Genomic DNA, 121,896 nt, shown 5'->3' on the forward strand with positions numbered 1-121,896 from the left:
TGACACCTGGACAATGGAGCCATTAGGAGCCTTAAGAGCATAAGAACTGCAACCCATGTCTGCACTGGGAAAAAGAATCACCCAGACAGTGGGCCAAGTGGGAGCCCTCAAATGCAACAAAGGACAGGAAAATTGAGTGCCCAGAACACCAGGCCTTCTGGGACACCTGAGACCTCCAACCCAGCTGGGCAATGTGCAAGTGAAGACCCTGGGCACCCGGCTGAGGGACATTCCTCTGAACAGTAGCCCTCCAAACAAGAAGGTCAGAAGGCAGCCAAGTCCAAGAATACCAGGCTTGGGAGGAACCTGAAAACCATGAGCCCTCCAACCCAGATGGAAACTGGCAAAGGAGACCCCTAGACATGGTGAGTGGGAGTTCTCTAACTTGGAGTTCTCTTTCCCAGAAGAGAATAATGCTATTGGGTCCTCACAACACCAGACCAACTGGAATCCTTCGGCCCATGTCCTTGTACCCAGCTCAGCACTTGAAAAAGGAGTCATCTGTACACTGTGCTGACAAGGAGCCCTCAGCTCATGAGCCTTTCAACCAAGCAGAGCACAGGGTCATCGAGTCCCCAGAACACTACACCCACCAGGAGCCCTCAAACCACAAGCCTACCAAAAGAGCTGAGCACTGTACACAAGAATCCCCTGGATACCAGGCTGACCAGAAGCCCTCTTATCAAAAGGCCTGACCAACAGAGCACAAGGCAGTTTCCCCAGAAAACTGGTTAACCTCAGGCTGGGAGACCTCCAACCCCATCTGGCACTGAGCAGATGAGTTTCCAGGACATTGGACAGTGCAGGAGCCTCAGACAACAAGCTCCCCAACCCAGCAGAGAATAAGGCCATCAAGTCCCAAGAATACCAAGACTTCCAGGAGTGCATTGACCCAAACCTCTGCAACCAAGCTTGGCATTGGGCAAATGAGTCCCTCAGATATTGGGCTTACTGGGAACCCTTACATAACAAGCCTACTAGCCAAGCTCAGCACTGGGCAAATGTGTTATCTAGACAACAGGATGACCAGGAACCTTAGGTGCATAAGTCCTCCAACCCAACTCTGCAGCAAGAAAAGAAGTCACCTGGACTCTGAGACAAATCAGGGGAGCCTTCTAACTTAGCAGAGAATGGAGCAACCAAGTCCCCATAATACCAGGCCCACTGGAATCCCTGAGACCATGACATTTCCATGACACACGGACAACTCAGACACCAGACTTACCATATGCCCTCTATGGGAGACCTCCAAGCCAGCAGAGACCTGGCAATCTAGTTGTGAGAACACCAGACAAACTTGGAGCCCGTGGACCATAATTACCACATCCCAATGCTGGAATAGAATCCCCCCAGACAACAGGCTAGCCAGGTGGCTTCAGAACAAAACCCTTGCCACCCAGCACATTATAGGACAATCGGATGCACAGAATACCAGGTCTATGGGGAGCCCTTTGGTAATGACTCCTTTAACCCAGCTTTATACTCAGCAAACAAGTCTCCAGGACACCAAGTCAACTGGGAAACCTTCAACACAGGAAGAAACAGGGCAACTGAGTTCCCACTGGCCTCAGATGGACTTCAGCAAGAGGTCCTTGTGGACTGTCACCTGTGCAACCTTTCTCTTTTGGGGAGTTCTCCTCACAAGAAAACAACACCATTCAATCAAAGAAGAGAAAGACAAGTGGTTCAAAGGCTTTTTATTAAAACTCATTTCCAGACATAAGGATGGGGGATGGAAGGAATTTGCAGAGGAGACTCAGGCCCTGGGTACAGAGGAGTAATTGGCTGAGGTCCTCCAGATAAAGGAGAGGTGTTCCCACCTGGAGGGAGAGGTGGAGGCCTTAGAAGAACAGGCCAAGCAGTGGGGAGAGAGACAGGTTCAGCTCCATGAGGTGGAGAGATTCTTTGTATACACTATGGACTTTCTGGAAGCTTTCTCCTCCCAGGAGATGTTGTCTAAGAGGTGATGTCTCTGCACTCACCCACCCAAGATGTCATAAAATGGAAGCAGGGAAACGTGGGATCATCTCCATGACTGGGGGCATGATATGAGTTTACAATTTATATGAGCATTAAAAAATAATTTTGAATGATCATTTCCAAATAATTAATTTAGGAAAAACAACCCCTGGGTGATACTGATGTGCAGTTCAGCTTATAGTTATGAACACATCTTATGAATCATCACCATTGTCCTAATTGTGTGAGGAGGTCTCCATGGATCTGAAAAAGTGTCAGTGAACTACAGGGAGCTGACACTGAGCACTGAGCACAACCTGCTTGTCCCCATCAATATTTCCCAATACATTGACTTCTAGAGCCCAACACCACCTGCTGAAGTTGACATTCTGATAGAAAGGAAAAGAGAAGCAGTATGTCTGTACAGGTATTTCTGCATAGAACATTTCTAGGCTGAGACCTCCTGGAAGATTGTTGCTAAACTTGAGGTTGGACCCTGATGTGAAGTTTCCAAACTCTGGCCACCACAGCAGATATTTCCTGACTATAGGTTCCTGTCTGATGCAGACCTTCTAAGATCAAATGTGACAAGACAACTAGGCAACCAGGGCAGAGAGATTCCATAGACCAAACCCTGTCTCTGGATGAGATGCTGTGGGGTAAGGCAAGCAGTTAGAGGCTAGAGGAAGTCACATGAAGGGTGGGCTTTCTTCACTGAGCCACAGAAGCACTGCAGGATTTGGGGGAGACATCCACATTCCTACTGGTGGATCCAGGTGGAGGGGTAGCTGGATAAAGTAAGGCAGAGAAGCAGACAGGTGGGAACAGGAAACAGATGCATCTGGGAAACTAGAGGTAGTCTGAAGATATGGAAGAAGTTGGACTATTCTAAAAGGCAGAGATGAGAATCAGTCATGAATGGGACAGAAAGAAGGTGGAAAGTAAGGTTCGAGGCACTGCTTGTTCCTGGAGATGGCCCCTTTCACACCCAGGGACTACATGGGAGCTCAGGCCCCTTGTAGGATCCAATGAGATAGGGCTTGCCTGTGGCTGCAGCCAAGGTGGAGGAGAGCATAGCATCATAGTCTCTCTATGGAGCTCAAGGAAGTATGCTCATAGCACCTGGGAAGAACTGAGAACAAAGAAGAACCTGGCTTTTTGGGAAAAGATAAATTTGAGGCGGACTTGGGAAGAGAGAGGCTGGCATCTCTAAGATGGATGGTGTCTAAGATGGTAAGAAGATTTCTGCTTTCAAGAGCCAGTGGGGAGGCTGGGAAGTGTGTACTGTGTGTTGAGGGCATGGAGAGGTTTAGTTTACACTGAAGGAAGTAGGTAAGGATGGGCTTTACTGGGAAGATTGTTGTGGGTCTTGGGATTTGTCAAAACTTAAATCAAGGTGGCCCCACTTATATGTGTCCTCAGCCTAGGTACCATCCCCCAGAACCTCCTGATAGGGATCAGGTCAGGAGTGGGGGGAGCCCTGAGCTGGTGTGCTGACTTGTGTGTTATGGGACACATTCCTTTATACCCAATCTTCGCAAATTCCTTTGCTTGGGAATGACCTTTGCCCTCATCACCACCACATGGAGTCACAAATGGAGAATAGCCTGGTGGTCAGCTCACCTGGAAGTCCAAAGGCCAGTCTCTCCCTCTCTCTGCATGAACCTGAAGCAGGTGTGGGGTCCTCTGACATCCACCTTGGCACCACCTAGGGATGTGGACCTCTCACCACTGACTTAAGAACCAGGGGTCTAAAGGATGGTTCTCCCTTCATGCATACATCCAGGACCATGCCCATCCCTGGTCCAGCCATCTCTGAGCTCTAAGCCCCAGGTGCTTGTTTCCTGACAGGTTACCTCTTATTCTCTTTAGACAGAGCCATCATCTCCACAGTGACACAGAATGGCTGGAATAAGTTGATTTTTCAGATCACCCCAATTAGACAAATTGAAGGGAATATCCTTGTACCTCCAAGTCATTTCAACACAAGCATGTCTCTACCAGAACACCTCCCCATACAGTCCATCAGTCTGGCCCCTCAGATGGGAGAGTCCATTCATTATGGTCTAAGTAAAACATATCTTTGGGAAACTTTTTTTTTTTTTTTTTTTTTTTTTGTCAAACTTAATACTAACACTTTCCTGCAAGAGTGGGTTTCCTGAAATGGAAGTGATGTCCATAACCACTTCTCAAAGTCAGGCACTTAAATTCCACACAGGGAAACTGAAGATGAGTCAGCTTGTTCATGCTGTGCTCCTCAGTGTGGCAGCAGTGGGAGGACTGGACTGCATGGTGGAGGACTGGAGGGGCTGATCCAGGCACAACTGCAGCAGTTCCCCAGGTACTGTGAGGGTGAATCTCCATGTGCCTTGTCCCTTCAGCATTACTTTAGGAACCCCTAAGAGAAAGTCTCCCTTGACAAACTAGTCCATAGCCTTCTCCATCCATCCCCTGAGCTAACACTCTGGCCCCAGGACTCATTGTAATTGCCTCACTTCACTGTGTTCTTTCTCCCAGAACATTACCTCCATGAGCACAGGGATTGAACCCTTACCCAGTGGGTAAGTGCCTGCTGGTATTTTGCACTAATGAATACATTGTTCTTTAGGTCAAGCCACATAGAAAGATACAGTCTAGGGGCGCCTGGGTGGCGCAGTCGGTTAAGCGTCCGACTTCAGCCAGGTCACAATCTCGCGGTCCGTGAGTTCGAGCCCCACGTCCAGCTCTGGGCTGATGGCTCGGAGCCTGGAGCCTGTTTCCGATTCTGTGTCTCCCTCTCTCTGCCCCTCCCCCGTTAATGCTCTGTCTGTCTCTCTCTGTCCCAAAAATAAATTAAAAACGTTGAAAAAAAAATTAAAAAAAAAAAAGAAAGATACAGTCTAATTCAATCTAGTTCTATGTGATATGGTGTAATATCTAAACAGTAGCTCTTCATCCGAGTCCCCACTGACTCCAAATCTTTATTAAGTGCCTTTGCCCTAAAGAATTGTCCTGGCGAACAGGATAGAGTACTTCCCTGAACCCAGAGTCAGCATGATTTGTTGTTTGGTAAACCATGCATTAAGTTCAAATGGAGACAAGACCACAGGGCAGATGGAGCTTCAGGACAGGACCATGGTAGGGAGTTGGGGACTAAAGCCACAGCTCTGAAAGGTCCATGGCCATACCTGTTGGGAACATTTCAGACTCTGGGTGCTTCACACAGGCATCAAGTATGCACTCCCCATGGGCACCTCTCAACCCTGCTCCTCAGGGCTGCAGGTGGGATGAGGTGACCAACAGTGCCCTTGTGTCCCTCTTTGGGTTCAGTGTCCAACCTCAAACTTCTTCATCCTGGGCTCCTGCAGAGTGCTTCATGGACTACTCTGCATAATAACTCACTAAGGCCATTTAGTGGTTCAGTGGAAGACGTGCCTCCCAGGTAGGTCATCCCCAGGATACCCTGAGCCTTGGCTGGCTGGCCTTGGGTGATGCAGGAGTAATTTATGCCCAGAACTCTGCAGAAGATTGTGACCATACAGGACATAGTGTCTGGCTTGTTTTGCAGGTGTACTTGGAGGCCACTGGGGAAGCAATTCTTCCAACCAGCACCACTGTGAGGGCACTGCAGACACAGGATGTGCCTGGAGAAGTCTGCATTCAGACAGGACAGTCCATGAGCTGGCATGTCCCCAAGTCCCAGGCTTACTGGTTCCTTCAACACAAGCCACTGGGCATAACAAGAGCTTGGGCAAAGGTAGGTAGAATGGCAGGTTAACTGGCTTCTCACCTTTTGTAAAGAACAGGTAGGTATTTTAACTACTCCAGTGCCCTTTATCATATAAGGTAAGTTTTCCCTGACTGTAACCATCTCTGCTCCCATGTTTCTTCAACCATGTAATCATTTAGGAAAAGTCTTGGATGCCTGTGACTCTTCAAGCCTCAGTGGGGCTGAGGTCAGGTGGCTTTGCCATCTGTGGGTGAAGACCTTCCTGGGAAGAGTACCTGCTCACATAGTGACAGCTGGACTGTAGCCTCTGGCCCCTGATAAGTCCTCTTATTGGAGAAAGGGATCTCAGCAACACTGAGAGACAACATCAGAGGTTCATACACCCAGAGCCAAGTTGTCCACTCAGTCCTCCACCTACATGAACCTGAGCCAGGTTGGCCCCTGAGCCCTCATCCCTCCTCCACCTACACACCCCCTAACAGACCCAGACTGTACCCTGTGGGACTCCAGCACCATCAGCATCAGCACCAGGACCTGGACCCCTCCCTCAGTGCAGTCAGGGGTGGGGCCAGAGGAAATAATAGGACATAGGATTTGTAGATGGGGTGTGGTGACAGCTCTCGAACTGTCCACCAGTATGGAGCCTCCATCCTCAGACAAAAGGTGTCTGGCCATGACCAGGGCTCTGGGGAACACTGGATCCCTCTGGGCACTAACAGATCTGAGCTTTCAGAATTGTAACCCCACCACACCCACACATGGGTGAGGAGAAGTGTGGAAGAGCACCATGAATTTGGGATCCTTAGCTTGAGGTCTTGTCTCTTCCTCACAGTCAGTTGTGTGCTGCTGGTATGAAACACCAGATCTCCTTGGACTGAGGTCTCCAGAATGAACTGTTGAATGAAAATCTAGTCCCTTGGGGCGCCTGGGTGGCTCAGTCGGTTGAGCAGCCGACTTCGGCTCAGGTCATGATCTCACGGTCCGTGAGTTTGAGCCCCGCGTCGGGCTCTGTGCTGACAGCTCAGAGCCTGGAGCCTGTTTCAGATTCTGTGTCTCCCTCTCTCTGACCCTCCCCTGCTCATGCTCTGTCCCTCTCTGTCTCAAAAATAAATAAACGTTAAAAAAAAATTAAAAAAAAAAAAAGAAAATCTAGTCCCTTTCTCCTGACACCTTCAAGAGCAAAAACTTCACCTGGGGTTATCTTGCAGGTTCAGTGATCAGAGGGAGCAGGTGGCCTGATGCTAAGTCAGAATTAGCTGGATTTCTTGATATTCATGCTTTCCTTCCCCCTCTGTTGTCTCTGTAATGTAGTGATTTTGAGCACGTGGCTTCCATTTACTTTTCCAGAACAAACAAGTTATTAATGTAAACAATCTTGGCAGCATCAGTCAAACATCCTGACATGTTAAATTGTCATTTTATGACCAGGGTACAACCTTCTGACATAGGACCCAGGTCTGATTACCCCATGCCTTGGTTCCTATGATCCCCCTGGAGGTCATCTAGGGGACACACTGCACTGAGATCACACAGAATTTGTGTTCTCCAGGATGCAGGGACAATTTCTGTGATGCTGGCCCAGATAGCAGCCTTTCACCCACAGCTTGATTGTTTACATGCACAGCCTAACAGTGAAAAGGAAAGAGTGCCCTGCCCGCCTCCCTGCTGGTCTATGTCTGGACACACAGCAGACCAAGGTCGCCAGGCCCCCAAGCATGTCTGGGATGCTGCACACCAGACTCTGTCCTGCGGACACAAAAGTGGTGTCACCTAAATATTCCTCATGTATCAATATCTTGAAATCTGTGTGGGTGAACAACAAATACCATCATCACCTGGCCACTGATTCACCTTCCGTTGAGGTGTGACAGCAGGGAAGAGGCAGGCTGTGGGTGAGTGGGCCTCTCCTCACCAGGAAGGGGCAGGCATGGAGTTGATAGTTAGCTCCAAGGGACCTCCTGGTCTGCAGGTGCCAGAGTGCTCACCTGACACCTCACGTCCTCCTGCACAGGGGTCTCCACGTCAGTGTCCTTCTGCATCTGAGGAACAGGGGCAGGAGATGGGAGTCCCCAGAGTCCCCTTCAGGTAAATGAAGGAGCCTGGTATGACTGAGCCTCACTCACTGCTGTGGCCCGTCCACCCACTAGGTCCTTGCCAGCATGTCTCAGCCCTTGGCTCCCATCAGCAGCACCTGAAAGCACGTCCCGAACCTCCAGAGTGGGTCATTCCCTATGACAGGATGGAACATGGGCACCTGAATTTCCATCCAGCTGATTCCTGGGACCTCCACACTGACCCAGGGCCAGCGCAGCCCTCAGCAGGGGCCACCACCTCACCCACCTCCAGGCCCGTTGTGTCCACATCACTCTGGTATCACACCAGAAATTTAGGTACACTTTTCACATAATTTCTCCACATCTTTTGGTAACTTTAAATCTTCAATTAGGATGAAGTTAAGGGCTGTGTTAAGTTAAATGTGCCACTGCAGGGGCGCCTGGGTGGCGCAGTCGGTTAAGCGTCCGACTTCAGCCAGGTCACGATCTCACGGTCCGTGAGTTCGAGCCCCGCGTCAGGCTCTGGGCCGATGGCTCGGAGCCTGGAGCCTGTTTCCAATTCTGTGTCTCCCTCTCTCTCTGCCCCTCCCCCGTTCATGCTCTGTCTCTCTCTGTCCCAAAAATAAATAAAAAACGTTGAAAAAAAAATTTAAAAAAAAAAATAAATGTGCCACTGCATATCTGGATAATTTCCAAATAAGATTAAATAAGGAAACATTCCTTACTGAACACAGGTTGACCTACTTTTGGCTTCCTCATTACAGAGAAACTGAAGATAAATTTGGGTCTCTTAGTAAACACGTCTTGTGATTTACTGAAAGACTGATCTGTGAAAAAGTACACGTTTCTAGGACTTATGAAATGTATTCAGAAATTTTCCTCTCGAACGAATGGTGGCACAGCAGACAGTTCACAACTGCTTAATACTTAGTTCTGTTAGAAAAAAAAGTGTTAAGAATTTTCTATGCAGTTGAAGCAACTAGAATGAATAAGGGAAACATCTCTCCTTGCAGAAAAATAGGATGCAGTCTTTAGTTAAAGAAAAGCAAAGGAAATCAGTTTATGTTGAAGAAATAAAAAGCAATTGGGTCCAAAAGTGAGGGTGATTATTTAAAGAATGAAAACTTAGGACAAAATATGAATTAAAAAAATTGTAGAAGCGTCGTGGAAAAGGAATCTTTGAGAAGAAATTTTAATGTGTGGTCAAGCGGGTCAAGATCAAAATGAATTTATTCTTTCCCCTATAAAAAGGGAAATGTTTAACTAATCAGGCTATTTAAGCATGGTTAAATTATACAGGAAGTATCATAAAACATTTGACTCTAATCCTTCTGAGATTTTATTTATGTGGATACGTGCTATTAATGTCAGCAGCCCAGAAACTGTACGAAATTCTCAGAGATCTGATATGTCCTCATGTATTGTTAACACCTGTAATTCTGGTTACTGTGTTAAAATATTTGTACTAAAATAATCAAATTTCCTCAATTGGTCTGTAATGACCAAACTTTTATCCATGCCAATCTTTTTTTTTTTTTTTTTTTTTTTTTTTTTTTTTTCATTTTGATAATTGTTTTTTTTTTTTTTTTTTTTTTATTTATTTTTTAATATATGAAATTTACTGTCAAATTGGTTTCCATACAACACCCAGTGCTCATCCCAAAAGGTGCCCTCCTCAATACCCATCACCCACCCTGCCCTCCCTCCCACCCCCCATCAACCCTCAGTTTGTTCTCAGTTTTTAACAGTCTCTTATGCTTTGGCTCTCTCCCACTCTAACCTCTTTTTTTTTTTTTTTTCCCTTCCCCTCCCCCATGGGTTTCTGTTACGTTTCTCAGGATCCACATATCCGGATGGCCAACAGGCACATGAAAAGATGTTCAACGTCGCTCCTCATCAGGGAAATACAAATCAAAACCACACTCAGATACCACCTCACGCCAGTCAGAGTGGCCAAAATGAAGAAATCAGGAGACTATAGATGCTGGAGAGGATGTGGAGAGACGGGAACCCTCTTGCACTGTTGGTGGGAATGCAAATTGGTGCAGCCGCTCTGGAAAGCAGTGTGGAGGTTCCTCAGAAAATTAAAAATAGACCTACCCTATGACCCAGCAATAGCACTGCTAGGAATTTATCCAAGGGATACAGGAGTACTGATGCATAGGGGCACTTGTACCCCAATGTTTATAGCAGCACTCTCAACAATCGCCAAATTATGGAAAGAGCCTAAATGTCCATCAACTGATGAATGGATAAAGAAATTGTGGTTTATATACACAATGGAATATCCATGCCAATCTTAAGCAAACTTTTATCTAAGAAAACCTTTATCCATGCCAATCTTAAGTCTTTTACAATTTACAGTCAGTTATTCTTTTACTCAAATCTTTTCACAAAAGTGTTACTGCAAAAATGCTTCATCTTCAAGGAGTTCATGAAAAAGATCCTAGAGAACAGGTTTCTGTTAATGTTAAGGTCATAAAACTGACCTGGGTAAAACTTTCTAGGACTAATTTAAAAATTTGAAAGTGCAAAAATTAATTACATGAGCGAATAAACTATGGATGATCAGAATTGTTATCAGATGATCAGAATTGTTATGACTTGTTGGAAAACTTGTTGCTGTTTCCTTAGTATTTTGTTGCCAGGTATAAGAACACCTTTCCTTTCCAGCTAACTATGACTTACAGAAATTTGGGAAATGATACCTTAGTCAGCAGAATGAACACATTTTTTCTCCCTCCCCCTCTCTCCAATTCTTCCAGAACTCAGACCTGGGGTTATAACCTTCTCCAGTCTATGATGTGCTCCAATCTCAACCTTTTTTTCCTTTTGTTTCCACAGAAATTCCCTTTAAAAACTGGATCCAAACACTTACACCCCAACTTTGGTGCATCTGCACCCCTACCACCTGAAATGAGACACCTGCACTGACCTCTTCTCAGGATTAAGAGCCTGGCTTGATGACATAAGAAACACAACCGATGCAGGACAGGTCCAACCCTGATCACACTGCATCCCCCAGGACCTGTGAGCCTCAGGTTACTGTCCCACCTACAGTTTCTCACCTGGGACAGGAAGGCTGTGCCACAGGGGATATGGGGAGAGGACATGCGTTCATGCTGTTTCCTCTACTGCAGGATCCATGATGGTCCCTGGGGAATGAAGGAAAGAGGGTGGAGTGAGAGCTGCCTGGTGCTTGGACACAGGAGTGACACCATTGTGAGAGCTGCTTTGTGATTGGCCATTTGAGTTAGAAAACGCTGAGAGTTTCCTGGTGATTGGCCCAGCAACCTGTCTGATGAATGGCTGGTCGATCTGCCTAATGATTGAAGAATTTAGTGAGACCACAGCTGACAGCCACCTGCTGATTGTTCAGAAAATGAAGGGGACAGCCATCTGGTGATTGGTCCTGTAAGCCAGCCCATGCTGAGAGCCGCATGGCGCTGTAAGTGATGCTAGGGGCAGTAGGCTATTATAAAATCCAGGCACTCAAGACTCCCAGTGTAGAGAGACAGGGTTACATTGCCCCTCCCATGCCAATGGTTCCTTACCACACAGTCAGCAAGGGACAGCCCCCAACCTGCCCTCAGAGATTCATGAAACAAGCCCACATCCCTTTTCTAATTGTATGGTTTTCACAACACACTCCATGCTCAGCAAAGGGAAACTTATTGTGTACATGGAGAGACACTTGCACCTCTGTGCCCCTGCAGACACTGCACACAGTAAGGCCAGCTGCCTACCCGTCCCTCACCCTGTAAGACCCACCCACATGCACAGTGAGGGTCCAGCCCCAGGCTTTCCTTCACTGTTCTCAGAGCTGTTCTCTGCCTGTGCAATTCAGTATCACTGGCTGTTCCAGGGGAGCTGGCTGGAGGAGTCTGCTACCAGTCCCCACCCATCCCATGCTGCCTTCCATGAACGTGAGCCCAGAAGTTGCAGGCAGTGAGGACAGGGGCCTCAGAAACCTCCCACTGCCTCCTAATAGCCCTGGCCATGAACACGTTCTTGGCCCCCAAGTGGTGCCCCCATTGTCAGAAATGGACAAACTGGACCCAGGGCCCCTTCCACCCTAACACGATCTGTGACTCTGTAAGGCACATGGAAGGTCAGGACACAGCAGGAAGAACAACCCAAACCCAGAAAGGTGGGGCATGTGTACCCAGACATGAGGAATTTGAGGCTATTGCTCAGGCACAAATCCTCCCTCCAGCAGAGGGCGAGGTGTAGGGTCCCCTGTGGAAGTTGAGGTTGTTCCATCTGTTGGGGGTTTACTCCCACATGTCAATGATTCATGGCTGGATGCCAAGACTCAGCTGGTGCTTTCAGCTATTCAAAGTTCAGTACACACATTGGATCTCTGTGCCCAGGTGTTGGTGAGTCTATGACCTGCAGGCCTGAGGCCAACTTCAGTCTGATGGCCTGGTAACATACCACTTGGGGAAAGTTTATCTTTTGGGGAGTTCTCTCTGCCATGACTAAGGACAAGAGAAAGACCTGCATCTGGGAAGCTGTCTTTGGGAATGAAAGCCATAGATACAGCTTTGGGAGAATTGGGTACAAAGCTCACATTTATACAAATGGCTTTTAACATAGGCAGGCACAGTAATAATTAACTCTCCAAAAAAGTCTGAGCTAAAGAATTCCCTCACAGTGTGTGTAAAAGAACATCAAAGTATGTAAAATCTGCTTTTTAATTTTGTGTACCTGAAGGACAATATTGAAAGACCTTGCCAGAGGGTCAGAGCTCCCTGGACATGGCCCAACATGAGACAGGGGCTGGTAGAAAGGGAGGAGACCCAGGACCTGAGAGCAGAGGAGTCACAGGCTGAGCTACTTCAGTCTAAGGAGAGGTCATCCAAACTGGAGGTGGGGATGTCGGGGTCAGGCTTATGTCCCTGAGATTCAGAGATTCTTTTTCCAAATTCAGTGCTTCCTTGGAATTTTTGACTTCCAGGCCACATTTTCAAAGGACAGAGGTCATGACACATGCTTACCCCAGGAGGACATAGAAGGAAAGCTGTGGTAGTGTGTGATTTAGCTTCTGGAGTGGGAGTGGCATGACATTCAGGGTGTCTACCAGTTTTAAATAAATAGATGTGTTGGAATGCAAACAAAGAGTTTCTGGTATTTGTAATGCACAGCTCAGGATCATAGTCACCACTGCACAACACTACTCACTGCATTCTCCAGAGAGTGAGCAAGGGTCTCCATGGCTCTGAGAAAGGATACTACAGGGAGGTAACACTCAGCACAACCTGCCCATCGTAGTCAAATTTATTACACATGTTGACTCCTCTAGAACTCAAGGACAGCTGCTGAGGTGAGTGCCATTCTGATAGAAAGGAAATTGGAAACAGAATGTCTGCACACAGGTATTTCTGCATAGACAATTTCTGACCTGAGACCTCATAAACAGTTTGTGACAAAACTTGGCCCTAAGATTGGGCCAGTAAAATGTGTGGTTTCCAACTATGCCATTCACATCCCATTGACCAAAGCCGGTCAAACAGCCAAGCCCATTTGAAAAGAAAATTAAATGTGGTCCACCGGGAGGGCTGTGTCCAAGAAGGAAAGGTGAAAATATGGGGACAAATAAGACAACTTACCTTTCTCTTCTAGCCTATAATCCCTAAAGGGAATTGTGTTGTTTATTCTGTTTTTCCAGTGACCAGCACCAAGTCTGGCATTAATAAAGAAGTCAAGAATATTCTTTTTTTTTTAATGTAAATTAGAGTTAGCCAACATGCAGTACAATATTGGTTTCAGGAATAGAATTTAGTGATTCAACACTTACAACACCTATTCCTCATCACAAGTGCCCTCCTTAGTGCCCGTCACCCATCTAGCTCATCTCCCACCCACCTCCCACATCAATCCTCAGTTCGTTCTCTATCATGAAGAGTCTCTAGTGATTTGTTTCCCTCTCTCCTCTTCCACCCCTTCTCATATATTCCTCTGTTTTGTTTCTTAAATTCCACAAATTAAATAATGATATGGTATTTGTTTTTCTTCTTTCCAGCTCCATAATGCATTTGTTGTAAAAATCTTGAAGGAAATAATATGACCAGCTTTCTTCTAGACATAGTTATGGTTCTATTTCTTCTCATTTTGGATCCAGAAGGATTTAGGTTTGAATCAAAGCATATTTTTAGCACATGATTTGTGGAAATAACATCAATAATAGTAAAAATAAGAACAACCAGCATTTCTTAAGTGTTTACCATGTGCTATAAACACTGCTAAGGATTTAAAGTTTTTATGTCATTTTAATCTTCAAACAAATTTATGAGGTAGGCATTGCTCTCTCCATGTTGTAGATGACATGACTGAAAATCAGAGAAGTTCAATAATGCACTCAATGTCACACAGCTAGGAAGCAGTGGAGCTATGATGCGAATCCAAGCCCAGTAGGCTCTATAGCCTCCTTTTATGCATCATGCTACATCGCCTCTACATGTTAAGTGAAGTCCAACCAATGTCACTTTCCTCATCTATAAAATAGGGATAAACAAGAAAATGGCCACTTTGTGGAACTGTTTGAAGGTTAACGGAAAAGTCCTATATCAATTCCCTTATCCTTACCCTGAAGCTTACACTGTGGGCACATAACAAATATTATGCCCTTTTGTCCTTGTCCATTTTACATCTGATTCCTGCTGCAAGATTTGATGGAAACTCTCCTCAGGGTGTGATGCTCATAATCCATATTATAGCTTTGTTAAGCCTATAGTTCTCAACCTCAAACTTCCACATAGGCCCTCTACTGACATTTTCTCCAAAATCAAACCATTAGCAGTGGGTTTCTAAAAACCTTGGGAAGACTTTCCAACTCTCAGTATTAATCTTGGCTGCTAAGTTATGAATGAACCTTGATGAATTCTGAAGTTAGCTTCCTTCCAAGGAGGAGGGTTGATAGAGGAGGCTGGAGTAAGTCATTTTCACATTTCAGTTGACTAGATGGAGAGAAAGCAAGAAAGTGGTATGGGTAAAGTTGCCAAAGTGGCCTGTGGTGACCTGAGGTGCCAAGCCTAGGAGGAGGGTGGGTCTTCTCAAACTCTGCTCAGAAATTTCACACATTGAGGGTGGGAGGAGCAATTTACATCTGCAAAAACAAGGGTCATGTTTGTTTTGGAAGGCACAAGGTTGGACAAGAGGAAGAAGAAACATTTAATAAGTACCTACTGTGTGCCAGTAACCTTAGACATGTAATCCTATTAGATCATAAAAAAAAAAGGTCTATTTCACAGACAGGAAGATGATACTAACAAGTGAAATAGCTTGAGCAAGTTTATAAAGATGAGTCGGGGTCCAAGATGGGGACCTAACTCACCTAATCTAAGGTGAGGAGGTAAACTCACTTCCTCCATGGACACACCACATTTACATCTATTTATGGAGGAGTTCCTCCTGAAGAGGAGGTGAGGGCCCTCCAAATAGATTCAGCACAAGGTAAGATGCAGATACAGCACAGAGAGAGGCAAGAGAGACAGAGACCCAATAACACAGAGGATCCCACCCTCAGCATGCCAACCTCAGTGCGGAGGGATAGTTCTGGAGAGGTGTAAGCAGATTTGTCTGCCCTGAGACACAGATAAGAAGCTGCAGTTGAAAAGAGTAACCAGAAGGTAAAGTATCCACCTCTAGAACTTCCCCAAATGGAGGCGAACTACTGGATTTCTTTCTGTGTCAAGGAGCTGACAAGCACATGGTTCACATTCCCCTCAGCCTTGATAACCTGGGCACCAGCGCCCCGTGCATCCCACCTGCACTCCTGCACTATCCCAGACACTGCTGACCACACTTACCTTGTGAAGCACCCTCAAGTCTCTCACAATCCCACTCCCACCTTCTCCTCCCCCCTGCACCCTCGCATCTCTGCACCACCCACCTGCATGCCCCCATTGTACTCTCGAGTCTCCCCTTCCCCCATTCCCACTCCTCCCCCATTCCTCCATCCCCACACTCCCACTTCCCTTATCTATACTCCCACACCCCCATATCCCCTCTCCACCACAACTCCATTTCTCCCTGCACACCCTCATGTCCCACTGGTCCCACCTCATCCCTGGTCTGGTTGGTATCCCCCACGCACCCATGTGCCCACAAACCCTCTCTGGTACCCTCCACTCCCTTCCATAACCCCATATCTCCATGGACCAGAAAACTGGCACACTGAAGAAATTCCAGTTGGAAGAAGAGGCACAAGACTCAGAAAGTATGTTTACAGGAGATTCATGAGGTCACATAAGTGTTACCACATCAGTCCAAACAGTTCAAAACTTGTTGTCTCTGGTAGTGCATAAGTTAGAAAGGCCTTCTTTATCTTAGAAGCCAATGGTGTTCCAGCAGCATCACTGTGGGAGAGTTCAGAACAAAATCTTGTAGGAATGCTAACAATTAGAATTCATAAATACACCAGTAGATACTATCCATCATGGTACATTTTATGAATTAGAGGAACATAGGACAGAAACTTGGAGGGAGTTTATTTACAAGAAACATTTACCTTCAGTGAATACAACTTCAGATGCAAGCCTCTTTCATGTTGTATACTTGATCAAAAATGAAAATCCACACATTGCCAATTGTTGATCCTATAAGTGGAATGTACTTCATATACGTACCCACAAAAGAATCCTCAAGTTCCTCAGGTTTGTGTGTCTGATATTCCAAAGTCTGCTTTCATGAAGCAGGGCCTAGATGCTCTTGCATTTGGGACCCACTGCAACATCGCCTTTATCCGCCCAGACACTCCCTTCAGTGGAGCTTTGAACCTCTGTGTAAACAAGTATCAGGCTTGCTTATGTTGCATGAGTCATGAAAAGTTGTAGATATTTACTCTAAATCTGATGTAATTAACCTTGCTGCTGAAAAAACATACACTAACCTAGATATCACAGTGGTCCAGACCCATCAGCATTTCTCACAGCATTTCATGGGTGTTGTGAGGTGCAGTAATCTGGAGATACGGGAGATATCCTGGGCAGCATATGGTGGGCTGAGGTGCATGGGCTGCTGGTAGTGAATGATGCAGATAGCATCATGGGTAATATTTCCCTGTCAAACATTCTACAGATTCTTTTCCCTGTCAAACATTCTACAGATTCTTATACTCACACCTGCAGGTGTCAACAAAGGGAGACAGAAACAGAATGTCCACTGTGAATGGAGAAGCCCTTGTAGGAAAACATGAACAAGGATTCTGGGTCTCATTAAGAATGTATATCAGGGATTGGTGATTGGTATCTATTTCCAGTGATGTTGAAATCAAGCATAAGTAATACATTTATGTGCTTGAAGATTCAGGCTTGCATTAAAAGACTCTTTTCAGACCTTCTTCTGAACAATTTCTGATGCTGTATGTTATTAAAACGCAGTGTCCTGAAATTTTTATATTTTTTGTCTCTAAGAATTCGCTGGTCTATAATAGGTAATATGACATAAGGGGAGTGCATGGCCTATTGAGACCTACTGCCTATGTCAGAACATGCGGTATGTCATCACTGTGGTCCATTGCAGCTGCAGCCATACAGTAGTGAGGTGTGAAATTCTTTGAACCTTTACCAAATCAGTTTATTTTATTTTTTTTATTTTTAAATGTTTATTTATTTTTGAGAGACCAAGAAAGATACAGTGTGATCAAGGAAAGAGCAGAGAGAGAGGAAGACACAGAATCAGAAGCAGGCTCCAGGCTCTGAGCTGTCAGCACAGAGCCGTACATGGGTCTCAAATTCACAAACCATGAGATTATGACCTGAGCTGAAGTTGGACGCTTAAACAACTGACCTACCCAGGAACCCCACAAATCAGTCTTTTCATCAGATTTGTTGAACACCTATAATTTTAATATAAATAGTTGCTTTATAAAACTTCAATGGCAGCTTTATTTTTAAGTGTTCTCAACTATAATGTAAAGACTTCTTATGATAGCTTTAATGATTTTTACTTACATGCATTATTTCTTCACATTGTGCTGGATAAGCTTCACCATACCCATTAAAAAAATTGGTTGTTATTTGAAAATGGCAAGTTCCTCATTTAAATTTGAATCTGGAAAGAATGGGACTTCAAAAATATCTGCTGTTAGAGATTAAGAGCTGTAGTTTCTACAAGCAAGTTATAAAACATGTACTAGACTGGAAATAGGCAGTGTTTATGGGGAAATATAGTGCTGGGAAGATGTATATATTTCTTTGTTAGGTATTGAAATGTAAAATCATGATGTATGTGTGACTGATGATGTGATTGTTTTCTAAAATTTTATTATGTCATATGTAGTATTTTCATGTGGTTGAAGAGAAACAATGCTTCCTCATGTAAATGCTCTGAAAATATTAACGCTCTATATATGAATATATATAATATGGAATCTCTGATGCTCAGGACTCTTGTCCCTTCCAGACCTCCAGACCCTGTGTATGCGCTTGGGTTACACAGGGGACACACAGCCAAATGGGATGGCTCGATTTGGCACCTCACCCTTTCAACAAGTAATACATGGGAGCTTATTATATGACAGTGGGGACAAACATGGAAGGTTCTTGAATACATTTTTGATATTGGTTTAAGGTGCTAAACTTTCTCTACCCATATAAACCCTGTGCTCCTCAGCTCACTTGTCTCCTTCTAGGGTGAGAGAGGTTTCCTCTGGCATGACATACAGCCGATGTCCCTCTTTATCAACCAACAACACTGTCATTTTTTTTGATTTTTAAAGTTTCCTCTTCTCAAATAATCAAATTTATATGTGCATAAACTTTCACATGCCATTCAGCAGTCTACAAGAGTCAATAGTATATTTTCCCATCGGCATCCACTTTCAACCTTTGGCTGCTTCATCTACTATTTAGTCATCACTCAAAATAACAGCTTCTAATGATACTTTCCAACTTTTTACTCTTGGGTCTTTGACCACAGTGTGTTAGAACAATCTGTTTGTGTATCTGTCTCTCCCACTGCTGATGGGCCCTTTGTTAGCTCAGATATTCAATGTCTTTATATCCCCAACACCTGGTTGCTCTGTAGCCATTGAGTGGATGAGAAAGGAGAGCACTTTGTCTTAAGCTGTGGTCTTCAGTGATGAAGTTCCAGACATGTGTTTCTCAGTACACCATGGCCATAAGCTTCATGATCACTTTACCTTGATCCAATCTGCAAAGCTGGGATGCACTATAGGACACCAGTTTATTAGTATAAACTGACACAGCTAATATTAGTGTCATCATTTTAAGAAATTCTCTACAAATATGTGAGAGTATTTTATAACACTCTCAGTTTCTTTCATAATTCTAAAGTAAATCTTTTAAATAAGTGAAGTGATTCTGGAGCTTATTGTATAATATCATGTTTTAAAGTCACAAGAGTTCTTTCCTTCCTAAATTGAATATGCCAGTGCTGTGATTTTATAGAGGACCAGACATGCTTAATCCTGCCTTCCAGCTATTATACGTATTTCTTCTCTGGGCCAGCATTGAAACAGGGGACTATGTCTGGAGGATACCTTTCTTTGAACATATTCAGATGAGATGTAGATTGCCAACTTGTTGATCTTCATAATATTAGAAAACATAGGTTTGTAACATGAGTTATAAAAGTACATTTTTGCAATCAATATTTCCCCAAATGACCAGTTTATGTCTGTTCACATAATTAGGTTTAACTTTTCAATTTCATTTTTTTAATTCATTAATTTATTATTTTTTTTAGTTTACATCCAAGTTAGCATATAATGCAACAATGATTTCAGGAGTAGATTGCTTAATGCCCCTTACCCATTTAGCCCATCCCCCCCCCACAACCCCTCCAGCAACCCTCTTTTTGTTCTCTATATTTAAGAGTCTCTTTTTTTTAAGTTTATTTATTTTTTGAGAGATAGAATGCGAGCAGGAAAGGGAGACACAGAATCCAAAGCAGACTCCAAGCTCTGAGCTGTCACCACAGAAGCCAATGTGGGGCTCGAACCCACGAACTGTGAGATCATGACCTGATCAGGTTCTCAACCAACCAAGCCACCCAAGGACCCCATATATTTAAGAGTCTCTTATGTTTTGCCCCCTTCCTGTTTTTATATTATATTTGTTCCCCTTACCTTATGTTCATCTGTTTGGTATCTTAAAGTCCTCATATGAGTACAGTCATATGATATTTGTCTTTCTCTGACTAATTTCACTCAGCATAATATGTTCTGCTTCCATCCATGTAGTTGCAAATGATCCAATTTCCTTTGATACAGTGCCTGTAAGCACTAATTTATAATGCCTTTAATTATCAAAGTATTTTTCAACTGGTTCTCAAAATTTTGCATGTTTTCAAATCTAAAGTTCATTTTCAGCAAATGGTAAGGGGAAAAGATGGAGAAGATGGAAATTCATTAACGTGGAAAAGGAAACTAGAATTTTTCCTTTACTGCTTAAAGCTATTTTTTTTTATTTTTAATGTTTAATTTTGAGAGAGAGAAAGAGCAAGGAAGTGGGGGAGGGGCACAGAGAGGGAGGCACAGAATCCAAAGTAAGCTTCAGGCTCTGAGCTGTTAGCATAGAGATCAACACAGGGCTCAAACTCACAAACTGTGAGATCATGACCTGAGCTGAAGTTGGACTCTTAACTGACTAAGCCACCCAGGTGTCCCTAAGGCTATTTTTGAGAAAGAATTTTCTGACAGTCATTTCTGGGTTAACTTCTGACTATATCTCCTAAGCTTGACTTTTGCTCTCTGGTCATAGAGGTTCCTTAGTAAGAATGGAGGATCCTAATGAAAAGTTTGGTGCACATTTATATGGGGTTATATAATGACTCTTGTCTTTCTCTTCAGTTCTGCAGAAGTATGTATAGCTGCAGCATTCCTGAAGGAATCTGTGGCTCACCTAAATGGACACATTTAGACATAGTAATTGTGATGACCAGCAAAGATGAGGTTCCATATCTGCAGAAGGGCAAGACTGGGAGGCCAGAATGACCCTGACAGAGTTCTTGCTTCAGCCCCATCAAGACAATGTTTAGTTCATATCCTCTAAAATTCCTGCATTCTGCCTTAAATGGGCAAGTGAACTTCAAAGTATGTTTGAATGAATGCATGGAAATCTTTACAAAACAACAGAGAATGGTATTTAAAAATGTAGAACAAAAGGAAATATGATTGCCTTGATTTTTTTTCATTTTACATTGATATTTATAAAGGGAAATATCTTCATATATCTTTATATCTATATATTGCTTGGCAAAGATTTTTAGGACATTCTATAAATAATAAGTGTTTAGAATCTATGTAATAACTTTTCAGAGTATATATTTTTAATTGAAAAGAAAAATTGTATTCCACATTTGTAATGGTAGAAATTCACTATGTAACTGTCAGAAATGATAAATCCAACTTTTTGTGTCTCTGGTGTGGCTGTGGGATTTTCTTCACTTTACTGTAAACTCAGTGACTTCTATAACTTGTCTCTTTGGGATATGTTATGTGAACTAAGTAATTAAGTTGGGCCATGGTGGTATAGACATTTTCTCAATGTTAATAACTACTTTGGGACACTCAAGGATGCACTTATCAGTTTGTGAGGTATGCACTGTTGTCTCTATATTACAGATAAAGAATATAAGGCCCAATTGAAAGCTGGTAACATGCCAATGATGTCACAGACTAGTAAGGGGAGAGCAAATATTTAAACCATATGGTTTTCCTCCAGAGCTGGCATTCTGAATTATTACATTGTAACTCTTTCTATCAGTTCAGTGACTTGATTGAATGTGGAATATATTTGAAATACTTAAGTAAGGAACAAGTCCATAAAAGAGACTGCTTGCTGGCCACCTGAAACTACATGCACACAAAAAAATTCCACTAATGCAGTTCTGAAAAATTTCCCTTCTCTTTTACTTTTATATCAAGTGAATCAAATTTCCCACAAATGGGATCTATGCCCTTAAATTTTTTTACAGTAAACCTGTCTACTGGAGTTATTGTAACATTTAAATTAACACATGAGATAACATTATATGTCCAAACTGGTTTATAAGGAAGGAACACACATGAGCATGCATATTCATATTATTAGATTAAGGAAAATCGTGCAAGAACAGTGAGTAAACAGGTTCCTCTGGGAATCTATGTCGAGAAGCAACGTCATCAGGAAAAGTGGAAGAGGATAGGTAGAACTGCCAGCTTATAAAGGTAAACTAAGCATATTTAGATTTCTTTCTTTCCTTTATAAGTATAGAAGGAAATGGATTGAATCATTTATTTATTTATTTATTTATTTATTTATTTATTTATTTTCTGAAGGCACCTGGGTGGCTCAAGTGGTTAAAGGTCTGGTTCTTGATTTGGGTTCAGTTCATGATCTCATAGTTCATGAGATTGAGTCCTGCATTGGGCTCCATGCTGTAAGCATGCTGTAAGCATGGAGCCTACTTGGGATTCTCTCTCCCTCTCACTTTATGTCCCTCTCCCTCCCCACTCACATGTGTTCTCTTTCAAATTAAAAAAAAAGAAAAAAGAAAAATAGGAGCACCTAGGTGGCTCAGTTGGTTGAGTGTCCAACTTCAGCTGAGGTCATGAACTTGTGGTTCATGAATTCGAGCCCTACATCAGACTCGCTGTTGTCAGTGCAGAGCCCACTTTAGATCCTCTGTCTGCTTCTCTCTGCCCTTCCCCCATTTGTGCTCTCTCTCTTTACAAATTAAATAAACATTTAAATAAATAAATAATGTCATTTTTTCTAATGATTTTTTTTCTTGGTGCATCATGAGGCCCAGTAGGACTGTGACAGTAAGCTTTCATCAAAGCCTTTTTATAAATGACAGAATAGTAGAATTCTTGAGTTTACTAGAGTGTGAGAAAGAAAATACATGGCTGAGCCCAACATTCACATGCTCATTTACTCTGGTGGAAACGAAATTGTGATGTCCTTGCACATGCATCTGCTGGCCAAGTATTTCACAGATTCTTGACTGATCCTTGGAGCCACACCCTGAAGCAGGTGGTATTAGCTCTCTTTGTATCAGTGAGAACTAGGCATGGCTTCAGGGAGCAGCAAATCCAATACTGAAGTTGTTTAGTACACAATAGGGTAAAAAGACAGCTAAAATAGGGAGTCCAAAACTGAAGCATCCACATGATCATTGGAACTCCAGCCTGGGAATGTGTATCACCTCCCAGCCTCAAGAATCCCTCAGTTCCAGGTGGCTGTTGTGGTTGAAGACTACATAAAGATAAAAAGCATTAAAAGCATTGGCAAACAAGTAATATCATTTCACTCTTTTAACATTTTTGGTTTTATAAATTCTATATATTAATGTAAGTATTATTTACAGGGGAAAGGAAAATGGTGGCAGAATAAGAGGACCTTAGGCTTGTCTTGTCCAATGAACACAACTAGGTAACTATTATTCATCATAAACGCACCATAAATTGACCTGAAGACTAAAAGAACAAAGTCCAGAACTAAAGGGAGAGAAGAGGCCACATCAAGTAAGGTAGGAAGAATGGAGACATGGTTTAGGGAAGAAATGGACCATGGATTTTGCGGAGGGAACAGAACCAAGATCATGGAGACAGTTGAGACAGAGAGAGAAGCACACAGGCAAAAGCACAAGCAGAATATTTTCCCAAGGACTCTGGCTTGAAAAATGAGAGGGGCTGAATTTCATGAGTTCTTGCAATCAGCAAGGAAGAAAGCCTGACGTTTTAAAGGGCAGCAGGCTAGGCTGCAATAGAGCTCCAAGGGCACTTCTCTACTCCTGGAGATAAGTCAGGCAAACAACCCAGGGTCAGACAGCATTGAAACAAAAAACAGTAATCAGAAAAACCATTGGGAAACACAGAGGGAGATAATTCGCTTTTCTTGGAGCATGTATCAGAGAAGCAGAATTCATGGAGATGTCTTTCTAGGAATAAAAGAGTTGCTGGAACCATTTTTTCCCTGTCCCTCAGCATAAACACAGAGCCACTCACAGGAAGCATCGTGGCACTGACACTGGCTACTTTACTTACTTACCTCAAGACCCAGAGCCATGTGCTTTAGTGGGACTGCCCTTCTCAGTCAAACTTGTCCAGTGCCAGCATGGTAGGACCTTCCCTCAGAAGACTAGCACAAACCCCTGTTCACACCACATCCCTAACCAGAGAGTTCTGAAAGGCCTCAGTTCTTATGGAGGTGGTGTCAGGTCTCATTTCACAAGCATACCAGAGAACACCTAGTTAAAATTCACAGCATGCAGGCCAGGGACCAAAATTCACACTGCAGGCAAGCAGGCCCTCTGTAGACAACTAGCCTAAAGGATAGAGCAACGAAAACACAACAGGAGAGACACACATCACTCACCAGATCTACTCCATGAATTGTCAGGCCTAGACACGACATGACTTATTCTTCATAAGGTCATTACTCACAAAAGCAGGCAATGTAACTGGCTTTCTTCAGAGAAGAAGACATAGACTTAGACAAAATGTCAAAACAGAGGAATTCATCCAAAGTGGAAGACCAAGATAAATTCATAGCCAGACATTTAAGCAGAACACATATAACATTCTTGATGGACAATTTAAAGCAATATTCATAAATATACTCACTGGAATTTAGAAAAGAATAAAAATCATCAGTGAGACTCTTACCATAAAGATAGATGAGTCAAAAAAGCATCAGTTAGCTTGATGCAATGAACATCAGACTGGAAAAATTAAAATAAAAATGGATTAGTGACTTAGAAGACAAAAAAAAGGAAAATACTGAATGTGAACAAAAGAGAGAAAGAATAAATATGAGTCATGAGGGTAGACTTAGGGAACTCAGTGACTCCATCAAACATAATGATATTTGTATTATAGAAATCCCAGATGAAGAGAGAGAGAAAAGGGGACAGAAAAGGTATTTGAAGAAATAATATGTAAAAACTTCCCTAACCTGGGAAGGAAACAGACATCCAAATTCAGGAGGCACAGGAACCCTCATCAATTTCAACAAAAGTAGGCCAACACCAAGACACATTTTAATTAAATTGGCAAAATATAGTGATAAAGAAAAATCCTAAAAGCACCAGGACAAAAGATAACTCTTACTTACAAGAGAAGACCCATAAGGCTAGCAATAGATGTCACCACAGAAAACTTGGCAAAACATAGGGTAGTGGCATGATATATTCAATATGCTGAATAGAAAAATTTTCTAATCAAGAATACTCTATCCCAAAAGGCTGACATTCAGAATACAAGGAGACATAAAGAATTTTCAAGACAACAAAAACTAAAGGAGTTTGTGACCTTTAAATAAAGTACTTCAAGAAATATAAAAAGGACTCTTTGAGTGGAAAAGAAAGATCAAAAGTGATAAAGACAAGAAAGAATCAGAGAAAATCTCTGGAAACAATAATATAACAAGTAATAATATGGAAATAAATACGAATCAATAATTATTGTGAATATAAACTCACTAATGCTCCAATAAAAAGACACAGCAGGGTGCCTGGGTGGCTCAGACAGTTGGGCCAACTCTTGAATTTGGCTCAGGAATGATCTCATGGTTGTGAGATCAAGCCCTGCATTGGACTCTGTGCTGAGCATAGAGCCTACTTGGGATTCTCTCTCACTCTGCCACTCCATGACTTGTGCTTTCTCTCTCTCTCTCTCAAAGTAAATAAATAAACATTTAAAAAAAAAGACATAGAGTGTAAAAATGTATTTGAAAAAGGCCAATCTATTTGTTGCCTACAGGAGACTCATTTTATTTTTTAAATTTTTTTAATATATGAAATTTATTGTCAAATTGTTTCCATACAACATACAGTGCTCATCCCAAAAGATGCCCCCAATACCCATCACCCACCCTTCCCTCCCTCCCACCCCCCATCAACGCGCAGTTTGTTCTCAGTTTTTAACAGTCTCTTACGCTTTGGCTCTCTCCCACTCTAACCTCTTTGTTTTTCCTTCCCCTCCCCCATGGGTTTCTGTTAAGTTTCTCAGGATCCACATAAGAGTGAAAACATATGGTATCTGTCTTTCTCTGTATGGCTTATTTCACTTAGCATCACACTCTCCAGTTCCATCCACGTTGCTACAAAGGGCCATATTTCATTCTTTCTCATTGCCACATAGCACTCCATTGTGTATATAACCACAATTTCTTTATCCATTCATAAGTTGATGGACATTTAAGCTCTTTCCATAATTTAGCTATTGTTGAGAGTGCTGCTATAAACATTGGGGTACAAGTGTCCCTATGCATCAGTACTCCTGTATCCTTTGGGTAAATTCCTAGCAGTGCTACTGCTGGGTCATAGGGTAGGTTTATTTTTAATTTTTTGAGGAACCTCCACACTGTTTTCCAGAGCAGCTGCACCAATTTGCATTCCCACCAACAGTGCAAGAGGGTTCCCATTTCTCCACATCCTCTCCAGCATCTATAGCAGGAGACTCATTTTAGACCTAAAGATAACTGCACATTGAAAGTGAGGCCGTGGAGAAATATTCATCATGAAAATGTTTGTCAAAAGAAACCTTTAGTAGTAATACTAATATCAGACAAACTGGACTTTAACCAAAGACTCTAACAAGAGATTAATAAGAGCACTATATAGTCATAAAGGGGATAAACAAGAAAATCCAACAATAGTAAATATTTATACACCTAACATGGAAGTACCCAGTCATATAAAACTACTGATAACAAACATAAAAGAAAGAGGAAAATTAAGTTGGATAAGCAGTAGAGGAACTCTCAGCTTTCTTCATCACTCTAACACATCAAGATAAATACCAAATCATTCTGGACACCCAAGAAATCTATCTGAATCCTGAGAGAACAAACTGCAGAACTAGGCAGAGTAAAGAAGGCACATCATGGAAGGTGCATCCTTCCTAGAGAAAGACAGCCTGAGAATGAGCACAGCCAGCTTCTCCCCCAGAATACCAGCATAAACCTCTCATATACACTAAGATAATGATCATTGCTGCAAAGCTTCACCTGTACCGGAAATAAGATCAAGCTTGTTTTAGCAAATAGTGCAAGCACACCTAGTCAAAATGCCCAAACCTGGACAAGACCCAAACACTCCCTACTACAGGAAAAGAGACATTCTGCAGAGGACTGACCTGAGGGAAAGAAAGACCAAACACAAGAGAGTGCACACTCTGAAACACTTCCTGAGGTGCTAGGCCCTGGACAGTATAGGGCCTCTTGATAATACGGATATTACTCTCAGGAGCATTAAATACAACAGGCTTGCCAACAAACACACACACACACACACACACACACACACACAAACACAGTACCCTAGAAAAAAATGACAAAAGATGAAGTAGAAATTTACCTCAAAGAAAGAACAAGAAGAGGTCATGGCCAGGGATATGAACCAGAATTCAAAACAGCAATCATACGGATACTATCTAGGCTTTAGAAAAGGCTAGAAAATAATAGAAAATCACTTAGTACAGACATAAAAGAACTAAAAACTAGTCAGTTCAAAAAATTTTTTTTGTAACTGAGATGCAAAACCGATTGTATGTAATGACAACAAGGAGGGAAGAAGCAGAGAAATCAAATCAGACATATAGAAGATAAAATTATGGAAAATAATAAAGCTGAAAAGAAGAGGAGAAAATTATTGTGTCACTAATGTAAACTTAGCAAATTGAGCAAATACATAAAGCATAATAACATTTGTATCATAAGAGACACAGATTAAGAAAAGGTAAAGGGGGAAGAAGGTTTATTTGAGCAAATTATAGCTGGAAACTTCCCTAATCTGGGGAAGAAAGCAAACATCTAATCCAGGGGGCACCGATAACTCCCATCAAATTCAATAAAACCCGGCCAACACCAAGACATAGCATAGCAAAATTTTCAAAATATAGAGATGAGAAAAGAATTCTGAAAGTATAAAGAAAAAAAGGAATTTCTAAACTACAAAGGAAGACAAATCAGTTTAGCAGCAGATCTCTCCACAGACACCTAGCAGGCCAGAAAAAAAAAGGCAAGATATATTCAAAGAGATAAGGGGGGAAATCTGCAGCCAAAAATACTTTATCCAGCATTACTGTCAGTCAGAATAGAAGGAGAGATAAAATAATTTCTCAAACAAACAAAAACTGAAGGAGTTCGTTCACACTAAACCACCTCTGCAAGAAATATTAAATGGGACTCTTTGAGTGCTGAAGAAAACCCAAAAGCAAACAAAACAAAACAAAACAAAAACAAAACAAAACAAACAAACAAAAAAAAAACTAGAAAGGTACAGAGAGAATCTCCCTAAACAGCAACTTTACAGGTAATACAATAACACTATTATGTATTGATAATTACTCTGAATTTAAATGGACTACATCTATAAAAAGCATAGAAGACTTCAGAGAATCTCTCTCTGCAAAAAAACACAAAAATATAGTCAGGCCAAAATTAAAAATGTCTAAACCAAGATGCAAACCCAAATGGAGGCCATAAAAGCAAGGATGGAGTAGGCAGAGAAGCAAATTAGTGATGTGGAAGATATATTTATGAAAAATAGTAAAGCTGAAAATAAGGAAACAAAGGTGAGATCAGGGAGTCAAACTTAGGAAAATCAATAATGTATTAAAATGTAATAACAATACCTTTCAAAGGAGTCCCAGAAAATGAAGACAGAGATAAAGGGGCAGAAGGTTTATGTGAGCATATTGTAGTGGAAAATGTCCCTAATCTGGGGAAAGACAAAGACACCAAAGTCCAAAAAAAAAACAACAAAACACAGAGAACCCCCATTAAATTCAACAAAAGCTGGCCAAAACATATCATAGTCAAATTCACAAATTATACAGATAAAGAATGAATCCTGTAAACACCAGGGGGAAAATAATCCTTAAACTACAAGGGAAGTCAGATAATATTCATAGGAAAGCTGTCCACAGAAACTTGGCAAGCCAGAAAGGAATGACAAGATATATTCAATGTGCTGAATGGAAAAAAAAATGCAGCCAAGAATACCCTACCTAGCAAGTCAGTCAAAACAGAAGGAGGGAAGGGGGTGCTGAGATGGTAGAGCAGCATGGAGACCCTCAGCTTGTCTCATCCCTGAAATGCAGCTAGATCAGTATCAAACCATTTTTGAACACCTACAAAATTGATCTGAGGATTAATGCAACAATGTGCATAAACTGAGTCACAGAACTCAGCAAGTACACAATGTGGAGAGGTGAACTGGGGGATAGAAAAGCCACAGAGGGTAGGGAGGCATTTATGCAGAGTGAAGACAGAGAGAAAACAAGAAAAGGGGAGAGTGCAGCCCATCGGGTTTAGGCAGTAAAAGCATTACCCTCAAAAGTAGCTGGAGAGAAAGAGTGAAAACACTCGCAGGGGACTGAACAAGAAATCTGTTCACAAAAATCAGTGATGGGGAGGGTGGAGAAGGTTTCAATACCACCAGGATTTTATAAACAAGGGAGTGCAGAGTCTGAAGTTCCAGAGTTCAGTGCCTGGCTGTGCTCTAGTGAGGAAGTAAGGCAAACCCCCAAGAGCAGGCAACACAGTCTGACAGTCCATATGGCACAGGGGGAGAAGTGGTTCCCTGCTTAGTGTGCATTTGGTAGAAGCCATATGGCCACTGCACAGGCAAAGGTCCCAGTGAACCCTGGAGAGGAGACACATTTCGTGATGTTGGGACAAAAGTGCCAGAGTGCAGGGAGAAACCTGGTGCTGGCTACATGTTATGATTTGCCATAATCTCTAAACCTCTACTGCTCTGAAATCACATGAACGTTTTCTGAGGCAAGCCAGCACCTTCCCATTGCTGAGGGAGACCCTCCCCCAGAAAGTTAGTATGTGTCCTAGTTGGGGGGGTCTCTGAAGTGTGGGCTTTTGAAACTCAATCCCATCCAAGATGAAACTCTTGAAGGAGGTTGTGCCTGGTAGAGGGACAGCTTGGACATGGACAATGTAGAGATGGGGAGAGGAAATGGATAGAGTAGAGATGAGGAGTGGATGGATGCCTGAGACAAAGGAGGGGTGCTTGATTGCAGGTTGGTGAGAGCAGGACATTCATGCCCCAGAGATTTAGGAAGCTGGGTGAGGCCCTTTCCACCTCTCCTGCATGGACTCTGATGCAACCCAGTAAGCTAAGCAGCGCCACCTGGTGGAGAATGGAGCTATTGCACCAAGCCCTGCCCACCTACACCCTCTAAGCAATCCCCCAGAAGACCAGCACAAGTCACACCACCTGCTTAGTCTATGGATTATAGACTGACTCAGAGTTCCAGGGATAGGGGAAACTAGATATAATTTCATTCAGTTTTCATTCTGTTTGCTGGTTCAATTATTTGTTTTCTTTGCCTTTGTTTTGCTTAAATTTTCTTTTTTTTACCTCTTTATTTTCCTTCTCTTTCATGGGTACAGGAAGAGAAAAAATACTTTTAATTTTTTACATGATTTTTATTTTTAATTTTTTTATTCTACCTCATTTATTTTATTTATTGTATTTATATAATTTTAATTAAAAATTTTCCTTCTTTTTTTTTCTTTTCCCTTCTTTCTTTTTTTAAATCTATTCTATTAAGCTTTGTTCAACAAGCAGACCAAAACACTTGGATCTAGCTTCCTTTTTGATATTTTTGTTTTGTTTTAATTTTTTAGCTTTTATTTTTTATTTCATTTATTTTTTTCTTCCTACAAAATGACAAAACAAAGAAATTTACACCCAAAGAAAGCACAGGAAGAAATGACAGCCAGGGGCTTAATCAACACAGGTACAAGCAAGATGTCTGAACTTAGAATTTAGAACCATGATAATAAAAATACCAGCTGGGGATGGAAAAAAAAAGCATGAAACACACCAGAGAAGCCTTTTCTGCAGAGAAAAGAGAAATAAAATCTTGTATGCCTGAAATTAAAAATTCTATAACTGAGATACAATCTCAAAAGGATACCACAATGACAAGGATGGACGAAGCAGAGCAGTGAAATAGCAATATAGAAGATAAAATCATGGAGAATAGTGAAGCAGAATAAAAGGGAAACAAAAGCATTAGGTCAGGATGCAAGACTTAGAGAACTCAGTGACTTGTTAAAAAGGCATAACATCTGAGCCATAGGAGTCCCAGAAGGTGAAAAGAGAGAGAAAGAAGCAGAAGGTTCATGTGAGCAAATTATAGTGGAAACTTCCTAATTTGGGGAAAGACACAGACATCAAGAACTTCCCTTAAATGCAACAAAATCCAGCCATCACCAAGGCATATCATAGTCAAATTCACAAAATACACAGACAAGTAAAGAAGTATAAAAGAAGCAAGGGGAAAAAACAAAGTCCTTAACCTACAAGGGAAGACAGATCAAGTTTGCAGCAGACCTATCCACAGAAACTTGGCAGGCCAGAAAAGAGTGGCAGACATATTCAATGTGCTGAATTGGAAAAATATGCAACCAAGAATTCTTTTTTTTTTTTAACGATGGTTTAAACTTTTATTTATTTATTTATTTATTTATGTATTTATGTATTTATAATTTATTGTCAAATTGGCTAACATACAGTGTATAAAGTGTGCTCTTGGTTTTCAGGGTAGATTCATGTGGTTCATCACTTAAATACAACACCCAGTGCTCACCTCAACAAGTGCCCTCTTCAATGCACATCCCTCATTTTACACTCTCTGCCACCCCCCCCCCCATAAACCCTCAGAGCATTCTCTGTATTTGTAACTACTTTTTTCTGTTTTCTGTTTGTGACAGTTTTTCCCCATCCCTTCCCCCATGGTCTTCTTTTAAGTTACTCAAGATTCACATATGAGTGAAAACATATGATATCTGTCTTTTTCTGACTGATTTATTTCAGTCAGCATAATATGTTCCAGTTCCATCCATGTTGCTGCAAATGGCATGATTTTGTTTATAGCAGCACTTTCAATGTTAGCCAAATTATGGAAAGAGCCTAAATGTCCATGAACTAATGAATGGATAAAAATGTGGTCTATATATACAATTAAATACTACTTGGCAATGAGAAAGAAACCAAGAATTTTTTATCCAGCAAGGCTGCCATTCAAAATAGGAGAGTAGGGGGCGCCTGGGTGGCGCAGTCGGTTAAGCGTCCGACTTCAGCCAGGTCACGATCTCGCGGTCTGTGAGTTCGAGCCCCGCGTCAGGCTCTGGGCTGATGGCTTGGAGCCTGGAGCCTGTTTCCGATTCTGTGTCTCCGTCTCTCTCTGCCCCTCCCCCGTTCATGCTCTGTCTCTCTCTGTCCAAAAAAAAAAAAAAAAAAAAAAAACGTCAAAATAGGAGAGTAGGGCACGAGGGTGTCTCAGTTGTTTAAACGTCCAACTTCAGCTCAGGTCATGATCTCACAGTTTGTGAGTTTGAGCCTGATGTCGGGCTCTGTGCTTACATCTCAGAGCCTGGAGTTTGCCTCAGATTCTGTGTTTCCCTTTCTCTCAGCCCCTCCTTGGCTCACACTCTATCTCTCTCTCTCAAAAATAAAGATTAATAAAAATATTTGTAATTAAAAAAATTGAAGGGATAAAATTTCCAAGACAAGCAAAAATTAAAGGAATTTGTGAACCAGGTCTGCAGGAAATTTTAAGGGAGACTCTTTGGGTGGAGAAAAGATGAAACAAAACACAAAAAAGGCCAAAAGCAACACAGACTAGAAAAAACCAGAGTCATCACCAGAAACACCAACTACACAGGCAACAACAATGCCACTAAATTCATATATTTCGGGACTCACTCTAACTGTAAATGGACTAAGTGGTACCTGGGTGACTCAGTCAGTTAAGCGTTTGACTTCAGCTCACGTCACGATCTCATGGTCCATGGGTTCAATCCTTGTGTCGGGCTCTGTGCTGACAGCTCAGAGTCTGGAGCCTGCTTAAGATTTTATGTCTCCCTCTCTGTATGCCCCTCCCCCACTTATGTTCTTTCTCTTTCTGTCTCGCAAAAATGAATAAAAAGAATTAAAAAAGCAAATGTAAATGGACTTAATGTTCCAATCAAAAGACATAGGTATCAAAATGGATAAGACAACAAGACCCTCTATATGCTGCTTACAAGAGACTCATTTTAGATCTAAAGGCAGCTGCAGACAGAAAGTAAGGGGATGGAGAACCATCTAGCATGCTAATGGTGGTCAAAAGAAAGCTGCAGTAGCCATACTTATATCAGACAAACTAGATTTTAAATTAAGACTGTAAAAAGAGATGAAGAAGGTCATTATATTATAATTAAGCAGTCTTTCCACTAAGATCTAACAATTATAAATATTTATGCCCCAAATATGAGAGAACATAAATATATAAATCAATTAATCAAAAACATGCAGAAACTTACTGATAATAATACCATAATAGTAGGGGACTTCAACACCCTGCTCACAGCAATGGACCTACAATGTAAGCAGAAAATCAATGAAGAAACAATGGTTTTAAATTACACACTGGACTGGATGGACTTAACAGACCTATTCAGAACATTTCATCCTAAAGCAGAATTCACATTCTTCTTGAGTGCACATGGATAGATCACATACAAGGTCACAAATGAACCCTCAACAAGTACAAAATGATTGAGATCATACATTATATATTTTAGAACACAATTCTATGAAACCCAAAATCAACCACAAGAAAAAAATTTAGAAAGACAATGAATACTTGGAGATTACTTCTTACTATAGAATGATTTGGTTAAAAAAGAAATTAAAGAGGAAATTGAAGGCACATGGACAGCAATGAAAATGAAAACCTGACAGTTCAAAACCTCTGGGATGCAGGAAAGGTGGTCATAAGAGTGAATTATTGTAATCCAGGTCTTCCGAAGAAGGAAGAAAAGTCTCAAATATATAACCTAGCATTACACTTAAAGGAGCTGTAAAAAGAACAGTAAATATAGGCCAAAACAGCAGAAGAAGGGAAACGATAAAGATTAGAGCAAAAATCAATGATACTGAAATAAAGAAAAATAGAACAATAGAACATATCAATGAAACCAGGAGCTGGTTCTTTGAAAGAATTAACAAAATTGATAACTTGTTAGCCAAATTGATCACAAAGAAAAACGGAATGACCCAACCAAATATAATCAGGGATGAAGGAGAAGAGATCACAACCATCACCACAAAAATGCAAATAATAAGCAAGTAGTATGAGCAATTATATGCCAACAAATTGGGCAATGTGGAAGAAATGGACATATTGCTAGAAACATATAAACTGCCATAACTTAGGAAGAAATAGAAAACTCAAACAGACAAATAGCTGCAAATAAATTGAATCAGTTTTCAAAAAACTCCTAACAAAAGTTCCGTACCTGAAGGTTTCATAAGTGAATTCTACCAAATATATGAAGAGGAGTTAATGCCTATTATTCTCCAAAATTTCAAAAAATAGAAAAATAAGGAAAACTTCCAAAATCATTCTAGCAGGCCAGCATTATCTTGATTCTAAAATGAGAGAGAATCTCCACTAATAAAAGAAAACTACCAAAATCATTTACCAAGATCAAGTGTGATTTATTCATGGGTTGAAAATGAGTTTCAATATTCACAAATCAATCAAATTGATACACCACATTAATAAAAGAAAGGATAAGAACCATATGATCCTTTCAATAGATGAAGAAAAAGCATTTGACAAAATACAACACTCGTTCTTGTTAAAAAAATCCTCAAAAAAGTGGGGTTAAAGGGAACATAAAAAATAAAATAAACAAACTAAAAGCCACCTATGAAAAACCCACAGCTAGTATCATCCTCAATTGGAAAACCTGAGAGCTTTTCCTCTATTATCAAGAAAAGACAAGGATATCCACTCTCACCAATGTTATTTAACATAGTATTAGAAGTCTTAGCCACAGTAATCAACAACAAACGTAAATAAAAGACATCCAAATCAGTAAGGAAAAAATCAAGTTTTCACTCTTTGCCAATGACATGATACTGTATATACAGCACCCAAAGTCTACACCAAAAAAAATGCTAAAACTGATACATGAATTCAGTAAAGTTTCAGTGTACAAAATTAATGTGCAGAAATAACTTGCATATCCATACACCAAAAGTGAAGCAACCAAAAAAGAAATTAAGTAATGAATCCCATTTACGACTGCACCAAAACCATTAAGATACCTAAGAATATACCTAACCAAAGAGGTGAAAAAACTTTATTCTGAAAGCTATAAAATACTGATAAAAGAAATTAAAGAAGACACAAAGAAATGGAAAAACATTCCATGCTCACGGAATAGAAAAACTGATATTGTTCATAGGTTCCATGCTCCCCAAAGCAATCTACACATTTAAGGCAATACCTGTCAAAACACCAAGAGCATTTTTCAAAGTGCTACAACAAAAAACAAAATCTTAAAATTTGTATGGAACCACAAAAGACGCCAAATAGCCAAGGCAACCTATAAACGTAAAGCAAAGCTGGAGGCATCACAATTCCAAACTTCAAGTTGTACTACAAAGCTCTAGTGATTAAAGGATTATGGTGTTACCATTAAAATAGACTCATAGATCAGTGGAACAGAATTAAAAAAAAACAGAAATGATATGGCATTTATGTAGTCAGTTAATCTTCCCCAAATCAGGAAAAAAATATTCATTCAAAAAAGGGCTATCTCTCAACAAATGATGCTGGGAAAACTGGACAGAAACACACAAAATTAAACTGGACCACTTTCTTACACTAAACACAAAATATAGGCAATATACCTAAGTGTGGGGTCAGAAACCATTAAAATCCTGGAGGAGAGGGGTCTTGGGTGACTCGATTGAGCCTCCAACTCTTGATTTGGGCTCAAGTCATGATCCCAGGGTCATGGGTATTGAGCCCTGTGTCAGACCCCACGCTGAACATGGAGCCTATTTGGGAATCTCTCTCTGCCTCCCTCTGCAACAGGTACTGGCAAGGATGTGGAGAAAGGGGAGACCCCTTGCACTACCACCAAGAATGCAAACTGGTGCAGCCATTGTGCAAAACAGTATGGAAATTCCTCAAAAGATTAAAAATGGAATGATTCTATGATCCAGCAATTTCATTACCAGTCATTTACCCAAAGAATAATAATAATTTAAAAACATTGATTCAAAGGATATATGTACCTTGTGGCTTATATCAGTATTATCTGCAATAGCCAAATTATGGAAACCAAAAAACTGTCCACATAGTGATCAATGGATAAAGATAAAGTGGTATTTTAGTCAGACATCAAAAAGAATGAATCTTGCCATTTGCAACTTTGTTGGAAATAGAGTGTATTATGCTAAGCAAAATAAGTCAATCAGAGAAAATACCGTATGCTTTCACTCATGCATGGAATTTAAGAAGCAACAAAGGACAAAGGACAAAAAGAGAGAGAGTGAGGCAAACCAGAAATATACTCTTAACTAAAGAAAACAAACATGATTACCAGAGGGAAAGTGGATAGTCAGATGGATTAAATAGGTGATGGTTATTAAAGAGTGCATTTATTGTGTTGAGCACGAGGTGTTGTATGAAAGTGTTGAATCACTATATTATACAACTGAGACTAGTATTACACTATCTGAAAACTAACTGAAATTTGAATGAAAACTTTAAAAAGGGGAAAACTTTGCTTTATATAACATCATGAATGGATCTTTTTTTTTTAATTCCAGTGTAGTTAACATAGAGTGTTATATTAGTTTCAATTGTGGAATATATTAACTCAACAATTCCATACATCATTCACTGCTTATCATGACGAAGTCACACCTAGTTCAATCATCCACCTCACCCCTTTTCCCTTTGTTAATGGTCAGTTTCTTCTCTGTAGTTCTGAGTCTGTTTCTCGGTGTATCCCTCTTTCTGTTTTCTTTTTTTCTTCCTTTATTTTTTCTTAAAATTCCACATATGAGTGAAATGATATGGTATTTGTTTTCCTCTGTCTCACTTATTTTGCTTAGCACAATATTCTCTGGCTCCATCCACGTCATTGCAAATAGCAAGATTTCATTATTTTCATGGATGAATAATATTTCATTGTATATACATATATAGAACATCTTGTTTATTCCTTGCATCTGTCCATGGACATTTGGGATGCTTCTATAATTTGGCAATTTCAAACAAAGATTCCATAAACATTGGGTCACAATAATCCCTTTGAATAACTGTGTTTTGTATTCTGTGTGTAAATATTTTGTACTGTGATTATTGGAATGGAGTGTGTTTCTATTTTTGACTAGTTGAGGAATCTCCATACTGTTTTCACAGTGGCTGAACCAGTTTTCAGTGCAAGAGGGCCCCTTTTTCTCCACATCCTCACCAACACGTTTCTTTTTTTTTCTCTTATGTGTTTTATTTCTTAATTTTACCCATTCTAAGAGGTGTGAGGTAATATCTCATTGTAGTTTCTATTTGCATTTCCCTGATGAGACTAATGTTAATCAAATTTTCATATAGCTATTGGTCATGTGAATGTCTTTTTTGGATAAATGTCTATTTATTCCACTCTTTTAAAATTGGATTTTTTCAGCCACTGACTTAATCACTTCTTTATATATTTTTGTTACTAACACTTTATTGATATGTCATTTGCAAATATCACCTCCCATTCTAAAGTTTGCCTTTCACTTTTATTGATTGTTTTCTTCCCTATGAAGAAGTGTATGTATATATATATATATATATTTAAAGTTTATTTATTTATATGGGGTGGGGGAGGGAATGGAGAGTGAGGGAAGAAAGAGAAAATCCCAAACAGGCTCCATGCTGCCTTGAACCCATAAAATGTGAGACAATGACCTGAGGGGGAAAAAAAAATCAGACACTTAACTGACTGAGCTCACCTGGTGCACCAGAAGCTTTTTATTTTGATGTGATCTAAATTGTTTATTTTTGCCTTTGTTTCTCTTGCCTCAGAAGGCATATCTAGAAAGATTTTGCTATATTTAATGTCAGATAAATTACTGCCTGTTCCCCTCTAGTATGTTTATGACTTTAGGTCTTACATTTAGGTACCTAGTCTATTTTGAGTTTATGTGTATGGTGTAAGAAATTGTTCCAGTTTCATCATTTGTATGTGGCTGTCTAGTTTTCCCAATACCATTTGTTGGTGTTGTTGAAGAGACTGGATATTCTTCTTTCCTTGTTGAAGATTAATTGACAACATAATTGTGGATTTTATTCTGGATTTTATTTTCTGTTTCATTGATCTAAGTGTCTACTCTTCTGCCAATAGCATACTGTTTAATTCACCACAGATTTGTAGTATAACTTGAAGTCTGGAATTGTGATACTTCCAGTTTTGTTTTTCTTTTTCAAGGTTACTTTGGCTTTCTGGGGTGTTTTTTGGTTCCATACATATGTTCTAGGTCTGTGATAAATTCCATTGGTAATGTCATAGGGATTTAATCAAAAGTGTGTATTTCTTTGGGTAGTTTAGACATTTTAACAATATTTATTCTTCCAATCCATGAGCATACAATATCTTCCATTTCTTTATGTCTTCATTTTCTTTCAACTTTTTTTAAATAGTCTTCAGATTACAGGTCTTTTAGCTAATGGTTAAGTTTGTCTTTAGGTACTTATATATCTACATTTTTAGGTATTTATATATCTGCTGAGACATTATTAGTGTTTAGAAATGTAACTGATTTCTGACTATTTATTTTGTATCCTGTGACTTTACTGAATTTATTTACCAGTTCTAGTACTTTTCTGTATGTGTTTGTTCAGTCTTCAGGGTTTTCCATACATAATATCATGTTAGGTGCAAATAGTGGAAGTTTTACCTCTTCCTACTGATTTGGAGAATTTTAATTTATTTTATTTTATTTTATTTGTTCTCTGATTGCTGTGGTTAGGATTTCTAGTACTATATAGAATTAAAAGGATGTGGGTGGATATTCTTGTCTTATTCCTGACCTTAGGGAAAAAGCTTTAATTTTTTTTCCCACTGAGTATGAGGTTAACTGTGGTATTTTTCATCCATGGCCTTTATTTCCTTGAGATATGATCCCTCTAAACCTACATTGTTGTGGGTTATTACCATTAATGGATGTTGTACTTTCTCAAATGCTCTTTTTGCATGTATTAAAATTGTATATAATTTGTATCCTTTCTATTAAGGATATTGTGCTAAGTGAAGTAAGTCCTTTCTAAGCTTTGTAGCTTTTGGTATATATTTATCTTTTCTCCCCTCAGAGAGTCCACCTTAAAATTTCTTGCAGGGCTGGTTTAGTGGTCACAAACTCCTTTAATTTTTGTTTGTCTGGGAAACTCTTTATCTTCCTTCTATTTTGAATGACAGCCTTGCTGGATAAAGAATTATTGGCTGCATATTTTTTCTGATTCAGCACACTGAATATATCCTGCCACTCCTTTATGGCCTGCCAAGTTTCTCTGGATAGGTCTGCTGCAAACCTGATCTGTCTTCTCTTGTAGGTTAGGGACTTTTTTCCCTTGCTGCATTCATGATTCTCTCCTTGCCTGAGTATTTTGTGAATTTGACTATGATATTCCTTGTGGATAGTCGGTTTTTGTTGAATCTAATGGGCGTCCTCTGTGCTTCCTGGATTTTGATGTCTGTATCTTTCCCCAGGTTAGGAAAGTTTTCTGCTATGATTTACTCACATAAAACTTCTACCCCTATTTCTCTCTTGCTCTTCTGGGACCCATATGATGTTGTTCCTTTTTAATGAGTCACTGATTTCTCTAATTCTTAGATCGTGCTCTTTTGCCTTTATCTCCCTGTTTTTTTCTGCTTCATTATCCTCTATAACTTTTTCCTTGATATCGCTGATTCTCTGTTCTGCCTCATCCATTTTTGCTGCCACAGCATCCATCCATGATTGCAGCTCAGTTATAGCATTTTTAATTTCATTCTGGCTATGGTTTTACTTCTTTTATCTCTTCAGAAAGGGATTCTAATCTATTTTCGACTCCAGTTAGTATTCTTATTATCATGATTCTAAATTCTGGTTTAGACATCTGCTTGTATCTTTTTGGTTGGCTGTTGTTTCTTTGTGCTCTTTCTTTTGGCAAGAATTCCTTTGTTTTTTCATTTTGAATGGAGTAAAGAAATTAATGAAGAAGAAAAATTAAAATTAAAAAAATTAAAATTAAATATTAAAATTAAAAAATTAAAACACACCCACACACACAATAAAAAATCTAATAAATGATGCTAGATCCTATGTGTGTTTTGGTCTGGATGTTGGAAATGGTGTGACAGAGTAGAGAAAATAGAAGGGGGAAAAAAAAGGAAATCATTTGAGAATTTGAAAAAATGATACACTGAATTAGACTAAAATGAGATGATGGGAGTGAAATAGAATCTGAAAAAAATACACAAAAGTAAAGAATATAGTAGAAAAAATAAAGAAAATATTTAATAAAAATTAAAATGAATTTTTTCTCTTTCTGTATTCAAGACAAAGAAAAGAAAGAAAGAAGAGAAAAAAGAGGAAAAAAAGAAATCTTTTGAATATTTGAAAAAGCGAATACACTGTAGTAGACTAAAATAAAATGGTGGAAGTGAAATAGAATATGAAAAATTTACATAAAAGCAAAAAATATAGTGAAAATTTAAAGAAAAATATTTATAATAGAAATTGAAATTTAAAATGAAGTGTTCTTTCTGCATTCAAGAAAAAGAAGAGAAAAGAAAGAGAAAAAAGAAAAAGAAAAAGTAAAAAAGGAAATCATTTGAAAATTTGAAAAGGTGAATACACAGAAGTAGACTAAAATAAAATGATGGGAGTAAGATAGAATTTGAAAAATTTACACAAATGTAAAAAATATAGTAAAAAATTTTAAAGAAAAATATTTTTAATAAAAATTGAATGTGAAAAAGAATTTTTTTCTCTTTCTGTATTCAAGAAAATGAAAAGTAGTGTAAAGGAGAAAACTGAAATAAAATTGAATAGATGGACCTGCTAAAAGATTGAAATAGCACTGAAATTACTTTGTTTTCCCCTAGAAGTCAGACTATGTAGCACTTTATAGTTCATAAACTAAGTAGGTGGTGAGACTTGTGTTCTTGAAGAGTGAGGTTGGCCAGTTGGGCAGGCCTCAGTGTAAAGGCTCCATTCTCCACTAGATTGTGCTGCTAGCCTACTGGGGTGGATTTTTGCAGGGTTAGTAGGTGTATGGTGAAAAGGAGTGGTGAAAATGGCGTCACCCAGCTACCCAGTCTCTAGTATCCAAACTTTGTTCTCCCCAATCAACAATCGTGCACCCATCCTCTCTCTTCAGCTTTTGTCAACTCCCTGCTTCTTCACTGTCCGTGACCAAGCCCCAAGCAGTACCTCTCTCCCAAGTTTTGTCTCAGATGCAGCTGTTTTCCCTGGCCTCTTACTTCTGAAGGACTGTAGCTTTGACCCATTCTGCCCCTCTGCGGGAGGGTCTCACTGAGCAATGGCCAAATGCCGGCTGCACCCAGGAACACTTGCGGGACCCTGCTGCTGCCAGGTCCCCGAGACTGTGGCCAGGTACCAGCCAGCTCCAGAAAAAGTTTGCGAGATAGTGTAGCAACAGCTTTTCAGGGATTATGGAAAATCACAACACACATCTGATTTTAAGCCTTCACCCTTAATGACCTTGTTCCAGCACCAGCAAATGTGGCCGTTTTCTGGGGTCTGCTAGGACAAGGTGGCTTCGACAGTCTCTACCAAATGTCCTTCCAGCAGTGAAGCCCCTTTTCCCTGTGTGATCTGAGAACCTCCTGGACCCCACTCTGTTCCTGTGGATTCATCCTTTCCCCCAGAGCACCACCAGGTATCAAGCTGTGGAGTTGCAGACTTTGTGCTCCCCTTGTTTACAGTCTTAAAGGAATTTAAACCCTCTCCTTTCTCCCTTTTTAGTTTAGTCCCTGTGGCTGTTTCCAATTTTCCACTTTCTCTCCAGCTGCTTTAGGGGAGGGGTACTTTACCCATATTGTGCCCCCCCCCCAGTCTCTGTCCTCTCTCTGCCTGCAAAAACAGCTCCTTGCCCACCATTGGCTTCTCTCTCCCCAAGTTCACCTCTCCGTGCCACATACCTGTTGAATTCTGTGGTTCAGGTTGTGCAGATTGTTGTGTTTATCTTCCAATCAGTTTTCTAGGTTTGTAGGATGGTTTTGTGTTGGTCTGACTGTTTCATGGACATGGGACACACAAAAAAACTTTCCTGCTGTTCTGCCATCTTGGATCCTCCCCATACAGCTCTAATAAAAACACTGACCTGCCACTTCATACTCTCTAAAATGTCTATAATTGAAAAGGAAGATAAAATTGTCGTTGTGGAGAAATTCATAACCTTATACTTGCTGGTGTGGATGTAAAATTGTGCAAAGAGGCACCTGGGTGGCTCAGCCGGTTAAGCATCCAACTTCAGCTCAGGTCATGATCTCACATCTTGTGGGTTCAAGCCCCACAACAGGCTCTGTGCTGACAGCTCAGAGCCTGGAGCCTGCTTCATATTCTGTGTCTCCCTCTCTCTATGCCCCTCCCCTACCCATGCTCTGTCTCTCAAAAATAAATAAACATTGAAAAAAATTAAAATTGTGCAAAAGGTATGCAAACCACCCTGGTGGTTTCCTAATAAGTTAAGACTGTGTAACCCAGTATTTCACTACTTGGTATATACACAAAGAAGTGAAAGAATATTTGCTCAAAACGTGCACAGATATTTACAGAACTTTTTTCACAACAATCAAAAGGAAACAACCTAAGTCTTCATATGTAATAGATTAATACAAAGGAAAATTGCTCCACCACAAAGATTAATGAAGTACTGAGAGATGCCACAACATGGATTAACTTCAAAAATGTTAAGTGAAATAAGCCAGATAATAATTGCCATATATTGTGCAATTCAATTTATATCAAATGTCCAGAAAAGGCAAATGAGTAGGGAGAGAAGGCAGATTAGTGATGCCAGGGACAATATGGAGGGAGGAATAGGGAATGACTGTTTATTGGTTATGAGTCATGTTTTATGTGCCAAAAAAGCTGATAGTTGTACAACTTACTATATTGAAATGCATTGAACTGTACCTTTTTAAATGGTCACAGTGGTGTGTTTTATGTGCATTGTACCATAAAAAAAGGCCACATAATATATACTAAATATATAAAACAAAGACAGAGTTTCCAATGAGTGTATAGGGCAAATAAAAACATAACTGATGAGAGTTTAAAAGCAAATGATTTTGCATAGGAAGGTGGATCATACTATACATATATACATACATATATATACAAATATATAATATATACATGATTATCAGTTAATTGTTATTCTTTATTATAATGTTATTTTGATTTTCCCTCTGATATTTGTATCAGAAAATGTATTTCTATGTTTTTCTATAAAATTTAAAATTTATCAAAATTCCTTTATTTACATGAGTAAGTGTACATTCTTAATAATCACTCAACTCTGGCTCATATTTTTTTTAAGGTGATTAATCTGGGTTGCAAATCACAGAATGGTTATATATATATATATATATTTTTTTTTTCACTAAGGAATTGCACCCTCAAGAGGCCAAGTAATATGGTTATCCATATAGTTCACTGTGTGTTCAGATCCATAAGGCCTAAAATTCTAGTGACATAGAGAATATTATCAGTGAATAGTCACTGAAAAGTAAAATAAGTAAATGCATTCTAAAGGATGATTTGACTTCAGGAATGACGTGGTTCAGGGCTGAAACCATAAAACTCCTCATTGGTTGAGGAGACATGTTAACTTATAAGCTGATCTCCAGTAACCACACACACTAATGGTTTAAATATTTGAAAAAGGTTAAAAATAACTTAGTGAAGTAAATCAACTATAATAAAGTAGAGCAGCAGCCTATTAGGTTAACAAGGAATTAAACCTGCATTTAAATGGAGAGATAAACTCATACAAATATAGAAAATGTCTAAAGAGATATTAGCACAGCTAGAGCAGCACCGATATAGTTCTAAAATGAATTCTGTCTCTATGAAATTGAAGAAGATATTTAAAATAATTATTCGTTTTAATTTGTTAATGGTCAGAACTGGCAGAAAGAGTTGTTCCCACACTTTCAACAAGAATAAATCTTTAAAAACTGCAAATTAATAACTTTTCCTGAATACATAAGATAACTGAGGTCTCAGGGCAGGCAACTAACATTGCATTTGAGGAAATAAGAGACTGCATGTTATACAGGACCCAAAATTTGCACCCAGAAGGTCATATAAACTACTAAAATTGAATTGAAAGTTTTTAATGAGCCCCTGGAGGGGGCATGTGTAACAACATGCAACCTTAAAATCTACAAACATGGGGTTTGCACCACCTGAATCTCTGGAAAGAGTCATCTCTCATAAGGAAACCAAAGCCTTAATTTACATAGGCACTCTTGCAAGTCCTTTTCAGCTTGGTAAGAGAGAGGCAGATAAATAGAGCACCTCTACCTCTGGGAGAAGGGCAGGAAGGGCCTGTCCTTGAACAAGCATTCTGTCTGGAGTGAATGTCCCAACACCCTAGTAAACAGTTTTGACCAAGATTGATATTTAGTGAAAACATTAAAAAAGAAAAAAAAAAACATTAGCACTACATGAGCAAGCATGGAGTACAATTACAATAGAATATAGTGGGGCGCCTGGGTGGCTTGGTCGGTTAAGCGTCTGACTTCGGCTCAGGTCACGATCTCGCGGTCCGTGAGTTCGAGCCCCGCGTCGGGCTCTGTGTCGACAGCTCAGAGCCTGGAGCCTGTTTCAGATTCTGTGTCTCCCTCTCTCTGTGACCCTCCCCCGTTCATGCTCTGTCTCTCTCTGTCTCAAAAATAAATAAACATTAAAAAAAAAATTTAAAAAAAAATAGAATATAGTGAGTCCATTGCACTCAGCAGACTATATCTTGTAAGAAGAACAAATAGAAATCACAGAAGTTCAAGACATAAAGGCAAGGTTACCTGAAAAGAATTTGAATGATCTAATGCTCACAGGGTAATAATTGCAATAACAAATATTAATCCTAGCATAACTCTCATCTAAACTAGTACAAATCGGGGCGCCTGGGTGGCGCAGTCGGTTAAGCGTCCGACTTCAGCCAGGTCACGATCTCGCGGTCCGTGAGTTCGAGCCCCGCGTCAGGCTCTGGGCTGATGGCTCGGAGCCTGGAGCCTGTTTCCGATTCTGTGTCTCCCTCTCTCTCTGCCCCTCCCCCGTTCATGCTCTGTCTCTCTCTGTCCCAAAAATAAATAAAAAATGTTTAAAAAAAGAAAAAAAAAAGAAAAAAAAAAAAAAAAAGAAAAATAAACTAGTACAAATCTCCACCCCAGGCTTATACAATAGGGGAATCTGAGTTCACAAATACACTTAGTAAGTATTTACCTTAAATCCACTACTCCATACTGTATGTCCTGCTTTCAACAACAAAAATTATAAGATAAGCCATCCAATTATTTTTATATTCCACCATTTATTTGGTTGTTCGATTTCTGTTACATATCAGTATGTAATAAAGGTCTGTTGGCCAAATTCTATGTTTTAAAAATGGTAGTTGGGACTATAAAAAGGAATTTCATTGAATTATTTTATTCACTTATGAATACTGTGACCTTTATAAAATTAAGTATTAATATTTTTGAATACTGAATGTCTCCTTTTATTAAGATGTATGAATTCTTTCATCATGTGTTTTACATACTGGTGGCTAAGGCTTAAATTTTTTAGTAAATTTATTTCTAAATATAATTGATTTTATTTTAAGTAAAATTGTTTCGTAATATAATTTTGAGATTGCTCATTGTTATTGTATAATAATTATTCTTATTTTGTATGTTATTTCTCTGTATTGCCAACTTGTACAAGTAAGTAATTAGTTTTAGGGTTTTTTACTCATTTCCCTAGAAAATTGTATGTACAGGATAGTGTCATCTACATAGGCTTCCACCAGGGAGGCCATTTGTTTCTTCTTGTTAGATGATACTCTATTCAGTATAATGCTGACGAGTGGTGGTAAAATTGGGCATTCTTCTCTTCATCCCAAACTGTGGTGTAAAATACCTGCACTTATTACTTTTAATTGTTTTCTTTATGTTTTTGTTTTTTGGTGGAGTCTTTAGGGTTTTTACCCTATAGGGAAAAAAAACCACTAAAGGCTTTAGGGTTTTTACTATGTAGTATCATGGGCATCTGCAAAGAGTGAGAGTTTAACTACTTCCTTTCCAACAGTCAGGGTAGGGGTAGAGAGAGAATCTCAAGCAGGCTCCGTGCTGTCATAGAGCCCAACGTGGGTCTTGGACACAGGAACAGTGAGACCTAAGCCAAAATCAAGATTTGGATATTTAACTGACTGTGCCATCCAGACCCTCTCCAAGCTTTTATTTAAATTTAAGTTATTAACATACAGTGTAATATTAGTTTCAGGTATAGAATTTAGTGATTCATCGCTTACATAGAACAACTGAAGACCCAATAATTTCTTTTTAAGTTTAGTCATTATTTTGAGACAGACAGAGACAGTATGGGCAGGGGAGGGGCAGAGAGAGAGGGAGAGAGGGAATCCAATTTGATAGTAACTTATATTAGAAAAACAATAGGTAAATTGTTGAAAGAGCCCACATATTCATTGACTGATGAATGGATAAACGTGTGGCATACAAATACAATGGAATAATACGTGGTGATCAAAAAGTGAAATCTTGCCATTTGGAACAACGTGGATGTAACTAGAGTGTATTATATTAAGTGAATAATAAGTCAGATACAGACAAATATATGATTTCTCTCATAAGTGGAATTTAAGATTGGGGCGCCTGGGTGGCGCAGTCGGTTAAGCGTCCGACTTCAGCCAGGTCACGATCTCGCGGTCCGTGAGTTTGAGCCCCGCGTCAGGCTCTGGGCTGATGGCTCGGAGCCTGGAGCCTGTTTCCGATTCTGTGTCTCCCTCTCTCTGCACCTCCCCCGTTCATGCTCTGTCTCTCTCTGTCCCAAAAATAAATTAAAAACGTTGAAAAAAAATTAAAAAAAAAATAAGTGGAATTTAAGAAACAAAATTTATTAATATAGGGGAAACGAAAAAAATTAAAATGGAGAGGGGGCAAACAAGTAAAGACTCAAATGGAGTGAATAAACTGAGAGTTGCTGGAGGACAGAAAGGAGGGTGGATAGGCTAAATGGTGATGCACATTAAGGAGGTCACTTGTTGGGATGAGCGCTGGTTGTTATATGTAAGAGATGAATCACTGTGTTCTACTCCTGAAACCAATAATACATTGGATATTACCTACCTTGAATTTAACTAAACATTTTAAAATAAATTAAATAAATAAATAAATAAAACAAATAAACAAACATAAATAAACAAATACATGGAAAAATAAAAATAAAATGGCTAGCCCTTTGTTATGACAAATTCTTTTTATATTTATTGACATAATTATTTTTAATTTTATAATCTACCAATATGATGCATTACATTAATTGATATTTGGACATTAAACCAAATTTTCATTTGAAAGATAATCCTGCTTGTTCATAATGTGTATTTTTATACAATGGTACATTCAATTTGCAAAATTGTTTGGAAAATGTGTGTGCCTATACACATGAGATATATGGTGTGTAGGTTAATTGTGGTGGTGTTGCTGTTTCTGTTATCTGGATAATAACTCGTCTCATAAAATAAATTGATAAATGAATTGGTAAACTTCCCAATTCTTCCCCACTTTTGGACGTGTTTCTGAAAGACTGGTAATTATTTTTTATTAAATGTTTGGTAACTACCAGTGAACCCATAGGGGGTTGGGCTTTTCTTTGTGGGGAAATATTTAAACTCCTTTCTTTCTATAGGTATTCATATATTCTATCCCTCCTTCTGCTTAATTAATTTGTTTCAATCTAGGAATTTAATTCTAATTGGTAATTTTCTATGTTTCTAACTTTCCATGTCAGTTGATATGGAAAAATGAGGAATAAAAATGTAGTAGAATGAGACTTTGGGGGCAATTTATGGGCACCGTGGTCATGGGTTCTATTGTAGGAAGAATATACCTATCACTGCTGTAACTACTGATCATATTTCTTGTTTAGGCAAACAAAGTACAGAACCTAAACAAATGGGGAAATGTTCTATGAGATAGGCACTACTGCAGATAGTTTTAAAGCAATAAACTCTGCCCAGTAGAGTCGAGGGCAGATTTAGGGACCCTGAAGGATGTATAGAAGTCTGGCAGTGGCAATGGTGAGAAAAGAAGTCCTAGGCAACAAGAATAGCGAGAACAATGGCAGACTAAGGGCAGGATGAGTGTGAGGACTGAAGGAAGGATCTATGTTGGAGGAGGACAGGAGAAAACACAGTCTTGGGGCAGGGGTGGTGGTGAATTAGGTTGGGTCTTAAATATGGGAAATACAACTATTAAAGATGTCAGGGAAGAGAAGTGGGGCCTTGAGCATATTTGGGATTTAGAACACTACTTCTGTACATCCTGGCCCAGGGAGAATGTAGAGGAAAGAGACGCAGGACAAGGGTATTATAAGACTCTAGAAACATCACAAGACAGCCCAAGACCATCAGAACATCTTCCCAGCTTTACATGAGGAATATTTGGATAAGAGACATTAAAGATTATGGAATTACTTACATTGTGTCTTGTTAAGGCTCATGAATATTCAAATGAGTCACATACACTGTTCATGTAGTATCTATAAAGAAAGAGTCTAGTGCTGGCTAGAGTCCAGAGCTAGCTTCTGCATGGCCCCCATCAGTTTATGCCCAGCAGGAACAGACTTCCTTGAGCTCAGCTCAGGTGCCATAGCTCTAGGCTCTTCCCCTGCACCTCAGTTGGAGCCACAGGTAGGCCCCACGTCACTGGAATCTGCACCTCACCTGAGCTTCCACCCCACATCCTTGGAGCTAAGAGGGATCATTTTCCAGGAGGGGCTGAGCCTGGAAACTTAACCTCCAGCTCCCTTTTAAGCCTCAGTGCCAATTCATCATGGAATCTCAGCTCTGCATCTTGAGGGTGGCCACTTCATTCCCATGCACACCCTACAATCTCTAAAGCACATCTCTTCCCACCTCTCTCACATTCTGCCCTTCCATCCCTGCATCAAAAGCACAAAATCTGAATCTCACATATGTCCCCCAATTCCTGCAGTGCTTCCTTCTGTTCTGAAGTTAGAAAAGAGCCCATCATCATGGCCCCTCACATTCTTCTCTGCTTACTGCACCTCCTCAAGCAGAGACAGGGAGTGGTTCAATGCCTCTGGCCTCCCTCCTGTCTGGTTCCCTGGTTTGTCACATTTGCTCTTCAAAGGACTGCATCAGACCAGAACCTGAAGTGGAGAAACACCTGCTGTGGCGGCCGAGTGTGGAGACTTCACCCTGGGGACCAAACTCAAGTTTATCAACAAGGGGCACCTGGGTGGCTCAGTCGGTTGAGCGTCCGACTTCGGCTCAGGTCATGATCTCACGGTCCGTGAGTTCGAGCCCCGTGTCGGGCTCTGTGCTGACAGCTCAGAGCCTGGAGCTTGCTTCTGATTCTGTGTCTCCCTCTCTCTGCCCCTTCCCTGCTCATGCTCTGTCTCTGTCTGTCAAAAATAAATAAACATTAAAAAAAAATTAAAAAAAAAAGTTTATCAACAATCTGGTTGGGAGCCCTCAGGCCAGAAATGATTTATGAGAAATACCTGTGTGAGGACATACTGCTTCTCTTTTCCCTTCTGTCAGAAAAGATCTGACTTCAGCACTGTCATTGGGTTCTAGAAGTCAATATGTGGGTCAGTGTTGATGAGGGCAGGTATATTGTGCTCAGTGTCAGCTCCCTATAGTTCACTGACACTTTCTCAGATCCATGGAGACCTCTGCCCTCACATCAGGACAATGTGAGGAGTTATAAGATGCAATAGTGACTGCAAGCCAGGCTGCACATCAGTATCACCAGGGATTGTTTCTCTTAATAATTCTGAAATGATCATTTTATTTATTTAACACTCATGTAAATTGTAAACTCATGCCATGCTCCCACTCCTAGAAATGAATACACTTTTTCCAGCCCCCCTTTTATTCCATCTCATGTGAGTTAGTGGTGGACTTCGCCCCGTGTAAATTGCCTTGAAAGCCAAAGCTTCCAGGAAGTCCTTTGTGAGCACAAGAATCTCTCCACCTCATGCAGCTGATCCTCCATCTCACCCAACTGCTGGGCCTGTTCTTCTAAGGCCTCCACCTTTCTCTCCACTTGGGAGAACCTTCCCCTTATCTGGAAGATCTCGGATGGTAACTCCTCTGGGCTCAGGGCCTGGGTATCCTCTGCAACTTCCTCCAAGCCCCTCTCCTCATGTCCTGTCTTGAAATTTAATACAAAGTCTTCAAATACAAAGTCTTCAATTTAATACAAAGTCTCATTGTTAGGGCCTGATATTATTTTCTTATGAGGAGGAGAACTCCCCGAAGCAGGAAGGTTGTACAGGTGACAGACGTCAAGGACCTCAGGCTGAAGTCAGTCCCAGATGAGAAGGGACTCAACTTTTCTGTGCTTTGATGGTATGCAGGGATTGTGGTCACAGGGTCTCCTGGTAGGCACAGTGTCCAGGGGACTCAGGGGCACAGTGTCAAGATGGAATAGAGGGCTTGAGGTCACAGGGTTCCCAGTAGGCCTGATGTTCTGGGAATTTGATTGCCCACTTCTCTGCTGGGTTGGAGAGCTCCCAATCAGAGAAGTCTGGGTCACTTCACTGTCCTAGTGATGTTTTTGCCCAGTGCTAAGCTGAGATAGAAAGTTCATGGTTTAAAGGCTCTCATTTAGCCATGGGTCCAGTGGACATGTGGGTACAGTGCTGAGCTGGTTTAGAGGTCTCATATCCTGAGGCCAACTAGGAAGCCTAGTGATCAATTGCCCTTGACTTTGCTTGATTAGAAGGCTCCAGGTAAAAGTGTACATAGTGAGCCTGTTGCTGAGGTGACTCCTTGGCCTAGTGCTGATCTGGTTTGGAGCCCTCCAGGTCCAAGGGCATGTGGTGAGTCCACTGTCTAGGTGACATCTTGGCTTAGTGAAGAGCTGGGTTGGAAGACTCATAGTCTGAAGGGTCCTGGAAAGCCCAGTGCTCTGGAGACTTGATTTCTCTATTCTTTGATGGCTTGGAAGGCTCCAGATTCAAGGGCACATAATGAGTCTGCTGTCCACATGACTCCTTGACTTAAGGCAGAGCTGGATTGGATGGTTTCTGGTATGTATGCTCCTGGAAAGCATAGGGTTCTGGAGACTTGATTGCCTTTGCTCTGCTGGGTAGGTGGTCTCCAGGACCAAGGGCACATATTGAGCCCACTCTCCAGGTGACTCCTAGGCCAAGTGTAGAGCTGTATTGGAGGGCTCATGGCCTGAAGGCTTTTGGCAAGACCAGTGTTCTGGAGACTTTATTGCCCTGTGTTCTTATCTACTGTAGGGCTCAAGATCCAAGGACACATGGTGCGCCAACTGTCCAGGTGACTCCCTGGACTAGTGCTGAGCTTGTTTTGGAGTCGTCCAGGTCCAAGGGCAAGTGCTGAGCCCACGTGGTCTGGTACAGAGCTGGTTTGGATGGCTTGTTGTCTGAAGGCTCTGGGCAAACCTGAGGTTCTGAAGACTTGATTGCCTTTCAATTTTCTTTGCTGGAGGTCTCCAGGTCAAAGGGCACATGGTAAACTCATGGTCCAGGTGACTCCTTGGCCTAGTGCTGAGCTTGGTGGGAGGAATCATGGTCTTATGGTTCTTGGCAAGCCCAACGTTCTGGAGATTTGATTGCCCTCTGCTCTGCTCTGTTATAGGGATCCAGATCCAAAAACACATGGTGAACCAAATGTCCAGGACACTCCTTACCCTAATGCTGAGCTGGTTTAGAGCCCTCCAGGTACAAGGGCAAGTGGTAAGCCCACTTTATAGATCACTACTTGGCCTAGTACAGAGCTGGATTAAATGGATCATGGTCTGAAGGCTCCTGGCAAGCCTGGTGTTCTGGAGACTTGACTGTCCTATGCCCTGCTCTGTTGGAGGGCTCCAGGTCAAAGGGTACTTGGTGAGCCTAATGTCCAGGTGACCCCTTGGCCTAGTGCAGAGCTGGGTTGGAGGAATCATGGTCTGATGTCTCTTGACAGGCTCTCTATTCTGGAGACTAGATTTCCCTGTGCTCTGCTCAACTAGAATGCTTGTGCTCTGAAAGCTCCTGTCAAGGCCAGTGTCTTGGGGAATCAATTGCCCTCTCTCCTGGATTACGGGCTCTTGGTTGGAGGGCCTCTGGTCATCTTGGTGTCCAAATGACTCTTTTGTCCAAAATTGAGGTAGGATGCAGTATTCATGGTAGGGAGGCTCCTGGCATGCCTGATGTTCTTAGGACTCAATGGTACTATGCAATAGTGGGTTGGAAGGCTTGTGATCTGTGGGTGCCTGGTCAGCCCAGTGCCTTGGGGTTTTTTTGTCAACTACTGAGCTGGATCAGATAGCTCATAGCCTGAGGGCCTGTTTTCCAAGCACTCCCACTGTGTCCAGTGCTGTCTCAGTCCTTCTCCCAGTAGTTAACTGTTTCAAAAAATTCCCTCTCTGCCAGGTGTCTGTGGGCATTGTCCACATTGTGAACATCTCGGTCAGCCTGATGTTCAGAGCACTTATATTGCCTGTGCTGAGCTGGGTTGGAGAACCTCAGGGGTGAAAGTTGTGCAGGGTTCCCTCAGGACGTGGCCTCAGCTTTCCTGTGCTGAGCGTCAACTGTGACCACAGTGTTTTTTGGAGGAGCTCTCTCCAGATGGCTTAGAATCCACTGTACTGTGATTCCAAGTTCCCCACTCCCACCTGCCAAATGGGATCACATACCTGAGTGGTACAGTCAACTTCACAATAGAAAGTGGGTCCAGGAGTAGCCAGATGCAGGTATTCAGATTCTCAGGAACAGAGGGCCACAAAGTTAGGTGCAAACATGAAGCTGGGGCACAGAATGTCAGCAAGTGGCCCTGGGAAGGAGGAGTGGGAAGGGGACTTACCATCAGCAGGGGCATGGAACAGGGCAGAGATTGTGAGGAATATCAGGAAGAGCTGTGGTGGAATTGCTATCTCTTTCTTCAGGATGGCCTGAGCTGTTGCCTGGATTTTTAAACAAACCTGATTCATCACATTGCTTTCTTGTGATGTCAACATTGTATGTGGCCAATCATCAGTGCTCTCTCAGATTGGCCTTGTTCAGGTGGCCAATAACTGGGCAGCTCAGCTGGCCAATCACAGATGGCTTTCACAGTGGCCCTCCTGACATCATTGTCTGGACACCATGCTTATTTGTGTTTTTTTTATTTATTTATTTTTGTTTCTTTTAACAATGAGTAAATTTTTATTACATGAACTTCATCTCAATAAACAAAACCTAAAACAACACACAGGCACTAGACTGGATAGGGCTCTGGGCTGCAGTTTTTCTGACTCATAAACTAGGTTAATCTTTAAGGTGTCCTACTACTAAGATTCTTTTTTGTACAAGTTATTTATTTATTTATTTATTTATTTATTTATTTATTTATTTTTCAAGATGCTTAATTTTTATTTTTATCTTTTTATTTTTAAATATAATTTATTGTCAAATTGGTTTCCATACAAGACCCGTGCTCATCCCATGTGCCCTCCACAATGCCCATCACCCATTTTCCCCTCTTCCCCACCCCTCATCAACACACAGTTTGTTCTCAGTATGCAAGAGTCCCGTATGGTTTGCCTCCCTCCCACTCTGTACTTTTTTTTCCCCTTCCACTCCCCCATGGTCTTCTGTTAAGTTTCTCAACATCCTCATATGAGTGAAACATATGTTATCTGTCTTTTTCTGCCTTATTTCATTTAGCATATAGCCTCCAGTTAGATCCACATTGCTGCAAGTGGCCAGGTTTCATTCTTTCTCAATGCCAAGTACTATTACATTGTATGTATAAACCACATCTTCTTTATCCATTCGTCAGTTAGGGTGGACATTTGGGCTCTTTCCATAATTTGGCTATTGTTGAAAGTTCTGCTATAAACATTGGGTACATGTGCCTATGTGCATAAGCACTCCTGTATCCTTTGGGTAAATTCCTAGCAGTGCTATTGCTGGGTCATAGGGTAGTTCTATTTTCAGTTTTTTGAGGAACCTCCACACTGTTTTCCAGAGAGGCTGTACCAGTTTGCATTCCCACCAACAGTGCCATGAGGGTTCCCGTTTCTCCACATCCTCTCCAGCATCTATAGTCTCCTGATTTGTTCATTTTAGCCACTCTGGCCAGCGTAAGGTGGTATCTCAGTGTGGTTTTGATTTGTATTTTCCTCATAATGAGTGATGTTGAACATCCTTTCATGTGTCTGTTGGCCATCTGGATGTCTTCTTTAGAAAAGTGCCTATTCATGTCTTCTGCCCATTTCATCATTGGAATTTTTGTTTTTCACATGTGGAGTTTGGCAAGTTCTTTAGAGATTTTAGATATTTGCCCTTTATCCAATATGTCATTTGTAAATATCTTTTCCCATTCTGCTGGTTGCCTTTTTGTTTCCTTTTCAATGCAGAAACTTTTTATCTTGATGAGGTCCCAATAGTTCACTTTTGCTTTTAATTCCCTTGTCTTTGGAGATGTGTTGAATAAAAGATTGCTGCAGCTGAGGTCAAAGAGATTTTTTTTCCTGTATTCCCCTCTCGGGTATTGATGTTTCCTGTCTCACATTCAGGTCCTTTATGCATTTTGAGTTTACTTTCGTATATGGTGTAAGAAAGTTGTCTAGTTCCATTCTTCTGCATGTTGCTGTCCAGTTCTCCCAGCACCATTTGCTAAAGAGACTGTCTTTTTTCCATTGGATACTCTTTACTGCTTTGTCAAATATAAGTTGCCCATACATTTGTTGGTCCAATTCTGGAGTCTCTATTCTATTCCTTTGGTCTATGTGTCTGTTTTTGTGTCAATATCATACAGACTTAAAGATTACAGCTTTGTAGTAGAGACTAAAGTCTGGGATTGTGATGCCTCCTGCTTTGGTTTTCTTCTTCAATATTACTTTGGCTATTGGGGCTCTTTTCTAGTTCCATACAAATTTTAGGATTGTTTGTTCTAGCTTATAGAAGAATGCTGGTGCAATTTTGATGGGATTGCACTGAATGTGTAAACTGCTTTGGGTAGTATTGACATTTTAACAATATTTATTCTTTTTTTTTTTTTTAATTTTTTTTTCAACGTTTTTTATTTATTTCTGGGACAGAGAGAGACAGAGCATGAACGGGGGAGGGGCAGAGAGAGAGGGAGACACAGAATCGGAAACAGGCTCCAGGCTCCGAGACATCGGCCCAGAGCCTGACGCGGGGCTCGAACTCACAGACCGCGAGATCGTGACCTGGCTGAAGTCAGACGCTCAACTGACTGCCCCACCCAGGCGCCCCTTAACAATATTTATTCTTCCAATCCATGAGCATGGAATGTTTTTCCATTTCATTGTATCTTCTTTTATTTCCTTCATAAGCTTTCTATAGTTTTCAGCATACAGATCTTTTACCTCTTTGGTTAGGTTTATTCCTAGGTATTTATGGTTCTTGGTGCAATTGTGAATGGGATCAGTTTCTTTATTTCTCTTTCTGTTGCTTCATTATTGGTGTATAAAAATGCAACGCATTTCTGTACATTGATGTTGTACCCTGCAACTTTGCTGAATTCATGTATCAGTTCCACAGACTTTTGGTGGAGTCTGTAGGGTTTTCCAGGTAGAGTATCATGTCATCTGCGAAAAGTGTAAGTTTGACTTTGTCAATATGGCAAGCACTGCTATATTAAAGGGGGGTCATACAGTGTCCAGGGTCTTGTCCTTCAGGAGGTGTTTTTTGTTACTTGCTCTCTGTTGTTGTGACATTGGTTATTTTATTTCTCTACTCGTAGTGATGTTTTGGACCCTCCAAGAGGTGTGCTTGGAGTAGCCCTGGAAAGGCAAACAAATAGGAAACAAAGACACACAAACACACAGACAAATAAAACAAACAAACTGACAAAAATAAATAAAGCACACACACACACACACACACACGCACACTCCAAAATCAAAAAAACAGAAACTCCAGCTGCAAGTATAGAATAGGGTGGAGGTGGTGCTGATGGAAGAGCACATACAAAGAGAGAAATGACAGGGGCGGGAAAAGAGAAAATGAACATTGACCCAGCAGAGAGACTAAATGGCTTATTCTAGAGAGAGAGAGAAAGGAAAATAAGGAAGGATACAGGGGGAAAATTAATGTAAATAATTTTAGCCAGACAGAAAAAATATACGGCTTAATTATTCCAGAGAGAGAGAAAGGAAAGTAGAGAAGGACATGTAGAACATGTATCAAATTAAATATGTCTGCTTAAACCAACAACCAGAGTAACCAGCCTAGAGGAGGGAAGAGATAAGAAGGGAGAATATATCCAAATAACAAGAATTGTCCTGGAGTTAATCCAGGCTATGCAGCAACACTGGTCTGGATGATGGAGCTGTCTGCTTCCACAGTACTATCCCGCTGCAGCAGATACACAGTTACCCGGTGTGGAGGGGCTTGGTTTCGTGTAGGCTGGTCCCACCTCCCCTATGGGTCCAGGGACCATTCTCTGAGGCCCCGCATTGGTATGTGTGTGTGGGGGGAGGGATGGCGATCCTCCAGTCTCTTCTCCACAGACCCGGTGGACTCTGTTCAAGTCATCCTCACTGTGCCGTGGGCACAGACAGGGCAGTCCTTTTTGCTCCACCGACTACCTGACTCCCTGCTTGTCTAGGATTCAAAGCCCTGCTTCATGCACTCTGGCACTGGGGAAGCACCTCTCTGTGCAGCCCAATATGTGGTCCCAGCTGGCTTTGGCTGTGCTGCAGCACTTCAAGGAGGACTGCCATTTCCTGCTGTGGACTGCACCACTGACCTTGCTGCCGAGCCGGAGGTGGTGGATGCAGGCAGGCTTTGTCTTGTCTCACAGCACTCCTGGGAGGGGGCTGCTTTCTCCTACTGTGGACTGTGCCCTCAACGTGGCCTTTGAGCCCGGGGATTGTGGACGCAGGCAGGCTTTGTTCTATCGTGCAGCACTCCAGGTGGGGGACCGCTTTCTCCTACAGCGGACTGCGCCCCTGACCTACCACCAAACATGGAGCAGACTCCCTTCCTCCCCAGGTGCATGAATGGGTCAACTGGCCCCAGTCCAAAGAAAGCCCCACAATTAGAGATGGTATCCCTCTCAGTCCCAGTCCGAGGTTTGTCTCTTGTCCAGACACAGTCCCGTGCTTCCCCAGATGTTCTTTCTCTTACCTTTGCCTCTCCGCAAAAGGGGATCCCTCCTTTCTGTGCCTGTGTGGCCTGTTTTATCTCCCCCAGTTCACAATAACCCACCTATAGCCCATCAAGGATGTCCCGGTGTCTCCCTTTTAGACTCAGTCTCTTTTCCTCCCAGACTCTTGGGCTTCAAAGTCCTTTGACTACAGCATTTCTTTGTTTGAGAAACGTGGGGAGTACAGATCCCCCTACTTCTCTGCCATGTTGGCCTCTCCACCCTCTCACTTTCAACCTGCAAGTACCTTTAGGTTTAAAATGAGTCTCCTATAGGCAACAAATAAATTGGCCCTTTTTTAATCCATTCTGACACCTATGTCTTTTTTAGTGTTTACTAATTTTAAGAGGGAGAGAAAGCACAAGTCAGGGAGTGGGAGAGAGAGAGACAGAGAGAGAGAGAATCCCAAGCAGGCTCCATGATTAGCCCAGAGTCCAAAGCAGGGTTTGATCTTATTACCATGAGATCATACCCGAGCCAAAATCAAGAGTTGGCCCAACTGACTGAGCCAACCAGGCACCCTGCCATGTCTTTTTATTGGAGCATTAGTCCATTTATATTCAGAGTAATTATTGATATGTATTCATTAGCATATTATTACTTGTTATATTATTGTTCCCAGAGATTTTCTCTGATCCTTTCTTGTCTTTGTTACTTTTGATCTTGCTTTTCCACTCAAAGGGTCCTCTTTACTATTTCTTTAAGGGCTTATTTAAAGGTCACAAATTCTTTAATTTTTGTTGTCTGGAAAACTCTCTATGTCTCCTTCTATTCTGAATGATAGCCTTTTGGGATACAGTATTCTTGACTGAAAAATTTTCCTATTCAGCACATTGAATATATCATGCCAGTACCCTTACTTTTGCCAAGTTTCTGTGGTTACATCTGTTGCTAGCCTTATGGGTCTTCCCTTGTAAGTTAGAGACCTCTTTTATCTTGCTGCTTTTAGGATTTTTTATCATTATACTTTGCCAATTTAATTACAATGTGTCTTGGTGTTGGCCTACTTTTGTTGAATTTGATAGGAGTTCTCTGTGAATTTGGGTGTCTGTTTCCTTCCCAGATTAGGGAAGTTTTCACCTATCATTTCTTCAAATATATTTTCTGTCCCCTTTTCTCTCTCTTCTTCTGGGATTCCTATAATACAACTGTCATTATGTTTGATGGAGTCACTGAATTCCCTAAGTCTACTCTCATGACTCATATTTCTTCTTTCTCTCTTTTGTTCACCTTCAATATTTTCCTTTTTTTTTTGTCTTCTATGTCACTAATTAATTTCTCTGATACTTCCAGTCTGTTGCTCATTGCATCAAGCCAACTGATGTTTTTTTGACTCATGTATCTTTATGGTAAGAGTCTCACTGATGATTTCTATTCTTTTCTCAAGTCCTGTATGTATATTTATGAATGTTGCTTTAAATTTTCCATCAAGCATGATATATGTGTTCTGCTTAAATGTCTGGCTATGAATTTATCTTGTTATTCTATTTTGGATGAATTCCTCTGTTTTGGCATTTTGTCTAATCCTTTGTCTTCTCTGTTTGAGAAAAGCCAGTTACATCTCCTACTTTTGAGAGTATGGCCTTATGAAGAAGAGGTCATGTCATGTCCAGCCCTGGCAATTTAGGGAGCAGCTCTGGTGAGTGATGTGTTGTTTTGTTGTTGCTGTTGTGTTGTCATTGCTGTATGCTTTAGCCCAGTTGTATACAGAGGATCTTCTGCCTTGCAGTGTGAAGTTTCGTCCCTCTTCTGAATGCTATGAATTTTAACTAGGTGTTCTCTGGTCTGCTTGTGAAATGAGACCTGACATCACCTCCACAAGAACTAAGGCCTTGCAGAATTTTCTGGTTAGAGATGTGGTGTGAGCAGGGCTTTGTGCTAGTCTTCTGAGGGAGGGTCCTGTCATGCTTGCAGTGAGGCAAATTTGACTGAGAAGGGCAGTCCAATGAAAGCACGGGGCTCTGGAGCTTGAGGTAAGCAAGTAAGGTAGCCAGTGTCAGTGCCAGGTTGCTTCCTGTGAGTGGCTCTGTGTTTATGCTAAGGAACAGGGATAAAAAATGGTGCCAACAAGCTCCTTTATTCCTAGAAAGGCACTTCCATTAATGTTTCCTCTCTGAGAAATGCTCCAAGAAAAGCAAATAATCTCCCCCTATGTGTCCCAATTGTTTTTCTGATCACTGTTTTTGTTTTGATGCTATCTGCCCCTGGGTTGTTTGCCTGACATCTCCAGGAGTAGAGATGTGACTTGGGGCTCTATTCAAATTCCAGCCAAGTTTGCTAACCTTTAAAATGCCAGCCTTTCTTCCCTGCAGGTTGCAGGAACTCATGAAATTCAACCCCTCTCATTTTTCAAGCCAGTGGCCTTGGGGAAGCATTCTCCTTGTGCTTTTGCCTGTGTGTTTCTCTCTCTTTCCCTCTCATCTGTCTCCATGACCTTGGCTCTGTCCCCTCCACAAAATGCATGATCCATTTCTCCCCTAAACCATGTCTCCACTCTTGCTACCTTACTCGATGTGGCCTCTTGTCTCCCTTTAGTTCTGGACTTTGTTCTGTCAGTCTTCATGTCAATTTCTGGTGGGTTTAGGATGATTTGATAGCTATCTAGTTGTGTTCATGGGACAAGAGAAGCCTAGGGTACTCCCACTCTGCCATCATGTTCCTTACCCTCACATCAGCAGTCATACCTACATCATGATTTTACATTTCAATACCTAAGAAAAAAAATACATCTTCTTAGCACTATGTTTCCCTGTAAACACTGCCTTTTTTCCAGTCTAGAACAGCATGTTTTCACACTTGCTTTTAGAAACTTCAACTTTTAGATTCTAACAGCAGCTATTTTGGAATTCCCATTATTTCCAGATTCAAATTTAAATGAGGAACTTGCCATTTACAAATAGCAACCAATTTTTTTATGGGTATGGTGAAGCTTACCCAGCAGGATGTGAAAAAAATATTGCATGTGAGTAAAAATAATTAAAGCTGTCATAAGCAGTCTTATCATTATAGTTCAGAACACTTAAACAAAAAATTGTCATTAAAATTTTATAAAGCAGTTATTTATATTCAAATTATAGCTGTTCAACAAATCTAATGAAAAGACTGATTTATGGGGTGCCTGGGTAGGTCAGTCAGTTAAGCATCTGACTTCAGCTCATGGTTTGTGACTTGAGGCCCATGTAGAGCTCTGTGCTCATAGCTCAGAGACTGAAGTGTGCTTCATATTTTCTGTTTCTCTCTGTCTCTCTGCTCCTTCCCTTCTCACACTTTATCTTTCTCTGTTTCTCAAAAATAAATAAAAGTCTAAAAATTTTTTAAAAGTAAATTGATTTGGTAAGGATTCAAAGACTTTCATGCCTCACCACCATGTGGCTCCTGCTGCAATGAGCCACAGTGATGACATACCACATGTTCTGACATAGGCAGTAGGTCTCAATAGGCCATGCACCCCCCTTATGTCATGTTACCTATCACAGACCAGTGAATTCTTAGAGATGAAAAATAATAAAAACTTCAGGACAGTGTGCACTCTAACATACAGCATCAGAAATTGTTCAGAATAAGGTCTGAAAATAGTCTTTTAATGCAAGCCTGAATCTTCAAGCACATAACGTGTTTCTTACGATCAGTTTCAACATCACTAGAAAAAAATACCCATCACCAATCCTAGATATATAGTCTTTTCCTGCAGTACCCACTGATTTGAGTTAGCTCTTTCTTCTTGAGGTCTCCAGAATATCCTGACTTCTTGCACATGCCCAGAAGTGGGTTCCTTCACTCATTTGGTGGGGCTGCTGGGAACCTTGCAAGCAAGGGATCAGGCTGTTATGTCCTGGGGCTTCATTCCTTCAGACTGTCTGGTCACATCTGAGTGTATTCACATCTCTCTCAAATACACATTCCCCCCAAAGACTTGGTAACAGGACAGATGTTTCCAATTGTTCTGTCACAAAGAGACCATGTTCTTATTGAACTTGTGCAAATAAAGCTATCGTCAAAACAGTAGGAATACTCACTAAAGTTCTGAATTCTGCAGGGATTGGGAAGGGAAAAAAAATAAATGTTTTTATTCTACTTACAAAGGTATCATTTTCCAAATTGTTGTGATCATAATTAGCTTGACAGGAAAGGTGTCCTTATATCTGGAAACAAAATATTAAGGAGCCAGCAATATTTCCAACAAGTTATAAGAATTCTGATCATCCTTAGTTTATTCACTCATGTAACTAATTCTTGTTCTTTTATGTTTTTTTCAGTTACTTCTCGAAAGTTTTACCCAATTCAGTTTTATAACCTTAAAATTAACAGAAGCTTGTTCTGTAGAGTCTTTTTTATGAATCTCCTTGAAGACGAATTTTTGCAGTAACAAACAGCTTTGTAAAAGTATCTGAGTAAAAGAATAATTGTGAATGGACATAAGTCTGGCATGGTTAAAGGTTTGATTAGAGTTAATTACAGGGAATTGAGGAAATTTGGTTATATTTGTGACATAAGGTTGTACCTAGGATTACAGGTGTAAACAATACATTAGCACACAAAGACCTCTAAGAATTTCATACAATTTCTGAGATTCTGACATTAAATAGCACGTATCCACATAAACATGATCTAAGTATTAGCATCACCTGTTTGACTATGCTTCCTGTATAATTTAACATACCCAAATAGCCTGATTATTTAAATACCTCGCTTTTTATAGGAGAAATAATAAATTCATTTTAATCTTAGCCAGCTTCACCACACATTAAAATTCCTTCTTAAAGATTGCTTTTCCACAAGTTTTCTACAATTTTTTTTAATTCAGAATTTGTCCTAAATTTTCCCTCTTTATTTATTTATTTTTTTGTTTTTTATTTTGAGTGAGAGGGAACCAGAGGGGGAGGGGTAGACAGAGAAGGAGACAGAGGATCCTAAGTGAGCTCTGTGCTAACAGCAGAGAGCCCAATGCGAAGTTCAAATCCACAAACCTTGAGATCATGACCTGAGCTGAAGTTGGATGCCCAACCCACTGAGCCCCCTAGGCAACCTTAAGTTTTCTTTCATTATATAATCAACCTGACTTTAGGATACAATTACTTCTTTTTTTCTCAACAAAAAGTGCATTTTCTTTTCTTTGAAAGCATGCACCCTAGTTTTTTGTATATAGAGATGTTTCCCTTATTCATTCTAGTAGCTTTGACTACTACATTAATTAGAATTCTTAACCCAAATTTTTAGTAAAGCTAAGTGGAAAGCAGTTGTGAACTCTCTGCTGTATCACCATCCATTAGACAGACAGATTTATGAATAAATTTAAGTCCCAGTAACATGTGCATCTTCACAGTACAATCTTTCAATAAAGCACAAAATGAGTATACTAAGAGGCCAAAATTTACCTTTAGTTTTTCTATATTGAGGAAGTCAAAAATAGATAAACATAAGTTCACTAAGAACATTTAATTATTTCATCATATTTTGAAATTGTCCAGGTATGCTGTAGAGAATTTAACTTAACTGAACCCTTAAATTCACCCTAATTAAAGATTTCAGGTTACCAAAAAGATGTGGGGAAACTATGTGAAAAGTGTTCCTAAAATTTCTGGTGTAATGTTGGAGTAAAGTGGACACAGTGGACCTGGAGGTGGGTGAGGTTGTGGCCCCTGCTGAGGGCTGTGCTGACCCTGGGTCAGCGTGGAGTTCCGGCTGGAAATGCAAGTGCCCATGCTCCATCCCATCACATAGAATGACCCACTCTGGAGGTGAGGGATTGCTTTCAGGTGCTGCTGATCGGAGCCCAGGGCTGAGACATGCTGGCAAGGACCTAGTCCACAGCAGTGAGTGAGGCCCAGTCACACCAGGCTCCTGCCCTTACCTGCATGGCGTCCTGTGGACTCCCATCACCTGCCCCTGTTCTTCCAGGTGCATATAGACACTGACATGGAGACCCCCATGCAGGAGGAAGTGAGGTGTCAATTGAGTACTCTAGCACCTGCAGACCTGGAGGTCCCCTGGAGCTAATTACCTCCCCTCATCTGCTCCTCCCTGGTGAGGCCAGGCCCACTCACAGCCTCACTCTCTCCCTGCTGTCATACTTTAGCAGAAGATGAATCTGTGTGTCCTCAGGACAGAGCGTTCCAGACATGCTTGGGAGCCTGGAGGCCTTTGCTGTGTGTCCATGCAGCGATCAGCAGGGAGGTGGGCAGGGCAGTCTTTCCTCTTCACTGTTAGACTGTGCGTGTCAATAATTAAGCTGTGGATGAAAGGCCACCATCTGTACCAACATCACAGAAGCTGATCCCTGCATCCAAGAGAACACAAATTCAGTGTGATCTCAGTGCACTGCATCCCCTAGATGAGTCCCAGGGGGTTCATGGGAACCAGGGAAAGGTAAATCAGACCATGTGGGCTCTTTCTCAGAAGGTTGTGCCCTGGTCTTAAAGTGACTATTCAACTTGTCAGTATGTTTCACTGCTTCTGCCAAGATTGTTTACATTGATGACTTGTTGGTACTGGAAAAGTAAATGGAAGACACATGCACAAAAACACTGAGTTACAGAGATAACAGAGATGAAAAGAAAACAGGAAAATCAAGAATCAAGTTAATTCTGTCTCATCAGCAGGCCACCTGCTCCCCCTGCCCACTGCACCTGCACGATAACCCCATGTGAAATGTTTGCTCTTCAACATGTCAGGAGAAAAGGACTGGGTTTTCATTTAGCAGTTCATTCTGGGGACCTCAGTCCAAGGAGATTGGTGTCTCGTGCCAGCAGCACATGGCTGACTGTGCAGAGACAAGACCTCAACCTAAGGATCCCAAATTCATGGTGCTCCTCCATGCTCCTTCTCCTCATGCATACTTGGGCTTGGTGGGGTTACAACTCTGAAAGCTCAGATACGTTAGTGCCCAGAGGGAGCCATGTGTTCACTGGAGCCCTGGCCATAGCTGAAAACACCTTTTATCCAGCTGATGAGGCTCCATGCTTGTGGACAGGTCTAAAGCTGTCACCAAACCCCATCTCCAAATCCTATGTCCTTAAATTTCCTCTGCCCCCCCGCAACTACACTGAGGGCAGGAGATTCCAGGTCCTGGTGCTGATATTGATGGTGCTTGAAGTCCCACAGAGTCTGGTTTCAGTCTGTTAGGGGGTGTATAAGTGGAGGAGGGATGAGGGCTAAGGGGCCAACCTGGTGCTGTGTGAATGAGCCTCTGATGTTGGTTCTCAGTGCTTTTGAGACCCCTTTTTCCAAGAAGAGGACTCAGCAGTGGCCAGAGACTGCAGTCCAGCCCTCACTACATGAGCAGGCTCTCTTCCTGGGAATCTCTTCACCCACAGCTGGCACAGCCATATGTCCTCAGCCCCACTGAGACTTGAAGAGTCACAAGGCATCCAAGACTTTCCCTAAATGATCACGTGGTTGAAGAAACGTGGGAGCAGAGATGACGACAGACAGGGGACATTTACCTTATAAAAAAAGGGCACTAAAGTAGTTAAAATACCTAACATTTCTTTACAAAAGGTGAGAAGCCAGTTAACCTGCCATTCCACTCACCTTTGTCCAAGATCTTGTTATGCCCATTGGCTTGTGTTAAAGGAACCAGTAAGCCTGTGACTTGAGGATATGCCACATCCTGGGCTGTCCTGTCTAGATACAGAGACTTCTCCAGCCTCACCCTGTGTCTGCGTGGTCCTCTCAGCTGTCCTGGATGGAAGAACTGATTACCCAACAGCCTGCAAGTCCATCTGCAAGGCAAGCCAGAGGCTATATCCTGTATGGTCACCATCTGATCCTGCAGGGCTCAGGGAGGAAGTTACTCTTACATCCTCCAAGGCCAGCCAGTCAGAGGCTTAGGGTATCCTGGGGGCAACCTACATAGTTAGATACATCTGCCCCTTAATCAGTGGCATTAGTGAGCCGGTTATTCAGAGTAGTCCATGCAGCAGGTTTCAGAGGCCCAGGATGCAAAAGCTGGAGGTTGGCACAGAACCCAAAAAGGAACACGAGGACACCAGTGGCCACCTCACCCTCACCTGTTGCTCTGAGCATGGACTGAAAGGACCCTATGGGCAGTGCATACTTGATGTCTGTGTGAGGCACCCAGAGTCTGAAATGTGCCCAAAATGTGTGGTCATGTGTGGGAAATCAAATAGCTGTATCCTGGTTAAGGAGATTATAGGGAACACATTACACTGCTTTATGGCCTTGCTGAACACAGGTGACCAGTGTCTAGTTAATGAGTATATAGGGGTTAGATCCTGCCTGTGTACATGAATTCCTTAGACCATGTTATCTATGAACTATCTTGTTTGTTCTCCACCCTACTTTTGGTATTTGCTCTTTGTAGTCTTGGGAATGCCTTATTTTTTTTTTTTAACATTCTCTACAAATTCTTACTGGTAAGTAGCCACTGACATATAATATATGTTTAATGAATACAGGAACTTGAAAGCAGCTCAGAGAGACTTCCCTTAGCCTTCTTCTCATCTCTGTTGACTTGTGGAGTCTAGAGAAATCCTTCCTGTCATTCTCGGCTTTGCTGGAGAAAGCATAAAGCTGATTCTACAATTGGGGACCCCAATATGAAAAGCTGAACCCACAGTCATGGGTCTCTCAGAGTTGTGGATTTACTCCCCAAACCCCTACCATGGTCCTTTCCTTAGAGCCATATGCCCTCTGGTCTCATCTCCATTTGGACTTAAGTCATGGTTTGCCCAACAAAAACAGGCTCACTCTGGGTTCAGAACAATACTCTATCCTGTTCACCAGGACAATGCTTTAAGGCAAATGCACTTATTAAAGATGTGGGGGTCAAGGAAACTCAGATGAACATGTACTGTACAGATATTACTCTGTATTGCGTAGAACCAAATTGAGTCAGACTGTATCTTTCAATGTGGCTTGCCCTAAAGAGCGACACATTCAGTAGTGCAAAAATATCTACTGGACACCAGATTGAGAGGTTCAGTCCCTGTGCTCATGTCGATAACATTCTCAGAGAAGGAACACAGTGAAATGAAGCAATCACAATGACTCCTGGTGCCATTGTGTTAGGTCAGGCAATGGATTGAGAGGGCTAGGTGGTGGACTAGTTTGTGGAGGGACACCTTCTCTAAGGGGTTCCTGAGGGAACCCTGAGGGGACCAGGCACATGTAGATGGGGAAGAGCACTTCAGGGAAGATATCTAATGACAGAGGGAGTGACTGCAGGCCTAGTGGGCTGTAGTAGTTGGGGTTGAATGAGGAACCTGTGTCATGTAATCCACAGGAGGTCCGAGCTGGTCCAAGGTGGGATACAGGGGATTTGCTCCACTTTCACTCAGGCCCCCACAGGGAAAACAGCTGCTCAGTCAGAGAGGAGAAAAGCCAGTGAGATGGGTGTGTGCTGGAAGGTCATCCATGAGGACACTTTGGTTTGGTGCATGAGTAGGTAAGAGAATGGGGCCATTTGGTGAAGTGTAGTTGAGGTGACCATCGATATGGATTTGTATAGCATCGCCCCACAGTGTGTTCTTCATTTTCACAGCATAAAGCAGGTATCTACAAAGGCTTCTACAAGTTTAGGTGCAACCATGCTCTCTTCAGATCCACTGTCCAGGGAAACCTTCACAACACTGTTTCTGGTGAGTCTAACTGGGGGATCACTGCAGCTGTGCTTGGATCATCCCCTGCAGTCTTCCACCCTGCAGTCCAGTCTTCCCACTGCTGCCACACTGAGGAGCACAGCATGAACAAGCTGAACTCATCTTCAGTTTTCCTGTGTGGAATTGAAGTGTTTGACTTTGAGAAGCAGATATGGACATAATTTCCATTTCAAGAAACCCACTCCTTGAAGGAAAGGGTCAGGGTTAATTTTGGCAAAAAAAAAAAAAAAGTTTCCCAAAGATATGTTTTACTTAGCCTAGAATGAATGTACATCCCCATAAGTAGGGCAATACTGATGGAATGTAAGGGGAGGTGTTCTGGTAAAGACAGACTTGGGTTGAAATGACGGATCCATACATTGGGAGGTACAAGGATATTCCTCTCATTCCGTCTAATTGGGGCGATCTGAAAAGTCAACTTACTCCAGCCGTTCTGTGTCACTGTGGAGATGCTGGCTTTGTCTAAAGAGAGAAAGAACTACCCTGTCAGGAAACAAGTACCTGGGGGTTTTCAGCCCAGAAAAGGATGGACCAAGACTGGGAATGGTCCTGGGTGTATACTTTTAGGGAGAACATGAGGCCCCTGCATGCTGTAGTCAATGGTAAGAAGTCCAAATACCACAGATTATGCCAAGGTGAATGTCAGAAGACCCCAGACCTACCCCAGGTTAATGCAGAGAGATGCAGAGGCCTTGAGGTTTCCAGGTGAGCTGACCACCAGGCTGTTCTTCCTCTGTGACTCCATTGTGTTTTTGAGAATGAGGACAAAGGTCATTCACAAACAGTCATCTGGGAATAATGAGTAGAGGAGGTGTGTCCCATCTCACACAAGTCAGCACACCAGCTCAGGACTCACTCCCCTACCTGACCTGGTCTTCCTTTGGCAGGTCTTGGGGGGATGATACCTAGGCTAAAGACGCTAGTAAGAGGAGCACCAAGAAGTGAGTTTTTAGCAAGCCCAATATCAGTGACAACCATCCCAGTAAATCCCATCCTTACCTACTTCCACCAGCATAAACTAAACTTCTCAAATGTTCTCAACACACAGAAGACACTTTTCCTGAAATATTCACATTTCAAACCTGAAATTTAGTCTTTACAATGTCCTCATCCTTCCATCCTTAGAAATGCATTCAGCAAACAACATGTTTTTAGCTTCCTTATGCACTCATCCTGGAGGGAAGAAAGCCACAAGGATGTGACTTTCCACATAGGTTGCCCTGTAACTTCCCAGCTGTGTCTGGCCATGATTCACTTTGCTCCTTCTGGTTTGGGCACAGAACTGGGGCTGCATTTGCTAGTCACATTCTTACATACCCGCCACCTGCTAACACAACAGATTTAAGAAGATCCAGAGCCTCATGGCAACATCCCAAATATGAAAGATGTATAGTTTTGAACATTCACCAAGTAAAACTCAGAAAAATGTCATCTTGAACACATCACACAATCCATATACCCCAAAATCCAATGATGACCTAAGTGTTACGATTACCAATGGATTTGAAAGAACCATCATAAAACAATTTGGAGCATAAGTTTAGAAATTCCTTGAGCTTGCAATAATGGGTTAAGAAGGCTTAGAGCGGAAAATGGTCACTGGGTGAAAGCGTCCCCAACATAGAACAAAGCATAGAGCAGAAACGCACTTCCACAGGATGAAAGTGTCCAATAATAGGTAAACAGGTAACGGCAAAAGACCACTGCAGCAGGGAGAAATTCCCTGGAGCTAATTAGGAAAAAAAAAGTGCCTGGTTGACCGTGAAGTAGCATGCTCTATCTGTCTTATCCCCTAGACAAGTTAAGATAAACAGACATGACACATGGTGTCTGCTGTAAACAGCCATCTGCTCGGCACCAGGATTTTCTTTTGTATTGACCCAAACAGCTAACACTGCATATCTTCAAAACCTCCTTTCTCTCACACACATGAGATAATAATCACTGTTTTATTGTCTTTTTCTGCACGTCCATGATGCTTGTCAGCCTTCTGACCCTAATATATCCAATTCAAGGACCCTTACTTACAATGCTTGTCTCATCCCTGACATTAGCCTCTCTCATATTTAGTTCTGCATCCACTATCTTCCTGGACAAGAGAGAACTCCAGGCTCAAAGTCTGTGATAGGTGGTGACCCCCAATGTGACTGCAAGCTAAGGTAACTAGAAGCTTATGTGGCCAGAAGCTGACGTGACTAGGAGGGGTGTGACTCAAGGAAAGAAGAACGCCATGGGACAACTAAAGGGCTCTACAAAACACACACCATGCATAAATTTCTTCCTGACAAGGTAAGAGTAGAGCAAAACTGTATTATGAGTCACTGCCATGGAACTTTTGAGAGAATTATTGTGGGAGACTCCCTATTCCCAGAACAAAAACAATACACCCGTATTTTACAATCATTGAGAAAGGTGTCTGGCACTGTATTCAATCAAAAGCACTCCAGAAATTATTAATGGTTACCCAGTAGCACTGTCCTTGGTTCCCAAAACAAGGAACTTATGATCTTGATATTTGGCAACGAGTAAGGAAAACATTAAAAGCTCAGCATTCTGAGTGGGCTAATATCCCCTCAAGGTAATCCTCACTTGGTCAATTGTCTGTACTGCCTTTCTCCCCTTGAGCTCAGATGATGTATATGAAGATGTAGACTGTGGTTTCCCTGGGTCTCTGTGTATCCTCTCTGCTCCAGACCCATTGCCTCCTCTGGCTTGATGAGTGTTTGCCAAACATGGAAGGAGGCAGTTGTGTGTCAGGCCCTGCATTTGGTGCTAACAATAAGGAAACCATCCCTGTTTCAAGGAGCTCCTGACAGTGCAATGGAAAAAAACAGCTGGCAAGCAGTTGCTGTGCTGTAGGATTAGTGCTCTGGTAGAAGAAAACCCAGGACACTCTGAGAATACACATGGACCTGGCTGTCAAAAATACCTCCCAGAGAACAGGAAATTCAGAAGGGCATTTGCACATAGCTAGGGGAAAGGGAGGGGAGACAGGTGTTACCTGTCTTTAGCATACTGCATGTTAAAATGGATTGAAAATAAGTGACCCACTTCATCAGATGTATGTAAATGTACTCTCTGTGTGGATACCTTCTGCTTCCCTTTCTTTGTCTCTTTGCTTACATCTCCTTTCCTGGCTGATCAGAGCACCTGCCAGGTTGTGTGTGTGTGTTGATATTTATACATTTCTATGAACATGGCTACTAACTGAACAACTGTTTTAGCTAAGTGTTTTATATTTCTCTCTTTCATAACAACACTAAATTATGTTTCTAACAAAGAACCAGTCTTACTTGAAAAACAAAACCATTTCATTTCTTGGTTTTTGGTATTCAACAGCAAACCAAAATATCATTTTGGAAATTACTATGTTGATCATGATAAATTACTGAATTTCTTGCTGGAAGGAACAAATTGATATTCTGTACCTACCTGCTATTATTTGCAGACTTGAACTTATACATAAGACACCTCCAGGAAAGTAAATTCAATTGAAAAGTCACAAAAGACACTCTTCAATTGCCAGCTACTTTTAATTGTAAAAATTATTTATTTATTTGAGAAAAAGTGCGAGCTGGGGAGGGATAGAGAGAGAAGGAGCAAGAGAATAGAAGCAGGTTCCCAACTGTCAGTGCAGATCCTGATGCGGGGCTCAAACTCACTATTAGATCCTGACCTGAGGCGAAATCAAGAGATGGACACTAAACTGACTGATCCACCCAGGTGCCCCTTGCAGTGCATATTTTTAGTGCCAAGAACAGTAAATTGTGTATTTAGACACACATGTCACAAGTTTTTGTCAGACACATCACTTGCTGTATACCAGGAATTTTAAGTATGTGCTGGTAATTGTGTTCACATGTACTAGTGTATATACCAGCATGTGTACCTGTGTCTGCTACGTGCTAATATGCCCTGGGTGTGCCAACATGCACTAGTGTGTATACTAACATATGTACTAGAGTGTGTGCTGGTATGTGTACTAGGTGTGGCAGTGAGTGTACAGCTAGAGCTAGTGTGTGCTCATGTGTATACTAGCATGTGTACTTGTGTCTGCTATTGTGTGTGCTAATAGGTGTACTAAGTGTACCAGTGAGTGTACAACTATTCCTAGTGTGTGCTCACGTGTATACTAGCATGTGTACTATTATCTGCCAGTGTATGTGCTAATATGTGTACTAGATGTACCACTGGATGTACAACTACTGCTAGTGTGCATTCATGTGTATACTAGCACATATACTTGTGTCTGCTATTGTATGTGCTAATAGGTGTACTAGGTGTACCAATGAATGTACAACCAATGCTAGTGTGTGCTCATGTGTATACTAGCATGTGTAATTGTGTCTGGTAATGCATGTGCTAGTATGTGTACTAGGTGTGCCAGTAAGTAGACAACCAGTACTAGTGTGTGCTCATGTGTATACTAGCATGTGCACTTACATATGCTAGTGTGTGTGCTGATAGGTATACTCGTGTGAACTAATATTTGGGAACTAGCATGTGTCCTAGTGTGTCTTAGTCTGTATGAGATGTGCTAATGTATGTTAATATGCACTAGTGTGTGTACTAGTAAATGCCAGTGTGTTCACTAGTGTGCACTAGTGCCAGTATATTTAGTAGTGTGTGCAAATGTGTAATAGGTTTGCAAATCTGTGTGCTACCATGTTTACTAGGTGTGTGCTACTATTTGTGTTAGATTGAATATACCTTGTGTGCTATTATGTATTAGTGTGTAGTAGTATGTACTGGACATACTACTGTGTGTACTGATATACACCAGCTGTACACTAGTGTGTACTAGTGTGTGTACTAGCTGTGTACTTGTGCTGCTGCTGGTATGAGTACTAGTTTGTGTTCTATTGTGTGCTAGAGAGTAGCAGTGTGTGCTACACATGCTAGCATGGTCTAGTGTGTGTACTGTGTACTGATGTACACACATTTGAAAACTAGTGTGCACTAATGTGTGTGTGCTAGTGTGTGCTCATGTGCAGTAGGAAGAATAAAGGATGATTGCATCATAAATACCATCATGGCAGCATCCCAGGCAGGATGTCCTATACACACATGATGTCATAGAGGACCAGCCAATCAGAATCCTCCCCAGCCTGAGGTCCTCAGGTGGGCAGTGATGTTGGAAGTGAAGGCAGAGGTTGAAGCAGGAGACCCCACAGTCCTGGGTGGGGGGGACTCTTCCCACAGAAGAGGTGCTGCACATATCCCATGGTTCTACCCCCTGGAGTCCCTCCCTCCCACCTCCCTGCAGAGATCCTGTCACCTGAGCCTACAGTTACCTGCTTCAGATGAGTTATTTTTTTATGGAACGTTCATCACTTGTGCTCTGAATTAGTTTTACTACTTAAAGGACCTGGGTTTCAATCCTTGCCCTACCATTTTCTGTCTTGGGAAAATTGCTTAATATGTGTAAGCCTGAGTTTCATTTTTTTTTATAAAATGAGATCATGTGTAGATTGTTGGTTATTTGTTGTTTAAATGAAATAATTTGAGTTAAACCCTGAGCACATTGTCTCTCTTAAGTATGTGTCCAGTAAAGATCACCATTATTATTACCCTCAGTGTCACTAAATATTCACTTCCCCCCAATGTATCTTCTTACACATTGAATAGTGGTTTTGTTTTCTTGGTTTTAATTGTGATATAAATGATATATGACATTCATTTTGGGTGTACAACATAATGATTTGATATTTGTATATAGTGTAAAAATATCAGCAGAATACATGTTAATATTAATCACCATGCATATTTACAATTTTCTTGCAGTGAAAATAAACTTTTAGCAACTATTAAATAGACAAGATCATTAGCTACAGTCACCTTGCTGCATGTTAAAAGCCCCGGAATTATGTATCTTGTAACTGGAAGTGTATACTTTTTTACCACCTTCAGCCATTTCGCCTACCTCCTGACCCCACTTCAGGGAACTACTAATCTCTTTTTTGTATCTATGAGCTTTTTTTTTCTTTATAAGATTCCACATATAAGTGATCAGGTGTATTTGCCTGACTTTTCTGTTAGCACAATGACCTGAATGTCAATCCATGTTGACTCAAATGGCCAAATTTCATTATTATAATTGCCTAAGAGTATTGCAGTATGTGTGTGTGTGTGTGTGTGTGTGTGTGTGTGTGTGATGTTCCCTGCACCCATTCGTTCATCTGTGGTCACTTGGGCTATTTCCAGATGTTGACTATTGTAAATAATGCTGCAGTGAACGTGGGTGTGTGTATATTTTTTAGGATTAGTGTTTTTGTTTCCTTCAGATGAATACCCAGTAGTGAGTTGCTGGATTGTATGGTAGTTCCATTTTTAGTTTTTTAAGGAACATCCATGCTGTTTTCCAAATGGGCTATATACCATATTATGTTCCCACCAATGGTGCCCAGGATTCCCTTCTCTCCACAGTCTTGCCAACACTTATTATTTGTAGTTTCTTTAGTAAGAGCCATTGTGACTGATGTGAGGTGATAGCTTTTGTGGTGTTGACATTTCCCTGCTGATTAGTGATTTGAGCAACTTCCATGTTTTCATTGGATGGATTGTTGTTTTGCTATTGAGTTATATAAATTGTTTTATTTTTATATTAAAAGGGGAGATATTATCCCCTTTTCAGATTATGATTTGAAAATATTTCCTCCATTTTAATAGGTTTCTTTTCATTTTAATTGAAGGTTTCTCTTGATGTGCAGAACTTTTTACTTAGACCAACTTGTTTATTTTTACATTTATTTCCTTTACTTTTGGTATCAAATCCCCCCCTTCAAAAAAAAATCATCACAAAAACTTATGTCAAGACGCTTCCCACCTATGTTTCCTTCTGGCAGTTTTATAGCTTCAGGTCTTATGTTTCACTCCTTAACACATTTTGAAGTGACTTTTGGGTGTGGTTGGAGATAGGGGTCCAGGTTCATTTTTTTTTTTTTTTTTTGCATGTGGCTGTCGGTTCTCCCAGCACCATTTATTGAAGAGATTGTCCTTTCCCCATTGTTTGTCCTTGGCTCCTTTGTTGTAAGTTAACTGTATGCATGTTGGGTTCATTACTGTTCTCTCCATTATGTTACTTAGATCCATGGGCATATTTTTATGCCAGGACCATGCTGGTTTGTGTACTATATCTTTGTAAGTGGAGTTGTTTTTGTGAGTTTGATAGGAGTTACTTTATGAGCACATAGTGAATTTTAGTTAGTGGCACAGGTGCAGGTTGTTTCCTTAGTGATGCCCACACCCAGCTCACAAATGGGAGACAGGCTCAGTGAAGAAGAGCCATTCCTTTGATCAAATAAAGTAACTTCTAACTGCAGCCACCTTCCCCACATCTTAAACCCTGGTCATATGAGTTTTATGCGTATAAAAACACAATTAAGCATGAACATAGTTTGCAAATGGATGTGTGATTCAGCCTGCATGGACAAAACCTTCCTGGTGGAGGGTACATTCAAAAGTTTGAGATAACTGATTTAAAGCACAGATAAATCTTTTCTGTCTGGGAGGAGGATGAGACATGTTTGGGGTGTGCTAAGCCATAAAGAAAAGGCATGGGAAAGATTTACAGCTGCATCTAGATTTGAGGTGAGGTGACTCTCAGTCATGAGTGTTTGCTTAAAGACCATTCCAGAAGACGTTTTGCCAAAGCTGACCACCAGGACACTAATACCTAAAACCCTTTAGTGGCTACATGTTGTCCTGGTATAAGGCCAAAATCTTAACTGTGGTATCCCTGGCTCTGTGTGTTCCCATCTGCTCCAGACACAATCCCTCTTCCTATGGTCAATGAGATTTTTTCTCTCTGGGCTTCCAAGTACGCTCCCCCAACTCATGGATCACTTCCTCTGTGGATCTGTCCCTGGTGCATTTTGTAGCATGCACCAGTAAACCAGGCTCTATGAAGTCAGAGACCACCTGTAGATGCCCCACATGTATCTATATTGCTAATAATGTGGTAGGAGATAGAAAGTGCTTGATGAGTATTTGAAATCAGGAAAGGAGGCAGTTGTGGTCAGGCCCTGTCTTTGGTGCTAACAATAAAGAGAAAATCATCCCTGCCTTCAAGAACTCCTGACAGTGCAGTGAAAGGAACAGATAGCTGGTAGGCAGTTACTGTGTTGTGGGATCAGTGCTCTGGCAGAAGAAAACCCAGGGCACTCTGAGAACAAATGTGGACTTGGTTGTCAAAGACACCTTCCCAGAGCAGAAAAAACTCAAGAAGGCATTTTAACATACACAGGGGAAAGAGAGGGGAGAGTTGTTACCTGTAGGCTTCCTGTGCAGGTGGGTAAACACCCACTCTGTCTTCTGCCAAGACTCAGCACCATGGCCACATTCTAATTTCCTGTCTACCTCTCTGTGGTCTGTGTGGATCTCTGCTCCACTCCCTCCAGTGGCTTATGGCAACTGCTTGTCAGCTTTTCATTTCTAATAAGATACTTCCCTTTGAGGTCTCTGTCTTGTCCTCTGAGTTGCTTGATAAATGACTTTTGGTAGAATGATATTATTGTGATCATGTACTCTTATGGGAGGAAAAATTCTGTATCATGCACTCCTTGTATGCATGGAAAGACTGAGGCTCAGAGGAGAAATGACTTCCCAAAGACAAACTCTTAGTTGGTTTGAATGAGGACCAGCACTTATGTGTCCTGACTGTTGAGGAAAAGTTTCCATCCTAAGCATACTTCCTTTTTTTTCTCATGTATTTTTTTTTGTTTTTTAATTCAACTTAGTGAACATACAGTGTTTTTGGTGGCCATGAAGATGGCAGCATAGGAGGACGCTGGGCTCACCGCATCTTTCTGATCACTTAGATCCCACCCACGCCTGCCTAAATAACCCAGAAAACTTCCAGAAGACTAGCAGAATGGATTCTCTGGAGCCAAGCGTAGATGAGAGACCCATGGAAGAGGGTAGGAAGGGTGAGAGGTGGTGCGCACTACACGGACTGGCGGGAAGGAGCTGGGGCAGAGGGGCAGGCCGCCGGCAAAGCAGAGCCCACGAGTCTGGCTTGCAAAAGCAGAGGGGCTAAACGGAGTGTGTTCTCACAGCAACCAGGACTTAACATCTGGAAAGTCATAAGTTAACAGTTCTGCTCGGAGAGTGGGAGGGATAGAGGACAACGGGAGGGAGAGTTGTTGAGCCCCGGACGACAGAGCTCAGCTTGGTGGGGAACAAATATCCTCTCCAGCACCATCTCCCTCACCCATCCCCCAAACAAAATCCCAAAGGGACCAGTTCCTGCAAGGGAACTTGCTTGCACCACGCAAACACCCAAGGCTGTGCTTCTGCGGATCCATCCCTCCGGTGGGTCTGACTCCCTCCTGGTACCACAGGGCCCCTCCCGAAGCAGATCACCAAAGGAAAAGCGAGCTGAACCTGCCCCTCCAGCCCCTGTGCACCTTGCCAATCCACCCAAGCTAGTATGCCAGATCCCCACCACCACAAGCCTGGCAGTGTGCAAGTAGCACAGACAGGGGCCATGACACCCCACAGTGAATCCTGCCCCTAGGAGAGGGGAAGAGAAGGTACACATCAGTCTGACTGTGGCCCCAGTGGTGGGCTGGGGGCAGACATCAGGTCTGACTGCGGCCCTGTCCACCAACGCAAGTTATTCAAGACAGCACAAGGGAAGTGCCCTGAAGTTCTGCACCACTCCAGGGGCTATCCAACATGATGAAACGGAAGAATTCCCCACAAAAGAAACTCCAGGAAGTAGCAAGAGCTAACGAACTGATCAAAAATGATTTAAACAATATAACAAAGTGAATTTAAAATAATAGTCATAAAATTAATCACTGGGCTTGAAAACAGTACAGAGGAGAGCAGAGAATCTATTGCTACAGAGATCAAGGGATGAAGAAACAGCCAGTAGGTGCTAAAAAATGTCATAAATGACCTGCAAAGTAAAATGGAGGAGAGCATAGATCAGATTGAAGAGGCAGAGGAGAGAATAGGTGAACTAGAAGATAAAATGATGGAAAAATAGGAAGCTGAGAAAGAGAGAGATAAAAAAATCCAGGAGTATAAGGGGAAAATTAAAGAACTAAGTGATGCACTAAAGAGAAATGATCTATGCATAATTGGTATTCCAGAGGAGGAAGAGAGAGGGAAAGGTGCTGAAGGTATACTTGAAGAAATAATAGCGGTGAACTTCCCTGATCTGGAGAAGGAAAAAGGCATTGAAATCCAAGAGGCACAGAGAACTCCCTTCAGACGTAACTTGAATTGATCTTCTGCACAACATATCATAGTGAAACTGGCAAAATACAAGGATAAAGAGACAATTCTGAGAGCAGCTAGGGATAAACGTACTCTAAAATATAAAGAGAGACCTATAAGATTCGTGACTGATCTCTCTGCTGAAACTTGGCAGGCCAGAAAGGAATGGCAGGAAATCTTCAATGTGATGAACACAAAACATATGCAGCCGAGAATCCTTTATCCAGCAAGTCGGTCATTTAGAATAGAAGGAGAGATAAAGGTCTTCCCAAACAAACAAAAACTGAAGGAATTTGTCACCACTAAACCAGCCCTACAAGAGATCCTAAGGGGGATCCTGTGAGACAAAGTACCAGAGACATCACTACAAGCATGAAACCTACAGACATCACAAATACACTAAACGCATATCTTTCTATAATAACACTGAATGTAAATGGACTAAATGCGCCAACCAAAAGACATAGGGTATCAGAATGGATAAAAAAAAAAAAAAAAGACCCATCTATTTGCTGTCTACAAGAGACTCATTTTAGACCTGAGGACACAGTTAGATTGAGAGTGAGGGGATGGAGAACTATTCATCATGCCACTGGAAGTCAAAAGAAAGCTGGAGTAGCCCTACTTATATCAGACAAACTAGACTTTAAATTAAAGCCTGTAACAAGAGATGAAGAAGGACATTGTATAACAATTACAGGGTCTATTGAACATGAAGAGCTAACAATTATAAATGTCTATGCGCCGAATACCAGAGCCCCCAAATATATAAAACAATTACTCACAAACATAAGCAACCTTATTGATTAGAATGTGGTAATTGCAGGGGACTTTAATACTCCACTTACAACAATGGATAGATCATCTAGACACACGGTCAATAAAGAAACAAGGGCCCTGAATGATACATTGGATCAGATGGACTTGACAGATATATTTAGAACTCTGCATCCCAAAGCAACAGAATATACTTTCCTCTCAACTGCATATGGAACATTCTCCAAGACAGATCACATTCTGGGTCACAAAACAGCCCTTCATAAGTATACAAGAATTAAAATCATACCATGCATACTTTCAGACCACAATGCTATGAAGCTTGAAATCAACCACAGGAAAAAGTCTGGAAAACCTCCAAAAGCATGGAGGTTAAAGAACACCCTACTAAAGAATGAGTGGGTCAACCAGGCAATTAGAGAAGAAATTAAAAAATATATGGAAACAAACGAAAATGAAAATACAACAATCCAAATGCTTTGGGATGCAGCGAAGGCCGTCCTGAGAGAAAAATACATTGCAATCCAGGCCTATCTCAAGAAACAAGAAAAATCCCAAATGTAAAATCTAACAGCACACCTAAAGGAAATAGACGCAGAACAGCAAAGACACCCCAAACCCAGCAGAAGAGAAATAATAAAGATCAGAGCAGAAATGAACAATATAGAATCTAAAAAAACTGTAGAGCAGATCAATGAAACCAAGACTTGGTTTTTTAAAAAAAAATAAACAAAATTGATAAACCTCTAGCCAGGCTTCTCAAAAAGGAAAGGGAGATGACACAAATAGATAAAATCATGAATGAAAATGGAATTATTACAACCAATCCCTCAGAGATACAAGCAATTAGGGAATACTATGAAACATTATATGCCAACAAACTGGACAACCTGGAAGAAATGGACAAATTCCTAAACACCCACACACTTCCAAACCTCAAACAGGAAGAAATAGAAAGCTTGAACAGACCCATTACGAGCGAAGAAATTGAATCAGTTATCAAAAATCTCCCAACAAATCAGAGTCCAGGACCAGATGGCTTCCCAGGGGAGTTCTACCAGACATTTAAAGCAGAGATAACACCTATTCTTCTCAAGCTATTCCAAAAAATAGAAAGGGAAGAAAAGCTTCCAGACTCATTCTAAGAAGCCAGTATTACTTGGATTCCTAAACCAGACAGAGACCGAGTAATAAAAGAGAACTACAGGCCAATATCCCTGATGAATATGGATGCAAAAATTATCCATAAGATACTAGCAAATCGAATTCAACAGCATATAAAAAGAATTATTCACCATGATCAAGTGGGATTCATTCCTGGGATGCAGGGCTGGTTCAACATTCACAAATCAATCAATGTGATACATCATATTAATACAAGAAAAGGTAAGAACCATATGATCCTGTCAATCGATGCAGAAAAGGCCTTTGACAAAATTCAGCAACCTTTCTTAATAAAAACCCTCGAGAAACTTGGGATAGAAGGAACATACATAAACATCATAAAAGCCATTTATGTAAAGCCCACAGCTAACATCATCCTCAATGGGGAAAAACTGAGAGTTTCCCCCTGAGATCAGGAGCATGATAGGGATGTCCACTCTCACCGCTGTTGTTTAACATAGTGTTGGAAGTCCTAGCATCAGCAATCAGACAACAAAAGAAAATCAAAGGCATCAAAATTGGCAAAGATGAAGTCAAGCTTTCACTTTTTGCAGATGACATGATATTATACATGGAAAACGATAGACTCCACCAAAAGTCTGCTAGAACTGATACATGAATTTAGCAAGGTTGCAGGATACAAAATCAATGTACAGAAATCAATTGCAGTCTTATACACTAATAATGAAGCAACAGAAAGACAAATAAAGAAACTGATCCCATTCACAATTGCACCAAGAAGCATAAAATACCTAGGAATAAATCTAACCAAAGATGTACAAGATCTGTATGCTGAAAACTATAGAAAGCTTATGAAGGTAATTGAAGAAGATATAAAGAAATGGAAAAACATTCCGTGCTCATGGGTTGGAGGAATAAATATTGTCAAAATGTCAATACTACCCAAAGCTATCTACACATTCAATGCAATCCCATCAAAATTGCACCAGCATTTTTCTCGAAGCTAGAACAAGCAATCCTAAAATTCATATGGAACCACAAAAGGCCCCGAATAGCCAAAGTATTTTTGAAGAAGAAGACCAAAGCAGGAGGCATCACAATCCCAGACTTTAGCCTCTACTACAAAGCTGTCATCATCAAGACAGCATGGTATTGGCACAAAAACGACACATAGACCAATGGAATAGAATAGAAACCCCAGAACTAGACCCACAAAAGTATGGCCAACTCATCTTTGACAAAGCAGGAAAGAACATCCAATGGGAAAAAGACAGTCTCTTTAACAATTGGTGCTGGGAGAACTGGACAGCAACATGCAGAAGGTTGAAACTAGACCACTTTCTTACACCATTCACAAAAATAAATTCAAAATGGATAAAGGACCTGAATGTGAGACAGGAAACCATCAAAACCCTAGAGGAGAAAGCAAGAAAAGACCTCTCTGACCTCAGCCGTAGCAATTTCTTACTTGACACATCCCTAAAGGCAAGGGAATTAAAAGCAAAAATGAACTACTGGGACCTCATGAAGATAAAACGCTTCTGCACAGCAAAGGAAACAATCAACAAAACTAAAAGGCAACCAACGGAATGGGAAAAGATATTTGCAAATGACATATCAGACAAAGGGCTAGTATCCAAAATGTATAAAGAACTCACCAAACTCCACACATGAAAACCAAATAATCCAGTGAAGAAATGGGCAGAAAACATGAATAGACACTTCTCTAAAGAAGACATACAGATGGCTAACAGGCACATGAAAAGATGCTCAACATCGCTCCTCATCAGGGAAATACAAATCAAAACCACACTCAGATATCACCTCATGCCAGAGTGGCCAAAATGAACAAATCAGGAGACTATAGATGCTGGAGAGGATGTGGAGAAACGGGAACCTTCCTGCACTGTTGGTGCGAATGCAAACTGGTGCAGCCGCTCTGGAAAACAGTGTGGAGGTTCCTCAAAAAATTAAAAATAGACCTAACCTATGACGCAGCAGTAGCACTGCTAGGAATTTACCCAAGGGATACAGGAGTACTGATGCATAGGGGCACTTGTACCCCAATGTTTATTGCAGCACTCTCAACAATAGCCAAATTATGGATAGAACCTAAATGTCCATCAACTGATGAATGGATAAAGAAATTGTGGTTTATATACACAATGGAGTACTATGTGGCAATGAGAAAGAATGAAATATGGCCCTTTGTAGCAACGTGGATGGGACTGGAGACTGTGATGCTAAGTGAAATAAACCATGCAGAGAAAGACAGTTACCATATGTTTTCACTTTTATGTGGATCCTGAGAAACTTAACAGAAACCCATGGGGGAAGGGAAGGAAAAAAAAAGAGAGTGGGAGAGAGCCAAACCATAATAGACTCTTAAAAACTGAGGACAAACTGTGGGTTGATAGGAGGTTGGGAAGGAGGGGAGGGTGGGTGATTGGTATTGAAGAGGGCATCTTTTGGGATGAGTATTGGGTGTTGTATGGAAATCAATTTGACAATAAATTTCATATATTAAAAAAAATACAGTGTTTTATTGGTTTTCAGGAGTAGAACCTAGTGATTCATCTCTTATATATAACACTCAATGCTCATCCCATAAATTGCCCTCCTTAATGCCCATCACCCATTGAACCCTTACCCGCGTTCCCCTCCCCTTTCATCAACTGTCAGTTTGTTCTCTGTATTTAAGATCTCTTATGGTTTGCTCCATCACTGTTTTTATCTTACTTTTCCTTCCTTTCCCTTTGTTCATCTGTTGTGTTTCTTAGAGTGGGCATCCCTGTCGTGTTCCTGATCTCAGGGAAAAAGCTCTCAGTTTTTTCCCGTTGAGGATGATGTTAGCTGTGGGCTTTTCATAAATGGCTTTTATGATCTTTAAGTATGTTCCTTCTATCCCGACTTTCTCAAGGGTTTTTATTAAGAGAGGGTGCTGGATTTTGTCAAAGGCCTTTTCTGCATCGATTGACAGGATCGTATGGTTCTTCTCTTTTTTTTTTTTTTTTGTTAATGTGATGTATCACGTTGATTGATTTGCGAATGTTGAACCAGCCCTGCATCCCAGGAATGAATCCCACTTGATCATGGTGAATAATTCTTTTCATATGCTGTTGACTTCAATTTGCTAGTATCTTATTGAGAATTTTTGCATCCATATTCATCAGGGATATTGGCCTGTACTTCTCTTTTTACTGGGTCTCTGTCTGGTTTAGGAATCAAAGTAATACTGGCTTCATAGAATGAGTCTGGAAGTTTTCCTTCCCTTTCTATTTCTTGGAATAGCTTGAGAAGGATAGGTATTATCTCTGCTTTAAACGTCTGGTAGAACTCCCCTGGGAAGCCATCTGGTCCTGGACTCTGATTTGTTGGGAGATTTTTGATAACCGATTCAATTTCTTCACTGGTTATGGGTCTGTTCAAGCTTTCTATTTCCTCCTGTTTGAGGTTTGGAAGTGTGTGGGTGTATAGGAATTTGTCCATTTCTTCCAGGTTGTCCAATTTGTTGGCATATAATTTTTCATAGTATTCCCTGATAATTGTTTGTATTTCTGAGGGATTGGTTGTAATAATTCCATTTTCATTCATGATTTTATCTATTTGGGTCATCTCCCTTTTCTTTTTGAGAAGCCTGGCTAGAGGTTTATCAATTTTGTTTATTTTTTCAAGAAACCAACTCTTGGTTTCGTTGATCTGCTCTACAGTTTTTTTAGATTGTATATTGTTTATTTCTGCTCTGATCTTTATGATTTCTCTTCTTCTGCTGGGTTTAGGCTGCCTTTGCTGTTCTGCTTCTATTTCCTTTAGGTGTGCTGTTAGATTTTACATTTGGGATTTTTCTTGTTTCTTGAGATAGGCCTGGATTGCAATGTATTTTCCTCTCAGGACTGCCTTCGCTGCGTCCCAAAGCATTTGGATTGTTGTATTTTCATTTTCGTTTGTTTCCATATATTTTTTAATTTCTTCTCTACTTGCCTGGTTGACCCACTCATTCTTTAGTAGGGTGTTCTTTAACCTCCATGCTTTTGGAGGTTTTCCAGACTTTTTCCTGTGGTTGATTTCAAGCTTCATAGCATTGTGGCCTGAAAGTATGCATGGTATAATTTCAATTTCTTGTAAACTTATGAAGGGCTGTTTTGTGACCCAGTATATGATCTATCTTGGAGAATGTTCCATGTGCACTCGAGAAGAAAGTATATTCTGTTGCTTTGGGATGCAGAGTTCTAAATATATCTGTCAAGTCCATCTGATCCAATGTATCATTCAGGGCCCTTGTTTCTTTATTGACTGTGTGTCTAGATGATCTATCCATTTCTGTAAGTGGGGTGTTAAAGTCCCCTGCAATGACCACATTCTTATCAATAAGGTTGCTTATGTTTATGAGTAACTGTTTTATATATTTGGGGGCTCTGGTATTCGGCGCATAGACATTTATAATTGTTAGCTCTTCCTGATGGATAGACCCTGTAATTATTATATAATGCCCTTATTCATCTCTTGTTACAGCCTTTAATTTAAAGTCTAGTCTGTCTGATAGAAGTATGGCTACTCCAGCTTTCTTTTGGCTTCCAGTAGCATGATAAATAGTTCTCCATCCCCTCACTCTCAATCTAAAGGTGTCCTCAGATCTAAAATGAGTCTCTTGTAGACAGCAAATAGATGGGTCTTGTTTTTTTATCCATTCTGATACCCTATGTCTCTTGGTTGGCACATTTAATCCATTTACATTCAGTGTTATTATAGAAAGATACGTGTTTAGAGTCATTGTGATGTCTGTATGTTTTATGCTTGTAATGATGTCTCTGGTACTTTGTCTCACAGGATCCCCCTTAGGATCTTTTGTAGGGCTGGTTTAGTGGTGACAAATTCCTTCAGTTTTTGTTTGTTTGGGAAGACCTTTATCTCTCCTTCTATTCTAAATGACAGACTTGCTGGATAAAGGATTCTCGGCTGCATATTTTTTCTGTTTAGCACACTGAAGATATCGTGCCAAGCCTTTCTGGCATGCCAAGTTTCAAAAGAGAGATCAGTCACGAGTCTTATAGGTCTCCCTTTATATGTGAAGGCACGTTTATCCCTTGCTGCTTTCAGAATTTTCTCTTTATCCTTGTATTTTGCCAGTTTGACTATGATATGTCGTGCAGAAGATCGATTCAAGTTACGTCTGAAGGGAGTTCTCTGTGCCTCTTGGATTTCAATGCCTTTTTCCTTCCCCAGTTCAGGGAAGTTCTCAGCTATAATTTCTTCAAGTACCCCTTCAGCACCTTTCCCTCTCTCTTCCTCCTCTGGGATACCAATTATGCATATATTATTTCTTTTTAGTGTATCACTTAGTTCTCTAATTTTCCCTTTATACTCCGGGATTTTTTTTATCTGTCTTTCTCTCAGCTTCCTCTTTTTCCATAACTTTATCTTCCAGTTCACCTATTCTCTCCTCTGCCTCTTCAATCCGAGCTGTCGTCGTTTCCATTTTGTTTTGCATTTCGTTTAAGCGCTTTTCAGTTCCTCGTGACTGTTCCTTAGTCCCTTGATCTCTGTGGCAAGAGATTCTCTGCTGTCCTCTATACTGTTTTCAAGCCCAGCGATTAATTTTATGACTATTATTCTAAATTCACTTTCTGTTATATTATTTAAATCCTTTTTGATCAGTTCATTAGCTGTTGTTTTTTCCTGGAGATTCTTCTGAGGGGAATTCTTCTGTTTGGTCATTTTGGATAGTCCCTGGAGTGGTGAGGACCTGCAGGGCACTTCCCCTGTGCTGTGGTGTATAACTGGAGTTGGTGGGTGGGCCGCAGTCCGACCTGATGTCTGCCCCCAGCCCACCGCTGGGGCCACAGTCAGACTGGTATGTGCCTTCTCTTCCCCTCTCCTAGGGGCGGGATTCACTGTGGGGTGGCGTGGCCCGTCTGGGCTACTTGCACACTGCCAGGCTTGTGGTGCTGGGGATCTGGCGTATTAGCTGGGGTGGGTAGGCAAGGTGCATGGGGGCAGGAGGGGCAGGCTTAGCTCGCTTCTCCTTAGGTGATCCACTTCAGGAGGGTCCCTGTGGCAGCGGGAGGGAGTCAGATCCACTGCCAGAGGTTTGGCTCCTCAGAAGCACAGAGTTGGGTGTTTGCTCGGAGCGAGCCAGTTCCCTGGCAGGAACTGGTTCTCTTTGGGATTTTGGCTGGGGGATGGGCGGGGGAGATGGCGCTGGCGAGCACCTTTGTTCCCCGCCAAGCTGAGCTCTGTCATCCGGGGGGCTCAGCAGCTCTCCCTCCCTTTGTCTTCCAGCCTTCCCGCTTTCTGAGCAGAGCTGTTAACTTATGACCTCCCAGACGCTAAGTTGCGCTTGCTGTCGGAACACAGTCCGTCAGGCCCCTCCACTTTTGCCAGCCAGACTCGGGTTCTGCTTGGCCGGCGAGCCGCCCCTCCACCCTGGCTCCCTCCCGCCAGTCCGTGGAGCACGCACCGCCTCGCCGCCCTTCCTACCCTCTTCCGTGGGCCTCTCGTCTGCGCTTGGCTCCAGAGACTCCGTTCTGCTAATCCTCTGGCAGTTTTCTGGGTTATTTAGGCAGGTGTAGGTGGAATCTAAGTTTTCAGCAGGACGCGCGGTGAGCCCAGCATCCTCCTACACCACCATCTTCCCTCCCCTCCTCCTGTTGTGTTTCTTAAATCCTACATATGGATAGCATATGATATCTGTCTTTCTCTGACTGACTTATTTCACCTAGCATAATACACTCTACTCCCATCCATGTTGTTGCAAATAGAAAGATTTAATTACTTTTTATGGATGAGTAATAGTCCATTGTGTGTGTATATATGTGTGTGTGTGTGTATATATATATATATATCTTTTTTTATCCACTCATCATTTTATGGCCATTTGGACTCTTTCCATAGTTTTTTCTATTATTGATAGTGCAGCTATAAACATTGGGTTGTATGTGGTTGAGTATTAAAACTTGAGTCTCTAATCTGTCACCATCTGCCATCAAATAATATTTCTTTACATATATGTGTTTTTCACTTTATGTCCAACACACAACACAACACAATAATAAATTCCATTCCCCCTTTTTGAGCATTGTGCCATTATTATCCTGTTTTACTTGACATTTGCTATAACCACAACAGTATATTGCTTTTATATTTCCTTAAACGTTCAGTATCTTGTAGAAGAAAATTTTAAATGAGATCATCAAAGTCTGATATATTTCCACTTACTTTTTTTATTTAATTTTTTTTTACATTTTACTTATTTTTGAGAGAGAGACAGAGAGACAGAGCAGAAGTGCGGGAGGGGCTGAGAGAGGGAGACACAGAATCTGAAGCAGGCTCCAGGCTCCGAGCTGTCAGCACAGAGCCTGATGCGGGACTCAAACCCATGAACTGTGAGATCATGACCTGAGCCGAAGTCAGTTGCTTAACCGACTGAGCCACTCAGGCGCCCCTCCAGTTACTATTTTTACCTTCTTCATTCTTTCCTTGATACCAGTGTCTCTATGGTACCATTGTCTATTTCCCTGAAGAACTCTGATTTGTATTTCTTGTAGTGTGAGTTTTTTTCACAGGCAGTCTCAGTGTTGATATGCCTCAAATGGATTTATTTTTCTTCATTTATTTAAGCATATTTTGCTAGACGTAGAATTTGAGGTTGGCATTGTCATTTTTCTTCTTTCAGAATTTAAAGATGCCATTCAATATTATTGGTTTGCATTTCCTTCTAATAAAGAGTTGGCAGCCAATTTACCCTTTTTCCCCATGTGTACCATGTGTGTTTTCTGACTGTTTTCAGATTTTCCCTTTCTCATTCATTTCCACAATTTCATTGTTATAGACCACTGTCTGATTTGGTGTTTGTGTTTTTCTGCTTGGGGCTCACAGAACTTCTTGCATGGGTGGGTTTATGGTTTTTATCCTGTTTGGAAAGTTAAGACAATTATTGTTGTGTCCCACCATTTCAGGTGTTGTCCCATGAGTCACTGATGCTCTTTACATTTATTGCCCATCTCCTTTTCTCTCCAGGCTTTGGTTTGCATAGTTCCTATTGCAAACAGTTCAAATTGCTTTTGTCTGCATTATACCATCATAGATTTTTAATGTTTATTTATTTTTGAGAAAGAGATAGAGCACAAGTGGGGGAGGGTCATAGAGAGAGGGTAATACAGAATCTGAAGCATGCTCCAGGCTCTGAGCTGTCATTACAGAGCATGACCTTGGGTTCAAACCCACAAACCATGAGATCATGACCTGAGCAAAAGTCAGACGCTTAACCTTCTGAGCCACCCTGGTGCTCCTCATCCATTGTTCTTAAAGAACATTTGGTATAGTTTTTCATTTCACATATCCTAGTTTCAGTCTACAAATTTGATTTGATTCTTCTTTATGATTTCCTTTTCTCCTCCCATCACATAAGTTTTCCTTTAATTCCTGATCATATTTATAATGTCTCTTTTCACATTGTCACCTGTAATTTGGAACTTTGGATCCTGCTTCTTTGGATATTGACTAATTTTTTATTGGAGGCTGGACATGAGACTGTGAACATGTTGAACATCTGGATTTTGTTATCCCCTTCTTATGAGTGTTCAATGACATTTTGGCAATTAGTTAATAACTTCTGATTCAGCTTTATCTTCTCTAGGTTTAATATTTTTATTGTGGTAAGATGTACAACACATAATATTTACCATTTTCTAGACTTATTTTTAAGCTCTGATGGATGAGTTGAGATTAGCATTTGGTCTAGAGCTATGTTGTCAGATTTTATACTGATGTGAATTTTCATGGGGTCTCATGACACATGTATTGATTGATATTGGTGTGTTATAGTGACTCTGAGTGACACATTTGGCTTTGTATTGGTTTACTCTTTCAGCCTCACCATGACTGTACTTTAAATAAATACATCCCAAATATTATTATTTCATAATAAAGGAAAGTTAACGTTCATTTAAAACATGGTTTCCAGGTGATGATGTCAGGAGGGCCAATGAGAAAGCCATCGGTGTTTGTCCAACTGAGCTGCCTCATGATTGGCCACCTGAACAAGGCCAACCTGAGAGAGCCCTGGTGATTTTCTGGGCATGGTGGTTACATCACAAGGAGGCACTGTGATGACCAGGGCTCTTATAAAAGCCAATCAAGGACCAGGTGGCACTGAGGAGAGAAATAGCACTTCAGCCACAGCTCCTCCTGCTATTCCTCCGGTTCTCTGCCCTGTTCCTTTACCCTGCTAATGACAAACCTGCTGCCCACTACTCTTGCCCTGGTGCCTCTGGCTGACACTCTACACTCCAGCTTTCTGCTTGGGCCTACCTCTCTGCCCCTCTGTGGTCCTGAGAGTCCATGTACCCGCACCCAGTGACTTCTGGACTTGCTTCCCACTGTGAGGCTGGCCAGACCACTCAGGTATGTTTTTTCCATTAGGAGGTGGGAGTGGGGTATAGGGAATCAGAGTACAGTGGATTCTCAGTCATCTGGAGAAAGCCCCTCCCAAAACTCTGTGGTTATAACCAGGCTCAACACAGGAACCCAAGACCATGACCTGAGGGATCCCTCCACACCCTGATACCCTGGAGTCCTCCAACCCAGCTCAGGAGGGCAAATGAATGTCCTGAACATCAAGCTGAACCAGATGTACACTATGTGGACAATTCCCACAGACACCTGGCAGAGAGGAAATTTTTTGACTGTACTGGAAGAAGTACTCATTACAACACTGCACACAGTAGGATTCCTTGGAACACAGCCCACAGGCCATGAGCTGTCTGATCCAGCTCAGTAGTAGACAAACAAATCCCCCAGAACCATGATTGCTCCAACCCACCTCTGTACTAGACCAAGGAGTCACCTGGACAGGAGGCTATCCTTATGCAAGAACTTATTATTTCCATTTTGTAAATAATTTTCTTTATAGTATGTAGTTCTCTTATTCCCATATTTTTTCATCCTGTCTTTCCTACTGGTTTGATCATCTTTTGCTGATACAATGTGATTCTTTTCTATTTAACTTTTGTGTATCTACTATACTTTTATTGAGACTTGATATAAAGCTATTATAGATATAAATGTCTCTTTAATCTGCTAACATGTTAACATAAATATCATTTAAAATTCTATGCACAACTATTGCTTTACATTATTAAGTTTTGATACCAGAATTTATTTATGTTCTGTATATATTAAAGAGTGTATATTATGACTATTACTGATACATTTGCACATTTTCTTCTGTACTAGTGTTATAATTCATTTACCCACCACCATCACACTATTCCAACATTCTGTTTATCTATATATTTACTGTAACCAGTGACATTTGTACTTTAATAAGATATTTTGTTGTTTTCCTGTCCAGTTATTTCAGTTAAAACTACTGCTTTTATTGCATCTTCAAACAAGGTCTAGTAGTGATAAATTGAATCAGATTTTGTTTAATGAAAACAATTATTATATCTCCTTCTTTAAATGACAATTTTATCCTATGTTTGATGGAAAATTATTCTGGTAATACTATTCTTGTTTGGTAGTGTCGTTTGTTTTTTCTAGTATTTTCCATTTATCATTTCATTCTCCTCTTTCCTTAAAGTTTCTAATAAAAAATCTTCTGTCTTACTTATGAGGGATTGTTACATGTAAATTTTATTATATTACTGAAGTATAATTGACATACAATATTATATCAATTTCAAGTTGACAACATATTGATTTAACAATTCTATTCATTGTTCAGTGTTCACTAATGTAAATGTAGTCACCATCTATCACCATAAAGTTTTCTTATAGCATTGTTAATTATATTCCCTATGCTGTATTTTTTTTAACCTCTGTGACATTTGTATTATAATTTGAAGTTTGTATCTCTTAATCCCTTTTGTCTCATTCACCCATCCCACCACTTCCACCTATGTGACAGCCACCAGTTTGTTCTGTGTATTTATAAGACTATTTGGTTTAATTTTTTGTTTGTTTTTTTCTTTGTGTTAAATTTGATATAGTGAACTAATACGGTATTTGTCTTTCTCTGCTGTATTCACACAATTACCCTGAAGGTCCATCCATGGTTTTGCAAATGTCAGGATCTCATTAATTTTATGACTCACTAATATTCCACTGTACATATATACTACATCTTTGTTCATTCATATTTGGATGAGCACTTGGATTTCTTTCATATTTTGCCTATGTAAATCATTCTTCAATAACAGTAAAGTATGCACATATATATTTGAATTAGGTTTTCATTTTCTTTGTGTAAATACTCATAGTAGAGTAACAGGGTCATTTTGTATTTCATTTATTAACTTTCTGAGGGACCTCCATACTGTTTTCTACAGTGGTGGAATCCATTTACATTGCCACCAACAGTGTATAATAATTTACCTTTTCTCCACATCCTTGCCCACATTTCTTACTTCTTGTCTTCTTTATTTTAGAACAGGCATGAGGTGATGTCCCAAACTAATTTTAATTTTAATTTCTTGCATTATCAATCCTGTTGAGCATCTTTTCATTTGCCTGTTGGTTGTGCATATTTTTTTGGAGAAATGTCTACTCAGGTCCTCTGCCCATTTTTTAATCAGTGTGTGTGTGTGTGCTATTAAGTTGTGTCAGTTCTTTATGTATTTTGAATATTAATACCTTTATGGAAATATCTTTTGAAAATAGCTTCTCCCATTCATGAAGTTGTCTTCTTGTTAAATTGCTTTTTTGTTGCTGCTGTTGTTGTCATTTTTGTAGTTGTGCAAAATATTTTTTATTTTTTATATAGTCACAATAGTTCATTTTTTTTCATTGCCTCACGAGAGGTACTTATAAATATGCTGTTGAACTTCCAGTGTCCAGGAAGTTACTTCCTGTCCTTTATTTTTTTAGGAGATTTGTAATTTTATATTTCACATTTATGTATTGAATTTGTTTTGGGCAACCCCCTGGCTGTGGCATCTTCTTGATCTTTCTTTGATGGAGAACTCTTCCATCATGTCTTTTTGTCTATGTTTCTGTCTTTTGCATGTTATGAAAACATGTTATGATTCCTGCTACTGAGGGTAATGCTATATTAAGAAGAGTTCATACTCTATTTAGGGTCTGGTGCTTCAGGATGTGTTTCTGGTATATGCTGTGTGTACTCTCCTGTTGCGATTTGGCTGCTCTTTCTCATTGGTCATTCCTTGCAGAGTTCTTCCTTGCTTGCAGTGGGCAGTATTTGGAACTTTAAGTAGGTGTGCTTTGACTTTTTGTTAAAATAAGTCACATTTTAAAAAATCCTGATCCAAAAAAGAGAGAGAGAGAGAAGTAAATTGAATAAAAGAAACCCCCCCCAAAAAATACACAAAACAAAACAAAAGTTATAAGCTTCACTGAAAGGCAAAAAAAAGAAAAGAAGAAGAAGCAGCTTGATTCAAAAAATGAGAAATGGAAACAAATAAACAAAAAATGAACAAAGTATTATAATTCTGATTCCTAAATATTAAATTAGTAAGTGCATAAAGGAAAATAAAGAAGAAAAAAAAGGAGAAAAGAAAGGGAAAAAAGAAAGGGAAAGTGAAAAAGAAAAAGAATAAAAAGGAAAGGAAAATGCAAAGGAAAAAGGCAAGGAAAAGAAAAGGAAAGGAAAGGAAAGGAAAGGAAAGGAAAGGAAAGGAAAGAAGAAAAGAAAAGAAAAGAAAAGAAAAGAAAAGAAAAGAAAAAAGAAAAGAAAAAAGAAAAGAAAAGAAAAGAAAAGAAAAGAAAAGAAAAGAAAAGAAAAGAAAAGAAAAGAAAAGAAAAGAAAAGAAAAGAAAAGAAAAGAAAGCTTGTTACCATTTCCACCAGAATTGGAGCAGATGCTTTGGAGCAATGTGTGATCAGTATACTTGGTGCATGCATGGAGCTTCTGTGTTGGTGCTCTGGGGGAGCCCTGGTAAATATGTCCCACAGGGAGTGGTGGTGGTGGAGGGGGATTGATGTAAGCAGCCCAGCCTCCACTAGGGAGAGCTTTGTTGCTCTCTGAAGTACCACCTTGCTGATATATGGAGGTTGGGTAGATAAGATGGCATCACCCTCCTCTCTTGTCCCAGGTAAGAGATATCACACCCACCACTGTTCAGGGAGCCTGAAAAAAAAATGCAAATAATCTCTCCTGTGACCCAGGCTTCCAACAGATCCCTCCCCCCAAGCCATCTGTGCCTGGGCCATTGATACAGGGCAGCAGTAGAGCCCACCTTCCTTGCCCGTCCATTCTCATAGCCAGTGATGTGTGTCACTGCCCCTTCTGCATCCTACTAGAGGGCTTCCTGTGACAGCTGAACCCTACTGAATGTCCTCATTAGGGCCTATAGAGCCCTGTGGGTCCTGGTCCTGGCAGCCTGTGCTCTGCTCTCCTCCCTTTACTACATCTGAAGTCTCACTGACCTCCTTGCTGTTCACAGTTATCAAGTCCCTTCAGGCTCAGGGCCTTGTGCCTACAATTCTTTTTCTCTGCCTGGGACACCCTGTTTCTAGCTGTCTGTAAGGCCCCCTCCCTCTTTTTTCAGGCCACCTGCCTGGGAGCCTTCACTTATCATCCATCTAAAATAGTAACCCCAGTCCTACTCCTTCGCTACATTCTCTGCCCATTGTCCAGGATGGCCCCCATCTTGCATAGCTACTTGTGTGCTGAACTGTCATCTTTCACCTCCAGGTAGACAAGTGCTGTGCAGGTCAGGAGCGGAGTGTGTCCACTGTCAGTTGCTGGGAAGTGCCTGCTCGTGGTTGGTGCTCATTAAATATAGGTATCTCTTGTCATCCATTTAGATCCTAGTGCACAGGGAAAGTTAGGATAGACGGGGTTTCCATGTTTTCTAAATCTGTTTGGCTTCTGAATTGCAGCTAGTGTATAGTAAGATGTCTGATACTGAGGGAACCATCTGAAAATTTGTCTGAATCTGTTCAGGTCCTGATATTGGGTAGTAAGAGGTCAAGTAGGGAGAGCTTGGGAATTTGGGAGGGAGGAACCTTGTATTTGCCAAATTAATAAGGGAAAGGGAAGACAAAGGTAAGACCGAAGCATGAAAGTAGAGCTGCTGGGGCCAATGAATCAGAAGATATCAGTGGATGTCACTTCAGCAGTCTAGGCTTCCTTTTTGGTGGTTACTGTCATTTGGGTAATGACAGTGGCACCTGTCATTTATCAGTAAAGGGAATTCTGTATTCAAGACACATTAAGAAGGAAGGAGGTATGTAACATCTCTTTGTTGTTGTTACCTACTTTTTATTTAAATATAGTTAGTTAATATACAGTCCAGTATTGGTTTCAGAACTAGAATTCAGTGATTTACAAAGTTGGCATTTTTTTCCCCAAGATTTTATTTAAATTCAAGTTAGTTAACATATAGGTGTATCAGAAGTAGAATTTAGTGATTTATCACTTACACATAACACCCAGTGCTCATCACAAGTGCCCTCCTTAATACCCAACACCAATTTAGCCTATCTCCCACCATCAGCCCTGTTTGTTCTCTGTTGTTAAGTCTCTTGTGGTTTCTTTTCTTCTCCTTCTTCCCTCCATTCCCATATGTTCATCTGTTTTGTTTCGTACATTCCACATATAAGTGGAATCATATGATGTTTGTTTTCTCTGATTGACTTATTTTGTTTAGCAAAATATATTCTAGCTCCATCTACGTCATTGGAAATGGCAAGATTTCATTCCTTTTGATGCTAATATTCCATTGTATGTATGTATGTATGTATGTATATATATGTATACATATACACCACATCTTCTTTTTTAATTTATTTTATTTTTTTAATTTACATTCAAATTAGTTAGCATATAGTGCAACAATAATTTCAGGAGTAGATTCCTTAATGCCCCTTGCCCATTTAGCCCATCCCCCCTCCCAACCCCTCCAATAACCCTCAGTTTGTTCTCCATATTTAAGAGTCTTTTATGTTTTGTCCCCCTCCCTGTTTTTATATGATATTTGCTTCCTTCCCTTGTGTCCATCTGTTCTGTGTCTTAAAGTCCTCATATGAGTGAAGTCATATGATATTTGTCTTTCTCTGACTAATTTTGCTTAGCATAATACCCTCTAGTTCCATCCATGTAGATGCAAATGGCAAGATTTCATTCCTTTTGATTGCCTAGTAATATTCCATTGTGTATATATACATATACCACATCTTCTTTATCCATTCATCCGTGTGTGGACATTTGGGCTCTTTCCATTCTTTGGCTATTGTTGATAGTACTGCTATAAACATTGGGGTGCATGGGTCTCTTTGAAACAGCATACCTGTATCCCTTGCATAAATACCTAGTAGTGCAATTGCTGGGTCATAGGGTAGTTCTATTTTTAATTTTTTGAGGAATCTCCACACTTTTCCAGAGTGGCTGCACCAGCTTGCATTCCTACCAGCAGTGGAAAGAGATCCTCTTTCTTTACATCCTTGCCAACATCTGTTGTTGCCTGAATTGTTAATGTTAGCCATTCTGACAGGGGTGAGGTGGTATCTCATGGTGGTTTTGATTTCTATTTCCCTGATGATGAGTGACGTTAAGCATTTTTTCATGTGTTGGTTGGCCATCTGGATGTCTTCTTTGGAGAAATGTCTATTCATACCTTTTGCCCATTTCTTCACTGAATTATTTGTTTTTTTGGGTGTTGTTGATAAGTTCTTTAGAGATTTTGCAACTAACCCTTTATCTGATATGTCGTTTGCAAATATCTTCTCCCATTCTGTCGGTTGCCTTTTAGTTTTGCTGATTGTTTCCTTCGCTATGCAGAAGATTTTTATTTTGATGAGGTCCCAGTAGTTCATTTTTGCTTTTGTTTCCCTTGCCTCCAGAGACGTGTTGAGTAAGAAGTTGCTGCAGCCAAGATCAAAGAGGTTTTTGCCTGCTTTCTCCTCAAGGATTTTGATGGCTTCCTGTCTTACATTGAGGTCTTTCATCCATTTTGAGTTTATTTTTGTGTATGGTGCAAGAAAGTGGTCCAGGTTCATTCTTGTACATGTTGCTGTCCAGTTTTCCAAGAACCACTTGCTGAAGAGACTGTCTTTATTCCGTTGAATATTCTTTCCTGCTTTGTCAAAGATTAGTTGGCCATACATTTGTGGGTTCATTTCTGGGTTCTCTATTCTGTTCCATTGATCTGAGTGTCTGTTCTTGAGCCAGTACCATACTGTCTTGATGATTACAGCTTTGTAGTATACCTTGAAGTCTGGGATTGTGATGCATCTTGCTTTGGTTTTCTTTTTCAAGATTGCTTTGGCTATTCAGGGTCTTTTCTGGTTCCATACAAATTTTAGGATTATTTGTTCTAGCTCTGTGAAGAATGGTGGTGTTATTTTGAAAGGGATTACATTGAATATGTAGATTGCTTTGGGTAGTATCGGCATTTTAACAACATTTGTTCTTCCTATCCAGGAACATGGAAACTTTTTCCATTTTTTGTGTGTATGTCTTCTTCAATTTATTTCATAAGTTTTCTATAGTTTTCAGTGTATAGATTTTTCCCCTCTTTGGTTAGATTTCTTCCTAGGTATTTTATAGTTTTTTGTGCAACTGTAAATGGGATCAATTCCTTCATTCCCTTTCTGTAGCTTCATTGTTGGTGTATAGAAATGCAACCGATCTCTGTGCATTGATTTTACACCCTGCAACTTTGCTGAATTCATGAATTAGTTTAGCAGGTTTTTGGTGGAATCTTTTGTGTTTTCCATGTAAAGTATCATATCATCTGTGAAGAGTGAAAGTTTGACCACCCCCTGACCGATTTGGATGGATTTTATTTCATTGTGTTGTCTGATTGCAGAGGCTATGACTTCAAATACTATGTTGAATAACAGTGGCGACAGTGGCCATCCCTGTCTTGTTCCTGACCTTACAGGGAAAGCTCTCAGTTTTTCCCCATTGAGGATGATATTAGCATTGGGTCGTTCATATATGGCTTTTAGGATCTCGAGGTATGTTCCTTCTATCCCTAGTTTCTTAAGGGTTTTTATCAAGAAAGGATGCTGTTTTTTGTCAAATGCTTTCTCTGCATCTATTGAGAGGATCATATGGTTCTTTTACTTTGTTTTATTGATGTGATGAATCATGTTAATTGTTTTGCATATATTGAATCAGCCCTGCATCCCATGTATAAATCCTACTTGGTCGTGGTGAATAATTTTTTAATGTATTGTTGGATCTGGTTGGCTAATATCTTGCTGAGGATTTTTGCATCCATGTTCATCAGGGAAATTGGTCTATACTTCTCATTTTTGGTGGGATCTTTGTCTGGTTTTGGAATCAAGGTCATGCTGGCTTCATAGAAAGAGTTTGGAAGTTTTCCTTCCTTTTCTATTTTTTGGAACAGCTACAAGAGAATAGGTGTTAATGCTTCCTTAAATGTTTGGTAGAATTCCCCTGGAAGTCATCTGGCCCTGGACTCTTCTTTTTTTGGCAGATTTTTGATTACTCATTTGATTTCCTTATTGGTTATGGGTCTGTTCAAATTTTTTATTTCTTCCTGTTTCAGTCGTGTTTTGGTCGTGTATATGTTTCTAGGAATTTGTCCATTTCTTCCAGAATGCCCATTTTATTGGCAGATAATTGCTCACAATATTCTCTTAGTATGTTTTTATTTTTGCTGTGTTGGTTGTGATCGCTCCTCTTTCATTTTTGATTTTATTTATTTGGGTCCTTTCCTTTTTCTTTTTGATCAAATCAGCTGGTGGTTTATCAATCTTGTTAATTCTTTCAAAGAACCAGATTCTGGCTTCATTAATCTGTTCTACTGTTATTTTCTTTTCGATAGCATTAAATTCTGCTCTAAAATTTATCATTTTCTGTTTTCTGCTGGTTTTTGTTTTTATTTGCTGTTCTTTTTCCAGGTCTTTAAGGCATAAGGTTAGGTTGTGTATCTGAGATATTTCTTCTTTCTTTAGGAAGGCCTGGATTGCTATATAGTTTCCTCTTATGACCACCTTTGCCACATATCAGAGGTTTTGGGTTGTGGTCTTATTTTCATTGACTTCCATATACTTTTTAATTTCCTCTTTAACTGCTTAGTTACCCCATTCATTCTTGAGTAGGATGTTCTTCAGTCTCCAAATATTTGTTACCTTTCCAAATGTTTTCTTGTGGTTGATTTCGAGTTTCATAGCGTTGTGGTCTGAAAAATGCACGGTATGATCTCGATCTTTTTGTACTTACTTATGGCTAATTTGTGTCCGAGTATATGCTCTATTCTGGAGAACGTTCCATGTGCACTGGAGATGAATGTATATTCTGTTGCTTTAAGATGAAATGTTCTGAATGTATCTGTTAAGTCCATCTGGTCCAGTGTGTCATTCAAAGCCATTGTTTCCTTGTTGTTTTTTTTAATTAGATGAACTGTCCATTGCTGTGAGTGGGGTGTTGAAGTCTCCTTCTATTATGGTATTACTATCAATGAGTTTCTTTATGTTTGTGATTAATTGATTTATATATTTGGGCGCTTTCACGTTTGTAGCATAAATGTTTACAATGGTTAGGTCTTCTTGGTGGATAGACCCCTTAATTATGATATAATGCCCTTATACATCTCTTGATACAGTCTTTATTTTAAAGTCTAGATTGTCTAATGTAAGTATGGCTACTCCGGCTTTCTTTTGTGGACCATTAGCATGATAGATGGTTCTCCATCCTCTTACTTTCAATCTGAAGGTGTCTTTAAGTCTAAAGTGGGTCTCTTGTAAACAGCATATAGATGGATCTTGTTTTCTTATCCATTCTGTTACCCTATGTCTTTTGATTGGAGCATTGAGTCATTGACGTTTAGAGTGAGTACTGAAAGATATGAATTCATTGCCATTATGATGCTTGTAGAGTTGGAGTTTCTGGTGGCGTTCTCTGGTCCTTTCTAGTCTTTGTTGCCTTTTTTGTTTGTTGGTTGGTTTATTGATTAATTGATTATTTCATCGTTTCTCCCCTCAAAGAGTCCCCCTTAAAATTTATTACAGGGCTGGTTCTGTAGTCACAAACTCCTTTAATTCCTGTTTGTCTGGGAAACTTTTTATCTCTCCTTCTATTTTGAACGACAGCCTTGTTGGATAAAGAATTCTTGGCTGCATATTTTTCTGAATCAGCACATTGGATATATCCTGCCACTCATTTCTTGCCTGCCAAATTTCTGTGTATAGGTCTCCTGCAAACCTGATATGTCTTCCCTTATAGGTTAGGGACTTTTTTTCCCTTGCTGCTTTCATGATTCTCTCCTTGCCCGAGTATTTTGTGAATTTGACTATGATATGCCTTGTTGATGGTCGTTTTTTGTTGAATTTAATGGGAGTCCTCTGTGCTTCCTGGATTTTGAAGTCTGTGTCTTTCCCCAGGTTAGGAAAGCTTTTTTTCCACTATGATTTTCTCACATAACCCTTCTACCCCTATTTCTCTCTCTTCCTCTTCTGGGACCCCTATGATTCTGATGTTGTTCCTTTTTAATGAGTCACTGATTTCTCTAATTCTTAAATTATGCTCTTTTGCCTTAATCTCCCTCTTTGTTTCTGCTTCATTATTCTCCATAAGTCTGTCCTCTATATTGCTGACTCTGTTCTCCCTCATCCATCCTTGCCGCCATGGTATCCATTTGAAATTGCAGCTCAGTTATTGCATTTTTTATTTCATCCTGACTAGCTTTTACTTCTTTTATCCCTGCAGAAAGAGATTCTATTCTATTTTCAACTCCAGCTTGTATTCTTATTATTGTGATTCTAAATTCTGGTTCAGACATCTTGGTTATATCTGTGTTGGTTAAGGCCCCGACTGTCGTTTCTTCCTGCTCTTCCTTTTGGGGTTAATTCCTCAGTTTCATCATTTTGAAGGGAGAAAAGGAATTAATAAGGTAGAAAAAATTAAAATAAAAATATTAACATTAAAAAAAACTAAACACACACCTACAAAAAAAAATCAAATAAAATGATGCTTGATCCTAGGTGTGTTTAAGTCTGGGTGTTGAAAGTGGCTTGATAGATTAGAGATAAATAGGGGGGGGATTAAAAAAAAGGAAATTTTGGGGCGCCTGGGTGGCTCAGTCAGTTAAGCGTCTGACTTCAGCTCAGGTCACGATCTCACGGTCCGTGAGTTCGAGCCCCGCATCAGGCTCTGGGCTGATGGCTCAGAGCCTGGAGCCTGCTTCTGATTCTGTGTCTTCCTCTCTCTCTGCCCCTCCCCCATTCATGCTCTGTCTCTCTCTGTCCCAAAAATAAATAAACATTAAAAAAAATTTTTTTAATAAAAAAATAAAAAAAATTAAAAAAAGGAAATTTTTTGAAAATTTGAAATAATGAATACACTGAGGTAGACTAAAATGAAATGATAGAAGTAAAATAGAATTTTAAAAAATTATGCAAAAGTAAAGCATATAGTAGAAATAAAACAAAGAAAATATTTTTAATAAAAGTTAAAAATAAAAATGAATTTGTTCTCTTTCTGTATTAAAGAAAAGAACAGAAAAAGAGGAAAAAATAAAAATAATAAATAAAGGAAATGATTTGAAAATTGAAAAAGTGAATACACTGTAATAGACTAAAATAAAATGGTGGAAGTAAAATAGAATTTGAAAAAATTTACACAGAAGTAAAAAATATTGTAAAAAATTTAAGTAATAATATTTTTAATAAAAATTGAAAATAAAAATTATTTTTCTCTTTCTGTATTCAAGAAAATGAAAAGAAACAAAAAAGAGAGTCAGAAGAAAAAAAATAGGAAACGTTTGAAAATTTGAAAAAGTGAATACACTGAAGTACTAAAATAGTGATTGAAGTAAAATACAATTGAAAAAATTTACACAAAAGTAAAAAAATTAAAGAAAGATATTTTTAGTAATAATTGAAAATAAAAGTGAATTGTTTCTCTTTCTGTATTCAAGAAAAAGAAAAATAAAAAAGAGGACAAAAGAAAGAAAGAAAGAAAACTGAATAGATGGACCTGCTAACAGACTGCAATATGACTGAAATTATTTTGTTTTCCCCTAGAAGTCAGACTATGAAGCTCTTTATAGTCCAGAGACTAAGCAGGTGGTGAGACTTCTGTTCTTGAAGAGGGAGGTTGGCCCAGTTGGACGGGACTCAGTGTAATGGCTCCGTTCTCCACTAGATGGCACTTCTAGCTTACTGGGGTGGATTGTTGTGGTGCTCCCAGGTGCATATGTGCATGTATGGATCAGTGAAAATGGTGTCACCCAGCCACCCACTCTCGAGTATTGGAACTCTGCTCTCCCCAATCAACAATCATGCACCGTCCTTCATCCTCAGCTTTTGTCCACTCCCCCCTTTACACTGTCCATGACCAAGATCCAGGTAGTACCTCTCTCCCGAGTTTTATCTCATATGTGGCTGTTTTCCCTGGCCCCTTATTTATGAGGGAATGCAGTTTTGACCCATTCTTCCCCTCTGTGGAATGGCCAAATGCTGGCCTCTCCCAGGAAAGTTCGCAGGACCATGCTGCTGCTGATGCCCAGAGACTGCAGCCAGGTGCCAGCCCGCCCCAGGAAAAGTTCAAGAGATAGTGTAGCAGGAGAGTTTCAGGTATTATGGAAAATCACAACACACATCTGGCACCAGGCTTCACCCTTAACAACATTGTTCCAGTACCAGTGAATGTGGCTGTTCTCTGGGGTCTGCTGGTCCCAGGTTGCCTCACAGCCTCTACCAAATGTCCTTCCAACAGTGGAACCGCTTCTCCCCATGTGGCCTGAGAACCTACTGGACCCCAGTCTGTTCCTGGGGATTTGCCCTTCCCACCAGAGCACTGCCAAGTATCAAACTGCAGAGTTGCAGACTCTGCACTCTGCCTGTTTACAGTCTTAATGAAATTTAAACCCTCTCTTTTGTCCTTTCTCCCTTTTTAGTTTAGTTCCTGCAGCTCTTTCCAATTTTCCACTTCTTCTCCAGCTGCTTTTGGGGAGGGATGCTTTTCCCATATTCTCCCCACCCTCTCTCCCCCACCCCCCCGCCTCCACATGCAAAAGCGGTTCCCTACACTCTTTGGCTTCTCTGTTCCCAAGTTCACCTCTCCACGCTGTGTACCTGCTGAATTCTGTGGTTCAGGTTGTGCAGATTGTTGTGTTAATTCTCAGATCAGTTTTGTAGGTGTGCAGAATGGTTTAATGTTGGTCTGGCTGTATTTCATGGACGTGAGACACACATAAAACTTCCATGCTGTTCTGCCATCTTGGCTCTCTCCTCCTACCTGTTCAGGTTTCTTAACACAATGTATTGAAAATATTGTCTTGTCTCCATTGTATAGTGTTGCCTTCTTCATTATACCTTAATTGACAATACAGGTGTGGGTTTATTTCTGGGATCTCTCTCCTGTCCCATTGATCTATGTGTCTATTTTCTTTTCCACAACCATAGACTTTGGTATTCTATAGCTCTGTAGCATATCTTAAAATCTGGGATAATGGTAATCATTTTTCTTCATCTTCAGTATTGTTTTGGCTATTCATGGTCTTTTTTTCATATATATATTATGTAAATATTTGTTCTTATTCTGTGAAAAGTGCTTTTGGCATGTTGAAAACCTATAGATTTCTTTATGTAGTATGGAGATTCTAACAATATTGATTCTTCCAGTGCATGACCATGGAGTATCTTTCTATTTGTTTGTATTTTCCTTGACTTCCCTCATCATTGTCCTTAGTCTAGAGAGTATGTCTTTCATTGTCTTTGCTAAATTCCTTCCTAGGCATTTTAGTCCTCTGGTGCAACTGTGAGTGGATTATTTGTTGGTTTCTCTTTCTGCAACATTATGAGTGTATGGAAATGCAAAAGATTTCTTATATTAATTTTGTGTCCTACAAATCCTGAATTAATTCGCAGTTGTAATACTATTTTTTGGTGACTTCATTAGGGTTTTGTATATATAGTGCCATTTCATCTTCAAATAATAATTTTTAGTTCTTTCTTACCAATTTGGATTTTTAATTTTTTTTCCTTATCTTATTGCTGTGACTACCACTTTCAATACTGTGAAATAAAGTGAAAATGGATATTCTTGTCTCCTTCCTGATCTTAAAGAAAAATTTTTCTCTTTTTCAGCATTATTATGTCAGCATTTTTTCCCCACATATGGCCTTTTCCATGTTGCAGTGAGTACTTTCTAATTCTAATTAACAGTTATTATATTATTATATAATTATATATTATATTATTATGTAACAATAACTAATTAAGAGTATTATAAGACATTATATTTTGTCAAATGCTTTTGATCATCTGTAAAGATGATCATATGGTTTTTATCCTTCATCTTGATAATATGATTTATCAAATTGATTGATTTGTAAAGCAAATTAAAATCACCCATGCTTCACCAGAATAAATCATAGTTGATAGTTGTTAATGATTTTTGAAATATAAATTTGATATGGTTTTGGAAAATTCATTAAGGAATGTTTGCATCTATATACATAAAAGATATTGATTTGCAGTTTGTTATTGTTTTGTTTTTAGTGTCTTCATCTGGTTTTGTTATGTGTGTAATATTGAACTTGTGAACTACATTTGAAAGTTTTCCTTTCTCTTCTATTTTTTTTTTGAATACCTTGAGAATATTATTAATTCTGCTTTAATATTGACGGAATTCACCTGTCAAGCTATATGATCCTGGAATTTGCTCTGTTTGTTTTTCTTTTATTATTACTTATTCAATTTCATTACTAATAACCACTCTGTTAAAATATTGCACTTCTTTCTGATTCTGTTTGGAACAATTATACATTTCTTCTTCAAGTTTTTCCATTTGTTGGCACATAATTTTTCTCTACATTATTTTATAATTCTTTGCATTTCTATGTTTCTGTTATTATTTCATCTCCTTTATTTCTGATTTTATTTATTTGAGTTCTCTTTTTTTATGTCTAGCTGATTTTTTTCAGTTGTGTTTACCCCCTTAAAGAAATACATCTTGATTTCATTGCTATTTTCTATTTCTTTTAGTTTATATTTTAAAACTGTGGAATATTGTTTAAATTTCATAACAAGAAAATGCTGGGGGTGTTGTTGATGGCCTGATGCATGCTCAGATAGCATGTGTTGCTGATGGAGAGACCCTTCCTCATGTGATTATGTAATGCAGCTTACATGTTTAAGATCTTATATTCCAAAAGTAATTTTATTCACACATAAACCGAGAGAAAATTATAGAGAATTTCAGCATACTCTCTGCTTCCACACATACAAAGCATCCTCCAGAATCAACATACCCTACCAGAGTGATACATTATTTACAATTGATAAGCCTATATTGATGCATTTTAATCAACCAAAGTCCAGAGTTTACATTATTGTTCATTCTTAGTGCTGCACATTTTTGGAGTGTTTGGAGAAAATTATATTGAGTTGTATGCATAATTATAGAATTAAACCGAATATTCTGATTGTTCTAAAAGTTCTCTATGTTCCAAATATTCCTCCCTCTCTTTTTTTTGAAACCACTGGACTTTTTACTTTCTTTGTAGTTTTTCTTTATCCAAAATGTCTTATAGTAGAAATCATATAGACACAGCCTTATTACTAGTTTACAAAATTTGCTACTCGAATATTAGATGTTGTTTGATAAAGGAGTGCATTTGTGATGAGAACTGGGTGAGGTATGGAAGTGTTGGATGACAAAATTGTATACTTAAAATTAATATTACACTGTATATTTAAAAAATTGGGATTTAAATAATTTTTAAAAATGGACCATGACTACAGCAATCATGATAATGATTAAGGTAAAGCTTAGCTATAAAATGCTGCTGTTGACAGGTGTCACAAAAGTGAATAATTTGTAGGTTTCTAGGGTTGTTTCCGTTTTGCTGTATGTGTGAAATAAAAAAGCCCTGAGAAGAAACAACTGAGGAGATGGAGGGTCAGGGGAGATGGAATACACCACTACAGGAGCTTGTAAGTCAAATAAAATACCTTGGCAAGGGGATGTATATATTAATCCTAAACCTGCTTGAATGGGGATTCACTTTTAACATTTACTAAGTGCACCTGGCCAAACAGGTGTGGGATTCAATGCTAGAAGGCAAGCTACAATTTTCTAACCATGCATGTGACTGGGCACATTGCTGAGTCACCTATGAAGATTACTTCACCTAAGTGAGGTGGAGGAGAAATTTTACTCATTCCCACAAATGTTCTGTGTCATCTAGCTATGCACCTGAAACCAATTTAGAACACAAGTGAAGACTGTCAAAGCTCTTGCACCATCTGAGATACCTTGGGAAATCTGACATGGTGTTTTACTCATTCAAAATTGGTGTTACTTGGGGCACCTGGGTGGCGCAGTCGGTTAAGCGTCCGACTTCAGCCAGGTCACGATTTCGCGGTCCGTGAGTTCGTGCCCTGCGTCAGGCTCTGGGCTGATGGCTCGGAGCCTGGAGCCTGTTTCCAATTCTGTGTCTCCCTCTCTCTGCCCCTCCCCCGTTCATGCTCTGTCTCTCTCTGTCCCAAAAATAAATAAAAACCGTTGAAAAAAAAATTTCAAAATTAGTGTCACTGAAAGACTTTTGGTTGGATGACAGGTTCCATGCAACTCACCAGAAGGGTTATCTATGAAAAATAATTTACATAAACAAAATGTTGGAAGCCAGGTGTTTCTCATCTACTATTATCCAGGAATTAGGTAATTTCAGTTTTCTCTGTGGTGTCTCTCCTTCATATAATATCCCAAAGATAGGGCTGTCCTGCTTCTATTGGCAATATGACACTTATGGGTATAGAGATGAGCTGAGGACATCCCTTCCCAATAACCACTTCTTGTAGTCCCATCTCATACAATCAGACTCACTCTAAAGTCTCAGTTGAGTTTTTCTCAGCTTCATTACCAGTGAGTGGTCAAGAGTCATATGGGAGGTGAATTAAGGGAGAATTTCTTTGTTAAAGTCATAGAATTCAGTACTCATATTTTGGTTGTATATGTTATTGAATTATAACTATCACCAGTTGATATAACCAGATTAAAGGTAAATTTAGTTAAAGTTATTAAATTATATAAATTTATAAAGTTAAATTTATGTTTGTTTATTTAAATTTACATTTATTTATTACATAAATTTAGAAATTTATAGATTCTGGAATGATATTTTTATTTTTGTGATGTTCAATTTGAATTTGAATGCTTTTTAGTTTTTCTCACTTTCATTGCTTAGGCTTTTCTTCCAATATTGCTGAAAAGTAAATGCTTTAAAAGAATGATGTCTTCATCAGTCAGCATTGTTTTCATCTCCAGTGTACAATTGCCAAAAAACAGTAGATGCTTTTCAGTTATTCAGTGGTATCTGATGATTAACATACTTGTTATTTTGGCATTTTTACATTTTACAAAAACATTTGCATAGAACTCATCTATTCAAAAAGTTTTTTTTTTCTTTTTGAAATTGCTAGCTCCGTTTCTCATGGTGTCACTATCACCACTGAACAAATCAACTTACCTGCACCTTGTCACTTCCAATTCTCATAATGACTTTATGCTATCAATAACTAGTTATGGGATTTGAAATTTTTTTATAGAATATGGTAAAATTAATGGGGATAATGATGTTATTTACTAATGCAATAATAAAACAAAGATAAGATGTGATTTTGTCATATAGATTATATAGATGGTGTGTATGTGAATGTGTGTATGTCTGTGTTTCAGACTGGGAAGTACTGTATGAATATTTTAAAATGTATTAAAATATAATTCTAAATGCAAAATATTTTATAAATATGAGGAAATACATTGTATTAAACTTTACTTTCTTCTAAATAACATATAATCTACTGAGTTATATCACTTGGATTCTTATAAATTATTTCTTCCTTTCATTACACCTTAGTATTTCAGACATTTGATGTCATTCCAAATAATTTAAGATGAATGTTTGTCTCAGGTTTATTTAATGGTGATATTTGCCCACTATCATCTATGACTAAGTGCATAATTGGGGTTTAAATATTAAAAATAATATTGAGAATAGCCTGAAATGAGAATATAAAAATGAGGAGGAACTTCAGCTGTAGTAACTGCCTACTGAGCCTGCTCAGGGATTTCATCCTCAACCCAGGAAAATCCAGCTCCCTTTTCTCAGAGTGACTGGCTGAGATGTACTTTTAGACTTATAAGTTGTCAAGATTTAAGCTGGGACCAAGTTTCCGTTTGCACTATCACCAGCCTATCAATTCTTTAGATTTTAATATTTCATTTCTACTGATACAATCAATGTTTTAAAAAATACCATAATTTTTCCATGGTAATGTTGCCAGATTTACCAAATATAAAATATAGAGTAGTTTGAAATTCAGAAATCCAACAACTTGTTGAACCACTCTACTATGTTTACTTACTTATATGTAATATGTGTATGTGATAGTTGGGACATACATATACTAAAAAAGTACATATCATATGCTTGATAATCGAATTTAACTTACACTTTATTGCTCACCTTGAATCTATGGGAAGCATGGCATTTTCCTGTCCAGGCTCAGCACTCAAGCCCTCAAGATTGTCAGTGGAAAAAAATTCAGGAATACACTTTTTCAATTTATAACCATTTATACAAAGCAGGCATGAACTAGATGTGGCCAACCACATATGCCATGATCTGGTAAAAATTAATATTATAATTTTTATCTATGTCATTTTATTGAATGTATTCTATTATCTATTTTGGTATATGATTTTGAATACATACTTTGTATCTTTAAAATGATTTACATATACAGTTATTGAATAATTACACATATATTAGTAGCCAACACCAAATGATGTTTTATCATACTGGATTGCTGACCCTAAGCTTTGGATATCATTGTGCCTCTAAGCCAATATTATCCTACTCTCTGGGGTCCAACATGACAGCAGAACCCAAGTGTTCTGTGAATAGAGATATATATTTGTGGCTGCTAATAGTGATTAAGAGAATTGAAGATAAATTTGTCATATCATAGATTAAACATTTGGAAAAATAGTTATAGCCATTTAATCAAAGATTTGTTTTATAAATTATTATTTTATAAAATCACATATATCAGGCAATTATAAAGCAATGCTTTACCTCAGCAATGGCATTCTAAGTCTCAGTCAAGAACACTGACTCTCAAAATTTCTTCACTGCAAACAAAAGTAAGCACTCTTTCAGGAGAAAAATAAACAAAATGAGTAATACAGTTAAAAAATTTAAGCCCTGGATCACATTAATTAGATAAATAATTACGCATGTATACATGGCAAATACCATGATAAAATTATTGCAAAATTATTCATGTATATTTTACAGTGTGTTCTAATATCCTGATCAGATATGATAATGAGTAGGTTTTTGTAGGAGCATTTTTTCACCTTGCTAATAGTGTTTCTTTTTTTTATTATTTTTTCAATACATGAAATTTATTGCCAAATTGGTTTCCATACAACACCCAGGGCTAATCCCAAAAGAAGCCCTACTCAATACCCATCACCCACCCTCCCCTCCCTCCCACCCCCTATCAACCCTCAGTTTGTTCTCCATTTTTAAGAGTTTCTTATGCTTTGGCTCTCTCCCACTCTAACCTCTTTTTTTCCTTCCTCTCCTCCATGGGTTTCTGTTAAGTTTCTGAGGATCCACATAAGAGTGAAAACATATGGTATCTTTCTCTGTATGGCTTATTTCACTTAGCATCGCACTCTCCAGTTCCATCCACGTTGCTACAAAGGGCCATATTTCGTTCTTTCTCATTGCCATGTAGTACTCCATTATGTATATAAACCACAATTTCTTTATCCATTCATCAGTTGATGGACATTTAGGCTCTTTCCATAATTTGGCTATTGTTGAGAATGCTGCTATAAACATTGGGGTACAAGTGCCCCTATGCATCAGTACTCCTGTATCCCTTGGGTAAATTTCTAGCAGTGCTACTGCTGGGTCATAGGGTAGGTCTATTTTTAATTTTTTGAGGAACCTCCACACTGTTTTCCAGAGTGGCTGCACCAACTTGCATTCCCACTAACAGTTCAAGACGGTTCCCATTTCTCCACATCCTCTCCAGCATCTATAGTCTCCTGATTTGTTAATTTTGGCCACTCGGACTGGCATGAGGTGATATCTGAGTGTGGTTTTGATTTGTATTTCCCTGATGAGAAGTGACGTTGAGCATCATTTCATGGCCTGTGGGCAATCCAGATGTCTTCTTTAGAGAAGTGTCTGTTCATGTTTTCTGCCCATTTTTTCACTGGGTTATTTGTTTTTTTTTTTGGTGTGGAGTTTGATGAGCTCTTTATACATTTTGGATACTAGCCCTTTGTCCGATATGTCATTTGCAAATATCTTTCCATTCCGTTGGTTGACTTTTAGTTTTGATGATTGTTCCTTTGCTGTGCAGAAGCTTTTTATCTTCATAAGGTCCCAGTAGTTCATTTTTGGTTTTAATTCTCTTGCCTTTGGGGTTGTGTCAAGTAAGAAATTGCTACGGCTCAGGTCAGAGAGGTCTTTTCCTACTTTCTTCTCTAGGGTTTTGATGGTTTCCTGTCTCACATTCAGGTCTTTATCCATTTTGAGTTTATTTTTGTGAATGGTGTAAGAAAGTGGTCTAGTTTCAGTCTTCTGCATGTTGCTGTCCAGTTCTCCAAGCGCCATTTTTTAAAGAGACTCTCTTTTTTCCGTTGGATGTTCTTTCCTGCTTTGTCAAAGATGAGTTGGCCATACTTTTGTGGGTTTAGTTCTGGGTTTCTATTCTATTCCATTGGTCTATGTGTCTATTTTTGTGCCAATACCATGCTGTCTTGATGATTACAGCTTTGTAGTAGAGGCTAAAATCTGCGATTGTGATGCCTCCTTCTTTGGCCTTCTTCTTCAAAATTACTTTGGCTATTCGGGCCCTTTTGTGGTTCCATATGAATTTTAGGATTGCTTGTTCTAGTTTGTAGAAGAATGCTGGTGCAATTTTGATGGGATTGCATTGAATGTGTAGATAGCTTTGGGTAGTATTGACATTTTGACAATATTTATTCTTCCAATCCATGAGCATGGAATGTTTTTCCATTTCTTTATATCTTCTTCAATTTCCTTCATAAGCTTTCTATAGTTTTCAGCATACAGATCTTGTACATCTTTGGTTAGATCTATTCCTAGGTATTTTATGCTTCTTGGTGCAATTGTGAATGGGATCAGTTTCTTTATTTGTCTTTCTGTTGCTTCATTATTAGTATATAAGACTGCAACTGATTTCTGTACATTGATTTTGTATCCTGCAACCTTGCTAAATTCATGTATCAGTTCTAGCAGACTTTTGGTGGAGTCTATCAAGTTTTCCATGTATAATATCATGTCATCTGCAAAAAGTGAAAGCTTGACTTCATCTTTGCCAATTTTGATCCCTTTGATTTTCTTTTGTTGTCTGATTGGTGATGCTAGGACTTCCAACACTATGTTAAACAACAGTGGTGAGAGTGGACATCCCTGTCATGTTCCTGATCTCAGGGGGAAACTCTCAGTTTTTCCCCATTGAAGATGATGTTAGCTGTGGGCTTTACATAAATGGCTTTTATGATGTTTAAGTATGTTCCTTCTATCCCGAGTTCCTCGAGGGTTTTTATTAAGAAAGGTTGCTGAATTTTGTCAAAGGCCTTTTCTGCATCGATTGACAGGATCATATGGTTCTTACCTTTTCTTGTATTAATGTGATGTATCACGTTGATTGATTTGCGAATGTTGAACCAGCCCTGCATCCCAGAAATGAATCCCACTTGATCATGGTGAATAATTCTTTTTATATGCTGTTGAATTCGAATTGCTAGTATCTTATGGATAATTTTTGCATCCATATTCATCAGGGATATTGGCCTGTAGTTGTCTTTTATTACTCAGTCTCTGTCTGGTTTAGGAATCCAGGTAATACTGGCTTCATAGAATGAGTCTGGAAGTTTTCCTTCCTTTTCTATTTTTTGGAATAGCTTGAGAAGAATGGTTGTTATCTCTGCTTTAAATGCCTGGTAGAACTCCCCTGGGAAGCCATCTGGTCCTGGACTCTGATTTGTTGGGAGATTTTTGATGACTGATTCAATTTCTTCACTGGTTATGGGTCTGTTCAAGCTTTCAATTTCCTCATGATTGAGTTTTGGAAGTGTGTGGGTGTTTAGGAATTTGTCCATTTCTTCCAGGTTGTCCAATTTGTTGGCATATAATTTTTCATAGTATTCCCTGATAATTGCTTGTATCTCTGAGGGATTGGTTGTAATAATTCCATTTTCATTCATGATTTTATCTATTTGTGTCATCTCACTTTCCTTTTTGAGAAGCCTGGCTAGAGGTTTATCAATTTTGTTTATTTTTTTCAAAAAAACCAACTCTTGGTTTCATTGATCTGCTCTATAGTTTTTTTTAGATTTTATATTGTTCTTTTTTGCTCTGATCTTTATTATTTCTCTTCTTCTGCTGGGTTTAGGGTGTCTTTGCTGTTCTACTTCTATTTCCTCTAGGTGTGCTGTTAGATTTTGTATTTGGGATTTTTCTTGTTTCTTGACATAGGTCTGGATTGCAATGTATTTTCCTCTCAGGACTCCCTTCGCTGCATCCCAAAGCGTTTGGATTGTTGTATTTTCATTTTCGTTTGTTTCCATATATTTTTTAATTTCTTCTCTAATTGCCTGGTTGACCCACTCATTCTTTAGTAGGGTATTCTTTAACCTCCATGATTTTGGAGGTTTTCCAGACTTTTTCCTATGGTTGATTTCAAGCTTCATAGCATTGTGGTCTGAAAGTATGCATGGTATGATTTCAATTCTTGTATACTTATGAAGGGCTGTTTTGTGACCCAGAATGTGATCTGTCTTGGAGAATGTTCCATGTGCACTCGAGAAGAAAGTATATTCTGTTGCTTTGGGATGCAGAATTCTAAATATATCTGTCAAGTCCATCTGATCCAATGTATCATTCAGGGCCTTTGTTTCTTTATTGACCGTGTGTCTAGATGATCTATCCATTTTTGTAAGTGGGGTATTAAAGACCCCTGCAATTACCACATTCTTATCAATAAGTTGTTTATTTTTGTGAGTAATTGTTTTATATATTTGGGGGCTCCGGTATTTGGCGCATAGACATTTATAATTGTTAGCTCTTCCTGATGGATAGACCCTGTAATTATTATATAATGCCCTTCTTCTCTCTTGTTACAGCCTTTAATTTAAGGTCTAGTTTGTCTGATATAAGTAGGGCTACTCCAGCTTTCTTTTGACTTCCAGTGGCATGATAAATAGTTCTCCATCCCCTCATTCTCAATCTGACTGTGTCCTCAGGTCTAAAATGAGTCTCTTGAAGACAGCAAATAGAATGGGTCTTATTTTTTTATCCATTCTGATACCCTATTTCTTTTGGTTGGCACATTTAGTCCATTTACATTCAGTGTTATTATAGAAAGATATGGGTTTAGAGTCATTGTGATGTCCATAGTTTTCATGCTTGTAGCAATGTCTCTAATACTTTGTCTCACAGGATCCCCCGTAGGGCTGGTTTAGTGGTGACGAATTCCTTCAGTTTTTGTTTGTTTGGGAAGACCTTTATCTCTCCTTCTATTCTAAATGACAGACTTGCTGGATAAAGGGTTCTCAGCTGCATATTTTTTTCTGTTCATCACATTGAAAATCTCCTGCCATTCCCTTCTGACCTGCCAAGTTTCAGTAGAGAGATTGGTCATGAGTCTTATAGGTCTCCCTTTATATGTTAGAGCACATTTATCCCTAGCTGCTCTCAGAATTTTCTCTTTATCCTTGTATTTTGCCAGTTTCACTATGATATGTCATGCAGAAGATTGATTCAAATTACATCTGAAAGGAGTTCTCTGTGCCTCTTGGATTTCAATGCCTTTTTCCTTCCCCAGATCATGGAAGTTCTCAGCTATTAGTTCTTCAAGTACACCTTCAGCACCTTTCCCTCTCTCTTCCTCCTCCGGAATACCAAATATGCATATATTATTTCTCCTTAGTGCATCACTTTTTTCCTTAATTTTCCCCTCTTACTCCAGGATTTTTTTATCTCTCTTTTTCTCAGTTTCTTCTTTTTCCATAATTTTATCTTCTAATTCACCTATTTTCCCCTCTGCCTCTTCAGTCCGAGCTGTGGTCATCTCCATTTTATTCTGCAGCTCATTAATAGCATTTTTTACCTCCTCCTGGCTGTTCCTTAGTCTCTTGATCTCTGTAACAATGGATTCTCTGCTCTCCTCTGTAATGTTTTCAAGCCCAGTGATTAATTTTATGACTATTCTTCTAAATTCACTTTCTGTTATATTGTTCAAATCGTCTTTTATCAGTTCATTAGCTGTCATTATTTCCTGGACTTTTTTTTTGAGGGGAATTCTTCCGTTTCATCATTTTGGATAGTCCCTAGAGTGGTGTGGAACTGCGGGGCACTTCCCCTGTGCTGTCTTGAATAACTTGCGTTGGTGGGCAGGGCCGCAGTCAGACCTGATGTCTGCCCCCAGCCCACCACTGGGGCCACAGTCAGACTGGTGTGTGCCTTCTCTTTCCCTCTCCTTGGGGCGGGATTCACTGTGGGGTGGCATGGCCTGTTTGGGCTACTTGCACACTGCCAGGCTTGTGGTGCTGGGGCTCTGGTGTATTAGTTGGTGTAGATTGGCAAGGTTCACAGGGGAGGGAAGGGCAGGCTCAGCTAGCTTTTCTTTTGGAGATCCACTTTGGGAGGGGCCCTGAGGCACCGGGAGGGAGTCTGACCCCCTGGAGGGATGGATGCGCAGAAGCACTGCGTTGGGTGTTTACGCAATTTAAGCAAGTTCCCTTGCAGGAACTGGTTCCCTTTGGGATTTTGGTTGGGGGATGGGCAAGGGAGATGGCGCTGGCAAGTGCCTTTGTTCCCCACCAAGCTGCTCTCTGTTGTTCAGGGCTCAACAACTCTCTCTCCTGTTGTCTTCCAGCCCTCCCGTTCTCCGAGCAGAGCTGGTAGCTTATAAGCTTCCAGATGTTAAGTCCCGCTTGTTGTCAGAACACACTCCGTCCAGCCCCTCCACTTTTGCAGGCCAGACTCGGGGGCTCTGCTTTGCCAGTGGGCTGCCCCTCTGCCCCAGCTCCCTCCCGCCAGTCCGTGTATCGCGCACCGCGACTCCGCCCTTCCTACCCTCTTCCTAGGGCCTTTTGTCTGTGCTTGGCTCTGGAGACTCCATTCTGTTAGTCTTCTGGCGGTTTTCTGGGGTTAGGCAGGTGTAGGTGGAATTTAAATCATCAGCAGGACGCGGTAAGCCCAGCATCCTCCTACACTGCCATCTTCCCCCAAATGTAGCAGCATTAAAAACATGGGAATATATCCTTTTATTAATGGAGTCCCATGAAATGATCTTCATATAAACATTTAATACAAATTTGTGAATGTCACAAAGTGCAGAATCGTGTGTTTGTCCTCTTCTTTTCTAGAAAATTGATATCTAGTCTTTGGCAATTCCTTACCAATATAAAAAGAGATTACAAAATGAATCTCTTTAATTGACAATAAAGGGGAGTGAGCCATGTTCAAGTTGAATCAATTTTGTAATTCTCACCCCAATTGTGTGTCTACAACCAAATATTCACATCCATGCTATGAATACATTAGCTTGTATGACAATGAGAATTACAGTTGTAGATAGAAGGACATTTAATAATTATCTGATTTTAAAGTGACATTATGATGAATTGTCAGGTTATGACAAATGTTTCACAACGGTCTCTAAATATTTAAGGATGAAGAATAGAAAGTGATAGTATGTGATGGAAAACACACTTGGATATTTTTTTTTGTCTCAATTGTTTGGTAATTCTTTCCCCATTAGCATAAAATTTACAACAGTTCAATTATAAAGAAAAAATACCTATGCATTCTTTATATGGCTATTAGTATTCTTCATGCTGAATATGAGTCAGGGTAATGCAGAACAGAAAGCAAAAGAAATGCATATACATTGGAGCAAGAGAAATGGGTACATTGTCCTGCCATGATTTTGGTTATGTTGTGTGTATTATCTCTCTTTCCCACCCTCTCTTTTTCATCTTTCCCCCTCTCTCCCTTGTTAGATAATACATATGATGATAGATTTTAGATAGATATATAGATGATAGATAGATAGATAGATGTCAGATAGATATGTATGACTATAAAATACATTCACACTCAAATTGGTGTGCAAATTATGTTGAGACTATTTTAAGACTTCATACAACATAGGTTTTACATTGATTTTGTAAAATAGATTTGGTTAAAATGAAAACTGTGATGTGGTGATGAGTATGGCAACAAAGTTAATTACAATGATCATATGAGGTCTATTTTTTCCGGATAAATATGTTTTTGCACCTATCATCATCCCATCTTCCATTCATTTGACTATTAAAATATGCCAATTTTTACCAGTAGGCATTGGAATTTCCACCAACACCTTCCTCTTTCTCTTCCACGTTTTCATGATCCTCTGGATCACAGGTCTAAGCCCACTGACCTAATCACTTGTCATTTGGCCTTTGGCCGCATAATGAAACTCTCCATTGCATTGTTTTTATTGTGTACAACCGTGTTGGAATCACTGAACTTTCTGAATGATTTAAAATATAAGACTTTATTCTGCATGATCAGAGTAATGGGGGGCCCCTGCATGAGGACCATCTGCCTTCTGAGCATCCTCCAGGCCATTATCATCAGCCTCAGTACCTCCCGGTTGGCCAGTTTTAAACTTAAATGCACAAAGTACATCTTCCATTCATTTGTCATCTTATGGTTTCTCGGTTTGTCTCTCAATAGTAACTGCATCTTGTTACTTCTTCTTCTTCTTCTAATGTGACCTAGAATAATCTACTGAATGTTAGTAAATACTGCTCATTTCCCCCATAAGGTCCATCATCAGGGTTCTACTTCTCACACTGACATTATCCAGGGATGTTTCTTCATAGGAGTCATGCTACTCTCTAGTGCATACATGATGATTCCCTTGTCCAGGCATCAGAGGTGGTGCCACCACCATCACAGCACCAGCCTCTCCTCAAGAGTCTCCCCAGTGAGAAAGACCACCCAGAATGTACTGTTTTGGCTGAGTTTCTTTGTGGCCATGTACTGGGTGGATGCCATCATCTCTTTCTCTGCAACTCTGTTATGGACATATGATCCAGTCATCCTAGATTTCCAGAAGCTTGTGTCTAATGTCTATGCCACTGTCAGTGTGTTGGTGGTAATTTGTTCTGATAAAAGGATAGAAATGTGTTTCAAAAGTGTGAATACATTACAATCAATTTATAACTACTTATTCATGAAATATTTATACCAAAACTGGATATTTTTGCTTTAATTCATGACAGAATATTTATTTATGTCACAAACAAGTATAATTTAACTTACATGTAACTTCAAATTATATCTTACTTTATCTAAATATATTTGAAATCTATGATGCCAAGGACACTCCAGGTTCAATAGTTTAGTATTCAGGAAGATTTGATATTTACGATTGTAAACGTTTATGTTCCAAATGTGACAGCACCCAAATATATAAATCAATTAATCACAAATATAAAGACATTCATTGATAATAATACTATAATAATAGGGGACTTCAACAATCCCACTTCCAGCAATGGACAGATCATCTAAACAGAAAATCAACAAGGAAACAATGGCAGTGAATGACACACTGGAACAAATGGATTTAACAGATATATTCTGAACATTTCATTCTAAAGCAGTGAAATACACATTCTTCTTCAGTGTACATGGAACATTCTCCAGGATATATCACATACTGGGACACAAATCAGCCCTCAACAAGTACAAAACCATAGAGATCATACTGTACACATTTTCAGACCACAACACTATGAAACTCGAAATCAACCACAAGAAAAAAATTTGGAAAGATAAATAATTAGAGAATAAAGAACATCCTACTAAAGAATGAATGGGTAAACAAGAAGTTAAAGAGGAAATTAAAAAGTACACGTAAGCCAGTGAAAAAGATAACAACACAGCCCAAAACTTCTGGGACCAGCAAAGGCAGTCAGTCACAAGAGGAAAGTATATAGCAATGTAGGCCTTCCCAAAGAAGGAAGAAATGTCTCAGATGCACACCTAAACTTACATGTTAACTAGCTGGAACAAAAAAACAGAAATTAAAACTCAAAACCAGCAGAAGACAGGAAATATTAAAGATTAGAACATAAATAAATGCTATTGAAATAAAAAAAATACAGTAGAAAAGATGAATGAAACCAGGAGCTGGTTCTTTGAAAGAATTAACAAAATTGATAAACCACTAGCCAGTTTGATCAAAAAGAAAAAGGAATGGACCCAAATAAATACAATCAAGAATGAAAGAGGAGAAACGCACACAACCAACACAGCAGAAATAAAAACAATAATAAGAGAATATTATGAGCAGGTATATGCCAATAAAATGGGCAACCTGGAAGAAATGGGCAAATTCCTAGAAACATATGCACTACCAAAACTGAAACAGGAAGAAATAGAAAATTTGAACAGACCCATAACCAGTAAAGAAATAGAATTAGTAATCAAAAATCTGCCAAAAAACAAGAGTCCAGGGCCAGATGGCTTTCCAGGGGAATTCTACCAAACATTTAAAGAAGAGTTAACACCTATTCTTTTGAAGCTGTTTCAAAAAATTGAAATGGAAGGAAAACATCCAAAGTCATTCTGTGAAGCCAGCATTACATTGATTCCAAAACCAGACAAAGACCTCACTAAAAAAGAGAATAGACCAATTTCCCTGATGAGCATGGATCCAAAAATCCTCAGCAAGATACTAGCCACCTGGATCCAACAATATATTAAAAGAATTATTCACCACGACGAAGTGGTATTTATACCTGGGATGCAGGGCTGGCTCAATATCCACAAAACAATGTGATACATCACAACAATAAAAGAAAGGACAAGAACCACATGATCCTCTCAATGGATGAAGAGAACATATTTGACAAAATACAGCATCCTTTCTTTATAAAAACCTTCAAGAAAGTAGGGATAGAAGGATAATACCTCAGGATCATAAAAGCCATATATGAAAGACCCACTCTAATATCATTCTCAATGGGGAAAAATTGAAAGCTTTTCCTCTAAGGCTATGAACATGACAGTGATGTCAACTCTTGCCACTGGTATTCAAAATAGTATTGGAAGTCTTAGCCTCTGCAACCAGAAAACTCAAAGGAATAAAAGACATCCAATCACTCAGGAGGAAGTCAAATTTTTACTCTACACAGATGACATGATACTTTACATGGAAAACCCAAAGGATTCCACCAAAAACTGCTAGAACTGATCCATGAATTCAGCAAAGTTGCAGGACATAAAATCAATACACAGAAATTGGTTGCATTCCCATACACCAATAATGAAGCAACAAAAATATAAATCAAGGAATGGGTCCCATTTACAATTGCACCAAAACCCATAAAATACCTGGGAATAAACCTAACTGAAAGGGTGAAAAATCTATACACTGAAAACTACAGAAAACTTATGAAAGAAATGGAACAAGACACATAACAATGGAAAAATATTTCATGCTCCTGGATTGGGAAAAAAAATATTGTGAAAATATTGATACTACTCAAAGCAATCTACATATTCAATGCAATACCTATCAAAATAACACCAGCATTCTTCACAGAGCTATAACAAACAATTTTAAAATTTTTATGGAACCAGAAAAGACCCCAAATAGCCAAACCAATCTTGAAAAAGAAAAACAAAGCTAGAGGCATCACAATCCCGAATTTCAAGATGTATTACAAACCTGTAATCATCAAGGCAGTATGGTACTGGAACAAAAACAGACACATAGGTCAATGTAACAGAATTCAGAACCCAGAAATGGACCCACAAACGTATGGCCCACTAATCGCTGACAAAGCAGGAAAGAATATCCAGTAGAATAAAGATAGTCTCTCCAGCAAATGGTGCTGGGAAAACTGGAGAGCAGCATGAAAAAACAAAAAAACAAAAAAACAAAAAAACAAAAAAAAAAACCTGGACCACTTTCTCACACCATACACAAAAATAAACTCAAAATGGATTAAAGACCTAAATAGAAGGCAGAAAGCCACCAAAATATTAGAGGACAAAGCAGGCAAAAAACACTTTGATCTTAGCCGCAGCAACTTCTTACTCAACACGTCTCCAGAGGCAAGGGAATCAAAAGCTAAATGAATTATGGGGACAACATCAAAATAAAAAGCTTCTGCAAAGCAAAAGTAATGATCAGAAAAACTAAAAGGCAACCGATGGAATGGGAGAAGATATTTGCAAATGACATATCAGAGAAAGTGTTAGTATCCAATATCTATAAGGAACTTCTCAAACTCAACACCCAAACAGCAAATAATCTAGTGAAGAAATGGGAAGAAGACATGAATAAAGACTTCTCCAAAGAAGACATACAGGTGGCCAACCGACACATGAAAAAATGCTCAACATCAGTCATCAGAGAAATACAAATCAAAACCACAATGAGATACCACCTTACACCTGTCAGAATGGCTAACATTAGCAACCCAGGCTACAGATGTTTGTGAGGATGCAGAGAAAGAGGATCTCTTTTCCACTGCTGGTGGGACTGTAAAACTGTTGTAGTCACTCTGGAAAACAGTATGGGGATTCCTCAAAAACCTAAAAATGAAACTACCCTATGACCCAGCAATTGCACCACTAGGTATTTATCCAAGGGATACAGGTATGCTGTTTTGAAGGGACACATGCACCCCAATGTTATAGAAGCACTATCAACAATACCCAAAGTATGGAAATAGTCCAAATGTCCATAGATGGATGAATGGATAAAGAAGATGTGGTATATATACAATGGAGTATTACTTAGCAATCAAAACAAATTAAATCTTGCCATTTGCAACTATATGGATAGAACTAGAGGGTATTATGCTAAGTGAAAATACAGAAAGACATATATCATGACTTCACTCATATGGAGAATTTAAGATACAAAACAGATGAACATAGGGAAGGGAAAAATAATATAAAAACAATATAAAATCAGGGAGGGAGACAACAACATAAGAGACTCTTAAATATAGAGAAGGAACAGAGGGTTGCTGGAGGAGTGGTGGGATGGGGAATGGGCTAAATGGGTAAGGGACGTTAAGGAATCTACTCCTGAAATCATTGTTGCACTATATACTAACTAACTTGGATTTAAATTTTAAAATTATTAATTAGAATGAAAAATAAATAAATAAATAAATAAACAAATAAATAAAATTAGTTTAACAAAAAAGAAAAAAAGGCATCATCTTATTCGACTAAAGAGAAATGAAGTATTCAAAAACAAAACAAAACAAAAAGAATTGTTTCCTCTAGCTCTGCAAAGATGCTGGTGTATTTTGAGGAGTATTGTATTTAATGGGTAGATTGCTTTGGGCACTATCGACATTTTAACAATATTTGTTCTTCCAATCCATGAGAATAGAATGTTTTTCCATTTCTTTGCTTCTATTTCAATTTCTTTCATAAACTTTCTATAGTTTTAAGCATAAAGAATTTTTTTCCCCTTTTTTGTTAAGATTATTCCTAGGTTCCTTATTGGTTTTGGTGCATTTGTAAATGGAATTCTTTGATTTATCTTTCTGCTGCCTCATTATTGGTGTAATGAAATGCAACCAAATTCCATGCTTTGACTTTATATCTTGCAGCTTTGTTGAACTCATGTATCAGGTCTAGGTTTTTTGTTGGAGGCTTTCGGGTTTTCCATGTGATGTATCATGTCATCTTTGGAGAATAGAAGTTTGAGTTCTTCTTTGTCAATTCGTACAAATTTTAGTTCTTTGTGTTGTCTAATTGCTAATGCTACAGTTTCCAGTATTATATTGAACAACAGTGGTAAGAGTGGACATCCTGTCATGTTCCTGAACTTAGTGGGGGAAGATCTCAGTTTTGTGTTTTTTTTTCCATTGATGATGATCTACCTATGGGTCTTTCATATATAGCCTTTTTTATGATGAAGTATTATCCTTCTATCCCTATTTTCTGACGGTTTTTATCAAAGAATGATGCTGTATTTTGTCAAATGTATTTTCTGCAACTTTTGAGAGGATCATATGTTTCTTATCTTTTCTTTTATTAATGTGGTGTATCACATTGATTCATTTGTGAATATGGAACTAGTCTTGCAGTCCAAAAATAAATCCCACTTGATTATGGTGGATAAGTATTTTAATGTAATATTGAATGTTATTTGCTAGTATCTTGTTGAGAATTTTTGCATCCATGTTCATCAGAGATATTGACCTGTAATTCTCTTTTTTAGTGGGGTCTTCATCTGCTTTTGGATTCAAGGTAACACTCACTCCATAGAATGAGTTTGGAAGGTTTCCTTCCATTTTATTTTTGGAACAGTTTGAGAAGAGTTGGTATTAATTCTTCTTTAAATGTCAGGTAGAGGGGCGCCTGGGTGGCTTGGTCGATTAAGCGTCCGACTTCGGCTCAGGTCATGATCTCACGGTCTGTGAGCTCGAGCCCCGCGTAGGGCTCTGTGCTGACAGTTCAGAGCCTGGAGCCTGTTTCAGATTCTGTGTCTCCCTCTCTCTCTGCTCCTCCCCTGTTCATGCTCTGTCTCTCTCTGTCTCAAAAAAATAAATAAACGTTAAAAAAAAATTTTTAATAAATAAATAAATAAATAAATAAATAAATAAATAAATGTCAGGTAGAATTCCCCTGAGTATCTATCTGGCCCAGGACTGTTGTTTTTTTGGGAAATTTTGATAACTAGTTCACTTTTGCTGGTCATGGGTCTCTTTTAATTTTTTTATTTCTTCCTGTTTCAGTATTAGCAATATGTGTTTGTAGGAATTTGTAAATTTCTTCCAGGTGGCACAGTTTGATGGCATGTAATTTTCTGGGTATTTTCTTATAATTGTTTGTATTTCTGTGGTGTTGGTTGTGATCTCTCCTCTTTAATTTGTGCTTTTATCTATTTGGGTCCTCTCTTTTTTTCTTTTTGATAAGTCTGGCTAGGGTTTATCATTTTTGTTTTTTCTTTCAACCAGCATTTAGTTTCATTTATCTGTTCTACTATTTTTTGTCTGTTTCCATATCATTTATTTCTGCTCTAATATTTATTATTTCCATAACTCTACTGGCTTTAGGCTTTATTTACCTTTCCTTTTCTTGATCCAATAGGTGTAAGGCAAGTTTGTGTAATTGGGAAATTTCTTGTTTCTTTAGATAGGCCTGAATGCAATTTCTTTTACCTTAGGACTGTGTTTACTACATCCCAGAGGGTTTGTAATATCGTGTTTGCATTTTCATTTGTTTCCATGAAGTTTTTTTTTTAATTTCTTCTTTAATTTCCACATTAAACTATTTATGGTCTGATAGTATATTTTTTAACCTCCATGAGTTTGAGGGCTTTCCAAATTTTTGTGTGTGATTGATTTCAAGTTTCATAGTGCTGTGATCCTAAAATATCCATGTTATGATCTCACCTTTTTGTGCCTATTGAGGGCTGATTTGTGAACCAACATGGGATGTATTCTGGAGTATGTTCCAGGTGCATTAAAGAAAAATGTATTCTGCTATTTTAGAATGAAATGTTATGAATGTATCTGTTAAGTCCATCTGTTCCAGTGTGTCTTTCAAAGGCATTTTTGCTTGTTGGCTTTCTGCTTAGATGATCTGTCCATTGCTATAAGTGGTGCATTAAATTATCCTACTATTTTGGTATCATTTTCAGTGAGTTTCTTTATGTTTGTTGTTAATTGATTCATATATTTGCATTCCTATAAGTTGGGGGCATATATATTTACATTTGGTAGATCTTCTTAATAGAGAGGCCCCTTACTTATGATACAATGCCATTCTTTATCTCTTGTTACAGTCTTTGTTTTACTTTTTTAAAAATATTTATTTATTTTTGAGAGAGACACAGAGACTGAATGGGAGAGTGGCAGAGATAGAGGGAAGCACAAAATCTGAAGCAAGCTCAAGACTCTGAGGTGTCTGCACAGAGCCTGAGATGGGGCCTGAATTCACAAATGGTGAGATCATGACCTGAGCCAAAATCGGACTCTTAACAAAGAGCCACCCAGGCACCTCTGCAGACTTTGTTTTAAAATCTGGTTTGTCTAAGTATTGATACTTTGACTTTCTTTTGATGTTGATTATCATGATAGGTGGTTTTCCATCCCCTCTCTTTCAAATTCGAGGTGCATTTATCTCTAAAATGAATCTGTTGTAGGCCGCATATCAAGGGCTCTTGTTTTTATTTGTTTGTTTTTAATACCATTGA

General features: G+C 39.8%; 1 long non-coding RNA gene and 2 pseudogenes across 1 annotated transcript; 2 read left to right on the plus strand and 1 right to left on the minus strand.

The window, feature by feature from the left end:
• Nucleotides 1-15,879: 15,879 nt before the first annotated feature.
• LOC131487072 (5'-AMP-activated protein kinase subunit gamma-2-like) lies at nt 15,880-16,893 on the plus strand (annotated as a pseudogene).
• A 32,676-nt stretch (nt 16,894-49,569) lies between these two features.
• Nucleotides 49,570-52,717, minus strand: LOC131518662 (uncharacterized). Its single transcript, XR_009265224.1, has 2 exons — nt 52,619-52,717; nt 49,570-52,519 (listed from the first exon to the last, which is right to left on the minus strand). It is a non-coding gene; the product is annotated as an uncharacterized LOC131518662 (long non-coding RNA).
• A 14,416-nt stretch (nt 52,718-67,133) lies between these two features.
• Nucleotides 67,134-114,878, plus strand: LOC131487132 (vomeronasal type-1 receptor 90-like; annotated as a pseudogene).
• The last annotated feature ends 7,018 nt before the right edge of the window (nt 114,879-121,896 follow it).

This window comes from Neofelis nebulosa, chromosome 1 (assembly GCF_028018385.1).
Source record: "Neofelis nebulosa isolate mNeoNeb1 chromosome 1, mNeoNeb1.pri, whole genome shotgun sequence".
Lineage (NCBI taxonomy): Eukaryota > Metazoa > Chordata > Mammalia > Carnivora > Felidae > Neofelis > Neofelis nebulosa.